Source organism: Bufo bufo, chromosome 4 (genome assembly GCF_905171765.1).
Source record: "Bufo bufo chromosome 4, aBufBuf1.1, whole genome shotgun sequence".
NCBI lineage: Eukaryota > Metazoa > Chordata > Amphibia > Anura > Bufonidae > Bufo > Bufo bufo.
Window position 1 is genome coordinate 214,386,482 of NC_053392.1, and position 144,179 is coordinate 214,530,660.

Consider the following 144,179-nt stretch of genomic DNA (forward strand, 5'->3'; position numbering starts at 1 on the left):
GTAAAAATAAATAATTGAAATGGGTATATATTTGTTTTTTGTTAAGTTGCCTAATAATTATGCACAGTAATAGTCACCTGCACACACAGATATCCCCCTAAAATAGCTAAAACTAAAAACAAACTAAAAACTACTTCCAAAAATATTCAGCTTTGATATTAATGAGTTTTTTGGGTTCATTGAGAACATGGTTGTTGTTCAATAATAAAATTAATCCTCAAAAATACAACTTGCCTAATAATTCTGCACTCCCTGTATAAGGAATTGAAGTGGGGCACACTCTGCACTACACTTTTTTCAGACCGGGTGTTGTCTGTTAGTGGGAGCACCTCTGTTTGGATCTCCACCTTATTTTAGTGCAACATTTTTCTCGTTATATAATTATGGTCACTGTTTTATATATCATATATATCCCTGACCCAGCGTGACCTGCCGCTTTCGCTTCTTGGAACGCAGCACACGCTGGTTCGGCTGCACGCATGCGCAGACAGCATTTCCGCCCGCCGTCTGCCTTAGCGTGCATCAGCCTCTGTGCTGAATCTCTATTGAAGATCAGCACTTCCTCTCCTTCCCCCCGAGTGCGGGGGGCGGCGATTCCAACATACAACATGTACACCCATATTACAGGTGATGATTATCATTATTTTATTACCATGTATATATATATGAGCTGATATGCGATACAGAAACAGGCACCCCTGAGGAAGCCAGCAGAGCCTGGCGATACGCGTTGGGCATTTCTTTCCCTGACCACCACGCATACTCCCACTATGCTACCTCAATGATAAGTATTTTATTCATATCATTCATGTTGATGGATCTCATGCACCTTAAATTTAAATTTACTTATTCATGTGGGAGAATGTTCATGGTCTTGTGGTGAACCAGGGTGGCGTGTGGTACGCATTTGGTCCACATAGCCTTGATTTATTGTATACAATGATTTTAAGCAATTTTTGTTGTGTCTATTGTCCTGAATAAATTTGACATTTTTTTGATGTGTAGGGCTCTTATCTCGGTATTCTTTCTCTTTTTTGGATCATATTGTATGTTTCATACCGTGTGCCGGCACTCTTACTTCAATCTTGATGTGCCCCTGTTTTTTGGATTACCTGTGAGGAAAAAAGCCGCCACCCCAGTACAGAAGGCCTGATAATAGGAGCAGAACGTATTCTTGGTGGGTGTAACAGTGATAAAATTTACACTTGTCGCCTTCCACACTAGGGGACAAAAGGAAAACAATATTGTCTGTCTCCCACTTAGAAGGGAAATGAGAAAAAACTCAAATAATAAATGCAGAATGCAAGTGTCTGCAGGTGGTGTACAGCCTGTATAAGACGAGCTAAAACTTTGGCTTAGCATCTACTTCTTAGTGGCAGCAGCTTATACTCACGGTTTTCTGCATTCCTCAATGAAATGAAATAAATAGACCTTAAGCCACCTGAACAAATTGAACAACCAAAAATCTCTGGGAGGGAAAGGGTGTGAGCCTTTGGCAAGTCTCCGATTTTAGCTACTAAACATGCCAAGCAATGTGCTATTGGGTAGAATGACCCTTCCTTCTTGTGTCTAATGTTCAGTAACACAAATCTCTGAGCATTGCCACCACACGTTGCACAGAGCTTTTTCATTCTTTACATCACTGGTGGTCCAATATTACAGACTTCAGTAATGTGGTCTTGTTACATGTACAGTATCTACCACATACCAGAATATACTGTACATTTGACTGGACAGGCTCTGTTACTTTATATAGAAATTTCCATTAATAGCTTATTGAATTTAATCCAAGATTTTAGGGTGGCAATTGCAATAATTAGCAGGAAACATTTCCTTCTTTAGGTGGGCAGAATAGAACTGAGTGTTATGCTATTCTACCAAATACAAAAATAGAAACCCGATGTTCTAATATTTCTACCACTGATGACAAAAAGACAAGTTCAAAAACAGCAGCCCTAACCTGTAATGCTCTCCATACATTAAAGGTGTTGGCTGCTCTAGCTATGAAGTTCCTAATATGCTGGAACCTGTATGTATGATTAAATTAAATAGCATGCCCCTCACAAGTCTGCTTGATTGTTTAGTTATCTCTTCATTGGGCAGGATCTGTAGTTTCAGCAACTGCACGCTGCATTTCTGATTCTAACATTTCAAATGCCTTCATGCTTTGCATTCCTCCCTATAAACATATCACAGTACACACTCCTGGCAGTCTAATACATAGAGGCACATAGTGCATAATGGTACACTGTACACACCAAATAAGTCTAGCATTCCAGCCGTGTCCCCAAATCTACAGTACTTCTTCTAATACCTGTCCTAAACTCTGTAACCAGGGTTGAAGTTCCTAACTCTTGAAGACCAGATGACAAACCCTGAGTTGATCCCTTTTCACCCTCCGCACTTGTTGCTTTACAACCGGGCCTACTAGATCCATAGCTACTTTAAGATTGGGCTTCAGTAATTAGGGAAAGAACCAAAGGTCTTCGTATAGGTTACACTGGTCAGGCAGACTGCGTTTTGCTATGTCTGTATCCTTGTTTATTTATATTAGGGTTATATAAGTCTGATACAGGAATTACCCTTTAAAGGGATTCTGTCATAGTCAAGCCTGTGACTGGGAATAGAAGATCGAGGAGACTGGCTGCACGTGATTGACAACCCCATTGGTTTCACTTTTCTGTGTTGTTGCTGGGGATGACCACACCTCTTGTCTCAGGTGTAGATTAAGTGGTCATTCCTTCTCCTCTATTTAGTCTGGCCTCACCCATCATGCATTGCGGTTGATAGCTCCTTGTTTGTGGAAGTCCTGGTGTTCGTTCTCTCTGAGTTCCTGCTCATCCGCATACTTCTGGAAGTTTAGTTTATCTTCTTTGTTGTTTTCCCCTACCTGCTGATATTAGGCCTGAGGGGGTCTCCTATTCCTTCATCTGGGAAGGAATAGGCCATCTGTGTCCTGACACTATCTGCAGGACCCTGTTAGGGTGAGATTGGGCTTAGGTTCCTGCGTATGAACATTCCTACCATCAAGGTCTGTTCATACTGATAGCAGTCAGGGCTCAGCATAGGGGCTCACTAGGTGTGACCATTTCCCTTTCCCTAGGTTTCAGGCCTAATACCTTTTCCCTTCCCTTCTGTGTTCAGTGTGGAGTCTATTTACCACACTGCGCCGTGACAGATTCTTTAGTTTCATAATGAATTTTGCATCTGCCTAGTGTACCCTAAACACTGCATATTTTTGTCCTGTATACCAGTTTTTCATGTCAACACTTTCTTTCCCCTGTTCTCGACATTGCTGCATCCTGGCAGAATGTTTACATGCCGAACTTCCTGTTTTCATCAGCTTCCTGTTGGCATTTTTAATCAAACCCAGCATGCTTTCTTCTGTAATGTTTCTCCGGCCTTGGTCACACTGTTCTCTAAAGAGTAGTCACGCCCTTAGCACTCCCTCTCCATGTTAATTAGGCAGAGCAAGCGCTGTGAAACATTAACCCCTTAGTGACCAGCCTGTTTTGGGCCTTACTGACCAAGCATTTTTCTTCCTTTTTTCATTGTCGCCTTCCAAGATATATAACTTTATTTTTCTGTCTATATAACTGCATGAGGGATTGTTTTTTATGGGACAAGTTATAGTTTTTAATGGTGTAATTTTGGGGTACACATAACTTTCTAATTAACTTTTATTAACTCTTTCTAGGAGGGAGATGGGAAAAAACAGCAATAATGCCACTGAGTTTTTATGTTATAAATTTAACAGCGTTCGTTTTTCGGTATAAATAACATAATAGCTTTATTCTCTTGGACACAGTGATAACAAATGCATATGGTTTTTTATGTTTTACTACTTGTGTGCAATAAAACTACTGTTTTTTAAAAGGAAGATAATCTTTTTGCATCGCCGCTTCCCAAGACCCATAACTTTTTTATTTTTCTTTCTATGGAGTTGTGTGAGGGCTTGATTTCTGCGGGACGACTTGTAGTTTTGATTCGTATCATTTTGGGGTAAATTACGCTTTTTGATCACTTGTTATTAAATTTTTTATAACTACTAAAAATAAATTAGTTACGGACGCGGCGATACCAAACATGTGGGGGAGATTTTAGTTTTAATTTTTTTTTCATTCCTGCTAAAAAACACTCAAGGCTGGCTTTACACACATCGGTACCCTGAAATTGTATTTGCGGGGTGCCGATGGGAGACAGAGGAAGTCCACTCCCTCTGTCACCGCTTACATGTGGCGGGCGCAGGGTACTTTGGGCATAAATGTGAAGTGTTTGGGGCACAGATAAAAAAAAAAATTATAAAAGAGGGGAACACTTTAATGCAGCTATGTATGTATATCAACATCTGACACTATCGAAGTTCACTAATTTGACTTTTAAGGTTAGATTCACATCTGTGGCGCTTTTCCATTCCAATATAGAAAACGAAAATTGTTTAAAGAAACAGAAGCACTAGATCCGGTATATGCCAGATACCAAAGTTGCCCAACAGATTTCATTAACTATAATGGGTTCATCAGGTGTCTGCAATTCTGTCAGACAAAATACCACTGTCCACTGTGGATAACTTCAAACACTGGAATATCCCTTTAAGGCTACATTTATGCCACCGTATGAATGAGTCTGCATCCGTTCCGCAATTTTGGGGCCGCAAAAAGATGGGGACAGCACACCGTGTGCTATCCACATCCGTTGCTCCGTGCCGGCACCATTCAAAGAAAATAGAACACGTCCTATTCTTGTCCGCAATTGTACAAACCGGATTCCAAAAAAGTTGGGACACTAAACAAATTGTGAATAAAAACTGAATGCAATGATGTGGAGATGGCAAATGTCAATATTTTATTTGTAATAGAACGTAGATGACAGATCAAACGTTTAATCCGAGTAAATGTATCATTTTAAAGGAAAAATACGTTGATTCCAATTTTCACGGTGTCAACAAATCCCCAAAAAGTTGGGACAAGTAGCAATAAGAGGCTGGAAAAAGTAAATTTGAGCATAACGAAGAGCTGGAAGACCAATTAACACTAATTAGGTCAATTGGCAACATGATTGGGTATAAAAAGAGCTTCTCAGAGTGGCAGTGTCTCTCAGAAGCTAAGATGGGTAGAGGATCACCAATTCCCACAATGTTGCGCAGAAAGATAGTGGAGCAATATCAGAAAGGTGTTACCCAGCGAAAAATTGCAAAGACTTTGCATCTATCATCATCAACTGTGCATAACATCATCCGAAGATTCAGAGAATCTGGAACAATCTCTGTGCGTAAGGGTCAAGGACGTAAAACCATACTGGATGCCCGTGATCTCCAGGTCCTTAAACGACACTGCACCACAAACAGGAATGCTACTGTAAAGGAAATCACAGAATGGGCTCAGGAATACTTCCAGAAACCATTGTCAGTGAACACAATCCACCGTGCCATCCGCCGTTGCCAGCTGAAACTCTACAGTGCAAAGAAGAAGCCATTTCTAAGCAAGATCCACAAGCTCAGGCGTTTTCACTGAGCCAGGGATCATTTAAAATGGAGTGTGGCAAAATGGAAGACTGTTCTGTGGTCAGACGAGTCACGATTCGAAGTTCTTTTTGGAAATCTGGGACGCCATGTCATCCGGACCAAAGAGGACAAGGACAACCCAAGTTGTTATCAACGCTCAGTTCAGAAGCCTGCATCTCTGATGGTATGGGGTTGCATGAGTGCGTATGGTATGGGCAGCTTGCATGTCTGGAAAGGCACCATCAATGCAGAAAAATATATTCAGGTTCTAGAACAACATATGCTCCCATCCAGACGTCATCTCTTTCAGGGAAGACCCTGCATTTTTCAACAAGATAATGCCAGACCACATTCTGCATCAATCACAACATCATGGCTGCGTAGGAGAAGGATCCGGGTACTGAAATGGCCAGTCTGCAGTCCAGATCTTTCACCTATAGAGAACATTTGGCGCATCATAAAGAGGAAGGTGCAACAAAGAAGGCCCAAGACGATTGAACAGTTAGAGGCCTGTATTAGACAATACTTGATAAGTGGTAGGCAATTAAGAGTGCCGTATTTGTGTGAGGGGAGGCGGGGCGTTCACTATTTAAACCTGGCCCTCCTCCCCCCACTTGTCGGTTCGAACGATTTCGAATCGGCTTGTGGGTTGGTGCCAGAGAAGGGCGTGCGTCACTGGAGGATCGGGGGATCGGCTGCGTCGGGCTCGTCGCTACGGTGATTAGGTAGGCAGGGTGGCTTGCACACCAGTCTCGCTATGTATAACATGTGGGGCTGCCGAGCGTGCCGCCGGTCCCCAGCTGCGCTGGAGACTGCCCGCACTCCCGATCGCTTCCGGCACCCCGAGACAGGCACCCCGATCCGCTCCAGGCCCTGCGCTAAGCACCCCCGCTCCCACATGCAGCGTCCCCCAGGCGGGCACCCCTCACCTGTGGCTCAGCAGCGACGGGTCCCGACGTCCGCTCGCATACCCTGAGCATCGGTCACGCTGGCCGTCGGCTCCACGACGCAGCGTTATATATCACTCACTCCCGTATCAGAACATAAACATTCATTCCACCGTAGAGGAAAACGCCGTCCGCTCACACAGGGATCTATTCATTAGCTGCAATCAGTAAGTGGAGGTCCAGCTGCAGGATCAGGGGGCGGAAGCCGAAACCTATAGGCGATTAATACGCCGCGGCTTTCCCTGTACAAATAGTCGATAGCGGTGGGCACGGGATGCAATGTTCCACATGGCGGAGCGCAAATCCCTCACAGCCGATCCTGATGCACGTTCTCCTGGTAATTACAATTAGCGAGGCTGTGAAGGTGGACATGCTTATGTGACTTTCAGTCATGTCTAGGAATCCGCTGCAGAATAAACTCGTCTTCTTTACTGCGCCAAACTCAGGCAAGACAAGATAAGCAGATACTCAGACATGTGCACTGTATAACAAGTTAGGATTTCAATGGTTAATTCTAACCTAGAAGGGAATCACTGGCTTGCTGCGCTCCAGCAGGTCCTGGCTGATAGAGGGCGACACCTACAGGCCCATACTGGTACTGCAGTCCTGGTGCAGGGCTCCTCTGCTCAGGCACAGTGGCTAGGTACTAAGGCAGGAGTATAAAAAAAAAAAAAAAAAAAAATTAAAATAAATTTGGAATATGTTCAAGGATCAAATATAAAGAGGGCTTCAAGGAGGGGGGCTGGCCACGTCACTTTGCGCACGCAGCCGGGCCGCCCGTAAGCCCATACGGTCAGTCAGGGGGTTGGTTCGGGCGCAGTCACAATAATCCGGTGGCTAGCTAGGGAGCGGTGGCATGAGTGAAGGGTCGCCCAGCCGGCGTGCGCTCACTCTTACGTCTGTCCTTGGTTATTCAGGTCCACAGGTGGTGGGCTAACTTACGATACTGTGGGGTTCGTGGCTGTCATGGCCACCAGGTGAGTCAGGGGTGGTGCATGCGGGGGCCAACCCCCTCTTTTCTCCTGCATAGGCTTGAGGGACGGGGGATGGTGGACTATTATGTCCAGGCCTCTGGCGCATCTCTTACAGGGTGGCGCCTACAGTCGTGGCCTTTGGTGGGGGGGGGGGGGGAAATAAAAAATATATATATAATGGTATAGATAGGAATGTTGCTTTGCCAGGTCTGTCACGACTACAGACTCCTTATAAAGCCCTGCCACGACTGCAGGCATCAGTCTGTCACGACTACAGACCCGCTCTAAAGCCCTGCCACGACTGCAGGCAACAGTCTGTCACGACTACAGACCCGTTATAAAGCCCTGCCACGACTGCAGGCATCAGTCTGTCACGACTACAGACTCGTTATAAAGTCCTGCCACGACTGCAGGCATCAGTCTGTCACAACTACAGACCCGTTATAAAGCCCTGCCACGACTGCAGGCATCAGTCTGTCACGACTACAGACTCGTTATAAAGTCCTGCCACGACTGCAGGCATCAGTCTGTCACGACTACAGACCCGCTCTAAAGCCCTGCCACGACTGCAGGCACAAATCCGTTACGACTACAGACTCATTATTAAGACCAGCCACGACTGCAGGCATTAGTCTCATGTCAACAGACTCATGAGGTAATACTACCACGTCTACAGGCGATGGTCCGTTACCGCTACTCTCGATGTAGGGTCCCCTCATGACTACAGGGGCTAGTCGGTCACATCCACAGACTCGGTCGCACTCCCGTTAACTACAGGCACTGGGTGGGCATCTACGGGTAGTTGCGTCACAACTACGCACGTGGGTCAGCCACGGCCTGGGAGGTCAGCCTTCACGGTCACCGGTAGGTCCAGTTAGGCTTCAGTCTCCCAGCGGGTTCCAGTCACAATAACCAGCCCCTAGGTGAGGCACTCCCGCACCGGCACACAATGCTAGGTGAGGCTCCTCACGCGGCACACTGTTCAACCCAGCGGGGGCCGGGGCCCACGGTAAAGGAAGGGCTCCCTCTGATCCGGTGCACATTGCCAGGGAGTGGCGCTGCTCCCCACGTGGTACGAGTGTCCAGCCGGCGGTGGGTCGGCCCCCGCACTGGTGCATTCTGCCAGGGAGCAGCGTGAGCTCCCCACGCGGCTGGGGGGTAAGGCTCCTCATCTTCAATAAAGTCTGGCATGGGCCGCCGTGCCGTTAGGTAGGCAGGGATCAGGGGAAGGAGCACTAGGCTCGGTCAGAGGGAGCAGATCATAAGCGGTGGCTGTCTTCCTGCTGCCGGCCGTAGATAAGGTTCCAAGGGGGTTATTTAGGCACAGGATGTTAGTTAGTCCGTGCAGGTGACCTGCGTTATACCATGCTCTTCATGCTCGTACTCAGAGCTGTGCCCATACGGGAGCTGCTTAAGTGGTTGATAGTGAAAAAAAAATAAAAAGAAAATTAAAAAATACATTTTTGAGTCTCTCACGCATGGCTTCTCCGTTTTAGGTTTACACATATGACTCCGCCATCTGAGTCTCTCACGCATGGCTTCTCCGTGTTAGTTTTACACATACGGATCCGCCATTAGAGTCTCTCACGCATGGCTTCTCCGTTTTAGGTTTAAACATATGACTCCGCCATCTGAGTCTCTCACGCATGGCTTCTCCGTGTTAGTTTTACACATACGGATCCGCCATTAGAGTCTCTCACGCATGGCTTCTCCGTTTTAGGTTTACACATATGACTCCGCCATTAGAGTCTCTCACGCATGGCTTCCCCGTTTTAGGTTACACATATGACTCCGCCAGTAGAGTCTCTCACGCATGGCTTCTCCGTTTTAGGTTACACATATGACTCCGCCATTAGTCTCTCACGCATGGCTTCCCCGTTTAGGTTCACACATATGTCTCCGCCATTAGTCTCTCACGCATGGCTTCTCCGTTTAGGTTCACACATATGTCTCCGCCATTAGAGTCTCATGCATGGCTTCCCCGTTTTAGGTTACACGTATGACTCCGCCATCTGAGTCTCTCACGCATGGCTTCTCCGTTTTAGGTTTACACATATGACTCCGCCATTAGAGTCTCTCACGCATGGCTTCCCCGTTTTAGGTTACACATATGACTCCGCCATTAGAGTCTCTCACGCATGGCTTCTCCGTGTGAGTTTTACACATACAACTCCGCCATTAGTCTCTCACGCCTGGCTTCTCCATTTTAGGTTGGCACATATGACTCCGCCATTAGAATCTCTCACGCATGGCTACTCCGTTTTAGGTTTACACATATGACTCCGCCATTAGAGTCTCTCACGCATGGCTTCTCCGTTTTAGGTTACACATATGACTCCGCCATCTGAGTCTCTCACGCATGGCTTCCCCGTTTTAGGTTACACATATGACTCCGCCATTAGAGTCTCGCACGCATGGCTTCTCCGTTTTAGTTTTACACATATGACTCCGCCATTAGTCTCTCACGCATGGCTCCGCCATTAGTCTCTCGCGCATGGCTTCTCCGCTTTAGGTTTACACACAGGACTCCGCCATTAGAGTCTCTCACGCATGGCTTCTCCGCTTTAGGTTTACACACAGGACTCCGCCATTAGAGTCTCTCACGCATGGCTTCCCCGTTTTAGGTTACACATATGACTCCGCCATTAGAGTCTCTCACGCATGGAGGTAAAAAATAAATAAATAAATAAATAAATAAAAATTCCTCACCAGGCCCAGCTGCGCTGGGACTAGTCTCTCATCTCTCCATAGCTAAGAGACTGATGGCCAATTCCTTGGCCAGTAATACTCTGAGGGCTTACAAGACAGCTTGGCGCCTGTTTCAGAGATATGAGAACACCTACCCGGCCGCTGGCCGGGGGCCTATCACTCACCTATTGGGCTTTGTTTGGGTTTTTGCCACTCTCAATTAAACCTGTCCTATAGCATTGTTAACTATACATGGCAGGTATTCAGCACCATTGGTACAGGCTACATCCGGACCTACCGTCACTCTTCTCCGCCCACCCGATCAAAGCGGCATTGAAGGGTTTGCGCAAGATGTCTGTTGTGAAATGACATGGGCGTCAGCCATTTACCGGTAGCTTGTTCAGGCCGTGACAGGCAAACTGCAGGGGCAAACCGTTCGGGCCGCAGGTTAGCGCTCTGGCAGAAACAGCCTTGTACCTGGCTTTCCATGGATTCCTCAGGTCAGACGAGCTCATGGGCACCAATACGCTGGCTGGGTGCTTGCGGAAAGGTCAGCTCATCCGGCGCGGGTCCATCTATGTCCTCACCTTGGCCTCGTCCAAGACGTCACGGCCGGGGCAATCAGTGGCGGTCAGATACTTTCCCACGGACAGCAGATGGTGTCCGGTGCAGGCCTTGGAGGCTTGGCTGCGTAGTATTTAGTCCAAGCGGCATGTTCTCCTGTACTCGAACTAGGCAATGCCCGGCTAACCACCGCGGCCTTTCTTAGGTACATTCAGGTTAGTTGACAGGTTCAGGGGTCGGTCCTCGCTGGATCACAGGACATTCCTTCCGCATGGGCACGGCAGCGGCGGCGTCCATGCATAAGGTGCCAGTACATGTCATCAAACGTTTGGGTCGTCGCAGTTCCACGTGTTCCATGCGTAATATCCCGGATCCTTATACGAAATATCATTGGCTTTCGAGTTTTGGTCTGTAGTTTCTGTTATCTAGTTTTCAAACTCCTATGCATGGTTCTTTTGGCCCCTTTAGGCTACCCTTCGATAAGCAGTTCCGGCATAACTCTGCTGCTTCTAGGTTGGGGGGGTGGAGTATAGGCTTGGGTAGGGTACCCTCTCAGCATGAGCCGATCCGAGCACAAGTGGTAGGCAATTAAGAGTGCCGTATTTGTGTGAGGGGAGGCGGGGCGTTCACTATTTAAACCTGGCCCTCCTCCCCCCACTTGTCGGTTCGAACGATTTCAACCCACCCAGGAGCCCTCCCTTCTTTCAGGTCTCATCATTGGGGTAGCCCCCTTTAGGCTACCCTTCGATAAGCAGTTCCGGCATAACTCTGCTGCTTCTAGGTTGGGGGGTGGAGTATAGGCTTGGGTAGGGTACCCTCTCAGCATGAGCCGATCCGAGCACAAACTTGATAAACTGGTCTCCTCGGTCCCCAGACGTCTGTTGAGTGTTGTAAGAAGAAGGGGAGATGCCATACAGTGGTGAAAATGGCCTTGTCCCAACTTTTTGGGGATTTGTTGACACTATGAAATTCTGATTCAACATATTTTTCCCTTAAAATGGTACATTTTCTCAGTTTAAACTTTTGTTCCGTGATTTATGTTCTATTCTGAATAAAATATTAGAAGTTGGCACCTCCACATCATTGCATTCAGTTTTTATTCACGATTTGTATAGTGTCCCAACTTTTTTGGAATCCGGTTTGTAGATAAGAATAGGCATTTTCTATAATAGCCGCGGCATGTGCGGTCTGCAAATTGCGGAACGCACATGGGCCGGCATCCGTGTTTTGCGGATCTACAAATCACAATGTTAGTGTGAATGTAGCCTAAGTTGGCCCTTGAAGAATGGGGAAATCTCCTAGGGGGCACCTATCATCCTGTGGTCCTATATGGACCATAAGAAACTGACCTATCTGAACACTGCTCGATATCTAAATCCCCATCAGGCCCGGTGATCATTATTTTTTACCTGATTTAATTTTGTCCACCATTTCTGAGCGGCTGAGAAAAATAACAAGGCTACTCAGTATGTCATTGACCAAGCTCACATCATCACTGTTGCTCCTGTTCAGCTTAAGGACATCCCATTTGGCAAGACATATGTTTCCGTGGCCAAGAGGAGATAGGTTGTGGCTTAAGGACATTATTCCAAAGTTGCTGGTCACCCAGGTCTCCATAAGACTTCTAGCCTGATTATCTGACTGTTCAAGCAGTGGCCTGTGACTGCCACTGCTTACGTCCCAGTGGCATGAACTCACTTTCGGCTCTCCTCTTCTTTATGAAGGGGTAGTTCTGCCCCTCCATGCAGGTTGCAGCCTGCTTCTTGCCAGCAAGACCGTTCCTCCTCTGCCAATAAGGTGTGTGTACCCTAATCCACACCAACCAATGGCTGATCACCTTGGGGCACTTAAGCTCAGTGCCTGAGCAAAAGGTTCTGATCTGCTAGTATCCTGCCTAGGTGTGCTGTTTTATGTTTGTCTGCCCATGTAATGATTTCTGCCTGTTTTCTGGACTTGACTTTTTACTGCCTGACCTCCGTACTGACCCAGAGATGCTGCCCTGATGTCAGACCGTTTATCAGATTGCATGTACTCTGCCTGCTGTGAATTCGGTCTATCCCTGACTATGGTTTTGCTCGATCCCTCGGTGCTCTGGACCGGTATGTGTTCACCCCTGTGGGTCAGCTGTCAACCGGAGAATACTCCAAGTAGTAGTGGCCTGGTGGTTCCTCTGTAGCAAAGTCTAAACCTGTACACGGGTTAAAGGATGAAAACCAGGGGACTGCAATGATAACGGCCTTAGGAGTAATCACAAGTTAAATCTGTTTGGTTGCCAGAGTAGTCCCACAGCCAACATTATTGGTGGCCTACAATTTTTCAAGATATCTGGGATTATGTAGCCTCTTGCACCACCTGTGCAAAGAACAAGACTTTGAGACAAAAACCTGAAGACTTTGCTTCCTCTGCTAGTGCCTGATGCACCACAGAAGCGCATAGCTATGGATTTTTATAACTGGCCTTCCTCTGGATGCCTTGTTATCTGGATAGTGGCTGACCTGGTTTTCTAAAATGGTTAATTCGTACCTCCGTCTGGTTATCCTTCTGTTGGTCTTTTCACTAACTCGTTCCTGAAACACATTTTTCATCTGCATGGCGTGCCCCTTCACATCGTGTCTGATCGAAGAGTGCAGTTCAAATCTAAGTTCTGGAGAGCAATCTTTGCTGGACATCAAATTGGACTTTTCTTTTGCTTAATATCTGCCCACTAATGGGCAGGTCGAACATATCAATCAGGTCTTGAACAACTATTTGCGACACTTCACTTTTACCTGTCATTACGATTTGGTTGCTTTGCTCCTCTAGGCAGAGTTTCCTACAATAAAGCCCCTTCTTCATAGTCTTTGATTGCTAATTGCGGATTCCTCTTACAGAAACTGTCTCCTCCAGAGTTCCAGCAGCTGAGTCTTCTGTCAATAACCATGCTCAGATCTGGCAAGAAACTAAAGCTTTTCTACCACAGGCCTCTATTTACATGAAGACATCCACTGATTGCAAGCACAGCACTCCACCTTGGTTTTCTCCTGGAGACAAGGTCTGGTCTTCCTAAAAAAATATCAGACTCAAGGTTCCCTCATACAAGTTGGCACCCCGCTTTATTGGTCCTTTTGAGGTGTTGAGATAGTTGCGTTTTCCTGCCTATTTACGTATTCTTAATTTTTTTTTTTCCTTCTCAAACCAGTTGTGTTTAATAGTTTCTCCAGAAGTTCTGCTTCTACTACTACTCCTGTGATATAGGAAAATGTATATGAAATCAAGAATATTCTGGGCATGAAAAAAATGAGAAGTAAAACCTTCATCCTGGTAGATTGGAAAGGTTTTGGATCAGAGTAAAGGTATTGGGAGCCTGTTGAAAATATTAATGCTTCTGTTATTTTGAAACAATTCTTGCAGCAATTCAGACCAAAGAAAACAGGGAGTGGGGGCTACTGTTACAGTAGCAGTACGTGGCTACCGGTGCTCCGCTCTGTAGTTGCTCTACTCCTCCATGCTGGCTGCGGCCTGCATCTCCTCTGCCTATACATGCTCCCTCTTGTTCTTAAAAGACATGCACACTCTAATCCACACCAGCCAATAGTCCACTAGTATCCTGCAAAGTTGTAATGATTATCTTTATTTGCTGGTGTACCGACTTGCGATTGTTTCCAAGATTTGATCCATTGCTGCCTGACCTCTATCTGATTTCTGTTTTCTCTCTGGGCTGCCTGCACTGTTGCGAATTACAGTTTTGCCTGACCCCTTGCCGCTTCGAACTGGTGTCTCTTGACCCCCATGGATCAGCTGTCAACCAAACAGAGTATACTCCAAGATCATTGGTGGTTTCCCTGCAGCGAAGTTTATATCCCTGTACTGATGTGAAAACTACAAGACTGCCAGGATAACGCCTGTAGGAGTAACCCGCAAATCTAATCAGTTGACACAGTGGTACTACACCCACTGCCTAAAAAATAGTAAGTAACCTCATGTTGTACCTCATGCATTAACCCCAAGTAGTATGGTACAGTATATAACTCTAACACAGGGATCAACAACCTCTGGCACTCCAGCTGTTCTGAAACTACAACTCCCAGAATCCTCCTTTCACTTCTATGGGAGTTACAAGAACAGCTAAGAAAGTGCGCATGCTGGGAGTTGTTGTTTCACAGCAGCTGGAGTGCCGAAGGTTGCTGATCCCTGCTCTAGCAAATAGGGCGAGGCCACATGCAGCAGCACTGGAGCTTGATTTTGTAGGAAAAAACTGTTTGACACACAAAACTGCTTGTCCATTACCAATTCAATTGTTAAAATCCATGCGGGTTTGCAAATCACAAGTCAGATATTTATTGGACACACGGTTTTATGGGTATTTATTTATTAATTTTTTTAATCACACTGCTGGGCAGATGCTTATTTTGCAAAGTATCGTTTTGGTATCGGTATCAAAGTCCATATTGTGGTATTGTGACAACCCTGACGTATACAGGGATCTCATCTTCACTGCAGAGGAACCACCAAACTGCTACCTCTTGGAGTAGTCTCTGTTCAGTGCCGCTGAACCAGGCAGGTAAAAAGATACATGTGTGTGGCACCAAAGGGGGACAGGCAGAATTGCAGACAAGGCAGGCAAAGCTGAGCCGTCTAGTAAACATAGCAAGAATCAGGGCAGGTGGCACACTATTAGTACAGTAAACAGGCAAAGGTCTAGGTAGGTGGAACAGGTAAAAATAGGGTAAACAGGCAGAGGTCAGGCACAGATGATCAGATGGCACTTAACGCAACTTAGCAGGGACTAGGCAAGCTAGGAATCTTTATCACATAGGTACAGAAATCATTGGCTAGGAAAAGGTTGGATTGTGCGTTCTGGCCCTTTATGAATCAGGTAGAGTGTGCGCACCCTAGGGAACAGACATCTGTGGACAGGAGATGAGAAGGCTAGAAGCGGAGTAACATGTTGAACAGGCAGAAGTCTGAGCACTCCGGTGGGAGACAATAGCAGGAATGGAATTCTGCGATGCCAGACAGGAGGACTGAGCATTTCAGGATTCCACCAAGAGAGGAAATTCAAGTGAATGGGTCCGCATCCGTGATGCGGAATGAACACGGTCGGTGCCCTGTGTATTGCGGACCTGCCGTATGCGGGCCGCAAGACGGCAACAGAGGGGCAACGGTCGTGAGAACAAGCCCTAAGGCTCCATTCACACATCCGTAACATGTTTTGCGGATCCACGGATCCGCAAAACATGGACACGGCAATGTGCGTCCCGCATTTTGCGGACCGCTCATCGCCGGCACTAATAGAATATACTTATTCTTGTCCGCAATTTTTTCGGGAGCGGAAATGCGGACCCGGAAGTGTGGGTCCGCATTTCCGGTGCCCATAGAAATTAATGGGTCCGTAATTCCGTTCCGCAAAATATGGAACGAAATTGCGGACGTGTGAATGGGGCCTAAGGATCCATTCACACGTCAGTATTTTTTCTTTACAGATTTACGTTCCGTTTCTTTGCGGATCCGTGTTTCTGCAAAAACCTTCCGTTTTTTTACAAAAGTGCATCCGTTACGTGATTCCGCAAAAAAAAAAGAAAAGAGGAATAGATGTTGCTAGGGTACCATAAGAAAAAATAAAAAAAAAGGTGTTTAAACAGAGGACATGTGATAGTACAGGCGCCATTTTATTGTGCTTTTGGTGTCGTTCAGAGCTGTCCGCAAATGGGTCCGCATCTGCTGACCCATTCATTCTCTATGGGGACGGAAAATATCCGCATTTCCGTGTCACGGCCCTGAACTTCCAGGCTTCGGCCCCGAACTTTAGGAACATGTGCATTTGACAGACAACGGCCCTTGATTATCACCCTTGCCATGTTCTTGATCAGGCGTGGGTATTTATTTATTTTTTTAATCACACTGCTGGGCAGATGCTTATGGCAAGCAGTGTGTTTGGTGACATCACCGTCTCTGAGGGGCCGGCTTCAGCACTGCCGTAGCCTTTTTAGGTAGGTCAGTGCTAAAGCTCACACATTAGTGCAGGTGATGGCACCAAACACACTGCTTGCCATAAGCATCGGCCCGGCAGTGCGCCATGCACAATCAAACTCCCAGGGTCAAAATATAGCTATGTCCTGGTTCAGCTCTGAACTTAAAAACTAAAGGGGAGGGTACATTATAACTTCTATTGTTTACTCAAGATCAATGCAGATTATGCATGTTTTTGAAAAATATATAAGTTATTATGTACCGTATCATCAAAAGGATAATTCTCCGTTGTGTGGTACCACACAGTACCGCATCTTACGGATGTGGACCCATTCAAAAGAGGTGCACACGGGCGGTGCCCTCATATTGTGGACCGCTGTTTATGGGCCATAATACGGCAACGGCCATGTGCATGTGGCCATTATTATAATTGAAAAAAATGAAAAATAAAAATGTATAATAATAATGACCCAAATATATAATCGGTCATCATTATTAAAAACATACATTATTACATTAAAAAAATAAAAAATACACATACTCCGTACACAATATGAACATTTGAACGATGTTTTATTGAAACAAAAAAATATATAAATTAAATAATTCCCTAGAAAAAGGGCCAGGGGTGGTCACAATTTGGTGGTCTGCTGTATATAATCTTATATACCTCAACTTCTCCAAAAAATGCAAAACCTCATGTGGCTCTTGAGGTCCACAAAATTAATCAAGGGTCATGGTTAAAGCTATAAGGCACCTTGTTTGCCGTTCTTCTATCACACGGCGCAAGGAAGGAGCAAGCCCTTTTAGAGATGCTTCTTCCTTTGCGTCAGACCGATTCCGGTTTAGATACTCCATTACTATTATGTCTACCTGTCCTCGGAGATCTAAACCGGAATCGTTAATGACTCTTCTGCCCTGTCTGCCAGAAGAACGGCAAACGGGTGCGGCAGCAGTTTCTTGGTTGACTTGATGGTCATCCGGTACAGCCTCAGGAATGGATTCCTCCAATGGTAGCTGAATTTGTGAACCCGAACATTCACCAGTGGCCTCTGGTTGAGCGATAACTTACAGTTGCTCATCCCCTTCTGTGGACGGAACTGGTCTTTCAGCCACTTCGATTGAAGGCGCTTGTGAAGTAGAGTTCTCAGAAAGGTTGTCCACATTTCTGTAAAAAATTTATTCAAAGATTACTTTTCACCAGTTTATACTCACTAAATGCGGTAACGCACACTTGTAGCACATGTCCTCTATATTTCATTTTGCTAATATATTTAATGATATGCTCCCCCTTTGCGCCGCTGTAGCCCCCATTTTTTCTAATCGCCCTGTATGCTAATTACTATCATCAGAATAGGGAGAAGGAGACATCAGCTCTTCTCACTGGGTGATTCTTCTATCCGGCTGTGACGCTGTTCAGTCACTGCGGACGCTGTCCAATCACTTTCTCTCAGGCTGTGACGTGATCCGCTGTGATTGGACTGCACCACAGCCAGATAGAAGAAATGGCCAGTGAGAAAAGCTGATATCTCCTCCCCAATGTTCAGATGCTAGTAATAAACAGAATGGGGTCTACAGCAGCGCAACGGAGGATCATATAATGAAAATGAAAAATATTAGCAATATGACATCTAGGGAACATGTGCTACTTTGTGAGGTACTGCATTTTTTGCAGCGGGGCCCAGTGCATACACTGTATTTTATTACACCAGGTCCTGCTCACTGTAGTATTCATATATGAGTATTCAAGTGAGTACCACGTGGATTTCTCTATGCTGCAGTGGATTGCATTAGTTTTAAAAAGCTCCCATGCCATACACGTTACATATGAATACTACAGTGAGCGGGGCCCGGTGTAATAGAATACAGTGAATACACTGGGTCCTGTTACCATTCCAACACCAGTTGCTTGCCCCCAGCCCCTCCTCCCTCTCCGCCGATACCTCGCTGGCCACGCTGTGCTGCATCACGGGCAGCGATATATCAGTGTTAGCAGAGTAAAAATGGCAGCATTCGCCCCATAAGACGCACTGCCATATCACCACACTTTTGGGTGAAATAAAGTGCGTTATAGGGTGAAAAATATGGTACTATAAAAATTACTTACCTTCTTAATTCCATTATTTTCTTTAGAAATTGCAGCTGCCGGGTGTACATATAGGGCTTTTTTTTTCTTGCCTCTGTCACCACTCTTCTGTTGAGTATTAAACTCTCTCCTAAACTGGTCCCGGCATGTATACCATCTTTTTTTAATTTGTTGTACTGAAATTTAATAAATTTTTATTTTTATGTTTTATTATTTATTATTAATACAAATTACATTGAAAATTTTATATTAAAACCTCAAAGTTAGATTTAGCTCCTGTGCACACAATCAGTGCTGTTCTGTGACATATGGCCTGTTTACGGACCATGTGTCTCAGAGGGCATACAGTCGTGTGTAGGAGGGATAATACAAACATTCTTCTAGTATTAGGGCTCATTCACATGGTCTGCATATGTGTCACGGATGGTGTTGCAGAAAACTAGAAGTCACAAATAAAGATCCAACTGACTTGATCCCAAACTAAGGAACATATGGGTGAGCCCTACAAAAGCCCTAGAGCTCTCCCTGACTGCTCAGCCCATGCAAAGATCTTAATGATAGAAAGTTGCATGCCCCGGTACCTAGACTGAGTAACACCTGAAAACCCTATAATAGTGAGGGGACACGACCACCGGCTCCCTGCACTCAATACGGAGGGAGTCAGGGTCACCTAGAATCAAGCCAACAGGAAAACACAAATAAAGCAATAGACTTATCTGAGGAACCAGCAGTTGCAGCATCTAGCAGTGAGCACAATCCAGGAAGTGGTATAAACCGCAAAGTGAAGCAGTATGGGAGGGGATATAAAGGGAGGCGATCACTGCTAATAGATGACAGCTGGGAGAGGGAGGAGAGATGACAAAACGAAACCAAAACAAAAGAACATCATGCAAGAGGTACTGAAGAACATCTGTCAGAACTTCTCAGAGATCTGGCGGTGACAATATGGCACTCCACAATAACCACTCAACGGACATTTTCATGAGCCCTAAAATAATCAAGTTTGTGAAACAGCCTATTATCATTTAATATATAAAGAATTCAAAATTATAAATTCATAACTATGGTTATTAAAGTATAATTCATTTTTGAAATTTTCTGAATAGGCCTCTGGCACAAAATATATATAATGTACTATATTTACACAAAAGTGAGTTGGCATCTGTCATGAAGAAGCATATCACTCAAAAGTACACTATCTATGCTGTTCCAGGACATATGACACACTCACGGAACACACGGAGTCTCGCACACATCCGTGGAGCAAGGTACTGGTAAAACCAGCCTGCCGTGCACTGGAGTGCACAGACTCATAGCAATCACTGACACCATGCACTCCTGCAGTTTACATGGACTGTGCTCCATGGATTTTTTTTTAATAAAGCAAATTAAAATACACATAATTTATCAATTATATACTCACAGATTTTCTCTTTTGATCCTGAAGTCCATGCTGTAGCGAACATTTCCTTGCAGACTTCGTCCCATGACCGGTCCTTCACTACCCGGTATTGGTAGAGTTCAGACCTGGTGTCCCACAGGGCACGGCGCTCTTGGATGAGCACAATCCGTTTTTCAACTTCTATTGAGCTCATTATCACCTGTCACCATCAATTTATTGCACCACTTTCTTTTCTTCTACTGCCAACTTTGCCTCCCTGGAGATCAAGGTCACATGGGGCAGGATTTTTTTTCTATTTCCTGCGGATCCGCAATTGCAGATCCACAATTGCGGATTACATATTGCACCTTTCCGCATATCATCCGCTTATTTGCGGACCCATTGACTACAATGGCGCCACCGTCCGCAAATTGCGGCCAAAAGTAGGACATGCGGCACTTTTTTTCCAGATCCGCATAACGGAACGGAAATGCGGATGTGGACAGCATAATGAAAGCTGTCCGCATCTTTTGCGGCCCCATTGAAATGAAAGGTGCTTCCCAGGTGATGTCTCCTCTGATGTAGATCTTCTCTGTCATCATCTTCTTCATTCGGTCCAGACAACTTCTTTCAGCCGCCTCGTCTGTGCAGAGTGTGACACACAGACATCTTAGCTTCCTCACATTTCTATCATCATCCCCCAACCTGGAGTCCTGCTGCTCGCTGTGCTCCTCAATACCCCAAATACTATCCTGAAGAAATATGAGTGCCCCATCGTAATAGTGCTACTCATAGTCCCACAAATAGTAATTCCCTTCTAGAATGCCCTGATTAGTAATACTGCCCCCTACAGTGATAATGCTCCCTAAGAATGCCCCCATTAGTAATACTGCCCCCAACCTTAATAACGCTCCCCAAAAGTTCCCCAACTAGTAGAAGAGCCCTCCAGCATTAATAGTACCCTTACAGACCCCCCAGTAGAAATAAGGCCCTTTATTGTTCCCCCAGTGGTAATAAAGCTCTCTACAGACCCCTCAGTAGTAGGAAATTTCGATACCCAATCGATACTTTTATGCCAGTATCGATTCGGTACCGGGATGTTAATTTTTTCGATACTAGGCTACGCTACTGCGCAGTCTAGTATCTCCTCTTATGAGAGAACATGGCGCTTGGCGTGCGCCATGTTCTCTCCGGCCAGACAGCGAAGAAAGAGGGAGGGAAGGAATCCCTCCCTACTATGAAGCGGCCGCCGCTGAGCCCAGTGAAGTGAGCGGGCTCTGAAGCTGCCCGCACCACTGCCACCAATGAATGTGTGGCTATTTAAATCAGGAGGCGGGAGGGGAGTGGTAATAAACTGCTGCGCGGTCTGAGCTAGTGAGCTCGGCGAACGGCAGCTTCCTCCTCCTGAGTGTTTTGTGTCCTCCCCAGCATCAGCCCAAGCCCCAGAGTCAAACAGCCAGCATAGCAGGTACCCGGCTTGGCCACTAATGATAATTAACCTTTAATACAGATACAGGAGGCGGGTGGTGGCGGCAGAATCACATAGCCGACACCTGAGGGGTTAACTGCCGCTGATTGCAGCGGCCTGTCATAGAGGCCAGCACCTGCCTCCTGTATCTGTATTAAAGGTTAATTATCATTGGTGGCATAGTGCGCCCCCCACAGTATTAAAATCATTGGTGGCAGTGGTCACAGGGTCCCCTCTTCATTGGTGGTGCAGTGGCAGTTTTGATCGGAGCCCCAGCAGTGTAATCGCGGGGCTCCGATCGGTTACCATGGTAATCTCCCTGCTGCTGTGTGCAAAGAGGACAGGACAGCAGGAGAGTGTGAAGTCCACCAAAATATTAAAGGGTTTCTACCATCAGAAATACTGTTATGTAGCTGACTGACATTAGCGATGCGCTAATGTCAGCACTACATAACAGTATGTCTTTGATATTTCTCCCTGCAGCCGTTTTGGTAAAATAAGCACTTTTATTATATGCTAATGAGCCTCTAGGTGCTATGTGGGCGTAAAATCAGCACCTAGAGGCTCCGTCTACTCACCCTTTATCCCGCCCAGGTCCCCTATTCTGCTCACCCCGCTCCTCTTGATTGATGTGACGGTTCGCAGCATCGTTGACGAAATCCCGCGCCGTTCACTTCTGTCTTCAGCGCAGTGAGTAAAGGCAGCTCTACTGGTGCCGGCTTCCTCACTGTGACGTAGTCGGCGCAGGCAGGAATCCGGGACCAGGAGCGCATCATTCACTCACTGCGCCTGCGCCGAATACAGAAGTGAACGGCGCAGGCGCGGGATTTCGTCAACGATGCTGCGAACCGTCACATCAATCAAGAGGAGCGGGGCAGGCAGAACAGGGGACCTGGGCGGGATAAAGGGTGAGTAGACGGAGCCTCTAGGTGCTGATTTTACGCCCACATAGCACCTAGAGGCTCATTAGCATATTATAAAATTGCTTATTTTACCAAAACGGCTGCAGGGAGAAATGTCAAAAACATACTGTTATGTAGTGCTGACATTAGCGCATCGTCAGCTACATAACAGTATTTCTGGTGGTAGAAACCCTTTAAGTATAAATCGCCCCCTTTTCCAATTTTACATATAAAATATATAAACAATAAATAAATAAACATATCGCCACGTCTACAAAGTCAAAACTATTAAAATCTTTAAAAAATCTCCTATGCGGTTAACGTCGTAACAGAAAAATAAATAAATAAATAAAAACCGCACGATTCTAAAAAAAAAATTCCGTCACCTTGTCCCCCCAAAAAATAGGATAGGACTGTTTGATTATGGGCCGGACGTTCCATAAAATGCGGAATGCACAGGGCTTTTTTGGTGTTTTTTCCACGTGGAATCGAATAGTATCGAGTATCGCAATACTTTTTTATGGTGTTGAAACTGAATCAAAATTTTGTTATCGCAACAACCCTACTCAGTAGTAATAAGGCCCCCCATAGTGTTGTTAGTAGAAATAAGACAGATCACTCCTGTAGAGCCCTCAGTAGTAATAAGAACACCTAATGTCCCCTGGATTTATAATACCCCTACAGTGCCCCCAGTATTTATACTGCCCCTACTTTTATTATGCTCACTCTGAAGTGTCCCAGTATTTATAATGCCCCTGTAGTTATATTCCTACCTCCGCCTTGGAGTCCCATGTAAATAACTTCACACCATTTCTCCAGCTCCCTCCAATATACAGTCCCTTGTAAATAACAGTCCTCTCTATCTACAGCCCCCTCCAAAATACAGTCCCATGTAAATAACATTACCTCCTCCCCAGCTGCCTTCAACATACAGTACCAAGTAAATAATATCCCCCCCTTCCCATCCGCCTCCAACATGCAATACCATGTAAACATCACCCCCTCAACATTCAGTCCCATGTAAATAACATAATTCAGCCCCACCAGCCACCTTCATTATACAGCCCCATGTAAATTACATTGCCCCCTGTAACATTCAGTCCCATGTAAATAACATCACTTTCTCCCACAGCCGACATCAACATACAGTCTTATGTAAACAACATCACTGCCTCCCCCAGCCCCCTCTGACATATAGTTCCATGTAAATAACATCACTCCCTCCCACTGCCGCCTCCAACATACAGTCCCATGTAAATAACAGATTCCCCTCCCACAACTGCCTTTATTATACAGTCCCATGTAAATAATATCACTCCCTCCCCCTCCAACATACAGTCCCATGTAAATAACATCACTCCCTCCTACAGCCACCATCAACATACAATCCTATGTAAATAACATTATGCCCCTCCCCAACATACAGTAGTTCCATGTAAATAACATCCCTCCCTTCAGCCCTAACATACAGTCCCAGTTAAATAACCACAACTCCCAGCATTACGCTGCCTCTCCCTTCACTTACATCTCCTCATGTAGCAGACATCACCACAGCTACTTCCCCCAGGACTTCTCCTCTTCACTGCGGTCCTCTCCTGCACTGGTCACATGATGGTGACATCATCGCAGGTCCTTCTCAACCACTGTCTGTTTTACTGGTCACATGACCTGTGATGTCACCACAGGTCCTTCAGCTCTTCCAGTGCATTAGATTCAATTGTATTGCCGTCCTGAGGACGGCAATACAGTTGTATCTAGCTGGCAGGACATTCGGGGTGTGGGACAAAACATCAGGGGCCCAGGCCCCGAATGTTTTAATCTAGCATGCCCCTGGATAAGACACTGGGTCTGGAAACAAGAGGGTGCAAAAGTGCTTCCCCCACTGCTCTATAAAAAGACTCTTGGAGGCTAGTTTTGACTAGTGTACCTCTTCTGAGAGATTATTTACTGCTAGACATGCCATTACAACACACTTGAAGACATTTTGTGCAGTCGACAGACTTTGAGAAGGGTTACATCATTGAACTGAGAGAAGCAGGATGGTTGTTTTGACAAATGTCTTGCCATCTAGGACGTTCTGACCTGGTAGGAGGTGTTGGGAGAAGTGGTTACATGACAGAATGCATCTGTGGTGAACAGGCTCCGGACGGCCCAGACAGACCACCAACACAGAGCATGGCTTGATATGCCAATAAGCATGTGCAGCTCCACAATATTGTTGTTCACCATCCAGACACAGGTGGCACCTTTATTCCACACCCCTGCCCAGACCATTTCCAGGTGCTTAGCAGAAGGAAATTTGGTGTCAGGGTGCCCATTATGTGTCCTGCCATTGACAGGCAGCCATCATCGCCTTTGTTTGCTGTGGTGTTGTGAAGAAGAAACCTGGACTGCTACAGACTATTGCTTTTAGCAATGAATCCATGTTCTGTTTTGGACCCCACTTCCACTGAGGAAGAGACAAGATATCTCGAAACGCGTCTGGGCGTACTACCTGTGAAGCAACTATCTCAACTATCTCAGCGGTGCATGGCCATGTACTAAAGGACGAAAGATTCATCCACTTCTAACTCACGTAAGACCAAGTTTGGTTGTAGGACTCACGAAAGTGAAATACCCGACACAGGTCTCCCGCGAGAATAGAGACGGGATCCAAGCCAAGACCTGACTTGATACAAACAAAGCGGAGAAAGGCTGAAGCGTGGAACGCCACGGCAGTAATCCTTCCACGGAATCTACTTAGTGAGCCTACATGGGACACAGTGAGTAAAAATATAAACCTAAGTGAAGTTGTACTGAATCGCTGAAGAATAGGCGATACAAGTACGGAGGCAATATACTTGCTGGACAATTGACAATCTCACATATGGCGTACTCAGATCTTTGAGACGACTCTAGCAGACAGACAACTCACACACAGTGTGAATTACGGACTATCTCTGAATATCTTATATCCTATAAGGTGGCATAAGATTTTATTGGTATGCATTATAAAGTATGTGAAATCTGTATGAAAATTATACGCAATTGATTATATCCGGAGCACGCTTATATAGTTTATCCTGTTTTGCTCTGCCACAGACGGCTGCGATCTAATAGCCAAACCCAAGTGGGGGGATACGGATGCACCCCTCTGTGTCGTAGTTTACAGGCTTTTGTGTTCCAGCTATAGATATTTATCTGATTGATACACATGATTGTATATGCTTTTTATATGCTTCTTTTAGATTAATTTTAACCTGGTGCACACAGGCTACATCATTTACTGTTTAATAAATATTTTAAATATCCTTATTCAAGTTCCACGTGAATTCCTATTGTTTGAGTGCCGGTTCCATCCAATATCCACATCAGTCGTGTTTGAGTATGGAGGCCTCGTGATGAAAGATTCAATCCTGCTTTTGCTGTGGAGAGACACACTGGCCCAAATGCTGGTGTGATGAAGTGGGGAGCCACCACACACGATAAGAGGGAGACTACCAACTCAGCAATACATGTAGGACATCCTGTGGCCACGTGTTGCTTCTTACGGCAGGAATTCGAACTGGCATTTTTCAGCAGGCTTTGCGGACAAGAATAGGCAGTTCTATGGGGGTGTCGGCCGGGTGTATTGCGGATCTGCAACTTTTTGATCTGCAATACACTACGGATGTCTGAATGGAGCCTACGAATGTGCAGGATCTGCAGGCCCAGCTGCAACACCTGTGCGCAAAGGCGCTGCAGGATACCATACAGAACCTGTATATCTCTATGTCCAACCATATCTCATCTTGTATCCAGGCTAGAGGTGGCTGAACAGTGAATTGTACAGTTTTCCCCAATAAACTTATCCTTTTGCTGTAATATTGTAACCAATTACATAGATCATCATTACAGTCACACACAGAAAGTTTCATTAGATCCCAACAACTCCTTCTTGGTGTCTTTTTTTTTGGGTGGGGGGAGTAAGAAAAAAATAACAATCTGGACTCCTTAGGCTAGTTTCACACTATCGGCAGGGGACTCCGGCAGGCTGTCAGATCCGTCCTACCGCTAGTTCACGTGTGCCCCTGGACTTCCGCTCCGTCACCATTGACTATAATGGGGGTGGAGTTCCGGCGGCAAGGCAGCACATGGCGAGAGGCAGCCGGACTATTTTGGCTGCTAATGTGAAAGTACCCTTATCTGCAGTACTATGCAATTATTGCTTCTGAGAGAAGTACAGAAGAGGAAATGCATGTGCAATAATCCCCACTGTACAGGGTGGGGCAAAAGTCTGGATACACCCTTTTAACCAATGTAATTGTCGAAAATGTACCATATTTTTCGCCCATAAGACGCACCTAGGTTTTAGAGGGTGAAACTAGGAAAAAGATATTTTGAACAAAAGGTGTGTTAAAATTATTACATTATTAGGAGTGGGTCACTTTTATTAGGGGGTCACTCTATTAGGAGTGGGGTCATTAGAGGTACCTTAAGGATGACTTTCTGGCAGGGAACAGCTCTCACAGCGCACGTAGTCAGGAGCATGCACATGTGAAGACTGAGAGGCGGAGCAGGCATGTGTGACAGGGAAGTCTGCCTGCTCCTGTGCTCCCATCAACTTTCCTCCATAACAGCGCATCTTCGGGCTGGTCGGTCCCTACCACCCAGCACTTGCTGCGGCCAGCCGGTCCTTACCACAGACAACCCACAGAGGCGACCAGCCCCTGCATCCCACCATCCGCAGCAGCGGGCGGTCCCTGCCTCCTAACAGCCGCAGCACGCCCCGGCTCAGACTCAGGATGGAAACATGAGTGCCCTCTGATCCTGCATTTACCGTATATACCAGAGCGAAAGTCAAACTTGGAGCGGGAAGCAGAGGGCACTTCAGGCAACTGGAGCGCACGCCCGCGCATTGCTTATTTGCAATCCGTATATGGCCCGGATTTTATACACTAGAATCCGCAGCTTATATTAAAGGGGTTCTGCAGTTTTATAAACTGATGATCTATCCTCTGGATAGATCATAGGCATCTGATAGGCGGGGGTCCGACACCTGGGACCCCTGCCGATCAGCTGTTTGAGAAGGCAGTAGCGCCGCGGCCTTCTCACTGTTTACCGCAGGCCCAGTGACGTCATGACTAGTATCAATGGCCTGGGCGGGGCTAAGCTCTGTTCACTACTACCAGCACCGCTGCTTTTTCAAACAGCTGATCGCCAGGGGTCCCGGGTGTCGGACCCCCGCCTATCAGATGCAGATGATCTACCCAGGGAAAAGATCATCAGTTTAAAAACTTGAGAACCCCTTTAACCACCTCACATCCGGGCCATTTCCCCCTTCCTGACGGTGTGTCACTTTATGTGGTAATGACTTTAAAACATTTTTACTTATCCAGGCCATTCTGAGATTGTTTTCTCGTCACATATTGTACTTCATGACAGTGGTAAAATTGAATCCAGAAATTTCATTTTTAATTATAAAAAAATACCAAATTTACCAAAAATTTGCAAATTTCCAGGTTGGTAATACCTCCAAAAATAGTTATTACTTTACATTCCCCATATGTCTACTTCATATTTGGATCATTTTGTGAATGTCATTTTATTTTTTGGGGACGTTAGAAGGCTTATAAGTTTAGAAGCAAATCTTGAAATTTTTGAATTTTTTTTTCCAAAACCCACTTTTTAAGGACCAGTTCAGGTCTGAAGTCACTTTGTGAGGCTTACATAATAGAAACCACCCAAAAATGACCCAATTTTAGAAACTACACCCCTCAAGGTATTCAAAACTGATTTTTACAAACGTTGTTAACCCTTTAGGTCTTCCACAGGAATTAAAGGATTCAGAATTTCACTTTTTTGGCAGATTTTCCATTTTAATCATTTTTTTCCGCTAACAAAGCAAAGGATTAACAGCCAAACAAAACTTAATATTTATTGCCCTGATTCTGTAGTTTACAGAAAAAACCCATATGTGTTGTAAACTGCTTTACGGGCACACGGCAGGTCGCAGAAGGAAAGGAACACCATATGATTTTTGGAAGGCAGATTTTGCTGGACTGTTTTTTTGACACCATGTCCCATTTGAAGCCCCCCCTGAGGCACCCCTAGAGTAGAAACGCCCAAAAAAGTGACCTATTTTGGAAAATTCATCCCTCAAGGTATTAAAAACTGAATTTTACAAACTTTGGTAACCCTTTAGGTGTTCCACAAGAGTTAATGGAATATGGAGATGACATTTCAGAATTTAAATTTTTGGGCAAATTTTCCATTTAAATCCATTTTTTCCAGTAACAAAGCAAGGGTTAACAGCCAAACAAAACTTAATATTTATTGCCTTGACTCTGTAGTATACAGAAACACCCCATATGTGGTCGTTAACTGCTGTATGGCCACACGGCAGGGCGCAGAAGAAAAGGAACTCAATATGGTTTTTGGAAGGCAGATATTGCAGTTTTTTTTACACCGTCACATTTGAAGACACCATTATGCACCCCTAGAGTAGAAATTCCAAAAAAGTGACCCCATTTTGGAAACTATGGGAAAAGATGGCAGTTTTGTTGGTACTACTTTAGGGTACATATGATTTTTGATTGCTCTATATTACACTTTTTGTGAGGCAAGGTAACAAAAAATAGCTGTTCTGGCACTGTTTTTATTTTTTGTTATTTACAATGTTCATCTGACAGGTTAGATTATGTGGTATTTTTATACAGAGGGTTCTTACGGACGCGGCGATACCTAATATGTATACTTTTTTTTTATTTAAGTTTTACATAATATCATTTTTGAAACAAAAAAAATCATTTTAGTGTCTCCATAGTTTGAGAGCCATAGTTTTTTTAAATTTTCTGTGCGATTGTCTTAGAAAGGGACTCATTTTCGCGGGATGAGATGACGGTTTGATTGGTACTATTTTGGGGTGCATATGACTTTTGGATCGCTTGCTATTACACTTTTTGTGATGTAAGGTGACAAAAAATTTGTCATCTAAGAGGTTAGGTCATGTGATATTTTTATAGAGCGGGTTCTTATGGACGCGGCAATACCTAATATGTATACATTTTTATTTACTTAAGATTTACACAATAACAGCATTTTTCAAACAAATAAAATGATATTTTAGTGTCTCCATATTCTGAGCCATAGTTTTTTTTTTTTTTTTGGGCGATTGTCTTAGGTAGGGTATAATTTTTTGCGGGATGAGATGACGGTTTGATTGGTACTATTTTGGGCGGCATATGCCTTCTTGATCGCTTGGTGTTGCACTTTTAGTGATGTCTTTTTATAAGTTTTTTTTTATGGTGTTCACCTGAGGGGTTAGGTCATGTGATAATTTTATAGAGCCGGTCGTTACGGACGTGGCAATACCTAATATGTATATTTTCTTTTATTTTTTTAAGTTTTACATAATAATATCATTTTTGAAACAAAAAAAATCATGTTTTAGTGTCATAGTTTTTTTTATTTTTGGGCGATTGTCTTAGGTAGGATATCATTTTTTGCGGGAGATGACGGTTTGATTGGCACTATTTTGGGTGCATATGACTTTTTGATTGCTTGCTATTACACTTTTTGTGATGTAAAATGACAGAAAATGGCTTTTGACACCGTTTTTGTTTAATTTTTTTGCGGTGTTCAGCTAAGGGGTTAGGTCATGTGGTATTTTTATAGTACAGGCTGTTACGGACGCGGCGATACCTAATATGGATACTTTTTATTTTATTTAAGTTTTACACAATATTTTTGCTGCTAATGTGAAAGTATCCTTATCTGCAGTACTATGCAATTATTGCTTCTGAGAGAAGTACAGAAGAGGAAATGCATGTGCAATAATCCCCACTGTAGAGGGTGGGGCAAAAGTCTGGATACACCCTTTTAACCAATGTAATTGTAGAAAATGTACCATATTTTTCGCCCATAAGACGCACCTAGGTTTTAGAGGGTGAAACTAGGAAAAAAATATTTTGAACAAAAGGTGTGTTAAAATTATTACAATATTAGGAGTGGGTCACTTTTATTAGGGGGTCACTCTATTAGGAGTGGGGTCATTAGAGGTACCTTAAGGATGACTTTCTGGCAGGGAACAGCTCTCACAGCAGGAGCAGGCACATGTATAGACTGAGAGGCGGAGCAGGCATGTGTGACAGGGAAGTCTGCCTGCTCCTGTGCTTCTATCAACTTTCCTCCATAACAGCGCATCTTCGGGCTGGTCGGTCCCTACCACCCAGCAATTGCTGCGGCCAGCCGGTCCTTACCACAGACAACCCACAAAGGCGACCAGCCCCTGCATCCCACCATCCGCAGCAGCGGGCGGTCCCTGCCTCCTAACAGCCGCAGCATGCCCGGCTCAGACTCAGGATGGAAACATGAGTGCCCTCTGATCCTGCATTTACTGTATATACCAGAGCGAAGGTTAAACTTGGAGCGGGAAGCAGAGGGCACTTCAGGCAACTGGAGCGCACGCCCGCGCATTGCTTATTTGCAATCCGTATATGGCCTGGATTTTATACACTAGAATCCACTGCTTATATTAAAGGGGTTCTGCAGTTTTATAAACTGATGATCTATCCTCTGGATAGATCATAGGCATCTGATAGGCGGGGGTCCGACACCTGGGACCCCTGCCGATCAGCTGTTTGAGAAGGCAGTAGCGCCGCGGCCTTCTCACTGTTTACCGCAGGCCCAGTGACGTCATGACTAGTATCAATGGCCTGGGCGGGGCTAAGCTCTGTTCACTACTACCAGCACCGCTGCTTTTTCAAACAGCTGATCGCCAGGGGTCCCGGGTGTCGGACCCCCGCCTATCAGATGCCGATGATCTACCCAGGGAAAAGATCATCAGTTTAAAAACTTGAGAACCCCTTTAACCACTTCACATCCGGGCCATTTCCCCCTTCCTGACGGAGCCATTTTTTGCAAATCTGACATGTGTCACTTTATGTGGTAATGACTTTAAAACACTTTTACTTATCCAGGCCATTCTGAGATTGTTTTCTCGTCACATATTGTACTTCATGACAGTGGTAAAATTGAGTCCAGAAATTTCATTTTTAATTATAAAAAAATACCAAATTTACAAAAAATTAGCAAATTTCCAGGTTTCAATTTCTCTATTTTTATAATAGATAGTAATACCTCCAAAAATAGTTATTACTTTACATTCCCTATATGTCTACTTCATATTTGGATCATTTTGTGAATGTCATTTTATTTTTTGGGGACGTTAGAAGGCTTATAAGTTTAGAAGCAAATCTTGAAATTTTTTAAATTTTTTTCCAAAACCCACTTTTTAGGACCAGTTCAGGTCTGAAGTCACTTTGTGAGGCTTACATAATAGAAACCACCCAAAAATGACCCAATTTTAGAAACTACACCCCTCAAGGTATTCAAAACTGATTTTACAAACGTTGTTAACCCTTTAGGTCTTCCACAAGAATTAAAGGATTCAGAATTTCACTTTTTTGGCAGATTTTCCATTTTAATCATTTTTTTTCCGCTAACAAAGCAAAGGGTTAACAGCCAAACAAAACTTAATATTTATTGCCCTGATTCTGTAGTTTACAGAAAAAACCCATATGTGTTGTAAACTTCTTTACGGGCACACGGCAGGTCGCAGAAGGAAAGGAACACCATATGATTTTTGGAAGGCAGATTTTGCTGGACTGGTTTTTTGACACCATGTCCCATTTGAAGCCCCCCCTGATGCACCCCTAGAGTAGAAACGCCAAAAAAAGTGACCTATTTTGGAAAATTCATCCCTCAAGGTATTAAAAACAGAATTTTACAAACTTTGGTAACCCTTTAGGTGTTCCACAAGAGTTAATGGAATATAGAGATGACATTTCAGAATTTAAATTTTTTGGCAAATTTTCCATTTAAATCCATTTTTTCCAGTAACAAAGCAAGGGTTAACAGCCAAACAAAACCTAATATTTATTGCCTTGATTCTGTAGTATACAGAAACACCCCATATGTGGTCGTCAACTGCTGTATGGCCACACGGCAGGGCGCAGAAGAAAAGGAACTCCATATGGTTTTTGGAAGGCAGATTTTGCAGTTTTTTTTTACACCGTCACATTTGAAGACACCATTATGCACCCCTAGAGTAGAAACTCCAAAAAAGTGACCCCATTTTGGAAATTATGGGAAAATATGGCAGTTTTGTTGGTACTACTTTAGGGTACATATGATTTTTGATTGCTCTATATTACACTTTTTGTGAGGCAAAGGTAACAAAAAATAGCTGTTCTGGCACTGTTTTTATTTTTTGTTATTTACAATGTTCATCTGACAGGTTAGATTATGTGGTATTTTTATACAGAGGGTTCTTACGGACGCGGCGATACCTAATATGTATACTTTTTTATTTAAGTTTTACACAATATTATTTTTCAAACAAAAAAAATCATTTTAGTGTCTCCATAGTTTGAGAGCCATAGTTTTTTTTAAATTTTCTGTGCGATTGTCTTAGATAGGGACTCATTTTCGCGGGATGAGATGACGGTTTGATTGGTACTATTTTGGGGTGCATATGACTTTTGGATCGCTTGCTATTACACTTTTTGTGATGTAAGGTGACAAAAAATTTGTCATCTAAGAGGTTAGGTCATGTGATATTTTTATAGAGCGGGTTCTTATGGACGCGGCAATACCCAATATGTATACTTTTTTATTTACTTAAGATTTACACAATAACAGCATTTTTCAAACAAATAAAATGATATTTTAGTGTCTCCATATTCTGAGCCATAGTTTTTTTTGGGCGATTGTCTTAGGTAGGGTATCATTTTTTGCGGGATGAGATGACGGTTTGATTGGTACTATTTTGGGTGGCATATGCCTTCTTAATCGCTTGGTGTTGCACTTTTAGTGATGTTTTTTTTATAAGTTTTTTTTTATGGTGTTCACCTGAGGGGTTAGGTCATGTGATAATTTTATAGAGCCGGTCGTTACGGACGTGGCAATACCTAATATGTATATTTTCTTTTATTTATTTAAGTTTTACATAATAATATCATTTTTGAAACAAAAAAAATCATGTTTTAGTGTCATAGTTTTTTTTATTTTTGGGCGATTGTCTTAGGTAGGATATCATTTTTTGCGGGAGATGACGGTTTGATTGGCACTATTTTGGGTGCATATGACTTTTTGATTGCTTGCTATTACACTTTTTGTGATGTAAAATGACAGAAAATGGCTTTTGACACCGTTTTTGTTTAATTTTTTTGCGGTGTTCAGCTAAGGGGTTAGGTCATGTGGTATTTTTATAGTACAGGCTGTTACGGACGCGGCGATACCTAATATGCATACTTTTTATTTTATTTAAGTTTTACATAATATTTTTGAAACAAAAAAAATCATGTTTTAGTGTCATAGTCTGAGAGTTTTTTGGGAGATTGTCTTAGGGTCACATTTTTTGGGCGATTGTCTTAGGGTCACATTTTTTGCGGGATGAGATGACGGTTTGATTGGCACTATTTTGGGGTGTATATGATTTTTTGATCGCTTGCTATTACACTTTTTGTGATGTAAGGTGACAAAAAATTGCTTTTTTGTGGCACAGTTCTATTTTTTTTTTAGGGCGTTCATCTGAGAAGTTAGGTCATGTGATATTTTTATAGAGCAAGTTCTTACGGACGCGTTGATACCTAATATGTATACTTTTTTATTTACTTAAGTTTTACATGTCTCCATTTTAATGTCTCCATGTTCTGAGAGTTATATTTTTTTTATTTTTTTTTGTGATTTTCTTATTATGGGGCTCATTTTTTGCAGAATGAGGTGACTGTTTTATTGGTACAATTTTTTTGGGACATACGCCTTTTTGATCACTTGGTGTTGCACTTTTTGTGATGTAAGGTGACAAAAATGGCTTTTATTTACACAGTTTTTATTTTTTATGGCATTTATCGGATGGGGTGGATCACGTGATATATTTATATAGCCGGCTGTCACGGACGTGGCAATACCAAATATTATTTTTTTTAATTACTTAATTGGGGGATTTTTTTTTACATGTGAAACCTTTTTATTTTTTTTACTTTTATTTTTTATAAAACACGTAATTTTTTTTATTTTACACTTTGTGTCCCCCATAAGGTCATACAAGACCTCTTGGGGACATTTGACTTCACTTATTTTTTTTTTCACTATTCATTTCTCCTGTAACTGGAGCTGAAATAGTAGCCCCCCCCCCCCCCCCCCAGAGAGGCTGTACAGCCTCAGTGCAGGGCTAATCGAGGTCTGTGAAAGACCCGACAGCTCCTGCACTCTCCCAAACGCAGCGGTCACATGACCACCGGGCCGGGACAGGAAGCGCATAGCTGTGTATGCAGCGATCTAGAAGGCAGGGACACCTGGGAACTGCCCCTGCCTTCTCTCTGGGTTGCCCTGCTGTCACTGACAGCGGGCAACCCGCTCTGCAGCTGCACGATTAGCGTGCAGCTGCAATCTCTGCGTTCCAGAATGTCCATTCAGAGTTAAACATCCACCCATAGGACGTTTATATCCTATGGGGTGGATGTGAGGTGGTTAATGAATAGGGCTATTCAGATGGGCGTATTTTCTCTGTCCGTATTTGAAATCCGCTACATGTCCGTGTTTTGTACATAATTGTTTCCAAATATGCACATTACAGTCTATGGGAATGCATCAAAAATGCAGGAAGGAATACACATATAAATCCGGATGAAATACTCAAGCAATACTGATGGTATATTAGCAGAGCCAGAATAATGACGGATTTCAATACTCTCGTGTGAAAGCGGCCATAGGGGCAGAATAAAACAGTGCGCCCAGAAAATATTTTTAGGCCCTTATCAGTTTGTAACTGTGCTGGTATCCATAATCATTTAACAACCTTACGTGTCAAGGTACTGATGTACATTCAGCCTCGGTTACATGACGTGACCCTCTATGGGAATCGGTTTATTCATATGAAAGAATCAATGTCAGCATGAAAGAGAAGAGAAAATGACCTCTAATGCACATGTAACTGTGGCTGAATGGACATCAATAAATCGATACATACATTTTTCATATATATCCCAGAACATTTACACATGCAGTACGGGAGCAAAACATTTATTCTGGGAGTGCCTCTTTAACCCCTTCAGGGCAGTCTATTTTTGAAAATCTGACATGTCACTTTATGTGGTAATAACTTTGGAATGCTTTTACTTATACAAGCCATTCAGAGATAGTTTTTAGTGACACATTGTACTTTATGGTAAAGGTAAATTAGAGTCGATATTTTTACCTTTATTTATTTAAAAAAATCCAAAACTTAGGGAGAATTTCGAAAAATTTGCTATTTTGTAAATTTGAATTTCTCTGCTTATTAACATTCCCCATATGTCTACTTTATATTTGCATCATTTTGTGAATGTCATTTTACTTTTTAGGACGTTAGAAGGTTTAGAATTTTTCTAATTTTTTTAAAAGTTCCAAAATCCATTACGGACTAATTAGTTTTGAAGTCACTTTGTGGGGCTTGCATAGTAGAAACCATTCATAAATGGACCCCATTTTAGAAACTACACCCCTCAGTTATTCGAAACTGATTTTGCAAACAGGAAAATGGAGGCGAAATTTCAAAATTTCACTTGTTTTTTTCAGGTTTTAAATTTAAACAATTTTTTTTCCTGTAAGGCAGAAAGGGTTAACAGCAAAACAACCCTCAATATTTATTACCCTGATTCTGTGGTTTACATAAACACCCCACATGTGGTCGTAAACTGCTCTATGGGCACACAGCAGGGCTCAGAAGGGAAGGAGCATCATATGGGTACCATGTCACAATTCAAGGCACACTAAAGTACCCCTACAGTAGAAATTACCTACGGAATCCATTGAGGGGTGCACTGACAACTTTGACCCCACAGACGTTTCATAGAATTTAGAAACACTTGGCTATGAAAATGATAATTTTTATTTCTTCCAATAAAATGTTGCATAAGCCCTCATTTTTCATTTTCACAAGGGGTAACAGGAGAAAAGGTACCTAAAATTTTATTAAAGGGATTGTCTGAGTTATTTTTTTGTTCTTTGTATGTAACATAGTAACATAGTACATAAGGCCGAAAAAAGACATTTGTCCATCCAGTTTGGCCTGTCATCCTGCAAGTTGATCCAGAGGAAGGCAAAAAAAAGTAGAAGCCAATTTTCCTCACTTTAGGGGAATAAAAAATTCCTTCCTGACTCCAATCAGGCAATCAGAATAACTCCCTGGATCAACGTTTCAAATGTAAGGGCTTTACCATGCACTTACTGCATCTCCAGTTGCTGCTTTGTCAGATTTCACTGAGGGTCACATGACCTGTGATGTCAGCTTCTCTTTCTGCTCTGATGATGTTTGGTGCACAAGCCTGAGAGAGCAGATATGTGTCTGTACACCAAACATCACTGTGTTGGCCACACCCCCTGCACTGCCTTCTGCAGCTGTCTGCTCTCTCCCTGGATTCTTCAGAAAAGATAAACCCCTTCAGGAGCACAGACTCGGGGCTAAAGGCTTTACTGAGTAGATGCAGGCAGTGAGGAGACAAATGCTGGGCACAGGAGCTTACAAACTAGGAGTTATGCAGAGCATTGCACAAGAACAGGTAGGGAGAAGATCTTGTATGTAACAGCAGTGTTATTGTACAGCTGGGACTTGTAGTCCTACACATATAACATGCTGCTCAGTATCCCAGCAGGCACACATGTCACTCTGGGCAGCACTTGTATTCACTCCCTTTGCAGAGCAGGGGGAGGGGCAGAGATTGTTGTTATTGCAGGTAAACAAAGGGCCCAGAGAGAATCCAGGGAAATATCATTATTTTTTTTGCCTAAAACTTACTTAGCTGAGGCTTCGTTCACATCACCGCTCAGGCCTTCCGTTCTCAGAGCAGGAGAACGGAAAGGACGGAGAAGACACATAACTGAGCCAATAGAGCCCTTAGGACCCCATAGACTATAATGGGGTCCATTATGTTTCTGCTCAAAAGATGATTTTGAACTGGAGACAAAAGTCCTGCATGCATAACTTTTGTCTCCGCTCCAAAATCATCTGAGCAGAAACATAACGGACCCCATTATAGTCTATGGGGTCCTTAGGCTCAGTTATGTGCCTTTCCATCCTTCTGCTCCTAAATGGAGCAGGAGAACGGAAAGGCTGTGGTTGTAAATTGCTGTTTGGGCACACAGCAGGTATCAGAGATAAGAAGCGCCATATGTTTTGTGAGGCCAGATTTTGGTTTCCGGGCGCCATGCTGCTATTGGATCAGCTTTGGAGACCAAATTACAGCCAGTTTTCTGACAACCATACATTTTATTTTTCTCTCAACGGAGCTTTATCATTGGTTCTTTTTTGGGATACATACCACTTTTTGTTAATTTTTTATTTAGCCTTTTTTAGAAGAGGGATAAACAAAAAGGTGGCAACTCTGCCATTGCTTTTTGGGTTTTGTTATGACTCTGAATACTGTGTGAGAAAAATGATGTTACCTTTATTCTGCTGGTCAGTACAATTAGGGCTCATGCACATGACCGTATGTATTTTGTAGTCCACAAAAAACACAGATGACTTCCGTGTGCAATTCCATATTTGCGGAACGGGACAGCTGGCCCCTAATAGAACAGTCCTATCCTTGTCCGTAATGCGGACAATAATAGGACATGTTCTATTATTTTGTGGAACGACATATAGAAACGGAATTCACACGGAGTAACTTCAGTTTTTTTTGCGGACCCATTGAAATGAATGGTTCCAAATACAGTCCACAAAATAAACGGAATGGACATGGAAAGAATATATGCTTGTGTGCATGAGCCCTTACAGGGATACCATCTGATAGGGTAGATCATGTGATATTTTTATAGAGCCGGTCATTACAGATGCAGCGATACTGAATATGTGTATTTTTTTATTGTGTATCTCAGATGGAAATGTGAAACAGATGACAAATGTGCATAACAGAAGCAACAAAATCTGTTTTTTTATTTACAGGATCCTGTTTTTTTTCTTCTGCTCTTCTTGATGGATCATAAGAATGGAAAAAGAAACGGTGACGTGAAACCAGCCTAGGCCCCTTTCAGACAAGCGAGTTCCATGCATCATGCGTCAGCCACAGCACTTGTCCTGATGGGTCATAGCAATTATAGCGCTTTATGATGCTATGTAACCCTTAGAGGTCTGGAATGTATTCTATAACACTGACATAATGCTGGCAGTGTAATCTCATACATTCCCAGAAACTGTAATGGTTACATAACATCATAAATCACTATCATGCTATGCGACCCAGTCAGTGCTGGGAGGTGAGGACAGGAGCTGTCTTATACTCACACTGCGAGTCTGGAGCGTACAACTCGCGCATTTGAAAGGGGCCTAAGGCTTAACGGGTATTCCTATCTCAGACAATGGGGTCATATCGCTAGTATACGCCCCTATTGTCTGATAGGTGCACGTTCCAGAGTGGGACCCGCACCCATCTCGTAAACCGAGCAGCAAAGTGAAAGGGGGCGCACTGCAAATCTGCTGCCGCGCCTCCAGTCATTTCTATTGGGCGCTGAAAATAGCCAGCTATTTTCTGTCAGCCCCATTGAAGTGAATGGAAGCGATGGCCGCGCAAGCATGGTGCGCTCCTAACCATTTTCTATGGGGCCAACAGAAATAGCCAAGCCAGAGTGACATTTTGTGTAATAATAGTCTACGGCGTCGCACAAAAATCCAACTTGATGGATTTTTATGCAACTGTCGTGTTGCAGTCAAGACACCATAGACTATTACAAAAAACATTGCGCCTATATTACTAACAGAAACAGATGCAGCCTGCACTCTGATATATCAGCCTCGCGGTGCTCGCGTCCAGGGTCAGCGTCCCATAAATCAATGTGAAGTAAAGGACCGGCACTCGCAGTAAGGTATGGTCTTCATCTTTCTTTATTTCGCCATGTAGAGGACTCGAAACGCATTTGTCCTTCACTTCGCACCTACATTACTGTGACAAATAGTCGCCCGTGTAGCCCTAGCCTAATGGTGCTATCCTAACTAGTTAATGGAGCCCGCCGTGGACCGCGTAGTCATACCCTAATACATCAGGCTGCTCGGCATACACCGAGGGCAGGATTAGGTCACTATGGTCAAACCTACAGTAAAGTCCCATTCACACCACCATACTTTGGCTCCTAATTTTTTGCAGACCCATTCATTTCAATGGGGTCGCAAAAAACACGGACAGAAGATGGAGTGCTGTCCCCATCAGTATGTCCGTTTCTGCTGCCCAGCAAAAAATATAGAACATGTGCTATTCTTGCCCAATTTACGGACATGAATAGGCATTGTTACGGTGGATACGCGCCTTTTGCAGACCACAAGATACGGTCGGATCGTTGTGAATGCACCGTAAAGTTGTGAGGTAACTGGCTGCAGTAGAAAGTGGTAGGGGGGCTCCTCCTGGCATACTACTGAGTAATGGAGCTGCTATTAAGGAGCTATGAGTAACAAAATGGCTTTTTTTTTTTTTTTTTTACCACAGCCAGGCTCCTCGGATAAGTGACACTACTTCTATTTAGGGCTGGGACAGCAGGGGGCTATATTTAGAAAACAACACATGCAGGGGTCTTGATAGGGACAGGCTTCCCGCCTCCGTGGTCCATGTTGGGCAGGACCCCTCCTCCACTCCAGGGCCTCCTATACTCTCCTCATCCGGCTTCACTTGTGCACCCCGCACAGACGCGCCAGTTCCCGCCATTCCAAATAAAGTGTACCTCAGCCACCTGCCCTGCTCTCTTTAACATTGTGCCCATAGCACAGCACTACACTCCACCGTCTCCTCCTCTTCCTCTCCCTTTCCCCCCCCCCAGACTCTCTCCCTCCCTCCTTGGGTGACGCAGAAACTTTCTAGAAATCCTTCCCATCGCCCTTTGCGTTTCCAACATGGAGGACCTGACGGTGGAAGTGCGCGGCTCTAACGAGCTTTCTACAAGGTAACTGGAATGTACAGGCCAGTACCGGAATGGCGGGAGCCGAGTGCGGGCTCTGGTCAGGCACACCGCGGCCTGGGGAAGAGGCGGCGGCTTGCGGGTGCGCGGTGGCTGTGTGCGGGGATGGCGGCCGGAGGAGGCCGCGGCGGCCACCGCTCTGCAGTAGTAGCGGGTGCATTGTCGTGCAGAGGTCGGGGGGCTTCACCATGGGGTGAGAGGGGGAGCTATGGGCCAGGCCCTTTATCCACTGGACACCCGCCAGTCGCGGATTGTGGGCGATCTGCTCGGGCATCAGCTGAGCAGATAACTGGCGGAGCATCATGGGTACCACTGCCTGCTCCTCTCCATTCCACATGAGGCAGAGCCATTTATCGCTTGGATTTGCTCTGGATGATGCTGACGAAGCAGGATGCCCTGCCACACAATGCTTCTGAAGTAATGCCAGTTGTGTGCAGTCCCTGATCTATGCCCATTGATGGGTGTAAGTACTGAGAAGCCGGGCACCGCTTACACCAGTGTTCATATGGTGCAGTTATTGCGCACACATACCCCTGGGTATAGTAGTATTCGTCCTCAGGTTATCTAGGTGTCATTTTCCGGCTCCTCGCCCTTTGTGCGCCCCTAGTCACTTGTGTTAGCTGACTGACGCAGCTTTGCTAGGAAACAATACCTTGTACTGCTCGAGTTCTGTTCCTCGGAGGACAGCGCTCGTGGATTGTGCCGTCATGTGGCGAGAAGGCCGGTGCTTCAGCATTCTAAGACCACGTTCCACGACAGAATGGAAGATCAGCCACTAAAACCAGTTAAGCTGTCCTTTCTGAGAAATGGATGACATCGCCCCCCCGACTTGTATGGGCTGTAAAAACTAGTAAGAAGGGGTTACGTAATTTGACAGCCAGTCAAACTTTTAAAACGGCTGCGTACACACTAGGGCTGTCATTCTTTTTAATTGCCATGTGGCGGTTGTTTTTCCACTGTCCTGTTACAGGGGTTTTCCGAGACTTTATAACTGATGACCTATCCTCCGGAGGCATGCCCGGGACCCCCGCCGATCAGCAGCCGCGGCCTTCTCACAGCTTCTTGTAAGCCACTGACGTTGCGTTCTTCGGTCACACGGCCTAGGCGCAGCTCAGCCCCATAGAAGTGAATGGGGCTAAGCACGATAACCAGTACAACCGCTATATACTGTACGGCGCAGTGCTTGGTGAGCTGCTAGAAGGCTGCCAGTGCCTTCTCAAACATCTGATCGGCGGGGGTCCCAAGTGATCAGTTAAATAACAAAAAATAAATAAAAAGGCTGGTCTTTCTGTCAAGGGTATATGTTTAGATACCCCAAAACTGTATTCAGACGTATGCCGTGACAGGTTCCTACTCTGCTTCACCTGCTTTCAGCTCGTGTAGCCTGCGCTGTTCTGTCTGGTTTAAAAACAAAACAAATAGAAAGCGGAGGACATGATCTGTGTGACACAATCCTACATCCCCTGTGATCAGCACTGCCCCTGATGCAGGACACATACATTCCAGCACTTCTCTACCACAGCAGGTGACCACGTTGGAGAACCAGTGGGGTCACCTGTGGCCCCTGCAGCAGTTCAGGAATGTTACCTACTGACACCAGTCTTGTTTACAAGCCACTAAACAGGTTTGCCAGCATGGTTGTCCTATGGATGGCTCCTTAGGTCTAATGACGTTTGTTACTCCACAATGGGGTACATTAAAGAGGACCTGTCACCTCCTGACATGTGTGTTTTAATAGCTCTGTGTAGTCCCCATGTAGTAACAATTCTGGAGCATCTATTCTTGTATCTCTATATTGTGCCATTCCTTTATTATTTCTACTAGAAGTTATGAATGAATTGCTGGCAGTCTGCAGTAAGGGTACAGAGGGGTGGTAATCAGTTTGGGGGGGGGGGGGGGGGGGGGTGTGTGTGTACCTCCACAGACTCCCTCTATCCAATCAGTGCTGCCATTTTCAGACTGTGCAGGTGCACACCCCCAACTGGTTACCACATATCTGTACCCTTGCTGAAGACTGCTAGCAATTCATTCATAACTTCTAGTAGAAATAATAAAGCAATGCCACAACATAGAGCCATAAGAATGGATGCTCCAGAATCGTTATTACGGGGGAATGCATGGAGCTATTAAAGCAGATGTGTCAGGAGCGGTGACAGGTCCTCTTTAACGGGATTCTGTCACCTCGTTTTAGCTTATAGAGCTGCAGACATGCACGGCTAGATCGCCGCTAGCATGTCCCCAATATACCTGTCCCATAAAGCTGTGTCCTTTTATTGTGTTTAAAAAATGATTTTATAGATATGTAAAGGACCCTGGTAAGGTGCCCAAGGGGCTGTACTAACCTTCTTGGAGCACAGCCACGCCTGCCTGTGAAGGAGCCCAGCGCCGTCTGCGTCCTCCGAATTTCCTCCTTGCTCACAGTTAGATTGCCGTAATCTCGCGATTCGCAGTTCCTTTCCTGAGGCTGATGCCAGCCCAGGGAAGGAACACTATACCGGCACTGCGCATGCGCAGGATCGCGCATCGCGAGATTACGGCAATGTAACTGTGAGCAAGGAGGAGATTCGGAGGACGCAGACGGTGCTGGGCTCCTTCACAGGGGGGTGTGGCTGGGCGTCAAGAAGCTTAGTGCAGCCCCTTGGGCACCCTACCAGGGTCATTTTACATATCTATAAAATATTTTTTAAACACAATAAAAGGACACAGCTTTATGGGACATGTCCGCAGCTCTATAGGGTAAAAAAGAGGTGACAGAATCCCTTTACGTTGGAACCGACACATTTATTTATATATTTTTTTTGTCCACTTTTCATAGAAACCTAGTAGAAGGCAGCAGAGAAAGAACCACGTGGTCCATCTAGTCTGCTCTTGATTACTTAGGATAGATACGTGTAATATAGCTTAGAGCTGCATTAACATGTCTGCAGGCTTTAGTGTTTAAATCTCCCAGCATTCTTTGCTGTGATTTTAAATTCCAGAAAGGGTCATTACACCAAGGGTTTTCCCGGGACCCCTGCTGATCAGCTGTTGATTAAGGCAGTAGTTTCGCGCCCTTCTCTTAGCTTTTCGTACACCAGTGACGACGTGTTCATCAGTCACGTGGCCTAGGCTCAGCTCTATAGAAGTGAATGGGGCTGAGCTGCAATACCAAGCATGGCCGCTATACAATGTGTGGCGCTGTGCTTGGTAAGATGAGAAGGCCGTGGTGTTACTGTGAGCGCCAGTGCCTTCTCAAACATCTGACCTGCGGGGGTCCTGGGTGTTGGACCCCACCAATCAGATAATGATGACCCATACAGAGCATAGGTCATCAGTTACAAAATGTTAAAAAACCCTTTGAGTAAACTTAAGGAGAATCAACCATGCATTTTGCTGCAGAATCTTTGTGCTCGCCGTTCACTTTGGGGGCCCTGCTCTGGACATGGGTGCTACCTGACATTGATGGCATATCTTAGCGATACGTTATCAGTTTTGAGGTGATCCAACCCCTTTAAGGGACAAGTTCCTTCTTGATTCGGCTTAAAAATCAACTCAGAAAAAGCGACCGTACGAACGGCAGGGCAGATTCCCTTTGGTAACAATGACATGCTGAATGTTCCGCAATCCACTTGGAATTTAAGCCGTGTAAGCGATGCACTTATACAGGACTTTTAGCGCTCCTCACGTTGGAGGGACTAGGTACGGATACATAGTTGTCTGTGGAGCGTGTCGTATAGTTCGCTTGGTTATGGCGATCTGTACGCATTTTTTTTTTTCCACGCATGCAGCATATGTGGCACAAAATCTCCAGTAGCGGCGTCAGCTGTCTTTTCTTATACAGAGGGGCGGTAACACATACTGTTGGGGAACACTATTCTATTCCTAAGGAGACCACTATTCTATTCCTAAGGAGACAAGTCCTCCTGAATATTCCCTGTAGTATAGGCATACAGCGGCGTCCGGCAGTCATTGCCTCCCATTAGAAGAATGCGTCCATGCGGTTCACTTGTGAACAGACCGTTACGTTGATGGACTGCACCAACGCAATCATCAGTTAATTTTGCACAGATTTGAAACTGTACAATAATGTGGAAGGCGTCACTGCTTCCATGTAACAAGACAGACCCCAAGTAAGCTGCCGGGGAGGTGAAAGCTTCAGCGCTGGGTATTTCAGCTGTCCCTGTCACTCTCCCGTCCTGAGGCACATTGTCAGCTATTTGAAACGCGTTGGCCTTTCTATTTATAAGTCGGTTTCCCTCCGTGAGGGGTTTTACATCAATAGAAGTATTTGCACGTTTCTGCAAATATTTTCCCAGTTATTCATCCACTTTGGCCACCACCTTTAATATACTCCACTGAGCATAGAGCGTTGGTCCACCATTCAGACACCCCCTTTAATAGCCAAAGGAGAACGCTGCGGCAAACAATTACCCTAATGTACAATCGGCTTATGGGCCTGTATATGTGTTCATATGAAGACCTGTTTGGGCCATGTGTATTTAATCAAAAGATTTCTTCTGCACGTTCCTTTACAGCAAGCACATCCTCCTGGCGTGCGTTCAGCCCATAGTGACAGCCTGTTTGGTTTGGTGTCTTGGTGACCAAGCAACTATTTTTCACAAGAAGGCAACAGCACTCCTGTGGGCGCCGCGGCCTTCTCTCTGCTTTCCAGGCCAGTGACTCACATGGCCTAGGAGCAGCTCAGCCCCATTCACGTGAAATAGGGCAGAGCTGTAGTACCAAGCACAGCCGCTATACAATGTATGGCGACATGCTTGGTGAGCAGGGAGAAGGCCGTGACGCGCACAGGACTCCCGCTGATCTGATATTGATCACCTGTTAAGTATGAAAATCCTGGGAAATCTTTTAATTTCACTATTAGTTTCACAAGGACTTTAACTTGTGATCCTGTGATGGTATTCCTGGGGTGCCGATGGCAACCAGACAAGAACGGCTCTGGTAGCTAATGGGGGCCTCACACCGTGACACCTGGTGTTGATCCCGTGTCTCCGCATGTTCTGCGTGATGGCAGTAGGCACACCTCCAGCCCTCTGGAGAAATCTGATGTGGCAAACTGTAGTGTTCAGTGATGAAAGCAGGTTATTCCTTGGTCTTAAAGATGGCTGCATCAGAATTTACATGGAGATGACGCCTGCCTACACACTGCCCACTCTTCTCAACATGCTCTTGAGAGTATCCAGCAGCTCCCCTGATCAGCCGGATTGGGATGGGGTGATGGATCTCCCATCCTATTACCACCTTGGCTGAAAAATCTTGAAATGACGTACCACGGGAGGATTTCCAGCATCTGTACGACTGTTACTGTGCCAGATTAGCAGCATGGGGAGAATGCACCCAGCATTAGGCTACATTCACACGCCAGCAAGTGTTTTGCGGTCCACAAATTGCGGATCCGCAAAACACTGACACCGGCGGACCGCACATGCCAGGCACTGGCGGTCTGCGGACAAGAATAGGACATGTTCTATTTTTTTTTGTGGAATGGAAGTGCAGATGCGGACAGCACTTTTCCGTCCCCATTGAAAATGAATAGGTCCGCACCTATTCCGCAAAATTGAGGAACGGATGCGGACCCATTTATGCGAACATGTGAATGGACCCTTAACCCCTTAGGGCGTACCGGTACGTCCTAACTTTAAATCGCGAAATCATTCAGCGGGCATCCTGTCACAAGGCCTGTGGTTTGCGGCTTTTGCCTTATCCGGCGGGCGGTGGTGCCATCGGGTCCCCATGCGGCTGTAGGGGGTACCCGATGGCATGGAAGGCAGCGCGATGCCTTCCTTAGGCATCTGCGCTGCCTTCCGGTGACTAGCCTGTGAGATCCAGCCCCCTGGATCGGAAGCTGTATGAGTAATACACACAGTATTACTCATACTGCCAATGCATTCCAATACAGAAGTATTGGCATGCATTGTAAAAGGGATTAGATCCCCAAAAGTTGAAGTCCCAAAGTGGGACAAAAAAATAAAGTAAAAAAAAAAGTTGAAAAAATAAAGTTCTCCCCCCAAAAAATTAAGTTTCAAGTAAAAAATAAACAAAAACGTAATTTTCCCCAAATAAAGTAAAAAAAAATTGGTAAAAAATAGGAAAAAAAAAAAAAAGTATACATATTAGGTATCGCTGCGTCCGTATCGACCGGCTCTATAAAAATATCACATGACTTAACCCCTCAGATAAACACCGTAAAAAATAAACAATTTTTTGTCACCTTACATCACAAAAAGTGTAATAGCAAGCGATCAAAATGTCACACACGCACCCCAAAATAGTGCCAATAAAAGTCATCTCATCCCGTAAAAAATCATACCCTACCCAAGGTAATCGCCCCAAAAATTATGTCTCTCAGACTATGGAAACACTAAAACATGATTTTTTTTTTTTTTTTTGTTCAAAAAAGAAATCATTGTGTAAAACTTACATAAATAAAAAAAGTATACATATTAGGTATCGCCGCATCAGTGACAACCTGCTCTATAAAAATATCACATGATCTAACCTGTCAGATGAATGTTTGTAAATAACAAAAAATAAAAACGGTGCCAAAAGCTATTTCTTGTTATCTTGCCTCACAAAAAGTGTAATATAGAGCAACCAAAAATCATATGTACCCTAAACTAGTACCAGCAAAACTGCCACCCGATCCCATAGTTTCTAAAATGGGGTCACTTTTTTGGAGTTTCTACTCTAGGGGTGCATCAGGGGGGCTTCAAATGGGACATGGTGTCAAAAAAACAGTCCAGCAAAATCTGCCTTCCAAAAACCGTATGGCATCACTTTCTTTCAGCGGTTTACGACCACATATGGGGTGTTTCTGTAAACTACAGAACTAGGGCCATAAATATTGAGTTTGGTTTGGCTGTTAACCCTTGCTTTGTAAAAGTAAAAAAAATATTAAAATGGAAAATCTGCCAAAAAAGTGAAATTTTGAAATTGTATCTCCTATTTTCCATTAATTCTTGTGGAACACCTAAAGGCTTAACGACGTTTGTAAAATCAGTTTTGAATACCTTGAGGGGTGTAGTTTATAGAATGGGGTCATTTTTGGGTGGTTTCTATTATGTAGGCCTCACAAAGTGACTTCAGACCTGAACTGGTCCCTAAAAATTGGGTTTTTGAAAATTTCAGAAAAATTTCAATATTTGCTTCTAAACTTCTGAGCCTTGTAACAACATCCCCAAAAAATAAAATGACATTCCCAAAATGATCCAAACATGAAGTAGACATATGGGGAATAGTAAAGCAATAACTATTTTTGGAGGTATTACTATGTATTATAGAAGTAGAGAAATTGAAACTTGAAAATTTGCAATTTTAAATTTTTTTTTGGTAAATTTGGTATTTTTTATAAATAAAAATGAATTTTTTGGACTTCATTTTACCAGTGTCATGAAGTACAATATGTGACGAAAAAACATTCTCAGAATGGCCTGGATAAGTCTAAGCGTTTTAAAGTTATCAGCACTTAAAGTGACACTGGTCAGATTTGCAAAAAATGGCCAAGTCCTTAAAGGGACACTGACAGGCCAAAACAGCATATATAGTTAGATATATCTCATTACAGGTCTTATACAGTCTTTTAAAAGCATATAAGTATCCCCCCTGTCCACCTTATAAAGAGCGAAATATAAAGTTTTATAACCTGCTTCTCCTGTCAGCAATCTGCCCAAGGGGCGGCGTTTCATGTGAAAATGCGCCCAGCCAGCCTTCCCTCCCAACTGCCGTTCTTAAGCCCCGCCCAGCTCTTCATTATTCACTTCGCTGGGCGGCGGCTAGAACTCTCCCCAGTCCCGATCCTGCGCAATTCAATCCTCCGGGCATCGTTCATGCCCAATCTTCTGCGCCGTGCCGTTAGATCGCGCCTGCGTACACACACCAGCCTGCGCCTTGAAGACGCAGGCTGGTGTGTGTACGCAGGCGCGATCTAACGGCACGGTGGGGCGCAGGCGCAGAAGATTGGGCATGAACGATGCCCGGAGGATTGAATTGCGCAGGCGCAGGATCGGGACTGGGGAGAGTTCTAGCCGCCGCCCAGCGAAGTGAATAATGAAGAGCTGGGCGGGGCTTAAGAACGGCAGTTGGGAAGGCTGGCTGGGCGCATTTTCACATGAAACGCCGCCCCTAGGGCAGATTGCTGACAGGAGAAGCAGTTTATAAAACTTTATATTTCGCTCTTTATAAGGTGGACAGGGGGGATACTTATATGCTTTTAAAAGACTGTATAAGACCTGTAATGAGATATATCTAACTATATATGCTGTTTTGGCCTGTCAGTGTCCCTTTAAGGTGAAATAGGGCTGAGTCCTTAAGGGGTTAAAGAAGCACTCCAGTTTTTTTTAAAATTTTATTTTGCATATATTACTAACTCGCCGCCAGTAGTTTTCTGCGAGGTTGCAATGCGTGATGTGAACGCATGGCACCCGCACTGAATCCTGACCCATTAATTTCAATGGGTCTGTGTACATGAGCGTTTTTTCCCTTTAACCCCCCCCCCCCCCCCCCGACAGTGCCACACACACACAGAGAGAGAGAGAGGACAGTAAACCTACAGATTAAAAAAGTTGGAGCCTCTCTACCCCTTCAGTGGTTTCCTGTCCCTGGAGTAGGAGACCTACATTTTTTTTTCCAGGTACTTACTGCCGGGGTCCATCATGCTGCGGTTGCAGGCTGACGGGACCTAGGATCCAAGGGGCTCCTCTGCATCTTGCGGCAGGCGCGTGAGCATCTTTCTGAAAGAAGTATTGCCACGCTGTATCAGGAGGTTGCTCCCGTGAACTGAGCAGCAGGTGCTTGGGCATCTTCCTGGGTGAAGCATTGCCACGCTGGATCAAGAAGTGGCTCCCAGTAGCTGGACAGCATGTGCGTGGGCATCCTTTGATCAGGTAATGCCACGCTGCTTCAGAATAGACGAGTGGCTACGGAATAGCGCTGCTACTTCCGGTAGCCGTCGGAGTGTTGACTCACTTCTGGAAGTACGTGCGGACATATGTCCGGCCCGCGATATTCAAACTGAGGTGTTTTACCGCCGGGAGGCTGAAGCTGTGACAAGCGGCTTACCGTGACTGAGGAGCCACTCATTGTGTTTGAAGCAGCTGTTACAGGTTTCCAGGTTTGGAGGCAGGATGTTGTGTGTCTGTCTCTCTTCTCCCTGGTCAGGATGCGGAAGCAGAGTATCTTGGAGGTTAATGATGGTCTGAGTAATGTCATGTTTTAACCTTAAAGCAGGCTTTCCTTTGCTGTTACCAGCTATGATGGAGGAAGAAAAAAACACAAGAATCTGCAGAGAGATGGTAGCACCCAATTCTTTTTCTGGGTCAGTCATATGGCTGCGACATTGTTTCCTTACTTTGTTCCTTTTGTATTGTTTTTATTTTTAGTCAAAACCTAAGAAAATGCTGACTAAAAGAAAAAACAAGGAATGTGCTTTATGCGAAACAGCTCTTTCGTCCTCTTATGACAAAGTTATGTCAACACTATTGATAAGACTATTTCGGACGAATCCCCATCCCTCTTAGAGAATATTAAAACACTAATTAGGATGGAGGTAAAAATACGTTTAAAACCGGTAAGAAGCTTAAAGTGACGGAAAGAGGCAACGTGTCTCAAGACCATTCTTCTGACAAGTGCTTCCACTTGGATACCCTTTCTTCAGAATCTTCCTCAGAGAAAGAATTGGTAGAAAGAACCTTTTTCCTTCTGAAGATACGGATAGACTCTTAAGTTAGTAGATCCATTATGAACATTGAAGATGTTAAGGAAGATAAGTCAGTAGCAGACTCTGTTCTTTCCTTAATTACAAAGAATGGAAGAACTATGTAGAAAGGTTTTTATTTCCAAAACCTTTAAACGTAAATACCACTTTGAGGAAGAGGCTTCATCTTCTTGGGGCAAGGCTCCCAAAATAGACGTTGCCATTTCTAAAGTTTCTAAAAGATCCTCACTACCCTTTGAGGACATGGGTGTTCTTAGGGACCCTTTGGATAAGAAGGCTGAATCCTTCCTGAAGGGGGCTTGGGAAGCATCCTTATCCTTATTTCATCCCAACATTGCGGCCACAGTGGCGGCTAGAACTTTAACTTTCTGGCTGCAGCAATTACAGGTTCAATTAAAAGAAAGATGTCCTAGGGAACAAATTTTATCTGCCCTACCCACATTACAGAAGGTAGTTAACTTTTTAGCTGATGACTCAGTGGATGCAGTTAGGCTTGGCGCTCAGACTGCATCTCTTACTAACTACTCGTAGAGCTGTTTGGCTTAAAGGGAACCTGTCACCGGGATTTTGGGTATAGAGCTGAGGACATGGGTTGCTAGATGGCCACTAGCACATTCGCAATACCCAGTCCCCATAGCTCTGTGTGCTTTTATTGTGTAAAAAAAACAAAACGATTTGATACATATGCAAATTAACATAAGTCATATCTTATTTGTGTGACCGGAGAAGTCATATTTTCAAGCTCTGACTCATCTCAGGTTAATTTGCATATGTATGAAGTTTCTCAGAGTGGCAGTTTTTATGGAAGGCCAGCTACAGCACCAATTTCAGGCATTACCCTTTGGCCTGTCTATGGCCTCAAGGGTCTTTACCAAAGTGGTAGCGGAAATGGTTTCATTCATAAGACTAAAGAACGTGATGTTAGTGCCATATCTGGACGACTTTTTAATAATCGCAAAATCCCATCGCAGTTGTAGGGAAGCAGTTCAGGTGGTAATGAACACCTTTCAGCAATTGGGTTGGATAATCAACGACAAAAAATCCAAACCAAAGCCGGAAAAGTGTCAGGTTTCTAGGTCTAATTCTAGATTCCAGATCTGAGGGTGTATTTACTGTAGTAAAAAATGAACAGAATTTCCACTCTGTGGAACTGTGACTCTGGGGAGCTCATGTCCAGGGTCACAGTTTTCACTGACCCAAAGGCACTTTTTCCTCAAACAGAAAAGAGCTTTTGGCGGTGAAGATTAGCTGTAGAAGCTTCCCAATCCCTAATAGGTTCGGGCTATGTCGGAGTCCTATCAGGCAATTAGACTACAGTAGCCTGTATAAATCACCAGGGGGGGGAACAAAGTCAGTTACCCTCAGGTGGGAGGCGAATCGGTTGTTGAAATAACTAGAGGGGCAGGTCTGTCACATTTCAGCCCTACATATAAAAGGAAAAGAAAATATTCAAGCAGACTTCCTCAGCAGGTATCCTTTAAAACAGGGAGAATAGTCCTTAAACAATTTGATCTTCTCCATGATCACAAAGTTATGGGGCATGCCAGTGATGGACCTGTTCGCCTCACGTAAGAACAAAAAAGTGGATCTTTTATTTTCCTTGGATCCAAGGGAATTCCCTTATGGGCTGGATGCTCTTCTCCTGAAATGGGACTTCACACTATCCTATGCCTACCCGCCTTTCCAGTTACTTCCATTAGTTTTGAAGAAAATCAGAAAGGGCAGGGCTACGTTCGGGCCGAAGAGAGCATGGTTCACTCCTCTCATGATAATGTCACAATCGGATCCTTTGATACTTCCGGAGTTTCCCGATCTGCTGTCCCAGGGTCCGGTTTTCCATGCAGCAGTAAAAGGTCTGCATTTAACAGCATGGAATTTGAAAGGGGTCTATTAGTTAAAGGGGTTTTCACAGGAACTGTCTGCTACACTTAAGAGTAGAAAACCAGTGACGATCTCGATCTATGCCAGGACATGAAGGAAATTTATAGTATTTTGTAAAATCAATACTGATCTCCCTGATTCGGTTCCTATATTTTGGACTTTCTTCAAAAAGGGCTGACTTTGGGGTTAGCTAAAAATTATAGGTGCAGGTTTCTGCCCTTTAGGTACTTTTTTAAGAAAATTTTGCCTCTAATCCATGGGTAATTAAATTCTTTAGAGCAGTAGATAGGATGGCCCCAGTTTCTTCCCCGAAAGTTCCCTCATGGGATCTGAATATAGTCCTAGAGGTACTGACGCAGCCTCCTTTTGAGCCCCTTGAATCATCCAATATCAAACATCTTGCATATAAAATGATTTTACTAGTAGCACTTACCAAAGCCAGGAGAGTAAGCGAGTTGCATGCTATTTCTAAAAATCCTCCCTTCACTACTGTTCTAGAGGATAGTCATTATACAACCTGACCTGGCCTTCATATCTAAAGTTTCCTCAAAATTTCACAGATTACAGGAAATTGTACTTATCCTAAAACCCTAAAAGAATTATTTCATACATTGGATGTGAGATGATGTTTGTTACATTACCTCAGATCCACGGAGGGGTGGCAAAGTCTTCAGCCTTTTGTCCTCTTCTTTGGGCTAAATAAGGGTAAGAAGGCTACCAAAGGTTACCTTGTCTAGATGGATTAGACTTGGTATACGTATCTCAGGCTTAGGGCTCGTTCACACAAGGGTTATTTGTGTTTCGTATAAGGGCAGTTTTCTGCGTTCCGTATACGGAACCATTCATTTCAATGGGTCCGCAAAAGATGCGGACAGCACTCTGTGTGCTGTCCACATCCGTTGCTCCATTCCATGGCCCTGCAAAAATGAAGTCCTGTCCTATTGTCCGTTTGGCGGACAAGAATAGGCATTTCTAGAATAGGCCTCTTGTTGCGTTCCGCAAATTGCGGAAAGCACATGGGCACCATCCATGTTTTGCGGACCGCAAAAAAACGGCACAGTCGTGTGAACGAGCCCTTACTTGGAGGCTGGTCTTTCTCCTCCAATCTCTGTGAAGGCTCATTCCACTCGTTCTATATATACCACTTGGGCAGAAAGATCTGGTGCAACTATTGAACAAATCTGTAGAGTCGTCACATGGTCATCTCCCTGTACCTTTTTTCCCAGTACTATCATTTGGACCTCAACTCTTCCTCTGATCTGTCTTTTGGTAGAAAGGTCTTACAAGTGGTGGTCCCTCCCTAAGGAAAGATGTTCTTCTCTGTTATTCTCTGTGTGGTGCTGTCCTGGGAGAAGGAAAAAATGATAATTACACTTACCGGTAATCAGCTTTTCCAGACCCCATGATTAGCAACTGAACACAATCAGACAAAACTGACTGAACTTGCAAAAGTTTCCCTAAACGCACCCTGAGCCAATCCGTATCGTTCGTGCGAAAGAGGCCTTAAGCCTCTTTCACACAAGCGATGCAGAATGTGTGTTGGAATCTGTTCAGGGGAAAAAATTAGGTTTTTTTCCTGACCGCTCTGTTTCCTCCCCATTGTCCATCTCCTTATGTATTTTTCTGTATTCTGTTAAAGATGTCTACCCTATCTAAAGCACCAGGTCAGGGTATACAGTGATTAGCCTCAGTTTATAAACCTTGTGAATCACAGTGCCTGACTATCTCATCAGTGTGTGCTGACTATCCAGTGTAGTTCTATGAGATGTATCTTCACACTGGTCTGCATGTAAGAGCTGAGAGGGCAGATGGGCTGAAGCTGGATAACATGGATACCCTGTAGTGTGAGAGGACAGCAGCTGTGTCGTTAATCTGACGTGGCTGCCCTCAGAGGACCTAGCAGTGCAAAGGTACCCCCCCCCCCGTCTCTGCAAAGCCAGGCATGATGGGAAATGTAGGATTAATTAGGAAAACCATATCTGAGGAATCAAGATGGCCAACAACCCACAAATTACACATCAAATAAAACTGGTATACACAAGAGCCTCTAATTCTTTAATAATGACCTATCCTGCTCGATACAGGCAAAGAAAAATAAAATTGCCCCACTGTAGAACCCAAAATAAAGGATGCATTGTCTTGGTTGTGTGATCGTTGACCAAGCACCACTAATAGGTTATACTTTGTTAATCTTCGCTCTCTTGCAATTCCAAGAGTACTTTTTCGCCTTCTAGTAGTATAATTAACCCCCTAAAATCAGTACATCTGTGGCCGTTTCCTTTCAGTTGGTGTGGACTAAGTGCACATCTGTGGCCAAATTCTACTAAAGGAAACAAATGCCAAAACTGCTTAATCTGGCATATGTCAAACACCACTGCACGCAGCGATCTCCCTATAATTGGGTTTGTTGGGTACACTGCATGACTACCGGCATTTTTATTTATTTTTATTGCCAGTGTATGAGATGGAGGCTCCTGGTAAGCCTAGCCTAACATTCAATTATCAACCACGAGCCATACTTGGTGAGAGCTGCGTTTACATGCTGCAATCTTCTCCTCTATGGGGACGAGAGCTTGTTCCTAGAAAGATTCAGTGGTTCAGATTTGTGCAAAAAATGGGATACGTGTTTTGCACTGCATTTATCAAGCATTTTAGACACACTTTTTTTAAAGCTTTTTACGGCTCATGACAAAAGGTGTGAAAGTGGCATGGTTTAAAAGGAAATGGGATGTAGCTTAAATGTGTCTCTGTATGCCTAGAATATAAGATAATCTATAGGTAGCGTAAACTAAAGGGTGCTTTACATTGCGGAATGGTCAGGCATATTATTGCAAACGATCTGCCAGTGTAAAGGTGCTGCTCAGTTGAGCAGTGTGAAGGGGCATTTGGACTAGATAGTCTAAAGATGTGACCCTTTTATCACTGTGGACTAAAGCCCCTTTACACGGGACAGAGCAGCAGAAGATTGTCAGGAGGGAAGCGTTTCTTCCCAACAATCGCCTGCTTGTCAGTGAGGGAGACCGCTACTATTACATGCAGCGATCGCCTCCACAGTATGGTGAAAAGTAACCGCTAATGACTAGGGATGAGCGAATTGACTTCGGATGAAACATCCAAAGTCAATTTGCATAAAACCCGAACTTTGATTCAGTTTCAAGGTACCACTTGGAACCGAAACAAAGTTTGGTAAAAGGTTTTTAACAGAAACTAAATTAAATTTCTGAAGTTATTACCAGAAGTCCCATGAGACTTCGCGAAGTAATAACTTTGGCTCATAGGAGCCAACACATTCTAATACTGTACGGAGTGCTTGCTCCGTACAGTATTCTAGCAAAGCTTTGTGAGCGACTTCGGATGTTTCATCCGAAGTCTATTTGCTCATCCCTACTCCGAATACATACTAGTGTATTATTTCGCTGCCCACTCTGAATACATACTAGTGAGCGCTTCCATAATGGAAGCGCTCACTAGTATTCGTTTTATAAGACGCATTGACATTTCCTCCCCACTTTTGGGTACGTCTTATAAAGCATCACATATTGTACTTCATGACAGTGGTAAAATGGAGTCAAAAAATTTCATATTTATAAAAAAAAATAATAATAATCTCAGAATGACCTGGATAAGTAAAGGCATTTTAAAGTTATTACCACATAAAGTGATGCATGTCGCATTTGCAAAAAAATAGCCTGGGCAGGAATGTGAAAACTGGCCTGGGGTTGAAAGGCTTAAAGGGATTCTGTCACCAGTTTCACCCCTGTCAGCTAAACATATGCTGATGTTCAGGGCCTCATCAGGATTCCTAATGTGGGCTTCTAAATGTGATCCGTAGTCTTGTTTTGCTAAAAAACAGGTTTTACTAACCTGTCACTCAAAGAAATAAGGTGCCCAAGGGGATGTCAGGGGATGTCAAGGGATGCAAGGTGCCCGCCGCACCCACCGACGTTCGTGTCCAGCGCCGCCTTTCCAGACTTCTGCACCGCCTCCTAATCCTCGGTGCCGCCTCTCGCTCTCTCTCCATCCCCCCTCCTCCTGCTTTAAGATCTCGCGCGTGCGCACAGGGCTCTGCCTGATGCGCCCGTGCAGATTTCTCGATTTGGCTTCTTGAAGCGAAGTGCGCATGCGCCGGCACTTCGCTCAACCCAGGTATGACTTGCACTCTGGCGCCAGCCTCTCAGAGCCCTGTGCACACGTGCGATATCTTACAGCAGGAGGAGGGGGGAGGGAGAGCGAGAGGTGGCACAGAGGATTAGGAGGCGGTGCAGAAGTCTGGAAAGGCGGCGCTGGGCACGAACGGCGGTGGGTGCGGCGGGCACCTTGCATCCCTTGACATCCCCTTGGGCACCTTATTTCTTTGAGTGACAGGTTAGTAAAACCAGGTTTTTTTTTTTTTTTTTTGCAAAATAAGGCTACGGATCACATTTAGAAGCCCACATTAGGAATCCTGATGAGGCCCTGAACATCAGCATATGTTTAGCTGACGGGTGAAACCTGGTGACAGAATCCCTTTAACCACTTCCCATCTGGGCCCTTTGCCCCCTTCCTGACCAGGCCAAATTTTGCAAAACTGACATATCTCACTTTATGTGGTAATAACTTTGGAACGCCTTTATTTATCCAAGTCATTCAGAGATTGTTTTCTCGTGACACATTGTACTTCATTATAGTCATAAATTTGAGTCAAAATATTTCACCTTTATTTATGAAAAAATCCCAAATTTGCCCAAAAATTTGAAAAATTCTCAATTTTCTAAATTTCAATTTCTCTGCTTTTAAAACAGAAAGTGATACCTCATAAAATATTTATTATTTAACATTCCCCATATGTCTACTTTATGTTGGCATCATTTTGGAAATGTCATTTTATTTTTTTAGGATGTTAGAAGGCTTAGAAGTTTAGAAGCAATTCTTCAAATTTTTAAGAAAATTGCCAAAACCCACTTTATAAGGACCAGTTCAGGTCTGAAGTCACTTTGTGGGGCCTACATAGTGGATACCCCCATAAATGACCCCATTGTAGAAACTACACCCCTCAAGGTATTCAAAAACCGATTTTACAACTTTGTTAACCCTTTAGGCGTTCCACAAGAATTAAAGGAAAATGGAGATCAAATTTTTAAATTTCACTTTTTTGGCAGATTTTCCATTTTAATCAATTTTTTTCTCTAACACATCGATGGTTAACAGCCAAACAAAACTCAATATTTATTACCCAGATTCTGCGGTTTACAGAAACACCCCACATGTGGTCGTAAACTGCTGTATGGGCACACGGCAGGGCACAGAAGATAAGGAACTCCACATGGTTTTTAGATGCCATGTCCCATTTGAAGCCCCCTGATGCACCCTTACAGTAGAAACTCCCAAGAAGTGACCCCATTTTGGAAACTAGGGGATAAGGTGCCAGTTTTATTAGTACTATTTTTGGGTACATATTATTTTTTGATCATTCATTATAACACTTTATGGGGCAAGGTGACCAAAAAATTGGTTGTTTTAGCACAGTTTCTATTTATTTATTTTTACAGCGTTCACCTGAGGGGTTCAGTCAAGTGACATTTTTATAGAGCAGATTGTTACGGACGTGGCGATACCTAATATGTATACTTTTTCTCATTTATTAAAGTTTTACACAATAATAGCATTTTTGAAACCAAAAAATTATGTTTTAATGTGTCCATGTTCTGAGAGCTATAGTTTTTTTTATTCTTTGAGAGATTTTCTTATGTAGGGGCTCATTTTTTGCGGGATGAGGTGACGGTTTTATTGGTATTATTTTGTGGGACATAAGCGTTTTTGATCACTTGGTGTTGCACCTTTTGTGATGCAAGGTGACAAAAATTGCTTGTTTTGACTTTTTTTTTTTTTTTTTTACGGTGTTCACCCGAGGGGTTAGGTCATGTGATATTTTTATAGAGCTGGTTTTTACGGACGCGGCAATACTAAATATGTCTATTTTATTTTATTTTTTCTATTTTAAATTTTTTTTTTATTACATGTGAAACTTTTTTTTATTATTTTTTTCAACCCTTTATTTTATTTTTATTTTATTTTACACTTTTCGTCCCCCATAAGGTCATACAAGACCTCTGGGGGACATTTACTTCACTTTTTATTTTTTTTTACACTGTTGATTTCTCCTGTAACTGGGGCTGAGATAGTAGCCCCAGTTACAGGACAAATGCACCCCTATAGAGGCTGTACAGCAGCAATCCAGCGCTGTACAGCCTCACAGCAGGGCTGATCGAGGTCTCTGAGAGACCTCACACAGCCCCTGCACACTCCGGTCACGGCGGTCACATGACCGCCGGGCCGGAACAGGAAGCGCACAGCGCTTCCTGCTCTGCAGACACGGCGCTCGGCGAGCGCTGTGTCTGCAGCGATCGTGAAGGCAGGGACACCTGGGCACTGTCCCTGCCTTGTCTTAGGGTTGCCCTGCTGTCACTGACAGCGGGCAACCCGATCAGCAGCTGCACGATTAGCGTGCAGCTGCTATTTCTGACAGGACGTTTTAAAACGTGCTGTCAGAAATAGACGTCCACCCATAGGACGTTTATATCCTATGGGCGGACGTGAGGCGGTTAAAGGTACCATGGTGTTTGTGTTGTGTCCTTTTCAACGTTTACATCACATTGCAGCGGTGCAGTGTAATTACAGATTCCCCGTTCACTTGAATACGACCTTAGCCTACTTTCACACTAGCGTTTTGGCTTTCCGTTTGTGAGATCAGTCATGGGCTCTCGCAAGCGGTCCAAAACGGATCAGTTTTGAGCTAATGCATTCTGAATGGGTAAGGATCCGCTCAGAATGCATCAGTTTGCCTCCATTCAGTCTCAATTACGCTCTGGAGGCAGACGCCAAAACACTGTCCGCCTGACGAAGCGGAGCCAAACGGATCCGTCCTGGCACACATTGTAAGTCAATGGGGACGGATCCATTTTCTCTGAAACAATCTGGCACAATAGAAAACGTGTCCATCCCCCCATTGACCTTCAATGGTGTTCAAGATAGAAGACATAATGCAACTGGATCCGCTCATGACGGATGCATGCGGTTGTATTATTGTAATGGAAGCGTTTTTGCAGATCCATGACAGATCCCCAAAAAATCGCTATTGTGCAAGTAGCCTTTTCTGGAATTACACTTCACTGTATCTACAATGGAGACTGCATGAAGGTAAACAATGAAAAGGACAAAGCATGAGCGCTGTGACCCCTTCTAACATCGGACCTTCGGAGGTGTCGGGAGTCAGACCCCCACTGATCAGATATTGATGACGTCCTGAAGATAGGTCATCAATATCTTTGGCTCGGACAACTGCTTAGTTTCTTCCCATTTAAAATAAGAAACTTGTCAAATTGCATCACCATGAAAGAAGTTGGGCTCTGACTTGCGTTTGTGAATTGGAATGTAACAGATCTTGTAAGTGAGCAGGAAGTCATATGCAAGTGGTATAAATATGGCAGAGGATAGTCTCTGCGCTGGACGAGCGGTCACAGGTGCAACCAACAATTGACCAGACATTTAGCTACAGCTGGTAAAACAGGTGCTTCCAGGAATATAGCCTCTGAGGTTTTCCCTGTCAAGACCTTTTACTAGTCTATTGCTGCGTTCTCCTTTTCATAGGATAGTCGTTTTCTGTACACACTGGTTGGGGATCAGTTCTGTGAGGGTTGTGTTGCTCAATCATGGACAGAATAGTATAGCCTGCTGCAATAATCAGATTTGTGTCCATGACATACAAAACTGATTCTTCATAAATCATGAGTTTAGTAATAATGTAAGCTATGATGTTGGTGTTAACAGGCTTAAAAGGGTTGTACCATGAAATATATTCTAGAGTTTTCAAACCAGCACCTGGATCCAAATAATTTTGTAATTGCATAAATTAAAAATTTAGCATAGCCACTGAGTTATTCAATAAAATGTATCTGTATTGCGCCATCTGCTGTTTTGTTTTATTTGACCTCACTGAGAAGGCCGCACATGCTCAGTTTCATCTTTCAACTGCCTACTGAGCTGTGATGGGGAGAGCTGAGACACGCCTCCTTAGCTGCAGCAGAAAAGACACGCCCCTTCAGCTGTCAGCTTGATGTAAATCTAGAGGAGCAATGAATGGGGAGATCTCTGGGTCCATGTGAGGTACAGGGCTGGTTCTAGCTTTGTTAGAGGTTGTCATGGAATATATGTCTGATTTTCATTTTTTACATCATGGGATAACACTTTTTAAAGGGGTTTTCCCAAAATCAAGTGGGGGGGGGGGGGTAGCGGTCTGATTGCTGGAGTCCCCACCGCTCGCCGCGACATCAGTCATGTGTCCACACTTTAGAATGTAGTGGTAGTCAGCATGAACGCTGACACTTGGGTCTCATGCACATGGCAATATTTTTGCAGATTGGATGGGTACCCTTTCCATGGCCCCACAAAAAAACATGTCCTGTTTTTGTCTGTTTTTTTAGACAAGAATAGGAATTTGTAATATATTGTGGAAAAAGGGGAAATGTGGGATTCACACAGCCTTTATCCGTGTTTTGCGGATTTGCATTTTGCAAACTGCAAAAACTGATACGGTTCATACTAACAATACCACCGGCAACAAGCCAGACTAAACTAGCTCCCTGTTTCTTTTAGCACAATGGCAAATGATAGAAAGGTTCGGCCTACAACAACTGGAATTTTCCAGTGTAGATGACTACATTTTCGGGTAATGCTGTCGGCAATCACGAACAACTAGTTTTTCAAACAATAGTTGGCCGAAATGGCCAAATTTGGGAAATTTGGCTGGCTTTAGTTTTGTGTTTTGGTCAGCTTAAAGGGGTTGTCTGGGTTCAGAGCTGAACCCGAACATCCCTCCATTTTCACCCCAGCAGCCCCCCTGACATGAGCATCGAAGCTGTTCATGCTCCGATGCTGTCCTTTGCCCTGGGCTAAATTGCGCAGGGCAAAGGCATTTTTAGGTGTTTCGGTGACGAACCGTGGCTGCCAGGAACCCCGGTGACGTCACCAGCACTGATGGGCAGGATTTGGCTCTGCCCTCAGAGCCGGTGACGTCACTGAACACACTGCCGGGCGGAAGTTTCTGCCTGACAGTGTTACTGAAAACAAGAGCCCGTGCCCTGCCCGATTTTAGCGCAGGGCACGGGAGCGCATCGGAGCATGAGATGCTCCGATGCTAGCCTCAGGGGGGCTGTCTGGGTGAAAATAAGGGTATGTCCGGGTTCAGCTCTGAACCCGGACAACCCCTTTAAGTTGTTCAGGTGGCATGTAGGATAGCCACCTGAAGTTTGGAATGCAGGTTCATGTCTGTTCTTTCTTGCTTATGGTATGACCACACAGTGCTGTGGTGGCGACGTACCTCAAAGTAGAACCAATGATAATGGCTACTTATTCTTTAAAAATTAGCTCACACTGCTCTGAGAAAGCTAAAAGTATCAAGATAAAGGACGGCTCTGCCTCCTGGTTTGAGATGGTCAGGTGCACCTATCTGATGTCGCACTCAAAGCACCAAAATATTATAACAATAGTAGATGGGCACTCTAATATCCAGAACCACCGAGTAATTTGTTCATAATATTTAATCAGAGTAAAACAAATAATAGCAATATCATAAAATACAATCAATGAATCCAATATCTAAAATAGGCCTACAAACAAAATATGAACAATCTTATATTAATTCTAATAGCCGCTATAGATGGGGTAGATAAAACTAGTAATAAGCTGCCACCAGAACAATCTCCGGTTACAATGGTTGAATAAGTCGGGCGGGTAATAGGCACCTGCAAAAAATCCCCAAGTGATGTGTTACACAAAGAAATATATAAACGTGAAGTGCAATATAATGCAATAATCCAAGTGCAATGTAATACAAATAAAACCAGGAAAAGGGGGTATAATAGAAATAAATAAAAATTATAAGATGCTGGTGATCACTTTTTAGTGAAAAAAGAGACAAAAAAGTCAATTTAGATTGTGCAATGTTGCTGTATATGAATAGGTGATAGTCAATCACTATTTAAAGTGCATATGCTGCCCGTATTCAACAAGATTTTGTAGTGGCTATTCCACAACTGTAGCTAATACCTCCGGGTATAGCTATTTTGTTCCAATGGTCTGGTCAGTGTTAAATGCTCTCCATAATCAACCAGAGAAAATGCAGAGAAAATAAAATGTCAATTATTTAACAATCGCTGCACCTTGTAGTAGTACTCACGCTTGATGGTATATTCCGATCTGTAGCGTGGCTGTAAGAAGGCTTACCTCACGTATGATATAAGGAGGTACCTTGCTAGTATGTCTTGACTCTATGGTCCGTTTTCACTGTTAACCGCAGTTGTCCAGAGCCGACCGTGGTTCCCAGGTCTCACTCTGATTGAATCAAGGGCAGAATCTGGATGCGTCTGCACTGGGCGTTTCTCACTGCTCCATGTGGTTGGTTTAATTACTCCAGCTGATTTCTGCTATCCATGTGTTACCAGACTATGGCCAGTAGATCTGGTATTAGTTTGGTGGAAGCGCTTTTTCTAGATATCAATCATCATATTGAAAATCTAGTTCTGCCGGTTTTCTGCCAGGATTAGTTTCTTATCCGTCCACGCCAGACGCGTTTCGAAGGTTGGACTACCTTCTTCCTCAGTGGCTTTTCAAAAAGAAAAGCCACTGAGGAAGAAGGTAGTCCAACCTTCGAAACGCGTCTGGCGTGGACGGATAAGAAACTAATCCTGGCAGAAAACCGGCAGAACTAGATTTTCAATATGATGATTGATATCTAGAAAAAGCGCTTCCACCAAACTAATACCAGATCTACTGGCCATAGTCTGGTAACACATGGATAGCAGAAATCAGCTGGAGTAATTAAACCAACCACATGGAGCAGTGAGAAACGCCCAGTGCAGACGCATCCAGATTCTGCCCTTGATTCAATCAGAGTGAGACCTGGGAACCACGGTCGGCTCTGGACAACTGCGGTTAACAGTGAAAACGGACCATAGAGTCAAGACATACTAGCAAGGTACCTCCTTATATCATACGTGAGGTAAGCCTTCTTACAGCCACGCTACAGATCGGAATATACCATCAAGCGTGAGTACTACTACAAGGTGCAGCGATTGTTAAATAATTGACATTTTATTTTCTCTGCATTTTCTCTGGTTGATTATGGAGAGCATTTAACACTGACCAGACCATTGGAACAAAATAGCTATACCCGGAGGTATTAGCTACAGTTGTGGAATAGCCACTACAAAATCTTGTTGAATACGGGCAGCATATGCACTTTAAATAGTGATTGACTATCACCTATTCATATACAGCAACATTGCACAATCTAAATTGACTTTTTTGTCTCTTTTTTCACTAAAAAGTGATCACCAGCATCTTATAATTTTTATTTATTTCTATTATACCCCCTTTTCCTGGTTTTATTTGTATTACATTGCACTTGGATTATTGCATTATATTGCACTTCACGTTTATATATTTCTTTGTGTAACACATCACTTGGGATTATTTGCAGGTGCCTATTACCCGCCCGACTTATTCAACCATTGTAACCGGAGATTGTTCTGGTGGCAGCTTATTACTAGTTTTATCTACCCCATCTATAGCGGCTATTAGAATTAATATAAGATTGTTCATATTTTGTTTGTAGGCCTATTTTAGATATTGGATTCATTGATTGTATTTTATGATATTGCTATTATTTGTTTTACTCTGATTAAATATTATGAACAAATTACTCGGTGGTTCTGGATATTAGAGTGCCCATCTACTATTGTTATAAAGCTAAAAGTATGGCTGTCAAAAATAGCTGTACTGGTACCCCAGAGGCTGATCGAAAGCATCAGTGAAATGCCATATCCCGGTCCACTGCTCATTTATTTCTGGAAAATACCTGTGGTGTCACTCCACTCCTGGCGTCACTTATTGGGGGTTTCCACTGTATGTCGCGGTATAATAAGAGGACTGACTTTTCACACTGGCACAGCCGGGCACAACATTTTAGGCACTGAAATTTGCATATCTGTGTAAAAATTGCAATTTGCACTTTCCACGATCTGCCGTGCATTCATTTTTGAAAGACACCTGTGGGGGAAAATGCTCACTACACACCCTGAAAAATTCTGTGAGAATTGTGTTTTGTAAAATAAGGGTCGCTAATATTTTATTGGAAGAGCTGAAATGTTTCATTTTTACAGCCAAGTGTTTCTAAATTCTTTGACATGCCTGTGGGGTCTTGGCACTCAGTTTCCTCCTCAATAAATTTCTTGAGGGGTGCAATTTTCAAAATGGGGTTTCTTTTTGGGGCTTTCCACTGTAGGGGTACTTTGGGATCTCTTCAAATGTCACGTGGCCCCAAAAACCATTGCCGCAAAATCTACCTTCCAAAAACTGTATGGCGCTCTTTCCCTTCTGTGTGTCCATACACCAGTTTACAGCCACTTATGGGGTGTTTTAAAGTTAACCTCCATTTTGCTTTAATTCCTGTTGATCACCTAAAGTGTTAACGTTTCTAAAATCAGTTTTGAATAATTTGATGGGTGTGGTTTCTAAAATCTGGTTTCCATTGGGTTAAGCCCCTCAGTCACTTCAGAACTGAATTGGTCATTAAAAGGGTCTTCCAGGATTTTAATATTGATGACCTGTCCTCAGGATAGCTCATCAAGATCAGATTGGAGGGGGTCTGACATCAAGCACCCCCGCCGTCAGCTGGTTAAAGACGAGGCTGCACTCCGTGCAAGCACAGCCTTCCCGTCATTGTATACCTGCTTGCCATCTACATTACAGCAGCAAGCAGGTGTAATTACAAGCCGTCCCATTCACTTCAATGGGACGGCTGCCTTCTATACACTCGCATTGAACAATGAATGGAAGGTTGTGCTTGCATGGAGCGCAGCCTTCTCTTCAAGCAGCTGATCGGTGGGGGTACTGGGTGTCGGACCCCCGCCAATCTGATATTAAGTCTTCAATATTAAAATCTCGGCAAACCCCTTTAAAGTCTGTTTTGGAAATTTACTTAAAGAGGACTTTTCACCGCTCCTGACCTCCCTGTTTTAATAGCTTCATGCATTCCCCATGTAATAACATTTCTGGAGCATCTCTTCTTATGGCTCTATGTTGTGCCATCCCTTTATTTCTACTAGAAGTTATGAATGCATTGCTATTAGCCTTCAGTAAGGGTACAGAGGGGAGGTAACCAGTTTGGGGGGGGGTGTACCTGCACAGTCTGAAAATGGCGACACTAATTGGATAGAGTGAGTCTGTGCAGGTACACCCCCAACTGGTTACCTCCCCTCTGTACCATTACTGAAGGCTAATAGCAATGCATTCATAACTTCTAGTGCAAAAAATAAAGAAATGGCACAACATAGAGCCATAAGACTAGATGTTCCAGAATTGTTATTACATGGGGAATGCATGGAGCTATTAAAACAGGCATGTCAGGAGCGGTGACAGGTCCTCTTTAAATTTGAAAATGCTGTAAAAATTTGAAACTTTTTTTTTTTTTAATAAAGTTACAAAATTGACCCAGGATTACCACTAACATGAAGTATATAAAAAAAAAAAATCTCAAAATGGCTTGAATAAGTTAAAGCATTCCAAAGTAATTGTTACATTTGGTGACACATGTCAGATTTGCCTATTTGGGCTTGGTCAGGAAGGTGAAAAGTGGCTCATTCTGGAAATGGTTAAAGAGGTTTTCCATGATGCTTGGATAAGGTCATCAATATCAGGTCGCCAGGGGTCCAACTGATATCACATGGCCTAGATGCAGCTCAGTCCCATTCAAATAAATGGGACTGAGCTGCATTACTAAGCACAGCTGCTATCCTGTAGTCCTGCGTATTGGTCCCACTGATCTGATATTGATGACCTATCCTGAGGATCAATATCAGAATCTCAGAAAACCTCTTTAAACTTAAAGGGCTTCTGTCAGCCCACTAAACCGTTTTTTTTTTTTTTTTTTTGTTTAATAATAATCCCTACACTGCGATCTCATCATACATAAGTAAAATAATAATTTTCGTTCAGTAGAATTTGACAAAACGTTATTTTTATAATATGTAAATTACCTTGCTACCAGCAAGTAGGGCGGCTACTTGCTGGTAGCAGCCGCATCCTCTGATCCTAATGACGCCCCCTCCGCATTGTGATTGACAGGGCCAGGGAACGGAATCGTTCTCTGCTGGCCCTGCCTGTCTTCATTCAATATCTGGCGCCTGCGCCACGGCCGTACCTATCTTCAATCTGCGCAGGCGCACTGAGAGGCGGCCACTCACTCGGCCGTTCCATCCTCAATGCGCCTGCGCCGATGACGTCACATCTACACCCGGCGCAGGCACATTGAGGAGCGAGCGGCCGAGTGAGTGGCTGCCTCTCAGTGCCCCTGCGATACTTATGTATGCAGAGATCGCAGTGTAGGGATTATTATTATTAAACAACAAAAAAAAAAAAAAACAGTTTAGTGGGCTGACAGAAGCCCTTTAAGACGACACTGTTTAGTTGGTCTGTGTTAGTGGCGGTATTGCAGGTACAGAGTGGCCATTACCTATACAGGCAGACTAAACAGCTTGGTCCTAATTAGCTAGATTTTTTTATTTCATTTTTCTCCTTTGCATTATACATTGCTTGTTTCTATAGTTACGACCACTCTGCAGTCCATCAGCTATAGGAAAAAGTGCTGGCGCGTCCCGGCTGGGAATGTGGGAGCGCACATAGACTGGTGCTTTTGCCTATAGTGTGCAAGCACGGCCACTACTGCTGGATTGCAGGATGGTTGTAACCATGAAAACTAGCAGTGTATAATGTGTTGGAAAAATGAATCCAGCCAGTAAAGGAGACAATATGGATATTAAGTGTCTTGTATTAGGGTACTTTCACACCTGCGTTTAGGTGCGGATCCGTCTGGTATCTGCACAGACGGATCCGCACCTATAATGCAAACGCTTGTATCCGTTCAGAACGGATCCGTTTGCATTACCATGAACAAAAAAAACTACTTTTTTTTTTGTTCATGATAATGCAAACGGATCTGTTTTGACTTACACTGAAAGTCAATGGGAGGCGGATCCGTTTTCAATTGCACCATATTGTCAGTAAAAACGGATCCGTCCCCATTGACTTACATTGTAAGTCAGGACGGATCCGTTTGGCTCAGTTTCGTCAGATGGACATCAAAACGCTGCAAGCAGTGTTTTGGTGTCCGCCTCCAGAGCGGAATGGAGACTGAACGGAGCCAAACTTATGCATTCTGAACGGATCCTTATCCATTCAGAATGCATTGGGGCTGAACTGATCCGTTTTGGACTGCTTGTGAGAGCCCTGAAACGGATCTTACAGGCGGACCCAGAAACGCCAGTGTGAAAGTAGCCTTAAAGGGTTTCTGTCGCCAGAATTAACAGTCTTTCTTAGGGCTCTTTCACACCTGCGTTATTGTCTTCCGGCATAGAGTTCCGTCGTCGGGACTCTATCCCGGAAGAATACTGATCAGGATTATCCTAATGCATTCTGAATGGAGTGAAATCCGTTCAGGATGCATCAGGATGTCTTCAGTTCCGGTACGGAACGTTTTTTGGCCGGAGAAAATACCGCAGCATGCTGCGCTTTTTGCTCCGGCCAAAAATCCTGAAGACTTGCCGCAAGGCCGGATCCGGGATCAATGCCCATTGAAAGGCATTGATCCGGATCCGGCTTTAAGTTAAACGTCGTTTCGGCGCATTGCCGGAGCCGACATTTAGCTTTTTCAGAGTGGTTACCATGGCTGCCGGGACGCTAAAGTCTTGACAGCCATGGTAAGTGTAGCGGGGAGTGGGGGAGCAGCATACTTACCGTCCGTGCGGCTCCCGGGCGCTCCAGAGTGACGTCAGGGCGCCCCAAGCGCATGGATCATGTGATCACATGGACACGTCATCCATGCGCATGGGGCGCTCTGACGTCATTCTGGAGCGCCCCGGGAGCCGCACGGACGGTAAGTATGCCGCTCCCCCGCTCCCCGCTCCTACTATGGCAACCAGGACTTTAATAGCGTCCTGGCTGCCATAGTAACACTGAACGCATTTGGAAGACGGTTCCGTCTTCAAATGCTTTCAGTACACTTGCGTTGTTACGGATCCGGCAGGCACCTCCGGCAACGGAAGTGCATGCCGGATCCCAACAACGCAAGTGTGAAAGAGGCCTTAATCGTTCATAGTTTTCTGCCGACCCTGTGTGCTGGGTGCACGGTACAGGCGCAAGGTTTACCCAGCACACAGAGGGAGAACAGAGCTTCTAGGAGCAACTCCACACCGCCCCCTTCCCTCACTCCTAGAGGCTAATTTGTATATTACAAAAGTAAGAATTGTGCACTAAGGGGGACATCCATGAACACTAGTAGAGTTTGGTTCTGCTGACATTAGCACATCACTGTCAGCCAGTTTGAGGGTTAATTCTGGTGACCCCACTAAAGTCATTATTATTTTTTTGGGCTACTTAAATTCCTTATACTGCGATATATCAATATGTAATGCTCTTACTGATTTTCGTTCTGTAGTTTCTTAAAAAAACAGACTTTTATCATATGCAAATTACCTGTCTACCAGCAAGTAGGGCGGCTACTTGCTGGTAGCAGCCGCATCCTCCTTTCATAATGACGCCCCCTCCTCATGTTGATTGACAGGGCCAGCGAACGTGCTCGTCCTCTGACTGGCCCTGTCTGCGTTCAAAATTTCGCTCCTTCGCCGTACCGGTCTTCAGTCGGCGCAGGCGCACAGAGGCGGACGCTCGCTCGGCCGGTCCATCCTCAATGCTCCTGCGCTGATGACGTCACATCTACACCCGGCGCAGGCGCACTGAGGAAGGAGCAGTCAGAGCGAGCGTCCTCCTATCAGTGCACCTGTGCCGACTGAAGACCGGTATGGCGAAGGCGCGAGATTTAAAACGCAGACAGGGCCACTCAGAAGACGAGCGCGTTCGCTGGCCCTGTCAATCAACATGAGGAGGGGGCATCATTATGAAAGGAGGATGCAGCTGCTACCAGCAAGTAGCCGCCCTACTTGCTGATAGAGAGGTAATTTACATATTATAAAAGTCCGTTTTTTTAAGATACTACAGAACGAAAATCAGTAAGAGCATTATATATTGATATATCGCAGTATAAGGAATTTAAGTAGCCAAAAAAAAAATATTTACTTTGTTGGGGTGACAGAAGCCCTTTAACTTTCTTTACATAATAAATGCAATTTGCTGAAGTAACACAACCCCTTCAATTAGAGCTACTGCAATGGCGACATGACCGCACTGTGTAGTTGTACCCTAAGGTGTTAGTTTCAGACAAGCGTGTTCATTCCTGGAAAAAAGCTTTGTGTGTGAGCCGTATTTCCCGGCCTGAACACAGCCCCATGTGACGGGGACTCCACAACATTATAATTTACAATGCTGTGTGTTCCTGCCAGATGTCTGCTGTACTGAATTGGACTCATGTAAAGCCTTCAGCGCAGTTCAATACAGTGGAGGTCGGGCAGGGACACACAGCATTATAAATCATTAGAATGCTGTGAGTCCCTGTCACAAGAGTAGCATCCAGGCTGGGAAATAATGCTCTCACACTCGTCTTAAACTAGATGTAAGGTGAATTTAGATGGGCCGATGAGCAGGAGATTGTCGGGAAGCTAGCCTTCCTGATAGTTGGCTGCGCATTAAGTGGAGGTGAAGCGTTGCGTTTACATGCAGTGATCTCCTCCACAGTATGAGGATGAGGGATCACTATTGCTATAGCTCGTCCTTATACAGCTGCTTTGTTTCTGGGCAGTAGATCGCTGTTTAGACTGAATATACGATGTCTAGATCCATTGATGTACAAGGGCTGGTTCTATCTTTGTAAGGGCTCATTCAGACGGCCGTATGAATGAGTTTGCATCCGTGGTTCTAAAAGGTAGAACAAGTACTATTCTTGTTCACAATCGTGGCACATTCTTGTTCATATATGGTTGCGGCAATGTGCAGTCCAAAAATTGCTGAAAACACACGGCCGGTATCCGTGCAAAGCACGCCGGCAGTCTGAATAGGCCCTTAACCATCTTTTTCTATGTACTATATTTTAATTATGGGGTAACCAATTTTGTACAGATTCAGTGAGTAAGGAAGTTGATTTTTTATCTTCTATGTATTTTAAATCCATATATATTTTTTTCTGCTTTCAGGGGTTCATCAAAGATGTCCATGAAGATTCGCTCACAGTTGTTTTTGAAAACAAGTAACTATGCCCTTTTCTAATTCACACGCGGCCGACTCGTGTGTCTGCTTGCTTTATTGTAATGAGCCATTGCTTTCTAATCTCTAGCTGGCAGCCGGAACGTCAGGTTCCATTCCATGAAGTTCGGATGCCACCCCTACCTGACATCAAGAAGGAAATAACCGAAGGGGATGAGGTTGAAGTAAGTAAATAACACTAAGTAGATGAAGTTCAGATCTCGCTGATTTGTCTTTTCCTGTAACTTTTCATGTTACAAGTGCAGTTTACAATAGATTACATGCTAAAAATATACATGTAAGACTTCGTTCTGCCGTGGCGATTTTGTTCCGAAGTGCCTTAAAATGCATGTGAATGGAAAGTCCATCAGTGAGTCTTAAAAACCCCTTTTAAAGGTATTGTCTCACTTCAGCATATAGCAATTATGTAGAGAAATTTAATACAAGACACTAATGTACTGTGACCATATTGCTGGATTAATTTTTCGAACACATTATACAGAGCTTGTTTCTATGGTTACAACCACCATGTAATCCAGCAGTGGTGATCATGCTTGCACACTATAGGAAAAAGCCTCAGCCTCTGCGCACTCCCGCAGTCCCATCCACCAGAGACTAGCGCTTTTTCCTATAGTGTGCAAGCACTGCCACCACTGTTGGATTACATGGTGGTCGTAAACCAAAGAAACGAGCACTGTATAATGTGATGAAAAATGAATCCAGCCAGCAAAGGAGGCAATATGGATGATAATACATTGCCTTGTATTAACTTTCTCTATATAATAAATGCTATTTGCTGAAGGGAGACAACCCCTTTAACTCTTTCAGGACACAGCAAATTTTGGCTCTGATTTAATTTTATTTATTTTCTCCACACCTCAAAGCGCCATGTTTATTTTTTTTTATTTTTTTTCCCAGTTAAAATAGCTGAGGTCTTGTTTTTTTTTTTTGCAGGTATTTTTTTTTATTTTTATATAGCACTATGTACTGTCACAGGTAATACACTGCCAAACTGTAAAACATCAACAAATCCACGATTCATTTTGTTATGAAATGCTTTCTCTGTACAGTAACGTTCTGTGGGAATCAGTACAATTACAACAATACCAAATTGTTTGTTTTACTACCCTATAGGATAAAAATTCCCTATGGGAAATTGTACTACTTCACATATTTTCAGATGTAGCAATAGGAGGGCTCAGCCTATAATATATGAAGTATTACAATCTGTTCCATGCACTACAATGACACCGATCACATGGTTACATCTTGGTATGCATAGGGGTTAATACGACGTTCACATTTTCAAATCCACAGTGGATTTTTCAGACTGGTACACAGATAGTAGCCACCTATTTGCTAGCTGATTCCCTGTTAATATAGATGAAATGCCAACTGAATGTCAGCTGATTTCGTCACAATTTAGGCCCCTTTCAGACGAGCGAGTTCCACACTGCAAACTCGCAGAAAGAGTATGAGACAGCTCCCGTCATAGCATTATTTTGATTTATGATGCTATGTAACCCTTAGGCCTCTTTCACACGGGTGTCACGGATTTTGTCTGGATGTGTTGCATTGAGGCAAACCCGCGCGAGTAGGCACGCAATTTCAGTCAGTTTTGTTTGCGATTTGCGTTCCATTATTCAGTTTTTTTTCCACGCGAGTACAATGCGCACATGATTAAAAAATGAATGTGGTACCCAGACCCGAACCCTGACTTCACTGAAGTTCGGGTTTGGGTTAGGTGTTCTGTTGATTTTTATTATTTTCCCTTCTAAAATGGTTATAAGGGAAAATAATAGCATTCTTAATACAGAATGCTTACTAAAATGTCCATTGAGGGTTAAAAAAATAAATAAAATTCTCCTCATCCACTTGATTGCGCAGCCGGTATAGTCGTCTTTCCCCAGTCGTCTCCATGACACCAAGTCCTGAGATTGACTTCCTTCTGATTGGACAGGAAAAACACAGAGGTTAAAACCCCCACCCCCTCCTCACATCACCAGTGTTTTTCCTGTCCCATCAGGATAGGAAGCAGGAGAGGTGCACGGAGCTCGTTTGGGCTCACCTGGAGTTATTTTTTTCATCTGGGCCGAGGTCGGATCTGCAGTGCAGCTCTCCCTCCTCCGTTTGGTTAGGCCTGGGCTCGGGCACATAGGTAGTGCCCCTGCGAAGATTCCCTCTGCGGCGGTCCCGGAGGGCTTGATGCAGAGGGAAGGAGGAACACGGCGGATCGGCACTGTGATGTGTCCCTTCCGGCCGGCAGGCGGATGACGTCAGACGCCGGGGGCGGAGCTAAGCGCGCTGACGTCATCAACATGCGCCACAGGTCCTGCAGCATGAGAAGCACATGGAGACACTATAAAAACGCTCAGGACCTGTGTAACGGCGCCCTGCATAGCGCGGCTCACATATTTTGGTGAAGCATCTCTGAAGCGGTCGGGAGTCAAGATGAGCACCCCCCTCACGCCGGGCTCTGGAACCGAGCCTGCATCAAACCCTGGGACAGTGAGTAACCTGTTCTCAGGTACATGCTTTGTATGGTGGGTTCAGTCTGCTCATCCTTTCCTCCCTTACCATTTCAGGGAGAAAAGGATTCGGCTTCTGCAGCCAAAAAAACTAGAAAATGTGGTATTTGCTGCAAAAGATTGTCTAACACTGGATCCAAACCCCTGTGTAAAGAATGTACTGCCAGTGTCATCAAGTCTGAGTCTTCTAGTCTAATTGAAGACATTAGGAAAGTGGTAAAAGAGGTTCAGCTAGCCTTAACTACCAGAGAACCTACTCCCCCCAAAGTTCCCCCCACTCAGGACGCCCGTAGTGTTAAATCACTTATCCTGGATTCCGACTCTGAGGGGCTGGCGGTCTCAGAATCTGTCCAAAAACACCCGGCATCTTCAGATGAAGAGGGCGAATATAAGCGCTTCCTGTTCAATCCTGAAGATATTGATGAACTTATCAGGGCCATCAGGGCCACCATTCAGATGGAAATGCCTAAAACCCCTAGGTCTACCCAGCAAGAAATTTTTGGGGGTCTAGGTGAAAGGAAGAAGGCCGTTTTTTCCAGTCCCTGATAGTGTCCAAAAATTAATTAGGTCTGAATGGGAAAAACCGGATAAAGGATCCTTTATCCCAAGAGGAATTAAGAGGCGCTACCCCTTTAGCCAAGAGGACTGTACGGATTGGGAGACCATTCCCAAAGTAGACGCGCCAGTGGCCAAGGTAGCAAAACATACGGCCCTACCGTTTGAAGACTCAGCACAATTGAAAGATCCTCTAGACAGGAAAGCGGAGAGTCTCTTGCGAAAGACCTGGGAGACTACGGCGGCCCTTCTCAAACCGGGCGTTGCCTCCACATGTGTGGCCAGAACACTGAACCTTTGGCTAGACCAGCTAGAGATACATCTGGTCAATAAGACACCACGGGATCAAATTCTAGAGAGCTTGCCTCTATTAAAGATGGCAACCTCCTTTCTAGCAGACGCAGCTGCTGAATCAGTTAAACTGTCCGCCCGTACAGCTGTTCTCTCAAATACAGCGAGAAGGGCACTATGGCTTAAAGCGTGGTCAGGAGATATCACATCTAAAAATAAATTAATCGCACTCCCCTTCCATGGTCAGTACGTTTTCGGAGAAGATCTAGATAAAATCCTAGACAACGCGACAAATAAAAAAAAGGGTTTCCAGAGGAAAGATATAAACAAAAAAGGCAGCCCTTTCGTGACCGATTTTTTTCAACCTGAAAATAAAAAAGATAAAGGGAAGACTGGGAGGTGGAGCTATGCGAAGGGAGGCAGGGGGAGAAGCTTCCTCTTCAACCCAAATCGGGCCGAAGCCTCCTCATCCAACAACAAACAATGACGCCATACCAGTGGGGGGAAGACTCAGCTCCTTTCTAAGATCTTGGGAGCATGTAACAAACAGCCGGTGGATCTTAAGTATTATACAAGAGGGTTATCTGATAGATCTTCTCTCTTCCCCTCCACAGAAATATGTGATCACTACCCTTCCCCCATCTCAAACTGCGACCTTAAAAAAACGACATAAAAAACCTATTAACCTTGGACGCCATAGAGCCCGTCCCGAAAAATCAGACAGGACTGGGATTCTATTCCCGCCTCTTCATTATAAAGAAACCAAACGGGAAATCCAGGGTAATTATAAATCTGAAACATCTAAACAAATACGTAAGATATCAAAAATTCAAAATGGAGACCCTGAAGTCAGCAGTGAAACTCTTAAAAAAGGATGCAGTGATGGCCACAATAGATTTAAGCGACTCCTATTATCACGTCCCAATTCACAGGTCATCAAGGGAATTCCTAAGGTTCGCAATAGAATTGGAGGGAAACATTCAGCATTTCCAGTTCAGGTGTCTCCCCTTCGGGATCTCTTCTGCCCCAAGGGTTTTTACCAAAATAATGGCGGAAGCCTTAACAACCTTGAGAGAAAAGGCAATTTGTGTGATCCCCTATCTGGACGACCTACTGGTAGTGGCGGACAACATAGAGACCATGGGAATCCATCTCGGGTTAGTCCTGGATCATCTACAGAGCCTAGGTTGGCTCATCAATTGGAAAAAATCGGATTTAATCCCATCCAAACGGAAAGTTTTTCTGGGCATTACTCTAGACACAGTCTCCCAAAGATCCTTTCTACCACCTCAAAAGATAGTAAAACTTCAGACAGCTTTGAGGAAGTTCAAGAAGGAGAAATTCTGTTCAATAAGACAGGCCATGAAGGTACTAGGGAGTCTGTCCGCTTGCATTCCAGCAGTTGCCTGGGCACAGTTCCATCTAAGACCACTCCAGAAATTCATCTTAGACAAATGGAACAGATCGCAATTAACCCTAGAGAGGAAAATATTCTTAGATGCAGAGACCAAAAAATCACTAACTTGGTGGCTCAGCAATTCGAACCTAGAAAACTGGATTTTCTGGGCACAAGATCTCCCTCTAGTCATCACAACAGATGCCAGCCTCCACGGGTGGGGAGCGGTCGTCCAGGGGAACTCCTACCAGGGAACATGGGGGAATTACGTGAGCCAGCAATCCTCAAATTTCAAGGAGCTGAGGGCAGTGTGGGAAGCACTGAAACACACAAGTCAGCTGGCAAAGGGTCGTCACGTCCTAGTCTACTCGGACAACGCTACAGCCGTGGCCTTTATCCAACACCAGGGAGGCACAAGGCATCGCCTGCTACAGAACCTGGCAAACAAAATCTTTTCCTGGGCAGAAGGCAACATTCAATCTCTTTCAGCGGTTCATTTGAAGGGAGTTTTAAACATTCAGGCCGATTACCTAAGCCGGCACAGACTAGACCCAGGGGAATGGATGTTAGCTCCAGAAGCCTTCCATTTAATCACAAAGAAATGGGGCAGGCCGACGATAGACCTGTTTGCATCCAGGAGAAATCATCAGCTAAACCAGTTCTTCTCCCTCAACCCCAGGGATCATCCTCGGGCAGTAGACGCCCTCAACCAGAGTTGGACAACAAACTTAGTCTACGCCTTCCCCCCATTTCCGCTTATCCCCAGAGTGTTACAGAAGTTCCTAAAAGAAAAGTGTACACTAATCCTGATAACCCCCTTCTGGCCCAAGAGAAGTTGGTTCTCCCTCTTGAAAGCCCTCAGCGTGGAAGCTCCTCTCCTTCTACCTCAGAGGCCGGACCTTCTAAGTCAGGGGCCCATTTCTCACCCAGACCTGAAAATACTAAAGTTAACAGCCTGGATTCTGAAGAATCCAACTTACTAAACTTTGGTCTATCAAAAAAAGTAGTGAACACCTTACTCCTTAGCAGGAAACAGAGTACCAACGACAAGTACCAAAAAATATGGAAGAAATTTGCTGATTGGTCTGGGACCTCCTTCAACCAGTTTAGAGCCAACATCTCACTAATCCTGGATTTTCTTCAAGAAGGGCTAGATTTAGGTCTATCCCCCAATACCCTTAGGGTCCAGGTATCGGCTTTAGGAGCACTATATAATACCAAGCTAACGGAACATCCCTGGATATCCAGATTCCTTAAGGCAGCAGATAGGATCAGACCTACAATTAGAAACATGGTGCCACCATGGAACCTTAATACGGTACTAGGGGGTCTAACCTCCGATCCATTCGAACCTCTGGACTCTATCCACATCAGATGGCTTACCATTAAAACGATTTTTCTGGTGGCAATAACCTCAGCCAGAAGGGTCTGTGAGCTGCAGGCCTTGTCCATCCAAGAACCATTCCTTGCAATATTTGAGGACAAATTAATTTTCAAATTAGATCCGACTTTCCTCCCCAAGGTAGTCTCGACCTTCCATAGGTCTCAGGACATTGTTCTCCCCTCGTTCTGTGACGATCCGAAAAACGATCAAGAAATCACTTACCACACATTAGATGTCCGGAGAGCGGTCTTAAAGTACCTGGAAGCTACCAGCCTTTGGAGAAAAGACAAAAATCTGTTTGTCCAATTTTCAGGTCCTAACAAAGGGAAGAGAGCGGCAAAAAGTTCCATCTCCAGATGGATTAAGATGGCAATCTCCGAAGCATATAAAGCTCAGGGAAAAGACGTCCCTGCTTCCCTAAAAGCACATTCTACGAGAGGCATGGCTGCCTCCTGGGCGGAAAAAGCCTCAGCCTCCTTACAACAGATTTGCAGGGCAGCAACATGGAAAAGAGTTCATACTTTCACTAAGCACTACAGACTAGATGTAGCTGCTAATGACGACCTAAGATTTGGACGTAAGGTCCTGTCGGCAGTCGTCCCCCCCCCCCTAATTGTATCTTTGATATTGTCTCAGGACTTGGTGTCATGGAGACGACTGGGGAAAAGAGTATTACACTCACCGGTAATCCGGTTTCCTGGAAGTCTCCATGACACCACATGTATCCCACCCTTTTTTTCTGCTATTAGCTATTATCCTTTCATCCTGGGGTTCTTCGTTAAAATACACTGGTGATGTGAGGAGGGGGTGGGGGTTTTAACCTCTCTGTGTTTTTCCTGTCCAATCAGAAGGAAGTCAATCTCAGGACTTGGTGTCATGGAGACTTCCAGGAAACCGGATTACCGGTGAGTGTAATACTCTTTTCTTCCTGCAAGACCTGTGCTGACATCATCGCGCTCAGACGTCAGCGCAGGTCCTGCAGGAAGAAGAAAGACTATACCGGTTGCGCGATCAAGTGGATGAGGTGAATTAATTTATTTTTTTAAATTTTAACCCCTCAATGGACATTTTACTAAGCATTCTGTATTAAGAATGCTATTATTTTCGCTTATAACCATTTTAGAAGGGAAAATAATTCAGTGAATTGACTTTATTGGGGTCCAGGGTTGCTCATCCCTATTAACTAACATCTCCTAGCAACCATGCGTGAAAAATCACACCGCATCCTTGCTTGCAGATGCTATGCGATTTTCACGCAGCCCCATTCATTTCTATGGGGCCTGCGTTACGTGAAAAACGCAGAATATAGAACCTGCTGCTATTTTCACGCAATGCAGAAACGCTGCGTGAAAAACAATGCTCATGTACACAGCCCCATTTTGAAATGAATGGGATTCAGTGAGGGTGCAATGCGTTCACGTTACGCATTGCACCTGCGTGGAATACTTTCCTGTGTGAAAGGGGCCTTACAGTTCTGGAATGTATGAGATAGTCTTGGGCATAAAATCCGCTCCACCCTTGTATATGAGTTTTCATTTGCTGCTGGAAGCTGTAGACTCCAGAGAATAACCCAGTAGCCTTACACACACATCGTTTCGGATATTTCTCGTGCATGGCATTGGGGGACACAGCACCATGGGTATATGTCCAACTACCACTAGGAGGCGACACTAGACATAAAAAAAAGTGTTGGCTCCTCCCCGTTGGGCTATACCCTCTCCACAGACACTAGGAAGCTCAGTTTTGTTCTAGTGTCCATAGGAGGCAGACCTGACCTGCTTTTTTGTGCAGGTCATCCTGCTACTTTTTTGTTTATTTTTTCTTCAATCATTTTTTCTTTCTCTGCAGGTTTCGGCCTGCGGCAGGGGTGGCTCCATCGTGTTCCACTTTAGTTGCCCCCCTGCGGGCGCGTACTCAGGTACCTGGCAGCCACCCAGTCCCCACTTGTAACTGCTTCCGCAGTGGAATTCCGGTAGACCCACGGCTCCCGTGTTGAGTCCACCGAGGGGGTGGTCATTGCTGCGCCTGAAGACATCGGAAGGTAAGTAGAGATCCGGATCCATTGTGGGGGCCCTGTAGTCCCCTTCTCCTTCCCCAACTCCCTCCCATGGCCTCTTAGGGTCTGGGGCACTTTGCTGGGTGGTCCACCCACTTTATCTCCCCTATCCCCATGAAGGGGGTTATTTTGGGGCCAAGATACCTGCAGAGAGGCCCATGTCTCTTCTGGGTCCGGCACTTCCACGGAAGTCGCAGCATTAATGGGACGTGGGGCGGAGCGGGTGTTTTTCCTGAGAGGGCTTCCTCAATTCCCCTCGGCCCTGTGTTCCTCCCGGCTTCAGGACGCCTCCGCGATCACAAGCGTCCCTTTCCGGCTGCACTTCCTAATCTAGGCCCCGGCTTTTCGGCCGACTAGGCCGCAGGTCACGTGGGGCGGAGCCTTCTCTCCGCCCACTCCTGGTTTCCCGGGCTCTCTCATTCGCCCTCCCTCCATGGGAGGGGCCTCTGCTCCTTGCCCAATCCAGCGTCACGTGGGGCGGAGCCTTCTCTCCGCCCACTCCTGGCTTCCCGGGCTTTCATTCTCCCTCCCTCCGTGGGAGGGGCCTCTGCTCCTTGCCCAATCCAGCTCCAGCTGCCCTGCTCTGTCAGAGGGGCGGTTCTTCCTCCGGCTGCCGGCTTCTTTCTCTTCACCGGTTCCATCTTCTCCTGCATGGGGCGCGCTGACACAGCTCCTGGGGTCGGGTATGCAGCCTCTGGCTGATTTGCTCTGCAGGCTCCCCCCCCCCCCCCCCCCCCTCCTTCCTCTCAATTGCTGCATTCTCCTGCAGCCCTGCCACCTGATCTATTGCTGCTGCTGCTGCTGCACCTCTTAGGATCAGTGGCTCCGGGGACAGTTAGGTCAGCCCTGCTGCTCTATGAGGGCCTCCTCTCCCAGCCTCCTCATCGCCACGTATTTCACGTGCGTCCGTTGTCTTACGGAGGTTTCCATGTGGCCGGCTTGTCGTCGTCTTCCCCCCCCCCCCCTTTTTCCACCCTTTTGTGTAGGTCCCCCCTGAATGGGCTCCCTCCTTGTCGAACCATGGGAACCTGGCCTGACTCGCCCAATCCCCGGCGGAGTCGCTGGAGCGCTACCTACGAATTGCGGTCTCCTCTCCCCCTAGGCTCACGTCGATACAGGGTCATGCAAGGAGTAGCCCACGGACCAACCTCTGGTGGTCTTAACTAGCTTCCACCCCTCCTCGGCATCCTTGGGTCTCCCCAGGACAAGCCGGAGGCTGGTGACGAAGCCTTCTCTGCCAGTTGCCTCTGGGGACACCTCTGCACCGATTCTCTCGGAACAGAGCATCAGGCGGTCTTCCACCATACAGAAGCCCTCTGTGAGGTCAAGACAAACGTGCACGGAGGAACCTACCCTACCCAGGTTTCGGTGTCCCTCTAGTGGACTTTCGGATGGCGCTCTCCTACCTGCACAGGTAATTACCGCACTGGTAAGCCAGCTGTCTCCGTGCTTAGCAACTGGGACACCTACGTGGTGTCTCTGGTACGTGCGCCCTCGTAGGCTGTACACGACAGACCTTCCTGGTTCCCCTCACCAGGGGCTATGTTCCAGGCAAGCTGATAATTCAGGCAAACGCCTCTTGTAGGGTTGGTAACCCTCCTCGGCCTCTAAAGGTTCTTTTGTAGTAGCCTGTATCAGAGAATACAGGCCGGCTTTTATTGCCGTGGCGATAAGTTCCTACACTTACTCCAGATGCTGTAGCCATTACCCCTGGTTAGCTCTATTGTGTTCCACGTGGCACTATTTCCCCCTGCCGGGTGAGATATACAGGCCGCCTTCAATTGCCGTAGCAATTGCCCCTGTCTGTTTCCAGCCACCTTGCTCCCTTCATAGGTAGAGTTCCTACACCATCTCCTGATGCTGTAGCCAATACCCCTGGCGGGCTCTATTGTGTTCCATGCGGCAACATTTCTCCCTACGGGCGAGATATAGAGACCGCTTTCAATTGCCATAGAATTGCCCCTCTCTGGGTCTAGTGGGCACCAAGTTGCCACCTTGATCCCTTTATAGGTAGAGTACCTGCACCATCTCCGGATGCTGTAGCTGTTACTCCTGTCTGGCTTCATGGTTTACCATGTGGCATTTTCTCTCCCTTACCGGACGAGATATTGAGGCCTCCTCCAATTGCCGTGGCCATTGCACCTACCTCATCATAGTGTGCACCAAACAGCCATCTTACTCTCTCTTCTTAGGTAGATTCCTGCAACCGTTACACCTGTCTGGCTCTATGGAGTACTATGCGGCCCTGTTTCCCTCTGGTGAAATAGAGGGCCTCCTTCAGTTGCCATTGCACTTACTTAAAGGGGTTGTCCGGGATCAAAGTAATTTTTTAAAACGTTAATAATCACCTTGACATTACGCAGTAAAGTCATTCTGATGCTCTGTGTATTTTTTTTTTTTCATCCTCTTTGCTCCTATGAGTCCCTAATACTGCTGTCAGTATTGTTTACATAGCAGCTCCTGTGCTATGTCATTTCCGGCCACACTGCCTTATGGGTGCAGCTGGATCTTACAAGCCTTTCCACTCCCCTAATCAGTATTCCGCCTCCTGCCACTCATACTCCTCATCAGTATTCCTCCCCTAAAACCACCTTTTTCTAAGCCTACAAACTGAATCCCTCCCTGCTTCCATGTATCTGCTCTCTGCTAGCAAGGCATAAAAGACAATAGTGGCAGGGAGCTGTAGCACATACCATTCATTGCAAATGACCATGGGAGGCGTGCACTATGCTAAATAGCATAGTTTGCTGCCTCCAATAGAGCCTCCTTCTACTCCTAATAACACTCCTCTATGGCCGGTGACATCATCGGCAGAGGGGGGCGTTCCTTAGTGCGGCGAGTTCCCTCCTCCAAATACTGCCTCCTCCTTCCCAGACTAACTCCCTCTGTGCCCGGTGATGTCACAGAGGGGCGTGGTTTAGCTCCGACATTTACCTCCTACTGAAAGCCTCCTTGCTAGCTGCAGAACGATCCTGTGTGCTGGTGACGTCACCGGGCTCCTTGCTAAGCGGAAGGAAGAGGCTTAGCACACCAGTAAGGAGTCGGTACGTCACTGAATGTTTGAAAATCTGAACTTCCGGCTGAGAATTTTTGAAAGAAATACAGGGCATCAGAAAACTCTGGCAAAGGTAGGACAGGAATGTATGTATTATTTGTGCTTGTTGTACCCTTACAACAATGTCCCAAATCCCGGACAACCCCTTTAATTGTGGTGTACACCTGTCGTTCTTTGTGGTACCGTGTGCCCTATTTCCCCCCTCCCGAGCGGAATATAGGTAGCATTGCTAACGCGGTAGCCGCTGGACTTCTCTGGTCCTAGGGGGCACCATGCGGCCACATTGCTCTAATTTTAAATCTAGTACCTCTACCATCTCCAGATGCTGTACCCATTGCACCTGTCTGGTTGTATCTCTGCACTACACAGCCGTATTGCTACTTTACCAGGTTGTAGACCTGTTCCCTCCAAATGCGGTTGCATTTCCGGATGCTGTGGCTTTGTTTCCACTCTCCTTAGTGTGCAACATGCTGCCACTTTAGCTCGGTTTTAGGCGTGTATTTTTAGCCCACGTGCTGGGCCCTAGGGTGCAATCTGTGGCCCATACAGTTTCTGTATTACGGGGTGCTTCCTTCCCTGGACTCTATTCTATACTCCAGACATCTACTGTCGTGCTCTATGGTCTTCTTGTGTTTTCTCAAGGCACTGTCTACAATAGGCCATCCTGGTTCAGCATGTACACGGTAACCATATCTGGCAGGGCTGGGCCAGCCCAACCCCCACCTCCACCTTGTCGGTCTACTGCTACTTCTGTGTACCCAGTATATGGCTGATCTGTTCTGATCTGGTGGGTGGTCCACATACAACCACGCTCCCTACACCATGGCCAGGTGGTTGTTGGCTTTCGTGCTAGGGTTGCTCTTGCCATCCCTATAAAGTACTTCTGTCTGCGGCACTCCGCGTTACCCCATATCATAAGGAGTACCCGCGTTGTTTTCTGTTACAGAGCGGACCACTCCTGGTGGAGTACAGTCATCTTCACTGGATCTTTTTCCTTGTTTGGGTACGAGCTTGGTGAGCTCCGGCCGCTGCAGCGGTTTTCGGCCATCACTGGATGTCCTCCGCCACACGGAATCCTTCTGGGGTCACCGTTTTTTCCTCGTTGGACGTCCTTCCTAATGGTCAGGGACGGAAACACTGAGCGCCATACACCTGCCTGGTAGGTGAATTTTCTGCTGATTGCTGTGGCATCGGACAGGGTTCCGTAGTTCCTTCTGGGTCCGGGTGTTCCCTTATATTCTCTGCTTAGTTGTACTATATGACAGAGGGCAGTTCCCTTGGACCTTGCTATTGTCTGCGCCTGTCTGGTACTCCCCCTGGGAGTCTTCTGTGTGTCGGTCGCAGCTGGTTTCTACATTTCGTGTAGTCACTCCCAGTTTCTTTATAACGACTTCGCCATTCCTCATGCGTATGGGTGTTTGTCGATTTTGTGGTACAACCCAAGCCGCTGTACTTGTCCTCTCCGGGACAATGTATATAGATTGCTAGCCACTATTCTTAGAATGGTTAGTTGTCCATGACCAATCCCTTCCCATGTAGCGGTTCTTTTAATTTTTTTCTTGGTTATTCGGCCTTTCGTTGTCCTCTAGTGGTTCAATTCCTGGTTCCTTGTGAGCCCATACCGGGTACTCCTTTCTGGAGTCCCTGCCCCTGTTCATGGACCACGCAGATTCTGTATGATAATCGTTGTTTGTAGAATCTTCCTCCTTATATTGTTGGGAGTACTCGCCTTCTCCTCCCATGCCTTTCAGTCCAGTGTGTCCCTGCTGAGATTTCCTGGGCCTGCATCTCCATGATACTTAATTTGGCCGGAGTTTCTCCGGTCTTGCGCTTTTCAGCGATATTTTGTTTTCAGAGGCTCGTTCCTCGTCTCCTGGTTGTGGGATGCAGGTCTTATCTTTTTTCCTGGCCTTTACTTGCAACCCCCTCCCTTTCCAAGGGTTGGCGGTTTCCCTTGGCACCTTTGGGGTTTCAACCTTTCAATAGGGCGCTTATCTTCATCACCTGCCTTGCAGTGGGGGGAGTCCTGCTCACTTCATTGTGAGCCTTGCTATGGCTTCTCTCACTCCAGGGTGTCCCTGCTGAGATTTCCAGGGCCTGCATCTGGTCCCCTTTTTCCATGCCTTTCTTCTCTCTCCTACTGCTTTTGGTACAAACTGAGCTTCCTAGTGTCTGTGGAGAGGGTATAGCCCAACGGGGAGGAGCCAACACTTTTTTTTATGTCTAGTGTCGCCTCCTAGTGGTAGTTGGACATATGCCCATGGTGCTGTGTCCCCCAATGCCTACTACGAGAAAAGGATCTTACGGTGAATACAAAAAATCCAATTTTTCTGCTTACTAAAGAGCCCTATGGGTATGTATGTTAACACAATTTTTTTTGCATTTAGAATCTGCTTCAGGATTTCCTGTTGTGTATATATTATTTTTTTTAATTTGGTTGATTTTGATGCTGCCCATTTCGGAGGGAATTTTGGATGTGGATTCAGCATGGAATTCCCCACTGTCATCACTTTTTTTTTTTTTTTTTTTCCTTTTCTTCTCTCTACAGAGATGAGAATTGCTTCAACTGATGGTATTTCAAGTAAATTTCTGGAGCTAGTGTCTGTACCACAAAAAGGTTGAAAAACACAAAATACTTTTTCAGCCTTAGGCCTCATGCACACAAACATATCAGTTTTGTGGTCTGCAAAATACTGACAAGTCAGTGTTGCATACCCAATTACTTAATTGGGTCTTTGGTTTGCATTTTGTGGTCCAGGACATATGGATTCAGAAAGCACATGGGTCATCCGTGTGCTTTCTGCAGCCATATATCCATTCCACAAAACGCATATGACGTACCCATTTGAAGTCAATGCGTCCACACAAAAAAGACTGCACAAGGACAACATCCATATTTTGTGGATCCATGGTTTGCGGACCGCAAAACTGATATGTTGTGTGCATGAGGCCTTGGGGTGGATTTAGAAGCTCGTGTTTTGCAGTGTTTATGTAATGGCTTCTTTTTCAAAAATGCTGTGGTCGTATGTTACTTTGGCTACAGTAAATTATCGAAAAATCAATGTACAAAATTTTGGGGGATGAGGGCATTTTTCAAAACGTGCTTTTAGTGGTGGCATTTTTTTTTATAGACTTTTTTTTTTTTTTTAAATGCAGGAAAATAAAACTTGTTTTCAATAACTAACAAAAAACACGACCGAAACGGTTTGTAAAAAAAACTATAAAAATGCCATGAATTCTATTCTAATAACTCAACCAGCTTGCATGATTTAGAATGATGTCAGATATTTCTGTACATTTTTGATACTCATAGGTTTACTCCAGAGCTAATGACCAAGAGCCTTGTGGATGGTGGCTTGCAAAAGTCCGAATGATGAAAGGAGAGGTATGTTTCTATCTGCATTGTGATTGAGATTTATGGTAACTAAGGACATTAATATTGGTTTAGTTGCACTATCTGCGTTTAGCTTCTTCAGTATTATCTCCAGCAAATATCTTTTAATACTTTGTCCAGAATAAGAGTTAAGGTGGCGGATGTGGTTTAGACTTGGTTCACATAACATTTTTCATATGTTTAAGGCTACTTTCACACTAGCGTTCTGGCTTTCTGTTTGTGAGATCCGTTCAGGGCTCTCACAAGCGGTCCAAAATGAATTAGTTTTGCCCTAATGCATTCTGAATGGAAAAGGATCCCCTCTGAATGCATCAGTTTCCCTCCGTTTAGTCACTATTCCGCTCTGCAGCGTTTTTCTGTCCGTCCTGGGATGCGGAGCGAGACGTCTGATCCGTCCTGACACATAATGTAAGTCAATGGGGACGGATCCGTTTTCTCTGACACAATAGAAAACTGATCCATCCCCTATTGACTTTCAGTGTATTTTATGACTGATCTGTCATTGCTATAGAAGACATAATACAACTGGATCCGTTCATGACAGATACTTGCGGTTGTATTGTAACGGAAGCGTTTTTGCAGATCCATGACTGATCTGCAAAAACAGCTACTGTAAAAGTAGCCTAACGTATACAAAAAATACACATTAACGGATGCCTCAGACAGATGCCATACAGTGGAATCAGTCACCCTAATTTCATTGATAAAAAAAATAGACAATGTATTTTTACATTTTATTCTCTCCCCCCCCCCCCCCCCCCCCCCCCATGTCACGGGAGGCAGAAGCCACGCAAAAAGTATATGTTAACGTATACACTTTTAAATGATGACTTATGGCATCTGTCTGAGGCATCTAACTTTTTTTTGCACTTTTTATATACGTTAAACTAATGTCCAAAAAAGTGATGTGAACCCAACCTTACCCATTATAGTTTGATTTAGTATCGCAGCAGTTTAAAGATAGAAGTGTTAGAAATCTGAGGCTACTTTCACACTTGCGGCAGTGTGATCCGGCAGTGTCTTCGGAACTGCCCGCCGGATCTGCCGCTGACTGAAAGCATTTGTGAGACTGATCCGGGTGCGGATCCGTCTCACAAATGCATTGCAAGGACGGATCCGTCTCTCCGCTTGTCATGCGGACCGACGGATCCGTCTTGTACATTTTTTCACATTTTTACCGATCTGCGCATGCCGGAACGACGGATCCGGCATTCCGGTATTCTGAAGGCCGGATCCAGCGCTAATTCATTCCTATGGGAAAAAATGCCGGATCCGGCGTTCAGGCAAGTCTTCAGTTTTTTTCGCCGGAGCGAAAACCGTAGCATGCTGCGGTTTTCTCTTTTGCCTGATGCAAACTGAATGGATTACTCTCCATTCAGAATGCATGGGGATATGCCTGATCAGTTCTTTTCCGGTATAGAGCCCCTGTGACGGAACTCTATGCCGGAAAAGAACAACGAAAGTGTGAAAGTAGCCTTAAACATCTGAACATTTTTTATTCAAAAAAAAAAAAAAAAAAGTTAATTGCAGGGGACACTGCGGACAACTGCAGCATGTAAGGGGTTAAAAAGCCGTGATCAGAGCGGAATCCAATTTCTCGCTTTGAAGCAGGTTCCTGGCTGCATATTAGCCTATATCTGATGTGGCTAGTGCAGGAACAGTTCCTGTGCCATCCAGTTGATGTACCTGTATGTCCATCTGTAAGGAATAGGTTCTCGGTGTAGGCTCATTGTTTCTTTGGTTGGGGGGCGGGGTCACTTCATTGCTTAAAGACTTTTTACACTTTATTTTTTTATTGTACTCATGAGGTAAAAATCCCTTTTCAATTGATCTTTATTAAAAATTAGCAGAATGTCTTTTCTGTCTGTTGTCCGACAGCTAGCTGACAGGCTCCTTATCTCTGCTCTCAGATCTAATAAACACTCATCAAAGCTCAATCCTTATCTTACTGATAAGAATGTCTTTAAGTGTTTATGACCTTTTAGAGTTAAGGGTTATTGGCACAAAGTGAAAGTAAAGTAAAAGTACATTCACACAGTTAACTCTTTGTGACAGAACGGCTCAATATTTTTAATAGACTAATTAGAAAATCGATTTCTAGCCCAAAATAAGTAAAATGCAACCATAAAAAAAAAATTGCCCTCCAAAGGTGTACATAGCCTTTAACCACTTCATGACCACCCATAGACTACAAACGTCCTATCGGTGGTCGTTTTAGAAAGTCCATTCAGTGACAGCAGGGCACCCCAGAGAGAAGGCAGGGACGGTTCCCAGATGTCCATGCCTTTTAGATCGTTGTATACCCATGCACTTCCTGTCCTGGCCCGGTGGTCATGTGACCGCAGAGGCCTAGTGAGTGCAGGAGCTGTCGGGTCTTCCACAGACCTCGATCAGCCCTGCACTGAGGCTCTACAGCACTGTATTCTTCTATACAGCCTCTGGGGGGTGTATTTTCCCTGTAACTGGGGCTACTATGTCAGCCCCAGTTACAGGAGAAATCAATAGTGGGGGAGGGGAGAATGTTAAATGTCCCCCTGAGGTCTTGTATTACCTTATGGGGGGTACACAAACTGTAAAAAAAAGTGTTTTTATTAAAAAAAATATAAGATTTCATATGTAAAAAAATAAATAAAATAGACATATTTGGTATTGCCGCATCCCTGATGGCCGGCTCTATAAATATATCACATGATCCACCCCGTCCGATAAACACCATAAAAATAAATAAAAAACTGTCAGACATTTTTGTCACCTTACATCACAAAAAGTGCAACACCAAGTGATCAAAAAGGCATATGTCACACAAAATCGTACCAATAACACCGTCCCCTCATCCCGCAAAAAATTAGCCCCTACATAAGAAAATCGCTCAAAAAATTAAAAACTATAGCTCTCAGAACATGGAGACAATAAAACATCATTTTTTTGTTTCAAAAATGCTATTTAAAGTGAAATAAAAAGATGGCGTTCAGAAAATGGAGACACAAACATAATTTTTTTTCAAAAATGCTTTATGTAAAACTGAAACAAAGTAAAGTAACATAGTATATAAGGTGGACATATTTGATGTCATTGCGTCTAACAACCTGCTCTATAAAAATAGCACATGATCTACCCTGTCAGATGAATGTTGTAAAAAATAAAAACTGTGCCAAAACAGCCATTTTTTGGTTACCTTGCCTCACAAAAAAAGTAATATACAGGTGAAACTCCAAAAATTAGAATATCGTGCAAAAGTTCATTTATTTCAGTAATGCAACTTAAAAGGAATTGCATTAACCTCTTTAGGATACATGACGTACCGGTACGGCATGTTGTCCCGGTACCTAAAGGGAACCTGTCACCAGTTTTATGGTGTCCTAACCAGGGCTTTTTTTCTCAGAGAATAGGTGGTGGAACTCACCCCCCCTCCCCTGGCCACGCCCCTACCCAACCCTAGGACCGCCCCCTACCCACCCCTAGGACCGCAAGTAAAATTTGGGGGGGGGGGGGGGGCTATAAAAGTCCAGCCCAGCAAAGAAACCCCCCAGATGGGGATGGCACTGGATCTGGGGATGGCACTGTTATGGGGTGCAGGATCTGGGGATGGCATCCACAGATCCCCCATCCTATAACAGTGCCATCCACAGACCCCCCCCCCATCCTATAACAGTGCCATCCACAGACCCCCCCCACCCCATAACAGTGCCATCCACAGACCCCCCCACCCCATAACAGTGCCATCCACACCCCCCCCCCCACCCCATAACAGTGCCATCCACAAACCCCCCCCACCCCATAACAGTGCCATCCACAGACCCCCCACCTCATAACAGTGCCATCCACAGACCCCCCACCTCATAACAGTGCCATCCACAAACCCCCCCACCCCATAACAGTGCCATCCACAAACCCCCCCACCCCATAACAGTGCCATCCACAGACCCCCCCCATAACAGTGCCATCCACAGACCCCCCCCATAACAGTGCCATCCACAGACCCCCCCCATAACAGTGCCATCCACAGACCCCCCCATAACAGTGTCATCCACAGACCCCCCCCCCCCCCATAACAGTGTCATCCACAGACCCCCCCCCCCCCATAACAGTGCCATCCACAGACCCCACCCACCCCATAACAGTGTCATCCACAGACCCACCCACCCCATAACAGTGTCATCCACAGACCCCCCATTGCCGCTCCAGTACAGTTATACAATGTGTAATTAAATGAATAATGATTCCTGCTGCCCCTCAGTAGTATAACATTCAATGTATTTGTACTCACAGCCGGCTACTGACATCGTAATGCAGGCAGGCCGGGCAGACGAGCGGCAGCGTCACTGACTGACGTCACGTGAGTGCGCCGCCTACTTTATGAATGAAGCAGGCGGCCCAGGCAGGTGACGTCAGTCAGTGACGCTGCCGCTCGTCTACCCGGCCGGCCTGGATTACGATGTCAGTAGCCGGCTGTGAGTACAATACATTGAATGTTATACTACTGAGGGGCAGCAGGAATCATTATTCATTTAATTAAACATTTTATAAGTCTCTACTGGAGCTGCGGGGCCGGAGCACAGTGAACGCACCGGCCCCCGGCTCCTCCTCCCAGTCCCTCCCCGCTGATACATCGCAGCTTGCGATGTCAAAAGGTGGCGGAACGCCGTTCCGGTGCGTTCCGCCAGAAAAAAAGCCCTGGTCCTAACTAAGGGCAACATAAATAAGTGACTGATTCTCTTAGCAAAATGCTGGGTCACTTTCTTTAATTGACCCAGTCAATCTAACATTTTGTTTGAAAAGCTCCAGCTGATAATGATGAGTCCTGAATATTCATGAGCTCCTGACTCTTCCTACCTGCTGCTGATTGACAGTTGTTTTCCATATGAATCAGCAGCAGGTGGGCAGGGGAGTGGCTATAGCTCTGAATTAAAAAATAAAAAACTCTGCACTCTCTGACATCACGCTGGATTCAAATCAGCTCATTAGCATGTTGCATCTTTGTGTGTATATTATGAGGTAACCATCTGTCACACCAGTAAGTGAATACATCTAAGGCACTTTTTAGTAGTTAATGATTGTATATAATTAGTTAGATTATAATCAAATATCCACATGACAGGTTCCCTTTAAGGACACATGACGTACCGGTACGGCATGTGTATTTCTGATCCGGGCGGTGATCGGAACAAGGTGCCTGCTCAAATCGTTGAGCAGGCACATTGGCTAAATGTGCGGGGGAGTCCTGTGACAACCCCCCCCCCCCCCCCCCCCCGTCTCAGCGATCGCCGCAAACTGCAGGTTAATTCAGACCTGCGGCTTTTTATGGTACTGCGGGCGGTGATGCCATCGGGTCCCCATGGGGCTGTAGGGGGGACCCGATGGCATGGAAGGCAGCACGATGCCTTCCTCGGGCATCGCCGCTGCCTTCCTCTCTCACAGGCCGGAAGATGTATGAGTAATACACACAGTATTAGGCCTAGTTCACACAAACGTATGGCTTTTATTGTTTTTTGCGGTCCGTTTTTCACGGATCCGTTGTTCCGTTTTTGAGTTCCGTTGTGTTTCCTTTCCGTTGCGTTTTTCCGTATGCCATGTACAGTATACAGTAATTACATAGAAAAAATTGGGCTGGCCATAACATTTTCAATAGATGGTTCAGAAAAAAACGGAAGACATACGGATGCATTTCCGTATGTGTTCCGTTTTTTTTGCGGACCCATTGACTTGAATGGAGCCACGACCCGTGATTTACGGCCAAATATAGGACAAGCTCTATCTTTTAACGGAACGGAAATACGGAAACGGAAAGCATACGGACACATTCCGTTTTTTTTGCAGAACCATCGAAATGAATGGTTCCGTAAACGGAACACAAAAAAACGGCCCGTACATTCGCAAAAAAAACGTTCGTGTGAACTAGGCCTTACTCATACAACCAATGCATTCCAATACAGAAGTATTTGAATGCATTGTAAAGGATTAGACCCCCAAAAGTTGAAGTCCCAAAGTGGGGCAAAAAATAAAGTGAAAGTAAAAAGTAAAAAAAATAGTTTCCCCCCCCAAAAAATGTACGTTTCAAGTAAAAATAAACAAACGTCATTTTCCCCAATTAAAGTAAAAAAAAAAAAAAATGGTAAAAAGTAGACATATTAGGTATCGCCGCGTCCTTATCGACCGCCTCTATAAAAATATCACATGACCTAACTGTGCTAATTAAACCATTTTTTTGTCACCTTTCATCACAAAGTGTAATAGCAAGCGATCAAAGTCATATGTACCCCAAAATAGTGCCAATCAAACAGTCATCTCATCCTGCAAAAAATGAGACCCAAAAACTGAAAAAACTGTCTCTCAGACAATGGAAACACTAAAACATATATTTAAAAAAAAAATGAAATTATTGTGTAAAACTTACATAAAAAAATATACATATTAGGTATCGCCGTGTCCGTGACAACCTGGTCTATAAAAATACCACATGATCTAACCTGAATGTTGTAAATAACAAAAAATAAAAACTGTGCCAAAACAGCTATTTCTTGTTACCTTGCCTCACAAAAAGTGTAATATAGAGCAACCTAAAATCATATGTACCCTAAAATAGTACCAACAAAACTGCCACCCTATCCCGTAGTTTCTTTTTTGGAGTTTCTATTCTAGGGGTGCATCAGGGGGGCTTCAAATGGGACATGGTGTCAAAAACAGTCCAGCAAAATCTGCCTTCCAAAAACCGTATAGCATTCCTTTCCTTCTGCGCCCTGCCGTGTGCCCGTACAGCGGTTTACGACCACATATGGGGTATTTCTGTAAACTTCAGAATCGGAGCCATAAATATTGAGTTTTGTTTCTGTTAACCCTTGCTTTGTAACTGGAAAAAAATTATTAAAATGGAAAATCTGCCAAAAAAGTGAAATTTTGAAATTGTATCTATTTTCTATTAATTCTTGAAAAGTGGGTTTTTGAAAATTTCTGAAAAATTTCAAGATTTGCTTCTAAACTTCTAAGCCTTGTAACATCCCCAAAAAATAAATGTCATTCCCAAAATGATCCAAACATGAAGTAGACATATGGGGAATGTAAAATAACTATTTTTGTAGGTATTAATATGTATTATAGAAGTAGAGAAATTTAAACTTGGAAACTTGCAATTTTATTTAAAAAAAATTGGTAAATTTGGTATTTTTTTTATAAATAAAAATTAAATTTTTTTGACTTCATTTTACCAGTGTCATGAAGTACAATATGTGACGAAAAAACAATCTCAGAATGGCCCGGATAAATCAAAGCATTTTAAAGTTATCACCACTTAAAGTGACACTAGTCAGATTTGCAAAAAATGGCCTGGTCCTTAAGGTGAAAATGAGCCCGATCCCTAAGGGGTTAATGCAACTTAAAATTTGAATATTGTTAAAAGGTTCAATATTCTAGGCTGTGTCACACTGTAGTCAGCTAATTAATCCATACCCCCTGAGCAAAGGGTACCTCAAAATTGTGACTTTGGGGTTTCATAAGCTGTAAGCCATAATCATCCATATTATAACAAATAAAGGCTTGAAATATCTCGCTTTGCATGTAATGAGTCTCATATTAGTTTTACCTTTTAAGTTGCATTACTGAAATAAATTAACTTTGCACGATCTACTGTAATTTTTCGAGTTTCACCTGTAGAGCAATTAAAAATCATATTATGTACCCCAAATATAGTACCAATAAAACTGGCACCTTATCCCCTAGTTTCCAAAATGTGGTCACTTTTTGGGAGTTTCTACTGGAAGGGTGCATCAGGAGGGGGTTCAAATGGGACATGGCATCTAAAAACCAGTTCAGCAAAATCTGCCTTCCAAAAACCATACGGCGCTCCTTTTCTTCTGCTCCCTGCCATGTGCCCTTACATCAGTTTATGACCACATGTGGGGTGTTTCTGTAAACCGCAGAATCGGGATAATAGAGTTTTGCTTGGAAATTAACCCTCAATGTGTTAAAGAACAAAATTTATTAAAATGGAAAATTTTCCAAAAATGTGAAATTTTGAAATTTTATCTCCATTTTCCTTTAATTCTTGTGAAACACCTAAAGGTAACTTGAGGGGAGTAGTTTCTACAATGGGGCCATTTATGGGGGGGTTCCATTATGTAAGCCCCACAAAGTGACTTCTGAAAATTTTAGTAAACTTTAGAAGGCTTAGAATTTTAGAAGCAATTCTTAAAGGGTTTCTATCACTTGGTATCACATATTTAGGTGTCAGACACTAGCGATCCGCTAGTGTCTGCTCTAACAAACCATCCTAATATGATAGGTTTTGGGGCGGCCGTTTTGCTAAAATAACAACTTATATCTATATGCTAATATATGTGATACCAAGTGATAGAAACCCTTTAATGTCCTAAAAAAATAAAATTACATTTACAAAATGATGCCAACATAAAGTAGACATATGGGGAATGTTAAAGCATAACTGTCGCATTTAGACCCTAATTTCAATTTTCATATATGTAGTTACTAATATGCACATTTTCGCTGGCACACCTGCATAACAAACAATAGCTGCATTATTACAGATCCCACTTTATGGCTTTCTGCTATTGCAACCTTGTGGATATTCCAGAATCCGTTACTATTAGACTGACTTACCCCATATTTAATAAGATTCAGCCCTTAGCAACCAGTCTGCATAAAACTGCAATTTCACTGTTCAGTTAAGATGGCCGCCACTGCCCTCACCCTGAGGCTAATCCCGCCTGCCCTCACTAGCCAGTAACAATAGACCCCCCAAAAGTGTCAGTAACCAGAGCCCTCCCCCTAAAGGGTTAATCTCCTGCAGCACAAAGGGGTCCTCTTACCACATGTTGCTTTCATTTATACACTGAGCAGATGGCAGATCTCCCTTCCCTGGTCTGCGCAGCTCCAACTCTGCATTCTCCAGCTCTGCTGAGTGAGGGAGCGTCTGCCAAGCGCAGGGACAGGGAGAAGTGCACACAGCCCAGGCACTGTTATCAGCTGCTGGGGAGGACCTGGCTTTAATCATTTACTTACAGTCCCTGGCTGTCAGTAATATGAGCCTGCACGCTGCGTGCTCCATCCTTCAACAGATAGACGGACCATGCCTAGCAACCGTATTTTAAGCACAAGTAAAAGTAGGCAGTACAGGGAACAAAAATGTGGAATTAAGGGGTAATTGAATACACCGTGAAAAGTTGAAATAGGGCCACCAAGGTGATATTAATCACCACAATCAATACTCCAAAAAAAAAAATTCAAAAATATGACAGTTATCCTTTTAACCACTTCCCATCTGGGCCCTTTGCCCCCTTCCTGACCAGGCCAAATTTTGCAAAACTGACATATCTCACTTTATGTGGTAATAACTTTGGAACACCTTTATTTATCCAAGTCATTCAGAGATTGTTTTCTCGTGACACATTGTACTTCATGATAGTCATAAATTTGAGTCAAAATATTTCACCTTTTATTTATGAAAAAATCCCAAATTTACCCAAAAATTTTAAAAATTCGCAATTTTCTAAATTTCAATTTCTCTGCTTTCAAAACAGAAAGTGATACCTCATAAAATAGTTATTATTTAACATTTCCCATATGTCTACTTTATGTTGGCATCATTTTGGAAATGTCATTTTATTTTTTTAGGACGTTAGAAGGCTTAGAAGTTTAGAAGCAATTCTTCAAATTTGTAAGAAAATTGCCAAAACCCACTTTATAAGGACCAGTTCAGGTCTGAAGTCACTTTGTGGGGCCTACATAGTGGATACCCCCATAAATGACCCCATTGTAGAAACTACACCCCTCAAGGTATTCAAAACCGATTTTACAAACTTTGTTAACCCTTTAGGCGTTCCACAAGAATTAAAGGAAAATGGAGATCAAATTTTTAAATTTCACTTTTTTGGCAGATTTTCCATTTTAATCAATTTTTTTCTTTAACACATCGATGGTTAACAGCCAAACAAAACTCAATATTTATTACCCAGATTCTGCGGTTTACAGAAACACCCCACATGTGGTCGTAAACTGCTGTATGGGCACACGGCAGGGCGCAGAAGGAAAGGAACTCCACATGGTTTTTAGATGCCATGTCCCATTTGAAGCCCCCTGATGCACCCTTACAGTAGAAACTCCCAAGAAGTGACCCCATTTTGGAAACTAGGGGATAAGGTGCCAGTTTTATTAGTACTATTTTTGGGTACATATTATTTTTTGATCATTCATTATAACACTTTATGGGGCAAGGTGACCAAAAAATTGGTTGTTTTAGCACAGTTTCTATTTATTTATTTTTACAGCGTTCACCTGAGGGGTTCAGTCAAGTGACATTTTTATAGAGCAGATTGTTACGGACGTGGCGATACCTAATATGTATACTTTTTCTCATTTATTAAAGTTTTACACAATAATAGCATTTTTGAAACCAAAAAATTATGTTTTAATGTGTCCATGTTCTGAGAGCTATAGTTTTTTTATTTTTTGAGAAATTTTCTTATGTAGGGGCTCATTTTTTGCGGGATGAGGTGACTGTTTTATTGGTACTATTTTGTGGGACATACGCGTTTTTGATCACTTGGTGTTGCACCTTTTGTGATGCAAGGTGACAAAAATTGCTTGTTTTGACACAGTTTTTTTTATTTATTTTTTTACGGTTTTCACCCGAGGGGTTAGGTCATGTGATATTTTTATAGAGCTGGTTTTTACGGACGCGGCAATACTAAATATGTCTATTTTATTTTATTTTTTCTATTTTTTTTTTTTTTATTCCTTACTTGGGATTTTTTTTTTTTTTTTTACATGTGAACCTTTTTTTTATTTTATTTTTTCAACACTTTATTTTATTTTTATTTTATTTTACACTTTTCGTCCCCCATAAGGTCATACAAGACCTCTGGGGGACATTTACTTCACTTTTTTAATTTTTTTTTACTGTTGATTTCTCCTGTAACTGGGGCTGACATAGTAGCCCCAGTTACAGTGGAAATGCACCCCTATAGAGGCTGTACAGCAGCAATCCTGCACACAGCCCCTGCACTCTCCGGTCCCGGCGGTCACATGACCGCCGGGCCGGAACAGGAAGCGCACAGCGCTTCCTGCTCTGCAGACAGAGCGCTCGGTGAGCGCTGTGTCTGCAGCGATCGTGAAGGCAGGGACACCTGGGCACTGTCCCTGCCTTATCTCTGGGTTGCCCTGCTGTCACTGACAGCGGGCAACCCGATCAGCAGCTGCACGATTAGCGTGCAGCTGCTATTTCTGACAGGACGTTTTAAAACGTGCTGTCAGAAATGGACGTCCACCCATAGGACGTTTATATCCTATGGGCGGACGTGAGGCGGTTAAGTAATAAATATTTTATGAGGTATCACTTTCTGTTATAAAAGCAGAGAAATCGAAATTTTGAAAATTGCTAATTTTTCAATTTTTTTTTGTAAATTTGGGATTTTTTCATAAATAAAGGTGAAATATATTGACTCAAATTTATGACTATCGTAAAGTACACAATGTGTCCAAAGCTATTACCACATAAAGTGACATATGTCAGGTTTGCTAAATTAGGTCCGGTCTGGAAGTGGTTAAAACAATGACTCCTACATTGGGGTGGTGGCACTGCAGCTAATGCACAGATAAGCTGATGTAGCATGAGAATAATAAAGAAAAGACTAGGGGAGATTTATAAAGTCCCCAGGCCTGTTCACACCAAACTTTGCTACCCGTTTACAACACACTTGTCATGGTTGCCAAAGGTGGGCGGGGATGAACCTGTGCGACTTGACAGTGATTACTTACCCAGTTTTCTGGTGCAAGTAACACCTGAAGTCTGTGCCAGCTCATAGCCTGAGTAGATAAAAACCTTTTTGGCCTCATGCACACAACCAGATCTGTTTTTGTAATCTGCAGATTGCAGATTTGCTTAACACCGTTACAGGCCCTGTGTGTCCCACACTTTCCCATACTGCACATCTTCCTTCTCTCCCCCCCCACATTGTAAAAATGCCTATTGTCAGCAAAATGGACTAGAATAGTTCTATTTATTTTCGCAGAGCTGGCGTAGGGCCACATGGTTGAGGACAGCACTGTTTGCTGCTCCATAGAAATTAATGGGTCCACGTGCGTTCTGCAAAAACGTATTTTTAGATCAGACCAAAAATAGTCTTGTGCATGAGGCCTTAACCACTTTGGGAATCATTCTATTCTGAAATACACCTCAATTGGGCGTATTTCAGGCGCAGATGGCGGCGCAACGGTAAACTGCGGCGCTATCTGCGACTTCACCCTGCTCTCGCCAGGTCTAAAGTTGTGGGCGAGGAAGGGGACAGGCCAGCATTATCCTTTAATAAATCCACATATGATTTGAAATCCTAATGATGAGTGCAATAATGTGACAGACTGGAATGATTTACACACTTTGATGTATTTTAAAGAAATTGTTTTCATTCTTTAGTTTTACGTTATTGAATATGCTGCTTGTGATGCTACCTACAATGAAATAGTGACGTTTGAGCGGCTTCGACCTGTCAATATAAACAAGCCTGTGACAAAGAATTCCTTCTTTAAATGCATGGTGGATGTTCCAGAAGACCTAAGAGAAGCGTGAGTTGTCTTAATAGAATTTAAAGTAACCCTGAACTTTCTGGGCTAAACGTTTAACCCGTTGAAGTTGTTGTGCCACAAAAAATATTTTACATTTTTACCAAAGTGTATGAGTCTCCATTTAGTATAATTAAATACCAATCAGCAATAGCATTCTAAGGCCACTATGATAACGCAGTATTGGAAACAGCGAACCACTTCTGCATTTTGGACCTGCTTCTGGTTTTGGCTTACAGATACTTGTGCAAAATACTGACCAGGATTCAGCTTTACATGAATGATGACAAGTATTTTCATATTGATGTAGATTTTGTGGACTAGTGGCAGTGCCTAGTGGTTTATATCTATATGCCTTTTCAGGCATTGTTATAATAGTGCTGTTTGTGTTCAATGCAAGCTTATCCTGATTCCTGGACCATAATTGTCATAATTAAATGTTAGTCCTATGGCATGCTAAATTAGATATTTTCTTGCTTGGTTTTTAGATGTAGGTGGCAATGATTCGTTTATACCGTTAGCCTTGTAACCTACTACTTGACCACAAGGTTGTAATAGCAGAAAGCCATAAAGTGGGATCTGTAATAATGCAGCTATTGTTTTTTATGCAGGTGTGCCAGCGAAAGTGTGCATAAAGAATTCAAGAAAGCCGTAGGAGCGTGTAGAGTGTATTTTAGCTCAGAGACTAATCAATTAATTATACTGGTAAGTATGTGCTTTATGGTAAGTACCCAAATCAGCAGCTTAAAGAGGACCTTTCATCAGGCTAGCTCTAGTCCAATTATCCTACCTTATAGGGCGGCCCCCACTGATGCCATGGCACTTATTATTTTTTCTTTAGAACCCCCAGTTCGTCTGCTGTTGGCCCCGTATATTTTGGCACCTTATATTATAATAAGGTGACTCGGTTATACTAGGCAGAGACTTGTATTTTCCCTGGGAGTGGTTATCTTCTCCCTCGCTAAGAGCAGTGCGCTCTGATTGGATGCGCTCACAGCCAGGGAGAAGATAACCACTCCCAGGGAAAATACAAGTATCCGCCTAGTATAACAGAGTCACCCTATTATAATATAAGGCGCCAAAATATACAGGGCCAACAGCGGATGAACGGGGGTTCCTGTAGGAAAAAATAAGTGCCATGGCATCAGTGGGGGCCGCCCTATAAGATAGGATAATAATTAGACTAGAGCTAGCCTGATGAACGGTCCTCTTTAAAACAGCAATTAGTTTGACTTGTTTCTAAAAAGAGATGTACTAGAAGAAAAAATAAGGGGGAAAAGCAGTTTGATGTACATTAAAAGCGTGGAAAAGGCTTTTAAAGGGAATCTGTTAGCAGTTTCATATTGCTCTTCTTTGGTCCACCAATATGTTGGCTGTGCAGAATTGATTTGTCCCCCAAGTGGCACGTGGCCCAGTGAATTGCTGCTTGGGGATACAATGCCTGTCAGGCTGCAGCAGCATATATGACCCCTGTCCATGATGGAAGTTTACAAGTGGGGACCAGAGCACAGCAAACGTAGCGGTAAACTAAAGGAGCCGGATCCAATTGGTGGGAAGCAGCTAAGTATACTTCCCTCTACAGGTCCAGCGGGGAGGGGACAGTTAACAAAAAAAAGTTTTTTTAAAAAGCTAAGTAACCCCCTTTCATGCTTTATGTATGAGCCATATCATAGGCCCTCCCCTCTGCTGTGTATTATAGCAGTAGTGTCCAACTAAGAGAACGCTACAACTACTCCTCCTAAACTAACGTTTTCTGCCATGTCTGTCTTGAGAGACAAGATTGCTGTCTGTTCACTGACGGATCAAGTTCCATGCTGCCCATTTAAGACTATGGAGAAGGGAGGGGTGAGGAGTGACCTGCAGTGAGAGAGATCGACCCACGCGCTCCTCATAGAAGTTTATAGAGAGGGGAGGAAGAATGCTGCCAGAGGGAGAGGCACATTTCTCTGATCAGATATGACAGTTTGTTTATATTACTGTATTATTGATGTATGCAAACTTTGTTGAAACAACTATTCAGGGTGTTAATATATGGTCATTTTGTAAAGGTTGGTATATCTTTAGTATGAGTTTTAAGCTAATGTGGCCTTTTTTCCCCTTTTTAAAGTCTGCAAGTGAATCAACAGTGAAGCGGGTAAATATACTGAGTGACATGCACTTAAGAAGTATTCGCACAAAGCTGATGCTGATGTCAAGGAATGAAGAAGCCACCAAGCATTTAGAAGTATGTCAATTTTAATGTTATGTTTCACATAAACCCAGTCTTTTTGTATTGTTTATAATCACTCATATCTTCGTCCCTTGGCTTGCTTTCAATTACTTATTGAGATATGAAAAACGTTGGTTGCAATTTCTAATCGTATCTTCTCTCCTCAAAGATTATAGGATGGATACTTGTCCTCTGAAGTTACAATTGTTAGTAGTGCACAAAACCTGAAACCAATGGCAAGTAATCTGTGGAGAGGTTATACTTATACATATAGTTTAACCCCTAGATGACCGCCACTGCACATATACAACAGAAGTCGTCTTTTTAAATATGGCACTCGCTCACGGTGCCATAGCTACTGGGTTTCTGCTGATTCAAACTGCAGAGGCCTGGGGCTCATGTCTGCAATTGACGATATTGCCAGTCACTGACATTTAGATGTTCAGATGGTGTGGTCAATTGTGACCGCGACATCTCAAGACTGAAAACAAACGGCTCCCCCTAGTGGTGGTTGGGGTTGCTGTTCATTCTCTGCTGCAGCCCTGATCCTGCTGAATGATTGATTTTAGGCTTCTTCAGCTATGTTCCTATGGAGGCACTGCAATCTGATATTTGCAGCAAGTTCTGTAGGCGGGGGGAATATTAAAATCTAATCCACCCTTCCTTTAAAATAAAAATAGACAATCAAAAAAATAGGCATTACAGTGTCCAAAAGCATCCCTACTCTAAAAATAAGTTATCCCATAAAGTGTAAAAACTAAAATGATCACTTCACCTTCCTCAAAAAATTGAATACAAAGTGATCAAAAAGTCACATGTGACATGGAATCAATAAAAACTACAGATTGGCCCGCAAAAATCAAGCCCTCACACAGCTCCGTAGACCTAACTATAAAGTTATGAGGGTCAGAATATGGCGATTTAAAAGACATTCATTTTTATTATCGGGGAAGGGGGGAGTGGGTGGATGGATTTCCAGTATTAAAACACAAGAAAAACTAAATGTTTTATCGCTGTAATTGTACTGACCCAGACAATGAAGATAATAAAAACAAAACCTGTAAAATGTTCCATTCCACCCAATTTGGATTCCCCCCCCCCCTCCCCAACCTACCCACTACATTGTATGCATTATTAAATGCTGCAAGAACAACTAATTGTGCAAGGAAAAAAAAAGCCCTTATATGATCGAAAATATAAAGTTTTGGCTCTGGGAAGGCTGTGAGTGAAAAATGGAATGGCGCAACACCAAGTTCTAAGAAAAGATTTTCCAGAATTCAAGTATTTACGAAGACCCTAAGGCCTCTTTCACACAAACGATACAGATTGTGTCAGGATCTGTTCATGAAAAAACTGAAGGTATTGCACTCAAGTTCAGTCAGTCTTGTCTGCAATTGCATTCAGTGTTTTGTTTTTTTCCTTGCGGGTGCAATCTGTTTTGGATGCGTCTTTCACACGCATGGGGGAAAAAAAAGAAGCATAACAATCTACCCTTCCTAGCAATCATCAATGAACCGCATTGTGTTTTTTTCACGCAAACACCGTTTACTTCTGTGGAACCAGAGCTGCGTGAAAAAACGCTGAATATAGAACATTTACAGAATGTTTTTCCCGAACGCAGAAATGATGCTTGAAAAAACGTGTACATAGACCCATTAAAATGAATGGGTCAGGATTCAGTCCAGATGCTATGTTTGTTTCACACATTGCATCGAAATGGAAACTTTCTTGTGTGAAAGAGGCCTAAGCATACATGGTTTTTATGCTTTCTGTTCATGTAGAAAATAAGGATGAGATAACTTGTGTTTTTCAAGTTTGGCATACAAGGTTTGGGTTATCTAAGAATTCCGTTATGGATTCCGCTACCACGGATCATAAGTTAGATAACCCAAACATTGAACGCTGAACTTGAAAAAAATGCAAGTTTGCGCATCACTAATACACTACACGTTGCTGGATTTCAATGACAGATCCCTTTGACTTCCAGTGGATCCATTGGCTTTTGCCAAGATGTATGTCGTTTTGCAGCATTATTTATTGAGTCTGTGGAGATGTGAATATACTGCAATCCTTTGTGTTTAGTGTACAAAGCAGCTTGCCGCAGCATTTCATGAAGAATTTGTCGTTAGAGAAGATTTAATGGGGCTCGCAATAGGTACACATGGAAATAACATCCAGCAAGCCAGGAAAGTTCCGGGTATTACAGCTATCGAATTAGAAGAAGACAGTGGAACATTTCGTATCTACGGAGAGGTTAGTCTGTTACTGCATCCGTATAGTAATCAATGCAGATGTATCGTAGCAGTGTCCATATTTCTGGGGGAAAAAGATCCACAAAATATGAATAGCTTCGGTCCTCATTCCATGTTTTTCTCACTTATTAGAAAGGGCTATTCTCATCTACAAATGCAGACAAGAATAGGATATGTTGAGATTTGCAGATCAGACACAAGTCCATGCAAAAATGGATGTGCATGGCGCCATAGAAATGAATAGGTCCGGGTGCTATCCTGGAAAAGAGGATAGCACACTGAGGAAAAATGCAGTTGTGTGCATGGGCCCTAAGACTTGTAAAGTATATCTAGTATGCAAAATACTCTGTTATTACAGAAACACCTTTAATATGAAAGCCAACTCATAAAACTCCTGATAAACAGGTTGCTATCAGCTGCTCATTTCTTTTCCTGTGACCTGTATTACATGCTGGCAATTCAAATAAATGCTAGGTAGCAGCTCTGGTTCAGGAGTCTGCCCTCTTTGCCATCTCAGATGAGACAACCTATTTAATCACATAACTGAAATACCTTAGCAGGAGAAAGAGCAGTCTTTAAAACGGTTATCCAGGAATTTGATATTGATGGCCTATCTTCAGGATAGGTCAGCAGTATCGGGTCCAACTCCTTGCTCTCCCATAGATCATCTGTTTGACGAAGCCACTGCCAAGTTTACTAAGCACAGGCGCTGTACATTGTAGATTGGCCGTGCTTGGTATTGCAGCTCAGCCCCATTCATTTGAATCGGCCTGAGCTGCGTCTGGGCCACGTGACTGATGGACGGTGACTTCACTGGCTAATGAAGAGGCCTAAGTGCTCACAGAGCTGTGGCCTATTCAAACAGCTGCTCTGATATTAATAACCTATTCAACGGACAGGTCATCAGTGTCAAGTTCCCAGATAACCCCCTTAACTCTTAAAGGGGTTCTGCACTTTCATTTAACTGATGATCTATCCTCTGGATAGATCATCAGCTTCTGATCGGCGGGGGTCCGACACCCAGGACCCCCGCCGATCAGCTGTTTAAGAAGGCAGTGGCGCTCCAGCAGCGCTGCAGCCTTCTCACTGTTTACCACCGGCCCACTGACGTCACGACTAGGATCAACTAGCGTGGGCGCGGCTAATCTCTGTTCACTTGAATGGAGCTTAGCCGCGCCCACGCTAGTTGATACTAGTCGTGACCTCTGGGCCGGCGGTAAACAGTGAGAAGGCCGCGGCGCTGCTGGAGCACCGCTGCCTTCTGAAACAGCTGATCGGCAGGGGTCCCGGGTGTCGGACCCCCGCCGATCAGAAGCTGATGATCTATCCAGAGTATAGATCATCAGTTAAATGAAAGTGCAGAACCCCTTTAAGTACAGTACAGTCCTGGCCACCATGTGTTTTTTTTTTTTCACTGCTGATTGGCACTTTTTTAACCACTCCTTTGAAGATGGTGAATACTATTTTTATATTACACTACATGCAGACTGTTTCCACCCCTGAGACAGTCTCCTTCATAGAAAATTTGACCTACTCTGTGGGGGTCATTTATTAAGACTGGCATTTTTAGACACAAGTCTTAATACCCCTATATCTGGCGGTGGGTCCGAAGTTATGAAGAGGCGCAGGACTCTGCATAACTTCAGCACATCCAGCGCCAGTCTAAATGTAAGACTGCTTCTAAATGTAAGACGGCCAAAAACAGGCATAGAAAATGATGAATGAGACGGGCCTGGCGGCCTGTCCCCTTCTCCACCCACGCCGCACCCACTTTTTTTTAGACCTGGCGCAAGTGGGGAAAAGTTGCAACTAACCACTGTGCTGCAATCTACGCCAAAAACGCTTTAACATAGGCGTATTTTTAGATAATAAATTACACCCTTTATGTTTTGAGGATCACCATATAACTATCCATCCAGTCCTCTCAAGAAGGTGAACACTGGCAATATTTTATACAAGACATTAAGTCATCAATCCTAGCAAGGACTGAGACTAGTCCAGCCTTGCAACACCTCATGTATCGCTCCAGATTCATGGAAGCATGGCCTGCAGCACAGCGCATTTTATATCTGCAAAAGATATGCTACATCTTGTATGACCTATACGGTTCTGTCAGCTTTACACAGATGCTGATATTTATAGTGAATTTGAATTACCTTTCTCGCCCAATTTCCTTGGGGGACACAGAAGACCTTGGGTATAGCTCATCTCCCTAGGAGGCGTGACACTAAGTGAAGACTGTTAAGCCCCTCCTCCACAGCTATACCCTCAGCCTGGAGAGAGAGACTGCCAGTTTTTGCTTAGTGTCCAAGGAGGCAAGACACTCTCTGCTCTGCAGGGCTGGTTTCTCCTTGTTTCAATTTTAGATTTTTACTTTGTTTTATTTTCTTTTTGTTCCAGATCATCAGGGATAACAGAGACGCACTAGACCTCTCTGTTCTCCCGGGGTTGAGCTGCGCCAGTGCCGGTCACCCGCACTGCTGCCTCCCCCACAGAAGGCAAGGTGGACCAGGGCAGCCCAGCTCCCCTGCATCCCGCCAGCGCAAGGGTCGCCCGCACGCCAAGTCCCTCCCCCGGCGTCCTGCCACTACGGTGCCAGTAGCTGAAGGGGCGACCCTGCTGGAACGGACCGAGGGTGAAAACGGCTATGGTGAGAGATTGGCTTCTCCAGCCCTACGTCCCCCCCCCTCGGTCTCCTGCGTGCCTGACCCTTACCTGGGCCTATGGACCCTTCTGTCCCTGCTAGACCTAGGCTGGCCCTGGGCTGCCGCAGGTCGACATCTGCTCCCTCTCTCCTGGCCTCCAGGACATTGGCACCCTTGTTCCTACAAGAGGAATGCCTAGGGAGCTGCGGAGGTCCGCACCTAGCTGCCCCTGACGGAGGGGTCATGCAGGCGTCCCACCCTCACAGACCCGGTCTCAGGGTCCCCCTCCCTCTTACCGGCCACTACTTCAGGGCCAGAGGGCCCGCGCCTTGCTGCCACTGACCCTCCCTGCTCTCACGGGCACCGGTCCAGGGGAAAGGTGGTTGTAGCTGCCGGCAGGGGTGAAATCATATGGAGCGCTGTTCTAGGCCAAGGGCCCGCTCCAGGGGTAAAATGGCTGCCGGGTGCAGGGTCCTGACTTCCGGACACCTGGGTGGGCACCGCGGCCTGCAAAGGAGCGCTTCAACAGCCCCGGCCGACCGTCGGAACCTTCCGGTCGGCCGGGCGCCGAAGTCTTGTGTTCCACTTCAAGACGATCCCGCTCTATCCGGGTCCCCGGCTCGCGGGGTGTGCACCCGCGGCCGGTATGTGCCGCTCCGTAGGCCCGGCTGGTACTTTAAGTACTTGCGGCCCCGGTCAGCCGGGCGCCGCTAAAAATTTAGGCCCCGGCTCTTCCGGCCCGCGGGGTGGGCACCCGCGGCCGGTATGTGCCGCTCCGTAGGCCCGGCCGCTACTTTAAATACTGTGCGGCCCCGGTTCGCCGGGCGCCGCTAAAAATTTAGGCCCCAGCTTCACGGCCTACTAGGCCGCAAAAATTCAGGCCTCTGTTGGAGGGGGCTGGAACTTCTCCAGGCGCGAATTTTTCCCGCCTGGAGGTTCCCCCGCCCACAGAGGATGGGCCTGTATGGGTGGATCTGTGCCCTGTAGGTGGCATCTGCCTCAGTGAGGCTGTGTGTTTAAAAAAAAAAAAATAAAAAAAAAAATATTTATTATATATATATGACTTGTGGGCTGCGCAGGACGCTGCAGCCTCATCTCAGAGTGCTGCCTGTATACATGCCCCCCTTCCATAGGCGGCATGGTGTCACGCTCCCCGGCTGCGGCGCTGCCAGGTTCTTTTTTCCCCTTCTGGGGGTTTTTTTTTTTGCCCTCTCCGCGCTACGGCGCTGGTCAAGGTGCATGTTTTTTCTGTAGGCAACATTCGTCACCCTCTCCAGTTATGGTGCCTGCCATGTGCAGGACCCCCCTCCTGGGCGGGATACTGCACTCTCCCTAACTGCGGGTTGGCCTTGTGCATGATCCCCCTTTCTTTGGCGGCCTACTGCAGTTTCTCCGGATACAATGCTGGCCATGTGCACGACCCCCTTACATAGGTGGAACACAGCACTCTCACTGGATTCGCTGCTGGCCATGTGCGTGCCCCCCTTCCATAGGCGGAACGCTACACTCTCACTGGATTCGTTGCCGATCATGTGCATGACCCCCTTTTTTAGGCGGAATACTGCACTTTCACCGGATACGGTGCTGGCCATGTGCACGACCCCCTTCCTTAGGCGGAACGCTGCACTCTCTCTGGATTCGCTGCCTGCCATAGGCATGACTCCCTTCTGTGGACGGCATTCGGCACTCTCACTGGATTCACTGCCAGCCATGTGCATGACCACCTTCCATAGGCGATATGATGTACTCTCATTGGATTCACTACCGGCCTTGGGCATGCCTCCTTCCCGGGTGGCGGCATACATACACTCCCTCGGTCGGTGGTTGTTCTCTCGCCTGTACATTGTTGGCCATGTGCATGACCCCTATACATGCACTCTCTCTGGATCCACCGTCGGCCACATCATGACCCCCCTTCCGTGGGCGGTGTACGCACTCTCACTGGATTCGCTGCCGGCCATGGGCATGCCTCCTTCAGGTGGCATACACACATTCTCACCGTCTGCTCGCATTCTCCCTGAATGCGATGCTGGCCTTGTGCATGACCCCCCCCCCCCCCCCTTCCTTTTCTGGGCGGCATACTACGCTCACCAGATACGTTGCTGGCCTTGAGCATGGCCTCTAACATGGGCGGAACGCTTGCGCTCCCCTTGGATACGGTGCTGGCCTTGTGCGTGACCACCCCTCATTCCATGGGTGGAATTTTGCACGCTCACAAGATTCAAGGCTGTCCTTGTATGTGCTGTACTGGACTTGCACATGTTCCCCTTCATTGGCGGAGTAGTTACACTCTCACGAAATTTCGGTGTTGGGTGAATTGTTGCACACTCACTTAATGCTAGGATAGCCCTATGCATGTCCCCCTTTTCCCTAGGTGGACCTCCTGCGTTTCCGCTGGATACTGTGTGGCCATGTGCATGGCGCCTTTCTGGGCGAAGTATGGTATGCCCTACTTCTCTGACGTAGGTCCGGCCTTGGGCATCTCCCCCTTTTTGGGGCAGGCCTTTGCATTCTTGCCCACTGCAGTTTGCCAGGTACATTTCCTCCCTTTCGGGGCGGTCAGTTTGCGTTCCATCGCATTCCATATTAGTCTTGTGCATAACTCCTTTCAGTTTGCACTCCCGTAGATACTGTGGCACTCTGTGGCTGGCCCTCTTCGCGGTGTTATATTTTTGCAGTGAGCGGACGTTCTTGTGCGTTGTTTGGGCCGTGTATGCCTTCTCGTCCTGTAGGTGGGTTGGCCTTCTCACTGCTTACGGGGCTACTCGTACGTAGCCTCCTTCCTCCTGCGACATTCTTTTTCTCTTGGGATACGATGATTGCCGCAAGCCTTGCACTATTCTCTAAGGAGATCATTCTGGTGCAGTGTGGTATGATTCTTTCCGGATTGGCGCCCTCGGTGCTTCAGTCTGATCTGCTACCAGGTTCGGGCCGCTCTTCTTGGGAAGGTCACCCAACTTCTCTTGGGTGCTCGCTTATACAGGTCCGGGGGCCTCCACCTTGGGTTCTTCAGGGTATTCGCCTTCTGCGTGGCGGTGAACCGGGCGTCTCTGTGTAGCGGTGTTCTGCTTTTGAGCTGTCCTATGGCCTCTCTGTTGCCCACTCCCCCTTTTTTGGTTGGAGGGTGTTATACCGGCCTCTGTCTCGCCTGCCTTTTCTCGCCGGCTCTGTTTGACTCCCACTCGGTACAGATCATTCCGATGTGGCGTCTGTTCCGGCCACGCTTCAGAGGCTGTTCCTTCACTGCCCTTCCCTCTGGGGAGAGCATGTTTGTTCATTTGGATGGTTATGGTGTTCCTTTCAGTCTCCCTTGTCCACACTGGCTGTACTAGCTGTGTGCCTAGTTACCGGGTCTACCGCTTTCTGTCCTCCCGCTGGGTGCAGATTGCGTTTTTTCCATTCTAGGCAATGTTTCGGCTTTGGATTCACCTTCTCGGTAACTTGGGAGGACTACCATTTGGTCAGGATTGTCTTTTGATCTCCCACACCGGAACTGTAGTCTGTCTTCCTGTGGTGGCTACATTGGCTTCGGCTTTAGCCTGTCTTGTCCTGGCGGTTGCTGGGCGGACCCTTCGGTTCCTGTCCGTTTGTCCTTCTGCTTCCCCACTCTGGGGGGATACGGGACAACCTTGCTCGGGGGCCGACGGGACCAGTTCTACCGACTGTTCTACCCGTGTTACTGGTCCGCGCCTGATCATTGGGTTTTCACCCGCTTGCCCAGGCGACTCTAGTGGGCTCGCTAGTGTTCGCTTCTAGCCGAGTTTTCGTCCAGGATCTGTGGTAGGACTTAGGGCTTTACCTGGGGTTCTGTGGGAAGCTGGGCGTTCCCCCACTCTGCCTTTCTCCATGGTTCTGTCTTTCTCCAGTCCGGCCTGGACCTGGGGCTGGGACTCTGTTGCTTGAAGTATCAAGTGTCATTCCTGTCCTTCCTCTTTCAGTGTTCCCCGTCCCTCTGGGCCTGTCAGGAACTTCTTCCATGGAGCGGCTCTTGGGTTCCTTTGTACTGCCCTCCGGTACCGTCCTGGGAACTACATACTGGGCTCTTGGCGCTCCAATTTTTCCTTGGAGCCGTTACAGAAGTTCTCTCTACTCCTTCTGTCCTGTACGGTTGGGTTTCTGTAGCCATTGTGTCTCTGACGGGTGCCTGAGTGGCGGCCCTTCTTGTTCCGAGCCTTCTGTCTTCCCCCAGGACAGGACTGTTCTCCATTCCGTCTCTTCCTTCCTTCTGAAGGTGGTATTTGTCCTTCATTTCATTGAGGCAGTCGTCCTCCCCTCCCCCCCCCCCCCCCCCCCCCCCCCCCCCCCCCGGGAACGGACACTTCACCGATTTGGACGTTGTTTGGGCCTTGCAGTTTTTACTTGGAGATCTCCGACTCTTGTCGAGTTCGGTCTCTTATGTTTCCAGGAGGTCCGAGCAAAGGGTTGACGGCCTCCAGGGTGGCTTTCTTCCGCTTTCTCAGAGTGGCTCTTGTTGTGGTTGCCGCACCAAGGGCAGGGTCCTGCTTTTGGTGTCACCATTCACTGGGCCAGGGCCGTCTGTTTTTTCCTGGGCCGGAGGCTTTAGGCTTCGGCCATCCATTTGTGCAAGGCGGTCACTGGTCTTCCTTGCACACCTTACCGAGTTCTACAGGGTGCATACGCGGGCTTCGGCGTATGCTGCCTTGGGCCGCCTGGTCTGCATGCGGCGGGTTTTTTTGATGCCTTCGGGTGCTTCGCCTTGGTGCTGTGGTCCCTCCCCCTTTGGACTGCTTTTGAACGTCCCAAGGTCTTCTGTGTCCCCCAAGGAAATTGGGCGAGAAAACGAGATTTTTGTATAACTTACCAGTAAAATCTCTTTCTCGCTCTTTCCTTGGGGGACACAGCACCCACCCATTCTTTGTTCTTCTCTGACTGTTTCCGAGTTTGTTTTACCCTTCGGGTAGTTGGCTTGTTGGTTCCAATTTTTTGGACTTTGCCTTTTCTCACTACTTGGACACGCAACTGGCAGTCTCTCTCTCCAGGCTGAGGGTATAGCTGTGGAGGAGGGGCTTAACAGTCTTCACTTAGTGTCACGCCTCCTAGGGAGATGAGCTATACCCAAGGTCTTCTGTGTCCCCCAAGGAAAGAGCGAGAAAAAGATTTTACTGGTAAGTTATACAAAAATCTCGTTTTTGTGTTTCTTTTCAGAGTGCTGAGGCAGTCAAGAAAGCACGAAGTTACTTGGAATTTGTAGAGGATTTCATTCAGGTGCCCAGAAATCTTGTTGGTAAGATTTACTTACTGTAGGGTTTTTGCTGAGCTGTCAGCATTTGGGGTGTTGATGACCTTTGTCAAAAGTCTGCACTCTTCACTTTTGATTCACTTGTTTGCTTTTTTTTTTGTGCAGGGAAAGTTATTGGCAAAAATGGCAAAGTCATTCAGGAGATTGTGGATAAATCTGGAGTTGTAAGAGTGAGAATTGAAGGAGATAACGAAACGAAATTACCCCGCGAAGATGTGAGTAGCCATATTGCCACATAAAGCTGGTGTATTTTTTTTTTTTTTTTTTTTTTAAGGGGGTGGGGGGTCATTTTGACCCTTACACCTTTTCTTAAGGTGGAGTGCTTTTTTATTTGTTTTATGCATAAAAATATTTTGTTCTATTTGTACAGGGTATGGTTCCATTTGTCTTTGTCGGAACAAAGGAAAGCATTGGAAATGTCCAGGTTCTTCTAGAATATCATATTGCATACCTAAAAGTAAGCCTGGTCTATTTAAGTACACATTTTCTAGCATTGCGGTAACATCTTAGGAAGGATAACATGTTACAATCTTGTTAAAATTTTTAGGAGGTAGAGCAGTTAAGACTTGAAAGACTTCAAATTGATGAACAGCTACGTCAGATTGGTATGGGTTTCCGACCAACTTCAAACCGAGGCACAGAGAAAGAAAAGGGTTATGCAACTGATGAAAGTACTGCCTCTTCTGTCCGTGGAAGCAGATCCTACAGTGGACGTGGCCGAGGTCGTAGAGGACCCAATTACACATCTGGTTATGGTATGTGGGTTCTAGACATTTTGGTCAGTACTTGCATGTAGTTTGCCTTTAGATTTTTGTTAAAAAAATTACAAAATATGCCCTTATGTACATTCCTCAGTTTCAGCAGCACTTATTACATAAAATGACTAATTCAGCTATGCAAACATTAGCAGTAATTTGCAGCAAGCACTACCAAATTCCAAACCACTTCCAATATCATTGTCAGCCCATGGTCTTGGTTTGTATAAAAGACTGCGATCCCCTAATGAGCTGGAGTACTGTCTACAGTCATTGAACTTTGAAGCAGTAGAAGCAAGTTCTCCGCAGTAATGAATCATGCTTCATAATCTTGCAGTCTGGGAAATTAAACTGGAGTTTGGCAAATGCTCCGTGCCCAAATGCATAATGCTAGCTATTAAGTTTGGAGGATACATAATGATGTGAAGCTCTAATGGTTTTGGTTGAGCTGCTCAAGTTCAATGACTTTCTAGTGAATTCAATGCTTCCTGGTGTGTGCCAGTAGTTTTGGGGAACTTCCTTTATCCGCTCCTTTCCTTTGATGGCTTTCTGTCTAACACTGCATAGCAAGAACCTCTGTCCCATCTTCAGTAGGACACTTAGTCTCTGCCCCATTGTTTGACCAGCCCCCTCAGCTGTTCCCCATCTGAAAATGGAGCAGATCATAAAGAAAAAAAAAAACTGTCTTCTGCTGGATTTCTAGAATTTTGTTTTCAAAAACATTCATTTGCTCATACTCTTAGTATGCAAATTTATCTCCTGTTAACTTTAATCATTCATTTTAAGGTTTTCCGAGATATTTGTGCTGATAACCTATCCTCGGGAAAGGTCATCCGTATCTGATCAGTGGGAATCCAACACACAGGACCCCCGCTGATCAGCTGTTTGAGAAGGCAGCGGCTCTCCAGTGATTGCGGCGGCTTTTTCGCTACTTATGTTATGCCAGTGACGTCACGTTAATTATTCACATGACCTAGGAGTAGAATCCCATAGAAGTGAATGGGGCTGAGCTGCGATACAAGCACAGCCACTATACAATGTATGGCGCTGTGCTTGGTAAGCTGTGAGAAGGCTGCGGCACTCACAGGAGTGCCGCTGCCTTCTCAAAACAGCTGATTGGCAGGGGGGGCCCGGCTGTCGGACCCCCATCAATCTGATACTGATGACCTATCCTGAGGATAGGTTGTCAGTATAAACCGCTCTGAAAAACCCTTTTAAGCAATGCTTTGGTTGTAATTCATTTTTATTTTTTTTAGGTACAAATTCTGAACTGTCCAATCCCTCAGAGACCGAATCAGAAAGGAAAGATGAATTGAGTGACTGGTCTCTAGCTGGTGAAGATGATAGAGAAAATCGCCAACTGAGAGACAGCCGAAGGCGCCCTGGCGGAAGAGGCCGTAGTGGATCTACAGGACGAGGGCGTGGCGGATCTAGGGGTGGCAAATCTTCCATCAGCTCTGGTATATTTTTTATAAAATATATAGTTTTACGATTGACTAGGCGCTGAATTCGGTGTATGTACATACATACCTAAAGGGGACCTTTCACTATTCCTGACATACTAGTACCTGGCAGTGTAAGGCATGATCAGTGGATGTCCCTGCACTCATTTTATTTTTTTCTGATCAGCTGCTCTGTTGGGGCGCTGTGCACCTCCTTCTCTTTTGCTGTCCTGTATGCTAATTAGTATCATTGGTACAGGGAGGAGGAGATGGGCGTGTTTCTCATGGGGCGTCTCCTTCTCCTTGGCAGCAAGCTGCCCAATCGCAACAGCGAGTGTCGCAACCAGGGAGAGGAAAAAAAAGCTCACCTTCTAGCGCAGGGACATCTACTGATCATGCCCTACACTGCCAGGTACTAATATTAAGTCAGGACCAGTGAAAGGTCCTCTTTAAAGGGGGGTCTTTCACCAACAGCCTTCCAATGCCACTGTTTGCATAGACACGTAGCTGTGGTTCATCTGATTACAGCGCTGCTTTTTTGTTTTTCTGAAGCTCCATTCCCTTACTTTTTCTTCATATTTAAATTAGACCTTTGATACAATGTTAATCACCATCGCTCTTGTTGCACCCAAGCTCATGTCTTTTATGCCAAATGTTACACATGTGCAACAACACTAAAAGATCCAAGGCACATTCACCCAGAACTTATACACAGAAAACAAGCTCTGAGCTCCACTACAGCACTTTGGTCAGAGCAATTGTAGACCTATTAAAGGGAATGTATGCAAACAGTTGGAGCATGTCGCTGATGACACACATAGCTGTGGTTCACCTGATTAAAACACTGTAGTTCAGAAGTTTAGCACTGCAGTCCAGAAAAGGTTATTGTAAACTTGTGTGGTCAACGCGAGGACATGAAAATCCTCACTAGTCCCAAACATTGCAGCCATATATTGTAAAATAATTGGACATACAAACTAAGTTGTTGTTTTTTTGTTTGTTTCCTTATTTTGGGTTTTTATTCACAGTGCTAAAGGATCCAGACAGTAACCCCTACAGTTTACTTGATAACACTGAGTCAGACCAGACAGTGGATACAGATGCAAGTGAATCTCACCACAGCACTAACCGCCGAAGGCGGTCAAGGAGGAGGAGGACAGATGAAGATGCTTCTCTAATGGATGGAACGACTGAATCTGATGCCTCTGTCAATGAAAACGGCTTGGGTATGTTTTTATAGGAATACTTTCACACTTGCGTTCGGGGTTCAGCTTGTGAGCTCCGTTTGAAGGGTCTCACAAGCTGCCCCGAACGCATCTGTCCAGCTACCAATGCATTCTGAGTGGATGCAGATCCGCTCAAAAGGCCTCAGTCTGGCTCCGCTTGGCCTCAGTTCCGCTCAGCAGGCGGACACCCGAACGCAGCTTGCAGCATTCGGGTGTCCGCCTGGCCGTGCGGAGCCAAACTGATCCGTCCAGACTTACAATGTAAGTCAATGGGGACGGATCCGTTTGAAGTTGACACAATATGGTGCAATTTTCAAACTGATCCGTCACCCATTGACTTTCAATGCAAAGTCTGGACGGATCCGTCTGACCAACTTTCACACTTTTTTTTTGTGAAATATAATGCAGACGGATCCGTTCTGAACGGATACCATCGTTTGCATTATAGGAGCAGATCCGTCTGTGCAGACACCAGACGGATCCGCTCCGAACGCAAGTGTGAAAGTAACCTAATCTGATTATGAAGTCTTGATTATAGATTCCTCTCGTGTAACTGTTAGGAGAGGAAGAGGTAGGAACATAAAAAAAATGATAATTTTGTAACCACTCACAATGTCTGAAAACTTCCAACACATGCAAACATTTTCATCAGATTATATCCCAGGCCATTGACCCTGTCTCCATTTATTTCTACATATGTGATAAAATGCTTTGTAGCCTAAAGTAATTTTAGAATAATACTGCAATTTCCTAGAATATTTCATATAAGGCTACTTTCACACTGGCGTTTTGGTTTCAGTTTGTGAGATCCGTTTAGGGATCTCACAAACGGTCCAAAACGGATCAGTTTTGCCCTTTAAAGGGTTTCTATCACTTCGTTTCGCATAATTAGCTGTCAGACACTAGCGATCCGCTAGTGTCTGCTCTGCCAAACCATCCTAATATAATTGCTTTTGGGGCAGCCGTTTTGCTAAAAAAAAAGAACTTTTATTAATATGCTAATGAGCCTTTAAGTGCTATGGGGGCGTCATTAGCACCTAGAGGCTCGGTCTACCTTCACAAACTGCCGCCGCCCAGCGCGTCCCTCCAGCCCGCCCATCTCCTCCTGAATGCGATCCTCCCTGTGAGCGTATGTATTCGGCGCATGCGCGGTGAATGGCTGACCGCTTCCCTGCTCAGACATCTCCACTGCGCCTGTTCCTCGGAGCACTATGACGTCATCGCGCAGGCGCAGTGGAGATGTCTGAGCAGGGAAGCGGTCAGACATTCACCGCGCATGCGCCGAATACATACGCTCACACGGAGGATCGCATTCAGGAGGAGATGGGCGGGCTGGAGGGACGCGCTGGGCGGCGGCAGTTTGTGAAGGTAGACGGAGCCACTAGGTGCTAATGACGCCCCCATAGCACCTAGAGGCTCATTAGCATATTAATAAAAGTTCTTTTTTTTAGCAAAACGGCTGCCCCAAAAGCAATTATATTAAGATGGTTTGGCAGAGCAGACACTAGCGGATCCCTAGTGTCTGACAGCTAATTATGTGAAACGAAGTGATAGAAACCCTTTAGGCTGGGTTCAGACCTGAGCGTATTTGATATGCGCGTTTAACGCGCGTTTTTATGCGCGTTTTTTGCAATAGTAAACGCGCGTTTGACGCGCGTTTGAGTGATTGACTGCAGTGTTCTATGGCCACAAACGCGCGTCAAAACGCCCCAAAGAAGCTCAAGAACTTGTTTGAGCGTAGGGCGTTTTTCAGCGCGTTCAAACGCGCTGTAAAACGCTCAAGTGTGAACCCAGCCTTAATGCGTTCTGAATGGATAAGGATCCGCTCAGAATGCATCAGTTTGGCTCTGCTTTGGAGGCAGACACCAAAACGCTGCTTGCAGAAGTTTTGGTGTCTGCATGACAAAACTGAGCCAAACTGATCCGTCTTGACACACAATGTAATTCAATGGGGACGGATCCGTTTTCACTGACACAATAAGGCACAATAGAAAATGGATCCGTCCTCCATTGACTTTCAATGGTGTTAAAGACTGATCCGTATTGGCTATGTTAAAGATCATACAAACGGATCCGTTCTGAACGGATGCAGACTGCTGTATTATCGGTGAGAATCTGTCCATGACTGATGCGCACCGAACGCAAGTGTGAAAGTAGCCTAAATTCTAAATTATTAAAGTACTGCTAATCCATGTTTTTTGGTTTTGAGTACTGTTTTGCCACGTTTCACATATATATATATATATATATATATATATATATATATATATATATATATATATATATATATAATTATAATTTATTTCTCTTTAGTCATACATACCAAAAAAGCTAGGTACTTTATTTAGTACCAAAAATTAACAAAAAATTGTGTGAAACAAGCCATAGAGCTCTTCCAGAGTAGTTAAAATTTTGATGCACTTTACTGTTACAGATAGTGAACAAAAACCCCAGCGACGCAATCGTAGCAGCAGGCGTCGCTTCAGGGGTCAGGCAGAAGATAGACAGCCAGGTAACTAGTTTGGCTGGAGTTATTGATGACTAATCTGCATGGGAAATGCACTGTTTTCAGGTACTTGTGCGATGTTGTGCCTTCTCTAACATATGGATTATGATGGCATCTTGCTAGCTCCTTTCCAACTACTAAATCTAGACCAGCGATATGGTTTTTTACCTGAGAATACCACACAGCTGTCATTACTACTAATATGTTAATACACAAATCACCCCTATGCAGTATGCTTTACTGGATGTATTTGTGTGACCCAGTAGAGTTATTTGTAATGTTACTGTATAGAGAAGTTTCTGGAAATGGTTATAACTCTGCACGATCAAGTACTGGAGTGCTTACACATAAGATGCCTTGTCCCTTTTAAATTTCTGATCCATTCTACATAATGCTTTCTGTTTCCAGTGACAGTGGCAGACTATATTTCAAGGGCAGAGTCTCAGAGCCGGCAGAGAAACCTCCCTAAAGAAGCACTTGCTAAAGGCAAAAAGGAAAAGGTGAGCTGTGATTTCACTGGAACCAGTCATGTCCATTATTCATTACTTTTAATTATTATAGTCACTCGTGTTTTCTTTTGAGTCATCTCACAAAGGTACATATGCAAAGCCACATATTCATTGCATATTTGGCGCGCAGCTCCTGGCAGCATCGCAACCATCGCACAGTCAAGTGACTGCCAGGAGCTGCAGGTCCATGCTGATAGCTAATGAAAAGTGGTAACTCATTGCAAATTCCTTATTTCTAGACTTGCTGAGTCTTCAAGTAAAAACACGGCATTTATTCTGACTATAATTGAAAACAAAAAATATAAGACTGGTATGGGATGTGCTTTCAGATGGTGAGGTATTCAGTCATGCATAAATTTGTTTTAGGGTACAGTTAAGCTCTCAATCAGCACCTTAATCCACCTTGGTCTCTACTTCTTAGCTCCTTCCTCTCAACACACAGGAAACCTCTGGTCCGCCAGTCACCTCTGTGACCGCTTATGGTCATTTCCTGTATGTCAAGAGGGACCAAGAAGTAGAGAGCAGGGACTTATGAAGTATTAGAGCAGGTGCTGCAGGGGGTTGGCGAGTTTAGTTTATTATGCAGGATCCCCCCCCCCCCCCCCCCCACAATTTTAATGTTACCATACGACAACCTCTTTTTAAATTGCTTTTATGTTATAACTGTTCTCTTCTAACTAAACCACCTATCATACAGGTAAAGGATGTCATTGAAGAACAGGGACCTTCTGAAAAGGTCACAAATGGACCACGAGGGTCCAATGGTGACAGTTCTTCGAAATCACTGACAACCGCCCCTGAAAGGAACGCTGCAAGCTGTCAAGACGTGAGCAAACAAGAAGCCATACTGAATGGGGTGTCCTAAATGGAGTGTCCTAGTTTACAGTTCCTTTACATTACATTTTACAATAGTGCTTGTACAAGCTTGCCAAAGATAGATTAAGGATCGCCAGTCTTTACACCACACTTTCAGTTCCTCCATTTGGAATAAAGAAAGGGGAGGGATCCTGATAAACATGTTAAACATAAGTTGATACCTACTGTGTTCTAAATACATCATCAGATGTGCCTTGAGATAGTATACGAAACATTAAAGAAAAAAAAAAGAAAAAAGTGCTGGCTATAGGAAATGTTTTGTTTCATATATGGCATTGAATGGGGGGCGGGGGATCCTGCATAATATTTGTTCTGAAAGCGTTAGCTGCTTTTGTTACATTTTTAATAATATGCAACCACTTCTTCACCTGAGGAAAACTAGAAAATGCAGTCTAAAAGTATTTTGCACTGAACTGTAACTTCTCCATTGGTTAGGTCTGGAAACTGGTCGTTTTAATACATGTTTGTTTTTCGTTTTTCTTTTTTTATTAAAAATTAAAAAAAAAAAGCTGTATGGCGGAAAAACTGCAGACCACTGGAACACAAAAACTCATCTGCAGCTATTGGCAGTGACTGTTCTTCATTGGAGCTTTGTTTGGTTTATTTATTAAACTGTACAGTATTTAAAATCAAACATTGCTAGAAACACTAAAACCGAACGTAGTCATGTCCACCAAGGCAGAATCCGAACTACTGAAAAGATCAATTTCCAGAATGTTTCTCCTGTATAAAAACTGCATATGTTAGTCCTTAGTATGGTATTTTTTATTTTCGTTTTGGTTGTTTGATGTGCAATATGTTTTTTTTGTATGCAGGTAGTAAAACAAAAAAAGACACAAAAAAATAAACTTTGATCTTCCATTTTTGATTATCAGCCTAGTTTCCTATGTGGGAAATGCAATGATTTCTTAACCCTTTCACTGCTTGCATGTCCAGCAGCGGAGAGGTTAACGTGTCTTTCATCGACATTTAATTCCATGTGGTAAATACAATTGACCAGTTTTAAGTGCTCGATTCTACTCACAAAGTAAGCGGTGTGATTCCTTTTTTTGTACTGGACATTTATCCTTGACTTACATCAAGTGTCGCGATTCAAAGCCTGATGTTGGCCGCAGGCATTGGAGGCCACCCTCTTCAACTGGACAGAAATCCGTGAAATAAACATCTTTCCAGCACATACTTTTCAAGCATATCTTGTCGTCTTCTTTTCAGCTTTCTTGTTTTAAAGTTCTGTTACTTATTCCGAAAGAGAGAAAAATCCAGGCTCTAGCTATCCAGTCTATTATAGAACATATTCAAACCTGAAAGTGCTCTGTGGGTATTTCTTAACCCAAGGTATAAATGTAAAATATGAATGTAGTCGTAGATGTACAAAGCAATAAAGGGAATAAATAGAATATGCAGTGTTTTTTGTAATCAGAAATTATTTCATGGTTGTTAAGTTAGCGTGCATATTTAATTAGTAGCTGATTCTAGTGTGTAGGACGATTTACTATTCTAAAATTGTTCCGTTTGCAGAAAAAATAGCTTAACTGCCTTGCACCAGATTTATATATTCAGGCTCTTTTAGCACCTCACTAGTGTCTAGAAAAGTGGGTATGGCATAATTAACAGGGTGTTCCCATGTCAGACAAAGGATATGCTCCCCATTGATAGGCGTCGGTCCCACCTATCTCATAAACTAAGCAGACAATAGTGAAGGCGGGCGCATGCGTGTCCTCTCCCCATTCATTTCTATTGGGCCGCCTTGAAGTAAATGGAAGCGGTGGCTGTGCAAACTCTGTTTACCTGTCTTAATTTTGCTGACTGTTTACGAGATAGGTGCAGAGTATACCCCTTCAAGCCATAAGTGTGAGGAATTGTCTAAAGTCTAGCAAGAGCTTTTATCTAGCCATGTATTCTGTAGTGAGCATGTTTTAAGGTATTATGACAAGATTTCTTCAGCTTGTGCAGTTTACACAGAGCTCCCCATTGTGTCATGTTCTGTATGTTTCTACACTTTTTAATTGCATTTTTTTTAAAAAGGTGTTTGAGCACATGCATTTATGTGTTTTGTTTTTTTGTTTTTTTTTTGGAAAGCCATGTGTTTTCTATGGGAAAGTATGTACCCCCTCTGATTTAACTTCCTTTGTAGATCAATATGCAAAAAGAAAAACTATGCCACTCACCCCCCCCCCCCCCCCCCAAACAACCTTTGCAGGGTCGATAGATATCTACAAATGTCAGAAAATGACGCAACAATAACCACACCCAGTGTCAAGTTAATGTTAATTTTTTTTAAGTTTGTACTGAGTTTTTAATAATTTACATAGACTTTTCAAATCGCCCATGATAGCACTACGAGAGAGAGGATCTGGCCCCCACAGACAGGAAACCTGTAGCATAAAAAGTTGGAGGCTGCCCTCCCACTTCAGTATGGTTTCCTGTCTCTGAGGGAAGTCTGTAGTGGTGCTGTGTGACTTCTCCCATTAGAGTCCTCCATACCTGCAATCCCCGATCCTGTAGTGAGTGGCATCACTAATGTGCTGTTGGGGATTAGTAGAGACGTGGCAGCCTCCGGAGGGAGTGTTCTGAGCGCATAGTAGCTGGTGGTGTCGTTTGGTGCGCTATAGGTGCTGGCATAAATCGCCTTCTCGGGGGGAGGAGCAGCAGGAGCTTCCTGAGCGGTGAAGCAGGAAGTGAGATATACAGATGTGGAACGCAGTGGATGTTGCATTGTAAGGAAACGTCCCTACGCTTAGTGTATGTTGACAGTGGTGCATGCATGTGAGTATTGTGGTGCCCTGGCAAAGTGTATGGGGAGGCTGAAGAACCCAGGAGTTGTGCATCTGGAGAATAGAGGAGGGACAATGTGGAGAATCCTGCATCCTTCTCTGGCCTTGGTACCTTTAGAGAAGGGAGGGTGAGCGGCCTGTGGCCAGTTGTATGTTTTTACTGATGAGTTGCAAGTATATATTTACAGGGGAAAGGCCAAGAAAAAGCTGTAACCAAAAGAAGGAATAAAAAAGTGATCTTTGTTAATGCAGCTTAACACCTCAGTCTCCATCTTTCTGTAAGTGCCTACATTAGGTGCCATAAAAGGTAGCAAAATAAGGGCACTGGGAAGAAAAGTGAAAATGTCTGATCCCTATCTTTTCCCTGTACTGTATGCCCTGCCTAGAGCGGAATGGTCGCCTGATAGGGGCAATTCCGTGTCAGTAACCTCCTGTACACCCTAGGCTGTCCCTGACCCAAAGATAGATAACCACCACCGTATATGCAAAAGGTTAGTGATATTACAAAAACTAATAAATAACGGGACCTTAAGGGCCACAGTATGTCAATACCCTATTTTATACAACACAGAAGATGAGCTATATCATAGATATCTCTCTGAGGCTACACAAGTCCAGAATGTTATTGTATAATAATTATGTATCCAAGAAAAATAAGGCTAATCCCATGAAATGGTGCCAACGCGTTTTGCCCTTTCAAAGGTAATGGCTCATCAGGGGACAGTATTCAATGAGAAAATTCTCCTTGTAAATAAAGAAAAAAATAAAATAAGAAAATATAACATCCCAATTAATGGGAAATATAGATGGACCATATGTTTAAACGATGCTTCAAATTTAACAACGCACACATTCAAGATGGCATAGGGTAATCTCTTATATAGCCACAATCCTAACACACCGTGTGTAAAAAATTATCACATGTTCCACCCTGGTTTTCACTCCCTTTAAAAACATGCTGATGTATAATTAACCGAATAGGGTAAAGCCAGAAGAGGCAAAGGTGTCACTATTGCTGATATGCAATGAGACAACAGTCTCCTGATACTTGTGTATCCACCGGATTGATAGCGGAGTGCTAATGTTAGAGAGTTTCATGGGCAGAAGGGTGGTGGAGGCATGTCGTCGGTCAGGTCACAGCAGGCATCCTCAGATGGAAGAGGTTTCTTCTTTAATCAGTTCTTTGGGCGTTGAAAAGAAGTCTGACCAGCAATGACGCCAGGGAACATGTAGGGGGGAAGAATAGAAAATTTTCTTCCTGCATGGGAGCAGATTTCTACATGTACTTGGGTGTTGGACACAATAGGACAGGGCCTAAAGCTAGAATTTCAAATCCCCCCTCCATCAAGGTTCATAGTTACAAAGCTTCAGAGATTAAGCCAAGGGGCTATAGAAATAAAAGTACTGAAGCTAATGAAAAAAAAATTCTAGTACCTGTTTCTAGAGAAGAGAAAGGTTTTTACTCTCCTCTCAGAACAATTATACATTTAAAAAAGCTAAATTGATTCTTAGAAATAAAAAAAAAAATCTGAATGGAAAAGGTAAAATCTGCAATAAACTTGCTGTTTTTCCATTGTTTCATGTCAGTACTGGACCTAAAAGATGCCTATTTTCACATCCCAATGCATCAAGACCATCAGAAATATCTCCAGGTGGGAGTGTAAATAGAGAGGAATACTCCGCATCTGCAATTCCAGACCCTTTTCTTCGGACTGTCGATGGAGACAAGAGTGCTCACAAAAATTTTATCAGAGATGGCAGCTCTTGTGAGGGAAACAGATATTCTTTACCTTACGTGGACGATTTTGTAATTGTGGCCGATACTACGTTTCTGCAGCTGTCCTCTAAGTTTAGTGTCTCAGGTTTTGGAGAATCTGGAAAAATTCAGGATTTTTTTAGGGTTAATTCTGGATTCTGTGTGACAAGTGTTTTTGACAGAAGAAAAAGTGACCAAGATAAAGGGGAGAATCAGAGATTTGAACAAGAATCCTCTTATCTCATTAATAAAAGGTAGCAGTACTGTGCGCCCTGTTGCATTCCAGAGAATTTCAGTAGCGGATTTTGTCTGCCCGGAAGTGGGGGAAAAAACCCCTAGAAACAAAAATGACGTTTCCAGATCAGACTCTAACAAACTTAAAATGGTGGTTGGTAGAACAGAACCTGACTCAGGGATCTCCTTGAAAGACAGAAGATCTATTATACACTGCTCAAAAAAGTAAAGGGAACACAAAAATAACACATCCTAGATCTGAATTAATTAAATATTCTTCTGAAATACTTTGTTCTTTACATAGTTGAATGTGCTGACAACAAAATCACACACAAAAAAAAATGGAAATCAAATTTTTCAACCCATGGAGGTCTGGATTTGGAGTCACACTCAAAATTAAAGGGGAAAAACACACTACAGGCTGATCCAACTTTGATGTAATGTCCTTAAAACAAGTCAAAATGAGGCTCAGTAGTGTGTGTGGCCTCCACGTGCCTGTATGACCTCCCTACAACGCCTGTGCATGCTACTGATGAGGTGGCGGACGGTCTCCTGAGGGATCTCCTCCCAGACCTGGACTAAAGCATCTGCCAACTCCTGGACAGTCTGTGGTGCAACGTGATGTTGGTGGATAGAGCGAGACATGATGTCCCAGATGTGCTCAATTGTATTCAGGTCTGGGGAACGGGCGGGCCAGTCCATAGCATCAATGCCTTCGTCTTGCCAAACCGGTCATGCTGGAGGATGTTGCAGGCAGCAGAACGTTCTCCACGGCGTCTCAAGACTCTGTCACGTCTGTCACATGTGCTCAGTGTGAACCTGCTTTCATCTGTGAAGAGCACAGGGCGCCAGTGGCGAATTTGCCAATCTTGGAGTTCTCTGGCAAATGCCAAACGTCCTGCACGGTGTTGGGCTGTAAGCACAAACCCCCACCTGTGGACGTCGGGCCCTCATATCACCCTCATTGAGTCTGTTTCTGACCGTTTGAGCAGACACATGCACATTTGTGGCTTGCTGGAGGTCATTTTTCAGGGCTCTGGCAGTGCTCCTCCTGTTCCTCCTTGCACAAAGGCGGAGGTAGCGGTCCTGCTGCTGGGTTGTTGCCCTCCTACGGCTTCCTCCACGTCTCCTGATGTACTGGCCTGTCTCCTGGTAGCGCCTCCATGCTCTGGACACTATGCTGACAGACACAGCAAACCTTTCCACAGCTCGCATTGATGTGCCATCCTGGATAAGCTGCACTACCTGAGCCACTTGTGTGGGTTGTAGACTCCGTCTCATGCTACCACTAGAGTAAAAGCACCGCCAGCATTCAAAAGTGACCAAAACATCAGCCAGGAAGGATAGGAACTGAGAAGTGGTCTGTGGTCACCACCTGCAGAACCACTCCTTTATTGGGGGTGTCTTGCTAATTGCCTATAATTTCCACCTGTTGTCTATCCCATTTGCACAACAGCATGTGAAATTGATTGTCACTCAGTGTTGCTTCCTAAGTGGACAGTTTGATTTCACAGAAGTGTGATTGACTTGGAGTTACATTGTGTTGTTTAAGTGTTCCCTTTATTTTTTTGAGCAGTGTATATAACAAGAGATGCAAGCCCTTGGGATTGGTGGGCCCACCTTCAAGACTTATCCTTTCAGGGGCAGTGGAAGGGCAGATTAGAGGAAGCATCCCCCAATATGAAAATGCTGATGGTGGTAAAGTTTTCAATGTTGAATGTTCTTCCAATGTTATCAGGGATTTAAGGATCATGTCACACAACAAAACTGTAGTATCATACATAAACAGACAATGGGGCACGGGAAGCAGAAGCTTAATGTTGATGGCCCAGGAAATTCTTATTTTGGCAGAGCAGAACTGTCGATCATTCTCAGTGGTTCACATCAAAGGGTCCAAGAATGTTCAGATGGGCTTCCTCAGTTGGCATTTGATTTCTCAGGGAGAATGGAGTTCATCAATTTTCAAAAAGATAGCAGACATTTGGGGTGTACCGATTATAGACCTTTTCGCAACAGAGCAGAAGAAAAAAGTGAGGATGTTCTTTTCTCTTGCTCCAGGGGCATCCCCTTGTGGTTTGGATGCCATTCTCCACAAGTGGGATTTTCCTCTGGCCTATGCCTTCCCTCCAATTCCTCTAATTTGCAGGGTTTTGAGGAAAAAAAAAAAGAAGGGAAAACAAAACCAGGGTGATTCTAACTGTCACAGGTATAGGGGAGGGGAACACACCAGATAACACACAGAAGGAAATAGACAGGAGTCTAGGCCTCAAAGCTAAGGGAGAGGGATGTGACCTCCTAGGAATCCCTAGACCTTTCCATGACTCCTGACAATATGAGTAGACCCTGAAGGTGGGAATACTCATACACCGGAACCTAAGCCCTGGATACCCTGGAAAGCCCTAGGATTAGTGGCGGGAATGAGACTACTGGTTCCTTCCCAGATGAAGGAACCAGCGTCTCCCTGAGGCCTAGAAAACCACTACTAAAATGAACCAAATGCACTTAGCTTAAAGCAGAATGGAGGAGCAGGAGATCCAAAAGAACAACACACCAGCTCAACCAACTCCAGCAGAAAATCTCAACCGCATGGTAAGCAGTGTGAGTCAGAACTAAATAGGGCCTCAGTAATGACTACAAGCTGCACCTGAGAAGAGGTGTGGTTATTACAAAACAACAACACTGCAAGGAGAAAACAGAGAGACTGTCAGATACCCTCACATGCCGCCAGTCTCTCCGATCTTCTCACCTCTGTCATGGGAGGGACCGCGACAGTAACAGATCCATGGATTCTTACACAAATCCATAACTCAGGGCTGGTTTGCCATCCATAGATAAAGAGCCTCAATCTGACTGCATTGTAATTGAAAGGGTCCTTTTAGCCAGTAAGTGGTTTTCTAGAGGCTTGATTGATACTCTTCTTAACAGTAGGAAAAGAGTGACTATTTCCATCTATGCTAGGGTTTGCAAAATATTTCTTGATTTTGCTAGAACAGATTTTAAAAGCATTCCATATCCAGCAAAAGGGTTTATGTCTAGGTTTATCAGGCAGTACCCTTAAAGTTCATATCTCTGCCCTGTCTGTCCTTTTCGATGAGAAGGTTGCAACTAATACGTGGGTTGCTAGATTTTTTAAATCAGTCAGCAGATCTTCTCAGGTAATTACCTCTAAAGTTCCGCCATGGGACCTGAATTTAGTGCTAAACACCTTGACTAAACCTCCATTTGAACCTGTTGGAGCCATACCCATTAAGTGTTTATCCTTTAAACGAAGTCTGTCACCAGAATATGACGTTATACACCACTTACATGGCTCTCTAGCACACCTATCCATGATTCAAATGGTACCTTTGTAATTTTCTTCTGACTTTCACCAGCAGGAAAAACAACATTTAATCCATATGTAAATGAGGGCTCGCAAGTGCCCAGGGGCGGCGTTTGGTGTGTAGGAGCCCAGGCTGCTCTGCCTTCTTTTTACATTACTTCTTCCCAGCCTCTTCCTTGGCCCGCCCTGCAAGTCCCTTGCGTCATCCACAGGATCGGACGATATCCCGCGCAGTGCACCGCTGGCGCGGGCATGCGCACTGTGATGCCCATTGTTGGCACAGCATCGCTACATGTAGTGCGCATGCGCCAGCACCGGCGTGAAACCAGTGACTAGGGGGCGGACCAGAAACAAACAGGAGGACTGGAGGCCAGCGCATGCACACTACATGTAGCGATGCAACAATGGCCATCTCAGTGCGCATGCCTGCGCCGCCAGTGCACTGCGCACGCACGGGATATCGGCCAGTCCTGTTGATGACGCAAGGGACTTGCAGGGCGAGCCAAGGAAGAGGCTGGGGAGTGGGCTCCTACACACAAAATGACGCCCCTGGGCACTTGCGTGCCCTCATTTGCATATGGATTAAACTGCATTTTTTCCTCCTGGTCCGAAGAAAATTACAAAGGTACCATTTGAATCATGTATAGATGTGCTAGAGAGAGATGTGAGTGGTGTATAACATCATATTTTGGTGACAGACTCCCTTTAAATTAGGCCTTTTGGTGTCTTTAACTTCAGGACTGGAGGAAGTCTTCCTCAAAGTTTTTCCTCCCTGTCTCAGGGAAGAAATAAGGTACAAGCAGCCTCTAAGAACTCTTTGGCAAGGTGGATTACTCCGACTGTTTCCCTGGCCTATACGTCTTTGGGAGGCTCTCCTCCTGAAGGTCTTCGAGCTCATTCTACTAGAGCAATATCCACCTCTTGGGCAGAGAGAGCTTCTGTATCTATTGAAGACAATTGTAAGGCTGCAACCTGGTCTTCTCCTACTACTTTCTTTAAACATTACTGTTTGGAGTTAAACTCCACTTCTGACTTATCTTTTGGTACTAAGGTACTTTCTGCTATTGACCTACCCTAATGAATTCTTTGTTCACTCACTCTCATGGTGTTGTCGTGGGTGAAGGAAAAATGAAGATTGCTCTTTTTGATTTTCCAGAACTCACAATAGCACCCTTGTTCCCTTTCGACTTCTCTTTTGGGTTTTTGGGGGTGCTTTTCATGGGTGTTGCAGTAAAAAAAAAAAGGATATATATTTGTTGAAATACTAATAAACGGCAGAGTTCCTCTCATCCTTGGAAAGACATACTGAAGTGGGAGGAGAACCTCCGACTTTTTATGCTGCAGGTTTCCTGTCTGGGGACGGATCCTCACATTGCTCCCGCATTTTCACTGCTCATATGCCGTGGTCACTTTTGACCACAGCATCTGAGGGGTTAAGAGTATACAGTTGCCATTATCTGTGATCACAGTCATAAGCCCCGGGACTCTACTGTGTAAAACAGCAGAAACTGAGCAGCTATGGCACTTGCAAGCGGGTGCCATATTTAAAAACTGGACATGTGCTGTACATGCCCGGGTGCATGCTGTAGCTCTGTGTTTTTTCAGGAAATCTCTATAGGAGAAAAACTCCATTAGAAAAAATGTCTGTCGACCAACACCCTGTTTGCAACAAATATGGCATTTTTACAGAGACATCACCCGTTACAAAATCCTGCCATGTGAAAGCTGTCTGAGGCCTTATTCAAACGTCAGTGATTTCCATCAGTGCCTAAGCCAAAATTAGGAGTGCAGCCTACACAGAGATAAGGTGTAATGGAGAGATTTGCACCTGGCTTGTATGGGCACAAGCGATCAGAGTAGCAGTTGCTCTTCCCATACAGAGAAGATGATTGTTGCATGTAAATGTTGGTCTCTCCTCTGCTCAAGATCACTCAATTATCTGGAACAAACGCTTCGTTCCTGATGCTAGAGAATCACCCAGTGTAAAAGGGTTTTTAAAAAACACTGTGGCCAGATGTTAATGTAGAATTACAAACAAGGCATTTTTGTAGTTCCATTTTAAGATCCTATCCTTGCATTTTTTATTTTTTTTAGTCCCTTGCCATTTTTCAAGGAGCTGCATGCTCTGGAGTTTTTTCTGGGATTTTCCAATAGACTTTTCTATAAGAGAAAAAAAAAGTAAAATGATGTGACTAAAAACTATGTTATTATATGACCCTAAATGTCAAAACAAACCACCCCCATAAGATACTGCGGTAGTACCCTGAGTATCCTTATTTTTTTTTGTGGCAGTTTATGATGCAGTTTTTGCAGTGGGTTGAAAGGGAATGAGAACTATAAAGGAAGGACTTCTGCCTGCTAGATCGACTCATGGATTTGGATCAAAAAGCGTTGTATGACACACACCTAAAGGTGTGACCAGGTAATTCATTAGCTGTGGATTTGTACAGTACCAGCAAAGTGGATGAGAATTTCTGAATTCTAAAAAAAACTCAGAAAAAAAGGTCCGGCATTGCAGATTTGAAATCCGCAATATGTCAATTTATACAGCGGATTTCACACTTTACAATGGATAGAGTGAAATCTGCTGGCTTTCCTATGGAAAAAAAACGCATGTAATACACATGCAGAGCCACTTCCAGTAGGTGGTACTGGCAAGATGTTCTCTTTTTTGGGACATACCTGTTTGCATATTCGTTTCTCATGGATTGCCTAGAAGTCTCTATACCATGGAGCACTTCCAGTAAGTCTCCATACAGGACTGGTCTCTTTAAGGAGATTCAGCACCCTGGCTAAGTTACTGGATTTAAAAGAAAAATAAGAAATAAATATATTTGGTAGGACCCCAAAATCATATCCCCAAGATCCATCACACCTCAGATCAGAGGGAGTGACATTACAGAGTGGCACAGACTTTTCCTTAAAGAGAAAAAATCACCAGGTGCTAAAACACTATATGGGCAAACACACTTGAAAAAATGCTACAAAAAACATCGGGGGGGGGGGGGGGGGGGGGGCTTTGTCAACACTGGTAAAGTTTAAGATGTAAAGTTAGGATGAGCAAATTGATTTAATACGAATCGGATTCAATCTGAACTTTGTCTACCAAAAAATGTGTCTACCAAACAAATCCTCATATCAGTCACAGCAGGATGACCTCTGAGTCTGATTCCACGCCTTGGAGCCAGGGGTCCTGGTCTTCCTCCATGCAACTCCAAAGAAGCCTTTCAGTTTCAGTTGCTTCCTCTCTGTCTTTAACGCCCCCTCCTAGTGGGCTACCTTCTTTTTTCCTAAGAAGAGGCAACAAAACACCACACACAACAGAAAAAACTCAAGAGAGTCTACCTCAAGTTGTGTGAGAACAGTGTTAGGACTGCCATGAGGGAGAAGGGGGATCCCCATTGTACTCTGACATGGCGAAAAGCGTGGACCTCTCCTTGCAATTCCCGCTGGACATCTGGAGCAGCTGTTTTGATCAGGAACAGTATGTCTTTCACTACCCACTCGTTCAATATTTTTCACAGGGAGGCAACACTGCAGCAAGAAGGCCAGGTCCTATTGACACCTCCTTATTTGCCTCGGTCTGGTTCCTATACAAGCTGCTTATCCACCTCCTCCTCCATGGACATCCTCCCATGCCCAGTGCCAGCAAGGCAGAGTGTCAGTTCCACTCTCTCCTATCATATGTATAAAGTGAAGCTGAAGCATTGCCATGAGTTGTTAGAGCTAATTGGGCTGGGCGAAAGTAGCGACACAGCCGATCACTTGTTAAAGTGCATCAAGCAGCAAACATCCCACTGGATGTCTCCCCGCCAACTCCAACTGGGCTAGGTAGTCCGTAACAATGGCAGCACTGCATTTGGGAGAAATAACACATGCTCCCTGCATGACACATGTAATAAATGTAATCGTGCAATGCTTCTTAAAAAAGTACACTTGCCTACAGAAGGTGCTGGCCATGTCCATTAGACTATCCTCACATATCACCCATTCTTATGCAACGCTCCAAGTCACTGGAATTCCACCTTGTAGATGCTAGAGCGTCTGTACGAACTGCGTAAAGCCGTGAATGATTTTGTCATGGATTGTATTGACAAGTAGTGGTACATATCTGTGTGCCGTTGGTCCGTTACAGAGATACAACAGATATTCACAATTGGGTGCTATTTTACATCTATGCATCAATCAGATACCATATATCTGTAAGATAGCAGTTACCACTTAGATGCTATTTATACGATGTTATAGCCGCTTGCATACCAGCAGAGTAGGCCAAAGAAATACCTAGGGCATTTGTGATCTTTTGCGGACACTTATACCAGCGAGTGTCCGCAACAAGATAACTGAAGTAACATTGAATCTATTTGTACATTTAATTTATTTTTAGTGTTGATATTTTACTACATGTGCATTTTTATTGTATTTTAGCCAGATATAGCATAATAAATTGTTCAGATTCCGTGTGGCTCCGTATGCATGAGTGTGCCAATCTTCTATTGACAGTTACATGATTTTGTCATACACCAGACCAAGTCAGCAGGGAGCATGTGTTGTTTTGAGGTCAGGCAGTGACACCTCATCAGAAAGCCTGTGATGTACTGAAGCCTTTCGAAGAGGCCACAAAATTTGATAGCAGGGAAGATGTCATCACCCTGATATTTAACTTACAGCAAACACTCACACTGATGCAACAAGGGATGTTGGAATAATAAACAGCCTACGCATTTTGCTGGCTGCTCTATAGCTGTTGGGGACCCACATGGAGTTGAGGAGGATGAGGAGTTGCCACCGGAAGAGGTGTAGATGTGGACTAGCCTGAGGATGATAATGACAACACCAGCCATGATGACCAATCATTTCAGTGAGTGGTGGAGAAAAAAAAGAACTGTGTCTTCTGGCATGAGGCAGAGGCATGGATCCTTGAGGATTTTCACAAGGATCAATGAGTGGTGAGTGCTACTACTTTTTTCTAGTTATGAGACTCTTCTGAAAATTAACACTTGTGCATGTATAAATATGGGCAGGCATTCTGATCCCGTTAAAGGATAACTGTCGTATTTTTTATTTTTTTTGGAGTATTAGATTGTGGCCCTATTTCAACTTTTCACTGTGTATTCAATTACCCCTTAATTCTACATTTTTGTTCCCTGTACTGCCTACTTTTACCTGTGCTTAAAATAGGGTTGCTAGGCATGGTGCAGTGCAGGCTGCGTGCAAGGTCACATTACTGACAGCCAGGGACTGTAAGTAAATGATTAAAGCTAGGTCCTCCCCAGCAGCTGATAACAGTGCCTGGGCTGTGTGCACTTCTCTCTGTCCCTGCACTTGGCAGACGCTCCCTCACTCAGCAGAGCTGGAGAATGCAGAGTTGGTGCAGCGCAGACCAGGGAAGGGAGATCTGCCATCTGCTCAGTGTATAAATGAAAGCAACATGTGGTAAGAGGACCCCTTTGTGCTGCAGATGCAATCCTAAAAGAAACTGCAGCACTCTCCAGCCTTGGTCTTTCAAACTTTATTCACCAATACAATGCGACGTTTCGATCTGTGTGATCTTTCTCAAGCAATCACACAGATCGAAACGTCGCATTGTATTGGTGAATAAAGTTTGAAAGACCAAGGCTGGAGAGTGCTGCAGTTTCTTTTATGATTGCATCTGGAGTTGGGGAAGCTCAAGACTGGCTTCTGACACAGCGGGCACCACCACAGTAAGGAACAACATATCATTTTTGTTGTGCTGCTACACTTTTCTTTTTCTTTGTGCTGCAGGAGATTAACCCTTTAGGGGGGAGGGCTCTGGTTACTGGCACTTTTGGGGGGCTATTGTTACTGGCTAGTGCATGTGAGGAGCTCAATGCATTGGGGGTAGTAAGGGCAGGGGGGATTAGCCTCAGGGTGATGGCAGTGGCGGCCATCTTAACTGAATAGTGAAATTGCAGTTTTATGCAGACTGGTTGCTAAGGGCTGAATCTTATTAAATATGGGGTAAGTCAGTCTAATAGTAACTGATTCTGGAATATCATGTTATTAGTAACTACATATATGTATATGAAAATTGAAATTCGGGTCTAAATGTGACAGTTATCCTTTAAGGCATACTTTTTGGACGCTTGTGCAGAACAAGCCAGTCTTTATTCTGACAATCGACACTTATGCATGTATAAATAAGGGCAGGAATGTTCCCCCATTAAGACAAGCCACTCTTTCTTCTCACATTAACATGTGTGTATAAACAAGGGTAGGGATTTGCCACACGTTGAGGCATAATTTTTGGACTCTTGGTCCCAAAAAGTTTTTTTCTCGTAACACCACATGTGTATAAACACTGTTTGCCCTAATAAGGGACAATTTTTCAAAGTTTTCTAATATGAAAAAGCATAACACGTGCAATGGCACTGTGTGCTTTTAAACACGCTGTTAAGGCTGAGTTCACACTTTAGTTATTTGATCAGTTATTTCCATCAGTTAGGGATCGTTCACATGACCATGCCGTTTTTTGCGGTCTGCAAATTGTGGATCCGTAAAAAACGGATGCCGCCCGATTGCCTTCCGCAATTTGCGGAACGAGCAGGAGGCCTATTATAGAAATGCCTATTCTTGTCCGCAAAACTGACAAGAATAGGACAGGACTCATAATTTTTGCGGGGCCACAGAACGGAGCAACGGATGCGGACAGCACACAGAGTGCTGTCCGCATCTTTTGTGGACCCATTGAAATGAATGGTTCGGTATACGAACTGTATGCGGAACGCAGAAAATGGCCCGTATACAGAACGCAAAATACATTCGTGTGAACAAGCCCTTATTGTGAGCTAAAACCTGTAGTGAAGCCTACACAGAAATAAAGTATAATGGAACCATCTGCATGTGTTCTGTGTTTTTGATCCACACCTTGTTTGGCTCACAATAACTGATGGTAACAACTGACCAAATAACTGAAGTGTGAACTTGGCCTAACACAGTCAAACATGTGTTTACATATAGCTGTATATTTCAGTGTCATTCTGACATTATTTACTGTAGCTGTCATTGCGTTTAAGAGCTTAATAGGGGGGGGGAGATATTCATAAAAAATTTAAAAAAAGTTATAACATCTTTTCATTAAAAAAAAATTGTCCTAGGAAATTAGATATTATATACCAATTTTCAGTGGAAATTCGATTCAGGTACGAAGCCAAGTTTTTGTTTGCTGGAAGTTGCTCCATTTGCTCTGAAAATTGTTATATAACACTATTCTCGTCAGACTCAGATTTTTTATTAAAAGATGTCATCTTTTTATAAAAAATTTTTTTATAAGCTTTTGCTCTTTTTCTCCCCCATACCTGTCACCATGAAACTGCAATGTAATTTGAAGGTAACTTGCAATAGAGCAGGAGAAGCTGAGGAGCTGAGTGAAGCTGGTTCTGTAGAAAAGGTTTAGAATAACTTATACTTCATTCATTTAAATTCCTGCACATTTTTTAATTCAAAAAGGCAATACAGAAAGGGTTTCAATCACTAATAAGACTGCCATCTTCTCTTCACATCTCAGAATGAGCTGCTCAGACCCTACTGCTCTAGAACATGCTACCTACAGCTGACACGCCATGTTCAACATTACAAGTTCTCTTTAAGTTTTTGCACACAATGAAAGCAATAGCAAATAATGTCAGAGTGACATTATCAGGGGCAAATGGTGTTCAAACATACACAGTGTTATGGGGAAAAAACTGTGACTTGTTTGGTGGGTGACATATACCCATTTTTGGTGTGAGGTACACCTGCACTGCATATGTGATAGAGAAATTAATATAGTTAATCTGTTTGTTAGTTGGGTGGGTGACATATCCATTTTTGGTGTGAGGTACACCTGCACCGCATCCGTGACAGGGAAATTAATATAGTTAAACCGTCTGTTAGATCGGTGGGTGACATATCCATTTTTGGTGTGAGGTACACCTGCACTGCATACGTGACAGGGAAATTAATATAGTTAATCTGTCTGCCAGTTCGGTGGGTGGCATATACACATTTTTGGTGTGAGGTACACCTGCACTGCATCTGTGACAGGGAAATTAATATAGTTAATCCGTCTGTTAGTTCAGTGGGTGACCTCAAATAATGAGGAGAGCATCAAATAAGGGACGTGGCCCTGGTCATGGTGGATCTCCTGTTGCAGGGAGAGGACGTGGTCGATCTGTGCCAGCTACACGCCCAAGTGAAACACCTTCCTCAGGTGCACGTAGGCGACAGTATGTTCAGTTTCATTTTGTAGGCCTGAATACCGGTGATACGAATGGTGAGGCAAGAACAAGTAGAGCCGGTAGTAGATTGGGTGGCTGACAGTGCCTCCAGTTCCTTCACATTGTCTCACACCTGGTCCCCTGCTGAAAACGAGTTGGCACCTGCAGCACATGGGCATCTGTCTTTCACCTCACCCCCTTGCAAATCAGCCAAGCAGTCTGAGCCCCAAGTCATGCAGCAGTCTCTTATGCTTTTTGATGACACTGCTGGTGGGGTTTTCTGTGGGCCATCCACCTAGACCTGCCCCAAAAGTGGAAGAGATTGAGTGCACTGATGCCCAACCACTTATGTTTCAGGATGTGGGCATGGGAGAACCACTGCAGCACGTCTCTGATGATGATGATGACGAAACACAGGTGCCAACTGCTGCGGCTTTCTGCAGTGTGCAGACCGGCAAGGAGGGCAGGGGTGAAGAGTGGGTGGAAGATGATGTGGAGGATGATGAGGTCCTAGACCCCACATGGAATCAAGGTCATGCGAGTGAGGTGTGCAGTTCGGAGGAAGAGGTGGTGGTCACACAGCACCAGCCACACAGCAAAAGAGGGAGCAGTGTGCAAAAGCAGAGTGGCCGTCCCCTAGCCAATACGCCTGTTACTGCCCACCGCACCCAGGGACTGAGCACTCCAAAGCCAGCTCCAAGGAGTTCCCTGGTGTGGCAGTTCTTCAGACAATGTGCTGACGACAAGAAGCGAGTGATTTGCACGCTGTGCAATCAGAGCCTGAAGCGAGGCATAAATGTTCTAAACCTGAGCACCACCCATGACCAGGCATCTAAATGCAAAGCATGAGCTGCAGTGGAGTACACACATGAAAAACCACGAAAGATCTCAGGCTCCTCCTGCTCCCTCCTCTGCTGCGGTCTCGGCCTCTTCCTCCCCCTCTGGAGTGACAGTGGCAACTGCCATCCCACAAACAGAGGATGTGGCAGCAACACCACCACCTCCACCATCGTCACCATCACCAAGCATCTCCACACTGTCCTATGGAAGTGTTCAGCTGTCCATCCCCCAAACACTGGAGAAAAAGAAGTACCCCCCTACACCCACGATCCCTGGCCCTGAATGCCAGCATTTCAAAATTCCTGGCCTTTGAAATGCTGTCATTCTGTCTGGTGGAGACAGAGACTTTTAAAAACCTTATGGCGGTGGCTGTCTCACAGTACGTGGTTTCCAGCCGAGCCATCCCTGCCCTGCACAACCAAGTGGCGGACAAAATCAGGTGTCCACATGTACAATGCCATTTGTGGCAAGGTCCACATAACCACTGATACGTGGACCAGTAAGCACGGGCAGGGACGTTATATCTCCCTAACTGCACACTGGGTAAATGCAGTGGCGGCTAGGCCTGAAGCGGATAGCAGTTTGTTGCATGTCCTACCGCCACTGAGGATTTCAGGACGTTTCTTGCTGCCTCCTCTTCCTCCTCTACACCTCCTCATCCGGTCATTTTAACACCTGCACCACCAACTTCAGCACAGCCAGGGGGAAATGACAGCAGGCTGTTTTGAAACTCATCTGTTTGGGGGAAAAAACCCACATTACGCAGGAGCTGTGGACGAGCATGGAACAACAGACTGATGAGTGGTTGGTGCCGCTGAGCCTCAAGCTCGACCTGGTGGTGCTGATAATGGACAGAATCTCATAGCAGCTCCGGGCCTAGCTGGTTTGTCGCACATCCCTTGCCTGGCGCATGTGCTGAATTTGGTGGTGCAGAGGTTCATGAAAAATTACCCCGATATGTCAGAGCTGCTGTAGAAAGTGTGGGCCGTCTGTGCACGCTTTCGCGTTCTCACACTGCTGCTGCTCGCCTGCAGGGTAACTTCGGCCTTCCCGCTCAACGCCTCAAATGCAATGTACCGACAAGGTGGAATTCCACCTTACACATGCTGGAGAGACTGTGCAAGCAGAAGCAGGTGATAGTGGAGTCTCAGCTACAGCACGCACGGGTGAGTCGCTCTGCAGAACAGCACCACTTCGCCACCAACGAATGGACCTCCATGCGGTACGTGTGTGCCGTGTTGCGCTGTTTCGAGTACTCCACCAACATGGCCAGTGCCGATGACGCCGTCCTCAGAGTTACTATCCCACTTCTATGTCTCCTTGAAAAAACGGCTTCGGGCGAAGATGGAAGAGGATGTGGCACAGGAGCAAAAGGAGAAGGAAGAGGGATCATTTCCTTGCTTATCAGGCCAGTCATTCACAAGTGGCTCAGAGGGTGGGTTCCTGCACCAACAGAGGCCATGTACACAACTGTCCAGCCAGGGCACAGTTCTGGAGGAGGATGATAATGAGGAGGAACCGTGGCACCCAAAGCAGCTCATGGGAATCACTGGAGTGTGACTAGGGGGATACAAAGGACACAGACGATACACCTCTCACAGAGGACAGCTTGTCATTGCCTCTGGGCAGCCTGGCACACATGAGCGACTAACATGCTCCAGTGCCTGTGCAACGACATTCTAACCAGTGCTGATTACTGGGTGGCCACCCTGCTGGATCCCCGCTACAAGGACAATGTGCTGTCCTTAATTCTGTCACTGGAGCGTGATCAGAAGATGTGCAAGTACAAGCGCATGCTGGTAGACACGCTGCTGATGATATTCCCACCTGACAGCGGGGGCTCAGTGGAAGGCAAAGGCAAAAAAGGAAGAAGTCGCCAACGCAGCTGGGGCACCGCCAGCACCTCAGAAGGTTGGCTTATCATGGCCAAAATGTGGAAAAGCTTTGTCGGCACCACAACAACCATCACCACCAGCTGATACGGAATGTCTTAGCAGGAGGCAGCATTTCAGCAACATGGTGGAACAGTACGTGTGCACACGCCTACACATACTGACTGATGGGTCTGCCCCATTCAACTTCTGGGTCTCCAAATTGGGCACATGGCCTGAACTTGCCTTTACGCCTTTAAATCACCTACTGCGCGGCAGACGGTATTGGACGGGCAATCTTATATTAATATTCCATTACACTTGGCAAGTGATCCTTTGGGGGGGGGGGGGGGGTTTGAACCAGACGCGTTTCAGGGTATTAGATAACCCCTTCCTCAGTGGTCTGGTTCAAACCCCCCAAAGGATCACTTGCCAAGTGTAATGGAATATTAATATAAGATTGCCCGTCCAATACCGTCTGCCGCGCAGTAGGTGATTTAAAGCTTGTCGAAGTAAAGATCGTGCACAACTATCGAGGTCCACGTGCAAACAAGCCGCCGGTGTGGGGATCTAGACGGATAAATTTGTATAACTCGTAAGACTACGGTCGATTGTATCGAAAGACCAACGTCTAGAGCAATGTATGGGCATTCGTTTCATCGAATGGTAAGACTGTTCAATTTTTGTATGCCGGCTTATGTGTGTTGGGAACACACAGCTAAGTGTTTCAGTGGGACGCCGCTGAGAATCCAGTATAGCGGGACGCCGCTAGGACAATCTTTGGGCGAATAGCTTATTATAAGCTGTATTTGAGTTCCAAGTGACTAACCTTGTTCTTCCAAAGTGATTCATATGGGATTTAGACTTATATCTTCATGTTCTAAAGTTTGGATCGAATACTATCGATCTTTCCGATTCGAATGTTAAATATTTTACACCTATGAATGCTGCTATTGAATGCTGATACAGTTCGAAAACTAATATAGGCATTTTATTTAGCGATTTTACTTAACGATTCTTTATCGAATATTTTATCGATTTTATTGTTATTGTGATGATTGTTTATGTCCTCAACTTTTCTTGTGATTTTTAACTGTGCCCAGTACCCTTCATCATAGGGTAGCACTTATTTTCATTATTATATATAATAAATTCAACATTGGTCGCGATATCTGAGAGTGCCCAGTGTACTTTTTGTTCACATTGTCACTTTACTGAATAGATTGGGTAAATCTACTCTACTGAGAGCACCTCTTTTGATCTCAGGCTCATCCTGTGCGTCACATTATTTTATATTATGATTGTACATTTTGCCTCCGCTGGCTTGATTTATTTTTTTCATCGCATCATACCCTGATCGTATTCAGGGGTTATGACCACCCTACAATGCATCGTAGCTGGCCATGCTTGCAAACTATAGGAAAAAGTGTTATCCGATGCCTTATATGGACAATTGTAACACCCCAGAGTTGTGTTACCACTTCTGCACCTTGCTACTGTCTTTATTGGTCTGACATAATGTCATTTTATGCATTTATTCTAGGTCCTCCACAATGTGCATTCCTAATCTGTTTGCAACTGTTATGTTCACATGTAATGTGCCTGGTTCACCAGCAGGTGGCAGCAAAAATGGCAGAGCTATCCTTAGAGAGAATTGAACTTACGAAAACTTACCGAAAACGTTTATTCAAGTAAAGCTGCCATTGAACTTCATCTCAAGGTCTCGACTCAAGTTATGTCTCCAAATCTCTCAATTATTCCCCCTATTTATTGCTTCGGAGCCAAAGCCTGTGGTCCAGCTGTATCCAGGTAGGAGCACCGTGACACATAAAAAAAACAGGCCGCACTATACCACTCAGCATTTCTACACCTGGGTCGCGTTATAGGAGGGCCCTAGGGGGAGGCCAATCTTGGTGTCATGAAACATAATCTACTTTTGCACCTGAAAGGCCCCTCCTATCTGTAAAACCCCCTACAAGAGACTTTATAGCATCTACTTACTGCTGGAGAGTATGAATCTGCATAAGTTTCAGCACTGTGGCAAAACAGGGGTTAATCGGCCATCTTGGATTTGGGCATTGTGTGTTGAGAGGAAGACATCTACCCAACAGAGGGGAAGGAAAAAACTGCTGGCCTCCACAGAGAAACCATTCTTGCAGCAGAAGGAACTAAAGTGCTCAGTACAAGTTCCCAGGAGGACAGAGAAACCAACTGTACCCCCTACAGGAAGTGGAAGCGGCGGCCATTTTGGAAAAGGGAGAATACAGTCCCAGCCTCCCTGGATCCCGAGAAGCAATGTCCAGTGTTGTGAGTGAGTACTGCTAGGGAAAACAACCCTGCTATTGACTGTTGGGGGCTATAGTCTGCGTGCCAGAGCATCATACCCCCCCAAATTGAGCAGTTGCAGTGACTCTTAAAGGAGCCATGCACCAATTCTCCCACTGTTGCCCAAAGCAACGCAGACATAAATTGCAATCTAGCTTACATTGACCCCTCTAGTCTGGTACAGGGTATCAAAGGCCATGTCTGAAAGTGAAGATAGCACCCACCGGGACCGTAGTGATCCATCAGCAACAGCTGAAGCCACCTGCATCATGCCTCTTACTATGCCATACCATTTTGGGGCCCCTTGGCTCCCATGTTATTCAGGAGAAGCCCACCAAGAACATCTGCAGTATGTCAGTGATCTACTCAAAGAGGAGGATGACACATGGTAGAATGACCTTGCCCGACGGATGGCCCGCAGGGGGAGTGCATTACAGGACTTGAGAAAGAAAGAGGAAGAAAGATGGAGAGGATGCTTAGCGGAGAAGGTGACTTATCAGAAAGAAGAAAACGCATAAAACCATATAAAGAAATTGTGGAAGAAAAAGAGAGCAGAGAAAGGGAATTGCATGAAGCTTACTAAAATGCCAAGACTTCCTCTCAGCCGCCTGCTGAAGACAGCACACCTGGTATGATACTACCAGATCCTCCAACCACTGAAAGTGACCTATCCACCAGTGAGGAGTCCACTGATACTGCTCCATGCACTCCGGAACCACCACGAATGCGGAGCTCCTTGCTATAAAAAAACGAGTTTATATTTTTTACTGCTGTCTGGAGAACTTGTCACCTACAAGGAAAAAGCCAAGGTTTACAGAAGATCCTCCAGAAGAGGGTGACCCTGCAGTTCCAAGTTCTGCCACAGAAGGCCGCCAGGATATCGTAGATGAAGCTTCTGCTGGAAATATAGCTGCAGAGAGCACCAGAGTTAGCAGTGACAGCAATGAGGATGTCACGCAGCTTAAAGAAGAACTTTTTCACCCTCAACTATAGGACCCATGAGGAAGACTTCCAGCCCCTCCTGTAAGAGACCTCTTGCTGTGAAGAAAACCATCCAGTGGACTACTGGAGCCACAACGTGAACTGTGTCTGAAGGGTGAGAACTGGCTGGCCCGTTTGTGTGTTTTTTTTGCCCTTGTTTGGTCCTCACCCAGAGGGTAATGTTTTGTAAGGGCTCCACCCATCTGCTAGAAACTGACTCCAAGTTGCGCTCAACAAATTCCCTTTTTTCCCCTTCTCAGGTTAAGTGAGAATCCCACCTGTCTTAAAGCGATTTTCAAAAAAAAATTGCTGCTATTTGACAAATGACTGATCTTTTCGCAATATCTTGGCATTAACGTTTTTACAGGTTTTGCAACGTTCAAGCACTTTTGCCCATTGTATGGACTCTATTTTGGGTACCGCAATGTGATCCTATGCACTACAAATGGACTTTGGACTTTATGTAGTTAGCCAGATAGCTAGCACCTTACTTTCTAGCTCATATGGACTGCCTCTGAGGACGTCAATGTACATCACAAGCAGGTCTAACAACGTCAAGGGTAACGCCACTGCTAAAAATGTGTGTTTAGAGGGATTAACCCTCCTCCTAGTTTGGTATGTCGTAAGGCATAGTGCGCCGCCTTATGGACATAAATGTTTAGCAATAGCTACCTGTTCAGTCATCAAGGTGACAAAGTGTAAACCATTATAAGGCCTTGGTGCTTGGAAAGGAATACACGATGAAGCCACCCTTCTATTTGCGGGCATCTCATAGTATCATAGAGGGATTACAGTACATGACACCCCCATGCTTTTGGTGGTACTAGTGCTTGGTATCCACACAAAATGGGAGTATTTGAGCACTTTGTGCAGTCTTTTTGGTTCTCTGGTTATTACCGAGAGGGACAACTGTGAATGGACACCCTACTCATATGGGCAGAAACCTAGTGGTAGCCGTTGCTATGTCAGTCTATGTATGTCATAATAGAAAATAGTCTCATGCAGCACTCTAATTTCCCCTTGGGTACCCTTAGAACACATCCTAAGCACCTTGCTACTGTCTTTATTGGTCTGACATAATGTCATCTTATGCATTTATTCTAGGTCCTCCACAATGTGCATTCCTAGTATGTTTGCAACTGTTATGTTCACATGTAATGTGCCTGGTTCACCAGCAGGTGGCAGCGAACATACTGGCTACCAGAAGGAGGTGGGGCAGTTCTGGTTTGTTCTGGTTGAGACTCCATGTTGTAGCTGCCAGGATTCTAACCTACTTTTTGGCTGAACATAAGTCCGACTACAAGAGTGAATGGCAGCATGAAGAGGAAACAAAGACACCAAGTTAGCTTGTCAGTACAGCAGAGTGAGAGAAAAATATAGCAGAGTTGAGTTTGCCTGCCAGTTTAATGCTAAAGCTGTCACCGCCAGTTCTGTGAGAGGGTCTGGCAGACGTTCTTCTCTACCTCTTGTATGATGTTCTTTGTTTTGGTTTCACTTTCTCATCTCCTTTCCTTCTGCCAGGTGTCACTTATTTGGACTAATCGTCTTCCTTTATATTCCCTCCCATACTGCCTCACTTTGCTGTTTATACTACTTCCTGGATGAAGTGTTCATTATCTGGAGGCTGCTTCTGCTGTTTGCTCAGATAAGTCCTTTACTTTATTGTGTTTCCTTGCTGGCTTGATTCTAGGTGACCCTGACTCCATCCGTATTAAGTGCAGGGAGCCGGTGGTCGTGTCCCCTCACTATTATAGGGTTTTCAGGTGTCACACAGACTTAGGTACGTGGGCATACAATCGTCTACTATCGAGACCCTTGCATGTGCATAGCAGTCAGGGAGAGCTCTTAGGGTTTTATAGGGCTCACCTATAAGCTCCTTAGTTTGGGATCAAGCCAGTCGCTCATTTATTTATAAGTTCCAGCTATCTGCAAACTTCAACCGTGACATTATAAACCGCCATAATCGTCTTAAGCATGGATCCGGTTTCAGCCTTGATTGACCGCATGCAAGGTCTTTCGCTGGAGGTAGCAAATCTCCGTAAAACTGTGTCTCAGTTTCAGGTGACCGGTTCTGCTGGCGTTCATGGAGTTTGTTCCGAGCCTAAGATCTCGCTTCCGGATACGTTCTCCGGGGGGTAGTGAGAATTTTGTTCGCTTTAGAGAGGCTTGCAAACTCCATTTTTGCCTACTTCCCCATGCCTCTGGTGATGAGGAGCAGAGGGTGGGGATCATCATCTCGCTGCTCAGGGATAACGCTCAGTTTGGGCCTTTTCGCTGCCGGTGGTGGCACGGCCCCTCCGATCGGTGGATGAATTTTTTGTAGCCCTGGGGCAGATATATGATGACCCGGATCGTATTGCTCTGGCTGAATCTAAACTGCGTTTTTTATGCCAGGGTAAACACTCTGCAGAGATATATTGTTCTGAATTTCGGAGATGGGCAGCTGATACTGGTTGGAATGATGCTGCACTCCGAAGTCAATTTTGCCATGGTCTTTCGGAAAGATTGAAAGATGCATTCGCTTTTCATGAGAGACCAGCCTCGTTAGAGTCAGCCACGTCTCTAGCTGTTCGTATTGACAGGCGTCTTAGAGAGAGAGAGAGAGGAGACTACTCTTTCTTGTCATATTCAGCCCAAGGACAGTGGGGCTGTCTCATTCAGTGCGCAGGGGTCTCAGTCTGTCTCAATCCCCTCTGCGGAGGAGGCCATGCAGCTGGGTTTGCTTGCCTCTGATAGTAGGGGATTCAGCTCTCAGAGGAGGGTTTGTTTCTGTTGTGGGGGTATAAATCATTTAGCTAATGTTTGCCCCTCTAGGAGATTCATGAGGTTTTCTGAGGGTAATAAAAACAAAACAAAAAAAACCCTCTAAAACGTTTCCATTTGCTACTATTGGCAAGGTTGATGCGGAAATTGAAGGTTTGCCATTTGCTTGTAGTTCCCGTTTTCTCCTACCTGCCAGGGTGGCGCTAGACAGCAAGAACATTGTTTGTGAGATTTTTGTAGATAGTGGAGCAGCTGTCAATCTCATTGATAATCAATTTGCAACAACGCATGGTTTCCAGGTATGCACTTTGGAAAAGGATATACCTGTTTTTGCTATCGATTCCGCTCCACTTTCTCAAAGATCGTTAAAGGGCATAGTTCACAATATCCGTTTGACTGTGGGTGACGCTCATGTTGAGGATATGTCATGTTTCGTCCTAAGGGGATTACCTACTCCTCTAGAGTTGGGGCTACCCTGGCTCACTAAACATAACCCCACCATTGATTGTCAAGCAAGGCAAATAAATGGTTGGAGTGAGTTTTGCAGAGAGAATTGCTTCACGGCATCTCTTTCAGAGGTTTCTACCAAGACTGTGCCATCTTTTCTCTCTGGATTTTCGGATGTGTTTTCCGAGAGTGGTGTCCAGGAGTTGCCTCCTCACCGGGAGTACGACTGCCCTATTAATCTCATCCCAGGCGCCAAGCTGCCAAAATCACGACTATACAATCTCTCCCAACCTGAAAGGGTCGCTATGCGTACTTATATCTCTGAGAGCCTGAGAAAGGGACACCTGTTGCCGCTGGGTTTTTTTTTGTTAAGAAAAAAGATGCTTCTTTAAGACCTTGTCTGGATTTCAGGGAGCTGAACCGTATCACGATTCGTGACCCATATCCGCTTCCTCTGATCCCAGACCTGTTTAACCAGATTGTTGGGGCTAAAGTTTTTTCTAAGTTGGATTTAAGAGGGGCATACAACCTAGTCAGGGTCAGGGAAGGGGACGAATGGAAGACGGCCTTCAATACCCCTGAGGGTCATTTTGAGAATTTGTTTATGCCCTTTGGTTTGATGAATGCTCTGGCCGTCTTCCAACATTTTGTGAACAGCTTTTTTTTATCATTTAATGGGGAAATTTGTACTGGTGTATCTAGATGACATTTTGATTTTTTTCTCCTGATTTCAAGACTCATCGGGACCACCTATGTCAGGTCCTGCTGATTCTACGGGAGAATAAATTGTACGCTAAACTGGAAAAATGTGTGTTTGCGGTTCCGGAGATTCAGTTTCTTGGTTTTCTTCTCTCCGCTTCTGGTTTTCGGATGGACCCTGAGAAGGTCCGCGCTGTGCTTGATTGGGAGCTTCCTGAGAATCAGAAGGCGCTGATGCGGTTTTTGGGTTTTGCCAATTATTACAGAAAGTTCATTTTGAATTATTCCTCTGTTGTTAAGCCACTCACTGATATGACTAAAAAGGGGGTGGATTTTTCCTCGTGGTCGGTAGATGCGCTTAAAGCCTTTTCTAGTATTAAAGAGAGTTTTGCTTCCGCTCCCATTTTGGTACAACCTGATGTCTCTCTACCTTTTATTGTTGAGGTGGATGCTTCTGAGGTGGGTGTGAGTGCGGTCTTATCTCAGGGTCCCTCTCCTGCCAAATGGCGACCGTGTGCCTTTTTCTCAAGGAAACTCCTCTGCAGAGAGAAATTACGATGTGGGAGATAGGGAGTTGTTGGCCATCAAATTAGCTTTTGAGGAATTGCGCCATTGGTTAGAGGGAGCCAGACACCCTATTACTGTGTTTACCGACCATAAGAATCTGGCCTACTTGGAATCGGTCAAGCGTCTGAACCCGAGACAGGCCAGATGGTCTTTGTTCTTTTCTAGGTTTAATTTTGTTGTTACGTTCCGCCCTGGGGTTAAAAATGTGAAGGCGGATGCCCTGTCACGTTGATTTCCGGGAGGGGGGAACTT

General features: G+C 44.7%; 1 protein-coding gene across 3 annotated transcripts; it reads left to right on the plus strand.

Annotated features, from left to right (window-relative positions):
* Positions 1 to 40,258: 40,258 nt before the first annotated feature.
* FXR1 (FMR1 autosomal homolog 1) lies at positions 40,259 to 118,524 on the plus strand. Of its 3 annotated transcripts, XM_040428275.1 has the most exons (18): positions 40,259 to 40,393; positions 70,175 to 70,227; positions 70,315 to 70,408; positions 84,802 to 84,873; positions 97,304 to 97,452; positions 98,061 to 98,154; positions 99,557 to 99,673; positions 101,741 to 101,911; positions 109,722 to 109,800; positions 109,921 to 110,030; positions 110,186 to 110,272; positions 110,363 to 110,570; positions 111,827 to 112,030; positions 113,041 to 113,238; positions 115,673 to 115,750; positions 116,153 to 116,244; positions 116,951 to 117,079; positions 117,639 to 118,524. In XM_040428275.1, exons 3-18 carry the CDS (start codon positions 70,355 to 70,357, stop codon positions 117,738 to 117,740), a joined length of 1,944 nt encoding a protein of 647 aa, XP_040284209.1. In that variant the 5' UTR covers positions 40,259 to 40,393; positions 70,175 to 70,227; positions 70,315 to 70,354; the 3' UTR covers positions 117,741 to 118,524. The 3 variants fall into 3 exon arrangements, with proteins under 3 accessions (XP_040284209.1, XP_040284210.1, XP_040284211.1); XM_040428276.1 differs by having other exon boundaries at positions 40,260 to 40,393; positions 116,951 to 118,524; XM_040428277.1 differs by lacking the exon at positions 115,673 to 115,750 and having other exon boundaries at positions 40,260 to 40,393.
* The last annotated feature ends 25,655 nt before the right edge of the window (positions 118,525 to 144,179 follow it).

Coding starts and splice junctions, on each gene's coding strand:
- FXR1 (XM_040428275.1), top strand. CDS start 70,355: ATGCCACCCCTACCTGACATCAAGAAGGAAATAACCGAAGGGGATGAG. Junction 110,273..110,362: donor ATCATATTGCATACCTAAAA/GTAAGCCTGGTC, acceptor TAAAATTTTTAG/GAGGTAGAGCAGTTAAGACT. Junction 113,239..115,672: donor TGTCAATGAAAACGGCTTGG/GTATGTTTTTAT, acceptor TTACTGTTACAG/ATAGTGAACAAAAACCCCAG.